The sequence below is a fragment of the Crassostrea angulata genome, chromosome 6 (genome assembly GCF_025612915.1).
Source record: "Crassostrea angulata isolate pt1a10 chromosome 6, ASM2561291v2, whole genome shotgun sequence".
NCBI lineage: Eukaryota > Metazoa > Mollusca > Bivalvia > Ostreida > Ostreidae > Magallana > Magallana angulata.
The window spans coordinates 10,024,199-10,167,088 of NC_069116.1; the positions used below are offsets into that span (position 1 = coordinate 10,024,199).

Consider the following 142,890-nt stretch of genomic DNA (forward strand, 5'->3'; position numbering starts at 1 on the left):
ACAAATACTAAAAGACAATTTGTGGCCGTTTAATAAAATTCCTATCTTATCCTAAGGCTAAGTTCATCTTAATGGAAGAGCCACAGTAACGGCCACAGGCGTGAACTTTGATTTTCGCTTGTGACGTTGCAGTTTACATCGTTCAACCTTTGTGAACCATAATAAAACTCGTCATTTTAACCTTTGAGTACCTTGTGTGCATTACAGTGCTATAACTGCCGTAGCTTTCAACACACTTTACAAGCAAAAATATGTGGAATGTAAATATCATATTATATAACAGAATTAAAACATTATTAAACATTCAGGTTACATAAAGCTATTCAATTTAGGTTTGAAAGTTCTAATAAAATGTTTTTTTCTATATCACGCCTTTTAAGAGTATTGGAATTGTACATTTCATAGAACGGAAAAACAGTTAATGATTTCTTTCCGCATAGGTCAAGATGTTCACTGACGCTTAGCTTGCGGTATTCCGGTTGGTTTATGTGCTGGTTGAGGATTCGGATTCTTTTCCGTAAGGTACTTCCCGTTTCCCAAAATGTATAGTTCTCCGCAACCTGAGTGCGTGATAACATATAACAGATTTCTGGTTTGACATGACATGTTGTTGTTAATGGTAAACTGTTTTCCCCCAAAACTGAAATGGTGTCATTGTCTAATATAGGAGCAAGTGCCACATCGTGAATCCTGGCATTTGGTAACTTTAATTCCGATTTTTCCTTGAAACTGGATTTGGTACGAATGCGTCGAAGATTCTTCGGCTGTCTTTTGCTGCTTATAAAGTTTTGTGTTTCATCTATTTTAGCCATTGTTTCATTAGTCTTGAAGACGTCGTTTAGGTGATGAACAATTAATTGGGGGCGATGATAATATTTCTTGTATTATGGGTGGTGACCAGTATTAATATTTCGATATTTTATTGTTGTTTTGATGGGGATTGAGGAGCTCCTTTCTGTCTAATTTTGTGGCTTTTTCATTAGCATCATCAAATATTTTTCTCGGATAACTTTGTTTCTTTAGATACTGTTTTAATTCCTGCAATCTCTGTATTCTGAATGACTCGTCGGTAACAATGGTACATATTCTTCTTGATAGGTTATACGGTATGGATCTTTTCGTATGTCGTGGATGACATGGGTTGAAGTGTAAATATCGATGAGTATCTGTAGGTTTGCAGTATATATTCCGTCTTGTTTGGTCAACAAAATATCTAAAAATGAAATTCTATCCAGACTTTCATCCGCAGTTAATTTGATATCTTAAGTTGATTCGATATTTTTTTTAAGAACTGACAGATTGTTGTTTCCGGAATTCCAAATAATTAAACAATCGTCCAGGTACCTTATCCAGTGATTAATTATAAACATGGCTGTCTCCTCATTAGATAATCTATTTATCTCTTTATACATTTTCTCTTCCAGATATCCCAATGTAAGGGTAGCATACGTAGGAGCCATTTTAGTGCCCATGGCGGTTCCTTTAATTTGTTTAAAATGTTTTCCGTTGAATGTAAATGTATTGTTATTCAATACAATATCTGCCGCTTCTAAAATGAATTCTTTTTAAAACCGAATTTTGATATTTTCAGGATTCCTATTACTGTAATCCGATATTCCATCGCATTAAGTCCTAATTAAAAGAATTTGAAATGTTGCTGTACAAATTGATGGCATCAAAAGTGACGAACTTGCTTTGTTATTAATTTTTCTGGTAAATCATGGAGAAGATCTAAGTCATCTTTCACGTAGCTTTTAACCTCAGGACACAATGGTTTTAGAAGAATGTCAAGTAGATTGCTAAATATTTGAGTAGGTGCTGAAGGCCCCCCTACAATAAGTCTGAATGTGATATCATCTGGATAAGGATTTTGATGGCATCTTTATTTTTTGGGAGTTGATTTTAATCAACTCTCCTATGCAGTTACTCTGGCAAACCGAAAGTGAAACAGTGTTTGGACCTAAGCACAAATCATCACCGCTGACAAGACTAAGTTCTTGAAAATAATAGAAATAATTCGATGTAATGTATGCTGAAGGATTGTTTTTTAAGGAAACTTATCTATAAACACTTTGAAAATAGTCAAATTTTATATACTACGAACAATTTAGATATTTTTGTAGTCTCATGTATTCCTACGCCAGAGTTAATATAGTCTCGTTTAACCAAACGCTTGGCTGTCTCTGTAAATCTGCGACAAGCAGAGAGGGGCTCTCTTGCTTGTCGGCTTAACGGAGACAGCCGAGCGTCTAGTTAAACGAGACTACAATTTTTAGAATTGTTTCGATAACGAATACATACTAGTAGTTGGAATCCATCTTTAAATATTACACAACATGATTCTTATGGTGTTTCTCGAAATTCTTGTCGGAAAAGTCTAAAAATTCATATTATAAAAAAGTGCGTAATTCAAATACAAACTAGAAACTAATTGCGATGCAAGATAAATTGATTTTAAAATAAATGATAATCGATAAAATCAACTCCCGTCAGTACTTTGATTGTTGATATATGAATCTTTGGGAGACCATAAACATTGCTTTCTTTATATCCATAACCTGTTATGTAGTCTTCCTCTTTATCAGTTAAGCAGGATGTTGTTTTGTGTCTTTTTAACAGATTCTTGATTTCCTGCATTGTTTTTCTATCATCATTGGTTGGTATTTCCTGATAATAGTCGGTGTTTGACAACAGTCTTATGATATGATCTTTATAGAAATCGGAATCCATAATCACTACTGCGCAACCTTTATCCGCTTCTTTAATCACTATATAATGATTTATCGTTTGCTAATGATTCAAGGGCAGTGGTTTCCTCTCTTGACAAGTTGAATTTTGTTTTACCGATCTTACTGTTAAGAGGAAGATTGTTTAGTGTTTCACAAACGGTATTTAAGATGTCGTTCTTACAATTTTTGGATTGAAATACGACTTGTAACGTACAATTTCTTTTTCCGACTCTGTGTCACTTTCACTCTCTTTATGAAAATGTTCTGCTACTTTCAATTTTCTTGTGTATTCCTTCATATTTGTCCTTAGTTCTGACATATTACTCGGGGATGTTGTGGTAAATTTCAAACCTTTACACAAAAGTCGCATTTCAGTTTCATTTAAAAGTCTATTGGACAGGTTAAAACTTTAGGTTCGATGTTGGTTGATGGCAGTATAGACTCTAAATCTTGATCTACATGTATATATACACCATGGTTGTGTACGGCGTCGTTATTGAAATCTGTGATTGTAGTGACGATTGGGAATTAAATGCTCCTCGGTTCGATTTGCCTCCTCCAAAAAATAGTTTCTGGCGTTTTTCCCACATATGTCACATGATTCCTTTTGTAGACATTGTTTGCATGAACATTGGTTTGGTATTTTCTGTTGTCTGTTGTTCATTTTGCGATGTTATTATAACGATTTGATTGTTTGTTTCGGCTTTGGGTAGTGTTCGATTATATCTTTGGTGTCTCAATCCGTTGATGTCTTTGCCCTGATTATCGCCGCGGTTTGATTGCTGATAGTCCTTAGTCAAACATTGGTAACGGCGGCTGCGTAGTTTCTTGGTGGGTCATTGTTTACAACCTCTGATTTTGATATGGTGATGTTTTGACTCTGTTGGTTTGCTTGTGTTTTGGCGACTTTCTATTTCTTATAGGTTCTTTTCTATAGCTTTTAGCGTAATATAACAGCCACGCGTCTTTGTATCGCCACTTATTAAACGATTTTTGTTCTTTTGTACAATCGGATTCCCACATTTTGAGAAGAATGTCAAGAACCCGACCCAAAGCATTATTTTTTTATTTATTTCTTTATTCGTGCATCAAAATCCATTACTTTTATCTGACTCTTGTTAGATCTCAAACGTAGTAACTTAATATTTTCTTTAACACGTTCTTTGGCAACTCCAATATGGATATTTGTTTGGTCCTCTGACTCATATTTTTCAAATGGGTTATAATATTGGAAGTGATTCAGAGATCATGCTTGGACAGTGCAGTCATTTTTGCTTTTAAAGGTACAAGTCTGTCCTCTATTCTACAGGAACACAGCCAAGAGAAGGGGATTGAGTGTTTAGCTCTTCTTAAAACAATAAATTGTTTTAATACTTGAATTATCCTGGGGGCATTGTGTGTTGTTGAAACATTCTTTCACAGAAAACACAGAAAAGAATTTGTTTAATGCACAAATTAGAGTACATTTATCAAACGATTTCAAACTCTTAATTACAACACGCTTAAAAATGTTTTTGAAATGTGTTGTTATAGCTATAGTAATATTAATATAAACGGATTAATTCTTTTTATAATACAACTAATTATAAAATAAAACTAAACTAAAATATTCTTCTCTTAAGTATCATTTCTTTTTTCTTTAAAATAATTTATATTTAATATAATACAATTTCAGTAATTCAATTCATCACAATTTAAAAAATGAACAGGCATAAGTAAGCAAATTAATGCCTTTCAATGCCAGCATTACACTAGATTTTGGAAAGTAATGCATCACATTACCATTACTTGTAATGCTAAATTCTTTGCATTATACAATACTTGCATTATTTTAAAAACATGTAATGCATTGCATTGATTCACCATTACATTTAGTATTTCCAAAAGCATGGCTTGACAAAAACTATAACAATATTTGCTGATAAAATGCGTTTAAAATATTTTCAATTAGGGACCAGTTCTCTTGACAGTGGGGCGAGTTGTCCTGAATTTGGTTGTAGCTGTCTAAGGCTGATGGTGAGGTGTCTAGGGGGGCGAGATGTCTTAGGGGCGAAATGTCTTAGGAACGAATTGTTCAGCATTCCTGTATGCAGGTAAACAGGTCACTGAAATTTTAACAACTTATTTTACCAAAATATGGCAGCTTTAGATGCAGGATATATATTCAAAACAATTTTCTAAAAAATCATCTTGATATCTTTTATACTTCCTTTGCTGATACAAAGAACCCAAATTGTTTACATCAAAGTTACACATGTGCCAATGCCTTTTCACATCCTCCGAAAATAACAGTTTTTTTACTTACATCAAAAATTCAAATGGCCTGTCTTCTTAGAAAAGTGTAAAAGATTGACATCTTACGTGTTGTCTTTCATTTCATAAAAAAAATACCAGCCCTGACGCGGGCGGAATGATCCAGAGGAAGATCTTGGGAATTATTTTTTAAAAGGTATCGGGTTCGTTCTCCCTATGTACCTTTCGCCTGGTGAGTCTGTTCGCCCAAAGTCTGCTCGCCATCCTATATCTGGTTCGTTCCATATCCCGTTTGTTTTACAGTGTAATTATTGTTTATTTTATGTTTTATTTTAATGTCATAAAAATATCTCCTGATTAAATTGAGATTCAATCTATTTATCCTTTTTATTTTTTACATTTATCATATTTCGATGCTACATTTTTTATTTTTTTTTATTTTACTAAACTGTCAGAAATGTTTGTTATTGTTCAATAAAATAGGTTTATAAACTTTATCTAAATTTCACTGAGCACTTTTTATGTTTATTTTAAAGATGCACATCTGTATGGTTAAACAGTTATTTTCAAAATAATTTTGTAAATTATGGATAGACCCTTTCATTGTGTTTACGTTGTTTTTTTTGCTATTTCTGAAATTAGGGCGGTTTTTTTTTGGGGCGAACGAACAAGTATATTCTGTTTTGAAACTAAACATGTCTTTCGGGTAAGTGTATTGGATATTTATTTTTTTCATAACAGATAATAAAAAGAAAGTAATTTTTTAAAAGGTCGTCAATATGATTTCAAATTACTTTCCTTTTCTTTATATACGATAGGTAGATAGATAGATAGATAGAACTATATATATCTTGCGTCACTGTTCCGGGTTCTCGCTATATTAATTTTCATCAAAGTCATTATAAATAGATTCAATTGATACAAAGCTGAGGTGATGAAGCGCTGCTTGGTTTTTGAAAAAAATGATAATGTGTGTAATCATGATATGAAGAAAATTAAACAGTGATTAGAAAATTTAAATTAAAGATATTACATAATCAAAATGGCGGCGCTCAAGCCCGAAGCGTAATGTAAACATTTCAACGTCAAATCAAGTCAAAAATTGCTTACCATTGATTAATATTATTATTATATTTTCCAGTGTCTTTGCCTGTGATAACACTATATATCGATTTTGTACTATATTACTCATAAAGGCAAATTGAGGCGACAGCGGGGTTTGCTTATTTATATTTAATATATAATTGTACGATGTTTTAAATTATATAAATATAAGTAATAAGGAATCATTCTTTGAATATTATGAGGTGATAATTTCGGTCGGGGCGTGATCAAATCTATCATAAAGCCCTTCGGGCTTTATTGGATTTGATCACGCCCCGACCAAAATTATTACCTCATAACACTCCAAGAATGATTCCTTATTCCTTATATACTTTGGCATTTCACCATCAACCATTAAAACTTTCCTCATCCCTCTTGGCAAGGAATTATATAGCCCTTGAATGTATTCCAAGGGGAGACTTTGCCAAATATCAACGATAGTCCTGGAAAGCTCGTCAGGGGTGTTGATGGTTTCCAGGCGCTGCTGCAACTTTAGCTTAAGTTTTAGCCAGACATTTTCTATAATGTTCAAATCGGGAGATTGGGCAGGCCAGCTGATACAGTTTATACGATTCCTGGCTTTGTAATTCTCTACATCTTGAGCGCAGTGAAATGGGACATTGTCGTCTTGGAATAGAAAATTGTGGTTGGGAAAATGGGTGGCTGCGATTACGGGTCATAAGTTGTCCTCAAGGATTTCTATGTACTTACGACGATTTACAGTGCCAGTTACCGTTGTAATTGTGCCAACACCGTGGTATGTGGTACACCCCCAAATAATAATTGAGATTTTCCGTTGAAACGAGGGCTGACACAGTCTGGGGACTCGGCCTCGTTCTTGCGCCGCCATACATATAAACGACAGTTTTGTTCCAAAACAACCTGACTTTCATCAAAGAATTGTAAGCTCTGTATTTTGCTTATAACTCTACAACTGTCACATATTTTGGTTGATCAAAGAAAGTGCATTGCTTAAACATTGTCACAATAAAAAAAGAAAACTAAAGCTTGACCAAAATCGTAACCATGCCCCTTTAAAAATCTTCTCAAGAACCACTGCATCAGAAATAACAATATTTACATCAAAGCGTATATACATAGTGAAGATTCTAAATTGTTAAATCCGTAAACCCCCGACAAATACTCATTACTAGGGCCCCAATAGGGTTTCAAATTATATGTTTTAAAATCTTCTTTATGATAATAACAAAGCTAACATTTCTGATATTACTAAGCAAGCATCCTATCAAGATAGTGTCGATTCTAAAACGCATGACCGTCAGACTATAACTGGTGCTCCAAGGGGTGTTCAAAGTTTAACATAGAAATATTGAAGGAAAATGGTTGTAAATTTTTTCAAGAATTACAATGCTACCATTTGTGATATTACTATGCAAGTACCTTCAGACAGTGTAGATTCTGAATTGTTAAAACTGTGACAACACGACTAATAATTGGACCCAAGATGATTTTCGTCATATTCTATTTTTCTATTTTTATTATTTACAATGCTTTAGAAATGCATTTCTAATGATCAGATGAAATTTGAGAGTTTTAAGCAAGAAGTAAACAAGACTCGTGTCCTGATTTTGTTTACATAGATTCAAGAAACCAATTAAAAACGTTTTTCAAGCTGATTTTTCTATCTTCTTATCCATATACCAATAAAAAACGTTTTTCAGGCTGATTTTTCAATCTTCTTATTCATTTTAAGCATAGATAAACAGTTCCTAACGTTTAACATATTCCTTTTAGGTCTGAATTTGAAATGTTTACTTCAACATTCAAAATGTAAACAAAAGCTCACAGTCATTGGACAAAAGTATTCGTCGGTGACAACAAAATGCCGGCGATTTGTTTACATTAACTACTCAATAAAAACTTCTCTCCTGATTTTAATATTCGTTGTCTTACCTTAATATTTTGTGAGAGTGCCCTTCATTTTAATTACTTCTTGTAGACGGGTTGGAATGGTGTCATACAGCTGGCGAGTATAATCAACCGATATGTTTTGCCAGAAACGTGTCACTTCCGCGATCAGCTGATCTTTAGAATCGATGGTGTTTCTTGTACACTGCAGGTGTCTTTTAAGTTTTAACCAAATATTTTCAATGATATTAATATCGGGAGACTGGGCTGGCCATGATGTAGTGTTTACATTATTTTCTTCCATATAGGCATTGAGTAATCGCGATCTATAAACGGGGGCATTGATTGTCATCTTGAAACACATAATTTCCATGAGGAAAATGTCGAACAATAACGGGCCACAAATTGTTTTCTAATATTTCAATATATTTTTCAGAGTTAATATTACCGTTAACACTGGTCAATGTTCCAACACCTTCGTAACAAATACAACCCCAGATCATAACAGACAGTTTTCTCTTCGATGGCGGGCACACGAGATGGGGGTTGTCAACTTCGTCGGTCTTTCGCCAGATATATACGCGGTTGTTATTGCCTATTTCTACTTGACATTCATCATTAAATATCCAGTCCTTCCAGTGATCATCAACAGTCCAGTTTTTTCTTTCTCTGCACCACGAGACGCGTTTTTTCCTGTTACATACTCTGACGATCATCTTCTCTTTCTGCACCCGTCTATTATATCCCATTTTAAATAATTTTCTCCTGACAGTCTTTGAACAAAAAGTAGAACCTTTGCATTATTTATTTCACTCGTTATGTCATCCAGTGTCCCTCTCCTGTTACTTTTCATGATTCTTGAAAGTTGGACTTCATCGCGCACGGTGAACTTCGGCTTCCGCCCAGATCGATGCCTGTTTTCCACACTTCCATGAACTAGTTTTGGTCGGAGCGTGATCTGGGACAATCAATCAAGCCCAGGTGCTTTATAATTGATTCTACTACAGTTATTGCCGAGATCAAAGAGATGCCGCGGACATTATTCTCCAATATACCACGAACGTCATCAGTAAATTATCAGATCAGAAATACCTATTTGTTTTGCACTGACCATGAAAGTACAACTTCAAACCGTAAAAAGTTTTAAAACTATGTCAATTTCACGTGTTAGTTCCAGTCAAAACGATGTGTATTGCCTCAAATGTTTATTTTTAAGAGATCAATGCGGCTGTTTCTAGCACCTCCCTAGCACATTTTCACTGCGTGTTTTTACATAAAATATATAACGTGTAGTAGTAATAATCGTATTAAATTGCCCTTAAAATATTAGGAACATGATTTAAAGATATTTTATAAATAAGTAAAGAGTATTAAGTAAAAATTCAAAGAAAAATTCTGTCGTCTGCATGTGATTCCTTTGATCTATACACATGTACACATTACAAACAAAACCATTGGGGTTACACGGAAAAGCCGTCAAAATGACCTAGATCGTCTCTCTATAGGAGAAACGATCTGTAGAAATACTGGGCTGTTAGTAGAATAGAAATAAAGTTCTTGTTATCGTGAATGTTGCAGGATAACCTCCTCGGTCTCGAAATGTTGTTTGAAATATATAAGCCTCGGCTAACGCCTCGGCTTTTATATTTCAAAACAACATTTCTCGACCTCGGAGGTTATTCTGCAACATTCACGAAAACTCGTACTTTATTTCTTAATTTGATCACGCGCCGACCAAAATTATCATAAAATTCGTAGAATATCACATTTTTCAAATGAATGTAAAATAAAACAACCCACCCCCATATTAATACAAATGTTCGATTATTATTTTACATGTTGGTAATTTAAACGTCTTTTTTGTTCTACAAATTACATAGCACTCAATGCACGTGCTTTTTGTAAAGAATATCTTGCAATCCAAACAGCTACTAATAATTCCATGAATTTGTACAAACATTTCAAGTCGCTGCTTATAAAGATAGCAGATATACTAGTGTTGTAAATACAAAAATTTACCTAGACTATTTACATGATATTACACTTAAGTTTAACTACTAGGGTTGTCTAAATCAACTTTGGTGTGTAGTATCTACAGACAAAGGGAAGCATAAAATGTGAAGTTTATTACTCCGACTCCCTACCTCCCCCCACCCCCGCGACCATCAATATTTTAGTAATAGCTGTAAAAAAAAATGCTATCTCAAAAACCGTTCTTCTCTTCACGAGACATTTGACGGACACACTAAGTACAAACAAGGAAGCCTTTTCCAATATTCTGAGTTTATGGCCCAAGAGGTAGGGGTTTTGATGTAAGGACTGGGTTGATAGTCACGTTGTTGCCCTTAAAATACATATTGCATTAAGCTTATTTCAAAGATTACCAATTTATGATTCTTTACCAAACAGAGTCGCATTATGCTCAGATGACCGTTAACAAGATGGGTCCAAATTGGTTATAATATTCCGTTTGGGGACTAAACTTACAAATCACAGGCTTATTGAAAAACTTGCTTACAAAAACTTTTGCATTTGATATAAATTTATGCTTATTTATATATTTACACCTGAACCGAAAGTTCAATTGGGCTTTTCTGATCACCTGTTGTCCGTCGTCCGTCCGTCTGTCCGTCCATTTGTCTGTTAACTTTTCACATTTTTTACTTCTTCTCTAGAACCACTAAGCCAAATTTAACCATTTACTATGTTTAAAATCATTATTAATTACATTTTAAATGTATCTCCAATTTGGGACATTGCATCCCAAACATGCTATTATAACCCTTTTGGAAGATTTGTCTCAAACTGTACAACTTGTTTAAATCGTATCACTCTATTGTTTTTTAGTTTTTTAGCTCACCTGAGCTGAAAGCTCAAGTGAGCTTTTCTTACCACATTTTGTCTGTCGTCCGTCTGTCCGTCTGTCTGTCCATAAACTTTTCACATTTTCATCATCTTCTCAAGAATTACTGGGCCAATTTCAACCAAACTTGGCACAAATCATTCTTAGGCAAAGGAGATTCAAAGTTGAGAAAATTAAGGGTCACACCCTTTTTCAAGGGGAGATAATTAGAAATTATTGAAAATTTTGGAGAAATTTTCAAAAATCTTCTTCTCAAGAACCATTAAGCCAGGAAAGCTGAAACTTGTGTGGAAGCATCCTCAGGTAGTGTAGATTCAACGTTGGGTAGAATGGGGCCACAATGGGGGGGTCAAAGTTTAACAGGAATATATAGAGTAAATCTTTAAAAATCTTTAAAAATCTTCTTCTCAGAAACTAATCAGCCAGGAAAGCTGAAAATTGTGTGGAAGCATCCTCAGGTAGTGTAGATTCAAAGTTGTAAAAATCATGACACCCCCGGGGTAGGGTGGGGCCTCATGGGGGGGGGGTCAAAGTTTAACATAGGAATATGTAGAGTAAATCTTTAAAAATCCTCTTCTCAGAAACTAATCAGCCAGATGATTCTTTATAATTGTTAAGACTTTGGCCCCAGGACAATTTGGCGTCAAAAGAAGGTTCAGAGTTTGATGTAGGTTTACATCCCATATATCAACAATTGTTAAGGATCTTTTTTAGAACTGCAATACTCAACATGTGATATGACTATAAAATCATCCTGTTAGAAAAGGGACTAATGATTATAAACATAAGAATATCCACGGGGAAAGATGGATTTTAGTTTTACAGGATCTACATGTTTTATTGTACATTGTCCAGATAGTTTGTATTATGACTCCATTAAGCTGATTTTATCATACATAGTGTTCCTCAGGTGATCGATGTGGCCCATGGGCCTCTTGTTTAAATTTGGTTTAAGGAAAAAGGTGCAGGGGCTTGTTTTATTATTCATTCAAATGTTTGTCTAGGAGGAGTCTGACCGTCGATAACAAAAACTGAAATGTTACATGATTTCACTTATATGCAAACATTTTGCCAATTTGTGATTCTTACACATTGTTAAAACTTTTGCCCCTGGTCGATTCTTGGGCATCACAAGGGGTTCAGAGTTTGATGTAGGTATATATCCCATGTATAAACATTGTCTAGGATCTTCTTGAGAACTGCGATGCTCAACATGTGATATGAATGTAAAATCATCTTGTTAGAAAAGGGACTTCATTATAAACATAAGAATATATACAGGTATTATACCGGTACTACATTGTCCAGATATTCTGTATTATGTCTCCATTAAGCTGATTTTATCATGCATATTGTTGCTCAGGTGAGCGATGTGACATATGGGCCTCTTGTTATATTAAAGCTCATGTTATATCGTTGTTTACGTATGTCAAATAAATTTCTGTTACAAGCAGGTTTTATTTATTTGCTTTTTTTCTCTTCAGGTGTTTCCTACGTGGCTTGTACTTACGGAAAATCAAAATAGGTAAATTGTTCGTATTTATTCAAACATCTTATCAACTACGCCATAATTTGAAATGCATATATAACAAAAGTAAAACTTTGTTTTACAAAAAGTTGCCTTACCTTTCTCATAAACACAAAGAACAACACCAGTTAAGAAATACCGGCAGTTTACAACATATCTTTCTGGTTCACATAAAGTTGGGCCATTAGCCATTGTAAATTCATTGTACAGGCAAGAGCAACCAATAGAAACCAAAACAAACAAAAACTGGTCAAAACATGTTATGAAGTTCATGCGTTGATACTATTAATAGCAGGACGTTCATTTGTTAATATATTGTTTCGCCAAATCATTGATATCTGTGTGAAGGTTAATTAGAAAAATTATTTTTAATCATTATAATTGACGTATTTTCGAAGCATTTGTTACTGATTATTTGTCTAAATTGCAAATATTGATTCGCTTTTTATTATCATTTGGTAAGGTGACCAAATCGGGGTTTTTATGGCAATGAATTCCAAATGAAAATACGTCAGAGAGGACATTTACCTTAATTGAGGAAAAAAGTCAAATGTTGAATAAACTTACAATTCAGTTTTTGATACTAGAACATCGCTTTGATATGTCTAAAAAATCAACAATATTATTGAATTTCTTAATAGTTTAAACGAGATGCAAAATTGTTCTGATAGTAACTACATACTAGAATTGTTAAAAGATATTTGACTTTAAGGAAGGAGTCTTCTCGTTTTCAGACATACTTCGGATCATGTTACCAAATGATTCTATCAGTTTAATCAAATTTGACCTTTTTGTTTTCACATAAGGTCAGGTCAAGATCACTACCCTTTTCCTCAACGTAAAGGATGATAAAAATAAGTGTAGCTCTTTGTAGTTCTGTAGACATTTGTTTAAGATTTGAAGATTCTATTCTTCAATGAAATGATAAAATATCAGAATGTCTATCAGCTTATACTACTAAATTGAGATAAATATTTATACTAAAAATGATATTGCTAAGCCTGCATTTCCTCTAATTTTCTTCAGTTTTTAAGAAATCTTGATTATTTTTTTTATGCTTCCAATAATAAAATTTTTCTGATTTTTATGTATAATGAAGACTTTATATAAAGATATAAATTGACAGAAAAGCTAATATAATGACCATTTAATAATTAATCAAATTTACGTTAGACAAGTCGAAAACTAGAAAAGACTCCTTCCTTAGTTACAGTATTGTTGTCCCTGCAAAGCTCTACTGGGAGGTCGAATTTCTCTCCGGTGAATACATGCACTGACATAAAATTAAAAGACATACCATTAGATGTGTTCCAGAATTGTTCAACAACTAATTCCGCCATTCACTGTTTACCCGACGAAAACAATAACCTGGGTCTAAGCTGTTTTCCAGTGACTTGGATAAGTAAAGGTAAAACATATGCACCTTGTTCTGTGTTAGATATTGATTGTATTGATTGATATTGCAACGAATCACTGATAACCCGTACAGTTTTCAAAAGCTTTCTGGAATGTCAATACAATACCCTATTTACCAACCCACCTAACGGTTGTTAAACTCTACCGGTACTCTGTAAATCGCTGAAAATGCATGTATAACAATCAATACGGTGCAAACATACAGTGTTTGTATCAACATAGATTAAAATCTATTTTAATTGTAATGTCGTAATCATTTTTTTTGGTTAAATATTTTCACAATTCTTTTACAGATAAATGTCCGTCGTACAACTCTTATCAAGGAAATATGGATGAAAAAGACTGTTCAACTGAACATAATGGCAGATGCCCCAGTGCATTGTATAAATCGCCGTTATCGATTATTTGTAAGCATCATCATATATTTTAAATATCTTATAATAGTTTTGATTGTAATTGTTTAATTATATTTATCACATAAGTTTTATTTCAGATGTCGATTGTAAACTCATCAATGTTCCGTAGTTGCTGTTGGTATATAAATCAAACAAAGGATCACTGATTTTTGCTGCTATTGATATTTCCCCTCTTTTATTGCAATTATTACTAGCATTCTACATGTTATTTAAAAGATATAACTTATGAATACCATAATATGTTTGTGTGTATATATATATATATATATATATATATATATATATATATATATATATATATATATATATAAACACTGACAACAAGTGATCAAACATAATCGCTCGACAACGTCGAAAATAAATAATTCGTTGATTTATTACTTTCTCCACAACCTTTGTTGTATGAAAACACATAGATCATTTAGTTTAAAAATAACGACACATTAATACTTGAATAAAACTTATCTAAGTATTGAAAAGGGCAGTTATTCTTACCTGCATTATATCTGCATAAGACTTGCACACCAGAATTTGCAAAAAAAAATGGGTTTTTTTGTGTTACTGAGTATGTTATCATAGTTTTCGACACACCTTAATATCAATGATAATTTTTTTAGACACAGGATGTTACATCAAAGAACTGATACCGCCACCAACAACAACATCAATGACAACAGAGACAATGACAACAATGACAACAACCACAAGCAAGAAATCCTCGTCGGACCCAATTACAAATGATTCTGGAGTCGCTGAAAAAAGGAATGAAACATGCCAAAAGTATGATTTGTAAAGCTTTGAATACAAAATTTCATTATAAAAACACAAAATCCTCCGATATTGCAACTATCCCATCTCTTGTTAATCTCGGTTAATGCTTGATATTTGGACTTACCATTTTTAGACAGCACTTATGTGAAAATATCCTTTCCTTTGTGAAACTATCACAATTATGAAGATGTTGACCCTTCACCAGTTTTGGTATGATAGGCTAAATTTAGCTGTCGATATCACGTGATAGATTGATATTCATGAGGAGGCATTACTTTCCTGGCAGGAAAATAAATATTTTTTATTGTTTAATATTTGATATATTTGTTACGTGATCGAATTGAGCATTATAATTAACAGAATAAAGGTAACTTTTATTAGTAATCAAACACATACATTTTCCCCTTTATTCAAAATTGACGCAAATTATAGCGTGTATAGCTTTAACAATAACTCAACTTTATAACAAAACACATTTAATGATAAATTTAAATTCATATAAAAGGGGGAGGGGGTACATGTAAGTTATCCGCTGGAAATTTGGTCTGGAGTGTTAAAATTCAAATTATCATTTAACTGACTGGACTATGAAAGATTGGACTGATTTCTTTTTTGTTTATTTATATACATGAAGATTTTCAACAAACATTATGAGAATATTTCTTAAGTACATATCAGTTCCTGTATCCTACCGACAACCCAAATACATGTTTCTTATCTTAATGTCACCATCTATATTAAATAGGTTTCGAGAAAAGGAAATGTGTTAATCTTATCATAAAATGTTTTGAAAAATTAAAAATTCCCTTCAATAAAGTGAGGTAAGTATAATTATGTTTCTCAAGCTTCTGTGGAATAAAACTAACTTTTAAAAACTCCGCTAATCTATCATTTTTTATCAAACGTCGCATTGTTTATTATACAGATTTCTTTTAATTGGGTAACGTAAAGTATGTACATGGTGTAGAATGAAAATGTGTTGTTATTATCAATTACGTAAATAGATATGCACTTTTTGTCAGGGGATATAGTTTAATGATTGGGCTCTAATTCAGTGAACATGGAACAATTTATTACATATAGCAGAAAAACTTTGTACATGATTATGTTGATGATGTTATGGAGGTCTCTCCAAAATCATTAATTTGGGGATCATAGGTTCTGATGTAAGGGAGAGAAACTATAATCATAGAGTTTAAGTGAAGCATTTCTTTGACTCACTCTCTACAACTGGGTTTTCCTAAGCAAACTAAATACATGGTTTGGATGCTTCTGAAGCCTAAATCAAAATCATGAAATTAATGCTTTAGTATTAGAGGTGTTTCGTTTCTGAAGGGGGTGGTGGTTCATTGAGTGAACATTGAACAATTCTTTTAAAATCCTTTTCCTGTATACTGTTATGATATTCAAAGAAGGGTCTTCCGGATTTGAATAGTATTGATCCCTAGGTCAGAAATTAATGTGTTGTTTAACAGGAATGATGTGGATGGAAGTACCTTTAACTGGTGCATTAATTCTTTATAATTTTTCTTTACTGCGACATATCTAATATGCAAAAACTTTTGAAATTTATGACAATTGAGTTCTTATATGTTTGCTCGTATTATGAATATGCATTGTTACTTTAAAAATCATAAAAACAGGTATCTAGCTGTCGGGCAAACGAAGTGCATCTAGAATTATTACAAAAGTTTCTACCAAAATTACTCTTGAAAGAAAATCATAGTCCTATGGGATTAATTTTCTAAGATATGTTGTTGCAATGTACGGTAGGAGAAAGTAAGGAAATATTGAAACAATTATTTGCATCTTTACAAAGCTCAGATTAGAAATGTAAAGGTTTTATCCACAGAAGAGCTTTACATGGTTATTTTCATTTACAACAGAGAGGGTATTTACTGTGAAGTTCTGATAATATTTGAGGATTTTTTAAAGTTATTTTGTTTTACAAATCTAGAATATTTTTTTCCAATTATATATTTACGTTTCTGAATTAACTATTAATTGTTTCTATTTAACCTAATCATCAGAATGGTTTAAAGAATTATACATTTGAATAAAAAAAAATCCTTTGTTTCTAGGTGTGTGGAATGTGGAGATGGTTGGATGATCGCATATGTCGTTACCTTTCTACTTGAAGTTCTTGCTGTGATTGTTGTCGCTATTATTTTAAAAAGTTCATTTTGTCCTGAACTTAAAGAAAAAATCAGACAAGGTTAATTTTTTTATTGTGTAGAAGATTGCAAATTTTATCTTTAAATAATAGTATAATATTTACATTGATTCTGAATTGATTGCTCAAATTAATGGGGTTTTTTCACTTTGTTTTCTCTTAAGTCAAACCATTTTTGTTTTGTTAAACAGGGTTTTTTCAAGATCAACAAAATCAAAATGGTAAGTTTCAAGTATGCAAAGAAAATGTGCTTTTTATTAAAGCTAATAAGCTTCATCTATATTACAAAATCAGAGAATTGGTGTGATAAATTAAAAAAAACTGCAGCATGTTAAACGAGAAAAAAAAAACAAGCCACCTCACGACAAATATTTATTTTTAAAAATATAGCCCTCATCTGACATACAAACCTGGTCATAGAGTTCCTAAGTGAAACATTTTAAGGCATAAAATGTTAAAAGGGTTTAAAAGTCCTCTATGACTTAGCAGTATATTGAAGTTTTTTTTCCAATTATGTAGCATCATTCACTGTTTTGTAAAAGAGTTGATAACTTAATACATTAAAATCAAAATTTGATAATACTGCCATTTCATTAAAATCCTACTTGTTGGCTCAAACATAAATTCGTTTAAAATAACAATATCACATCAGATATAAGTTGTATTGTAGACAAGAGTAACATTGATATTATTGTAAATTAATGTCGCTGAATCAAGTTGAATGTGTTTATGTAAAGACAATCAAACTATAAAGAGCAATCAAATTACAATTTCAGTTGATTTCAGACTGCAGTAAGTTAAAATTGTGTTTGACAAAACAATTTAATTCATTCAAGGGTTTCATACATTTCATACGTTTACTTGTATGTTATTAAATGATATGAATTTTTTGCTGCATTTTCAGGTTCTCCGCCAGCGGAAGGAGACGTCATGCTTGAAAAATGTAATGGAGGAAACCATTAAATCTCCCGGTATAAATTTATTTTTTTTCTCACCTGAGATAAAAGCTCAAGTGAGCTTTTCTGATCGCTATTTGTCCGGCGTCCGTCTGTAAATTATTTTTACATTTTTGACTTCTTCTCCAGAACCAACAGGCCAATTCAACTAAACTTAGCACAAAGCAGGGGAAGGGAATTTAAGTGTGTTAAAATGAAGGGTCTCACCCGCTTCAAAGTGAGATTATTAAGAAATATAAAAAAAATTGTTGGTATCTTTAAAAAATCCTCTTCTCAAAAACCAATCGGTCAGAAAAGCTGAAACTTGTTTGGAAGCATCCTCAGTTAGTGTATATTCAAGGTTTTTTTTCAAATCGTGATCCCAAGGGGGACGGTTGGGCCACATTGAGGGTCGAAATTTTACATAGGAATATAAATAGTTAATCTTTAAATACTTCTTCTCAAAATCCAATCGGTCAGAAAAGCTGTAACTTGTGTGAAAGCATCCTTAGGTAGTGAAGGTTAAAGTTTGTTCAAACCAAGATCCCGGGGTTGGGTGGGGCCACAATGGGTTTTACATTGAAATATATAGAGAAAATTATTTAGAATGTTCTTCTAATAAAAACAATTGGCCAGAAAAGCTGAAACTTGTGTAGAAGCATCCTCAGGTAGTGTTAATTCAAGTTTGTTCAAATCATGATTCCCAGGGGGACGGCTGGGCCACATTGGGGGGTTGAAATTTTCCATAGGAATACAAAGAGAAAAATCTTATTTCTTCTCAAAAACCAAATGGCCAGAAAATCTGTAATTTGTGTGGAAGCATTCTCAGTAGTGTTTATTCAAGTTTGTTTAAACCATGATCCCAGGGTTTAGGGTAGGGCCACCTTGGGGGTCGAATTTTTACGTAAGAATGTAAAGAGTAATATCTTCTTTTCGAAAATCAATTAAGCAGAAAAGCTGTTACTTGAGTGGAAGCATCCTTAGGTTGTGTAATATATACAAAGAAAGATCTTTAAAAATCAAATAAAAACGAAGAGACTATAATGGGGGGGGGGGGGGGTCAAATTTTTACATAGAAAATAAATTTGATCATTCTCAAAAATATATAGTACATGTATATAATATTACTAATATGCAAGCATATTGATATTTGTTAATTCTCAGTTGTTTAGAGTCTAGCCCTGGATTATTCTTGGGCCACACAAGGGTTCAAAGCTTTATACTTGTATGGACAATTGTTTAAGATCTTTTTGAGAATGGCAATGGAATGGATGTGGCGTTCTGTGTACTATCAAACTGGCCCATCACCACCAAGTTATCGGCGTGGGTGGTGGCTGTAGAGTCTAAATAAACAGAAGTTTCAAATCAACATCTTTAGAAAATTTTGAAAATCTTTTAATATTAAAGGATCTGTTTTACTCATTCATTATCCCAATATTTTGGATATGACTTCGTGTAGCTGATCTAACTATGCTTTATGTTGCATATGTGAGCGACGTGGCTCATGGGCTCCTTGTTTGTTTTTGTTTTTTGGGGTTTTTTGTTTTGTTTTTTTGGCAACGCGTTTGGTAACAAAAAATTAGTGGTCATTTCTTAATCCAAATAATACATCTCAAACTTAGATTTGTGCGTTTATTTGTACACTTAACATTTTTATGTTTTTCAGTTTAAGCTTTGAATCTCAATCTGCATGGAGGAAAAACTGACTTTTACCCTGAAATGAATTTGCGAAGATGTTTTAAGGCAGTATTTTTACTCAAATGTGTGCAATAAGTATTATGTTGATTAGTATAAACAGAAGAGGTTAAGAATTAATGTTCTATAATTCATCATTACCATCAAAATCATCTAAAAAATTATTTTAAAAATATATATTTACATCTACCGAGCATGATTTCCTCTATCTAATTCATAATAAATTTAAACAATATTTCATTATGTATCACATGAACGGATGGGATAGCAGGCATTGCCTATATAAATCCTTTCCGACACACAAGGTCAAAGTTAATTCATAGCTCTTTAGAAACAGCCAGATTAAATCCTACACGCCCCGTTTATCGATCTGTTGAAACCTACAGCGACCAAAGAAAATCACGGACCGCACGAAATAATCATGATGATGTCAGACTTAAACTCCCAATAGGGGACGATTTAGTTGTTTCGTTTAGCTAATGTACTGATGTACATTAACAGTAAATTTAGTGAAGTTTACTTACTTTTTTACAATCAGTTCATTAATTTGTAAAAAGAAAGATGTAAATTGTTTTTTTAGAATGACACCTTCATGTACCCACATGAATCACCAAATAAAGCATTTTATTGTTTAAATAAAAGATGTGTTGAATGTATTGTATGTGTGCAAATTTCGAAAGGGTTTATGATTTTTAATAGGCTTGTAGGGGTTGGGTTTTATTATCATTAATATTATTATTTTACATTTATTTTCGAAAATTATTTAATCAAATTTGGAGGTTGCTACACAATGTTTGTAATGTATGGTTTAAAACAATGATAAATAGTTGGTGTTTTCGACCAATATTAAGAATCCAAAGTAACATGTGTTTAATAAGACGCATTTATCTGTGTTCATTTATGTTATATGTAATGTGTTCAAAAAAGCCAAAATGACAATCCTTAAATTATTTATGCAATTCCCCTTTAAGTGTTCATGATTTTGAATATAGTGCTTTATATATAGGGGGCCTAGTGTATAATATAGTGTCATTTACAAGTATGTTCTGAAACCCTGAATTGGTTGAGAGGATGAAATCGTTTGTTTACACTGTACTTACATGTATCAGTTACCTTTAGATATTTCATAAGTTTGAAACTTGATGATTTGTTTGATGTTGTTGCTTGTTTAAAAAATAAATTATTGCAGTTAAACTGCCACAATATACTTGCTTATTTTAATTCTAATTAAACTCGTTTGATTTTTTTAAATGTATTAGATTCAAATTACGTCTACCACCGTGGCTCATTTTGACGATGGATCTGTAAGTCATGGTCGACATAAATCCGTACAACAAAAGACAAATTCCTTAACCCCCTTCCAACCACAAGTCGAGGTAGAAAAAGTCACGGGTAGAAGGTTAATAGTTTACTTAATCAAGTTACTGAAGTACTGCCGGGAGTTCATTTTATCGATTAGCATTATTCTTAAAATCAACTTGTCGTGCATGGCAATTAGTTTCTGGTCTGTATTTGAATTATGCAAATTTTTATAATTATATGGATTTTTAGACTTTTCCGACAAGAATTTCGAGAAACCCCTTATGAATCATGCTGTGTAATATTTTAAGATAGATTTCAAACAATGTATTAGCAATCGAAACAATTCTAAAAATTGTAGGGATCCAAGCACTATTGACGCTCGGCTGTCTCCGTTAATCTCCGACAAGCAAGAGAGCCTCTCTGCTTATCGGAGATTTATGGAGACAGCCGAGCGTTTGGTTGAACGAGACTATATTAAACTCTGGCGTAGGTATACACGAGACCACAAAAATATCTAAATAGTTCGTATATATAAAATCTGACTATTTTAAAAGTGTTTATAAATCAATTTCCTTGAAAAACAATGCTTCAGCATACATTTCATAAAACTTTTCTATTATTTTTAAAGGTCCAAACACTGTTTCACTTCCGGTTTGCCAGAGTAACTGCATAGAAGAGTTGATTAATCAACTCCCAAAATTCAAGTGAATTTTGGGGTGTTTTATCATATTAAGAAGGTAGCAGGCGATGCATTGCATTAATTAAATAGAAAATGCAATGTATGTAAAAGTGCCATTATTTTTACAACTACTGTGAAGTCTGAGCAATGCTCGTGCAAGTCCGTGAATTTTTCGTGCTCTTTAATCTTTTTCAAAATAAAGCTTAAACTTCTATCGATATAAATATCTGATGAGGTATAATGAAAAAAGAATTTGCAAGCAGGTTTTAATATGAGAATATATCGCGTTCCTAAGCAGTAACATGAGGCCATTACAAATACGTTTTCGTACTTTCGTATGAATAAGATTACACAAAAGGTAAAATCCGAATGTGCAGTGGTACTTTTTACAGAAATAATCGATTTATTCCCCCTCCCTATTGTTTTTGTGGATATAAGTTGAAATTAAATACATTATTTACTAATACAATTTTCAAATAAAAACCAGTGTACAAACTGGTCTGTTTTCATCGGTCAAAATATATTTTGAAAATTCTAACGCAGTTGTTGGCAGATACCAAAAGATATATCAATCATCCAATGCATGACGTCGTCGGAACGAATTTTTTCAAGGTATGGTGGCATATTTCTGTCCAGTAGTAAGAAAAAGGTCAACAGAAAAACATCCAAAAAATGTTAAAATACAAGATGATTAAGAATAATCATTTCTATATGTGTCCATAATATTTTTTCCATATATATAAATCGTAAACTGGCAAATGTGATGACCATTGGCTAAAGTCAGTTTTGTTAGCTCTTGTTTTTCGAATACTTTGACCAAACCTTGACTTGGGAAGATGACTTTGACCATTTATAAGAGAATATTTTATCGTTTGGGCGTAAATACCAATAAACGCCTTTATTTTTCAATAAAATTGTCTCTAGTCCAAATTAAGTTTATTATCTCTATTGCACATAAAGCTAGTAATGTTTAAATAACCAACTAGCACTCCATATGTATACATTTAACGATTACTAGTACTTGCGTTTTATGTCCGATCAGGTAAGATTTCATGAATTGGGTAACAGTGTAAACGATTTCACATCAAATGAACTTATACAACCTCTGTGAATATCTCATTGCTATCATCGAGGTAGGAATTGGATGCGCATAGTAAATCAAGCAGTGGTTCCTCGTCTTGTGCCAAATGACATTCTAAATGGCATTCGTCTTCAGTTTGAAGAGAATCCAATTCATTCGATTTCGTCAGTAACTACGGAGGCAGTTGTGGTTCCTGATGAAATCGCTGTTGAACTAAAGCTTTCCGGGTGGTCTGATTCAACGCAGAGGTTTGGAGCATAAGGACAGATGCCTGCAGCTGCAAAACCATTTCTTATTGTCCAAGGCATGAATGATTTTTGCCAGGCAACGCTGAAAAGTTTTAGAAATTGTTTATTACCGACAGAAACCCCTGTTTCTCTGATAAAGTTGTCTACTGTTGTGTTCCAGTGACATTTTAAGCACTTGAACACCGATCGATAAAGTGGTTGTGTCCACTGACTGGTTTGGCTTGTGAGTTCCAGAGCAATGATTTCGTTTTCTCTTTCTAAAGTTAAGTTTGCTGAATCCAATTTCCATATTAGCCCTCTTTATAGCCACGTCTACCATTTCAGATTCTTCATTTTTGTAAACATTGGTTCCCTACCCCAACTACCCCCATTGGGGATTTTCCCGGTAACTCGGTCACTCAGAGAAGATTTGGGCACTTAATATTTTTTCTGCAGCTTTCCTTATTGAAAGATTGTTAATTTTAACATAAGCAACAGCAGCACTAATTGCTGCGTCTATGTAAGATTTCGGCATATTTTGGTAAAACTCGGTGAAAATTATTCTGTAAAAACCCCCCAGAGTGATCTGATTTTACAATTTCCATTTATTTGAAAAAAAATTTTGGATAATGTGGTGAAAACAAATATATACGTGTATTTGGATAAAATGCTTGTTAAATTCTCGTTTCAAATCGTTTTGTCATATTTCTTATAATTTCAACGTTTGCATCGCAACATTTAAATCCTATTGAAATGCTTTGCATTGACCCCTTTTAGACAGAAAACACTGGGTGTTTGGCTTTTCACATAACATGGACCTTCCATGAGGTGTTTTTGAATAGCATGTGAAGGACGGCGCTGTCTTCCCCCTACACTCGGAATCTGCGTAAATGGCCCCAACACATTCGTCCTTCGAGTTATATATATATATATATATATATATATATATATATATATATATATATATATATATATATATATATATATATATATATATATATATATATATATATATATATAGATAAAAATTAAATAAGAAAACACGAAAAACGTTCAATATAGCTTAAGCGCTTTCATTTTAAAATCTTCAGAAGCTATATAATATATATATATATATATATATATATATATATATATATATATATATATATATATATATATATATATATATATATATATATAGAAGTAGAATACCCTGACCTTGCGGCTATTTGTCGATAAAGCATTTTTAATACAATAACATGTACTCCACAATTTTAATCCAGGTTATTTCAACTCTTTATCAATAATGAATTCCTTTTGTTTCTAGGTTCTTCCCAGTTGGCATGTATTTATTGATGTCCACATTTGGTAATTGTTAACACTGTTTTGTTAGAAATTGTAAATGCTACACAAGTAAAAAAAATCGTCAAGCATAAAATTTCTTTGAATTATATTCTTAAATGGTTTTGTAAGACTTTAATTTCGTTGCTTCCAAATATCTCAAATGTCATTAGAAACTTTGATGTAGTTGATCACATTTCTAGCTTAGGTGTGGTATGTAGTCGCAAAGATATTTGATCTTTAATCAACTTTTGCACAACAAAAATTTAATATCCTCCCTACTGTTTCTGCGTGTAATTTCAACAATACGTGTAAATTAAAATCGTACATGTTATTGTTAATCAGGTGTTACTGCTGTCCTCGCCAAGTTCTACCTTGAAATCGTTTTACCCGGTGAAATCATGCAGTGACAAACCTGATGAGATGCTTCAAAACTGTACGCAAGCTGATGAGACTATTCACTGCCTCTCGGATGAACACAACAACACTGGTATCGGCTGTTTCACAGTGGCTTGGATAAACAAAGGTGAATTACTAATGCATAACTTTCTTAGGCTAGCGCACGGAAAGTAAAATGTACTCGGTTTAGTTGATCGAATGTTGGGGAAATTTGCTTTTTTGTATAATTATACAAGAATTATTCCATTCGCCAAACATATAAATATATTAAATGGCATATAACGGTTTCTTATACTACGTGAAGCTAGTTTATTTCATAATTCTAAATGAAATATATCATTTGGTATTTACTTTTTTTTGGGAATTTCTGTATATACATGCATTTATACATATATTTATGTTTAATCGTTAATATATGATTAAACTTTTATCCTAATTAAATAATCTGTACAAAGTTACATTCAATTCAAACATGTATTTTTTTAAATAGATAAATGTCCGTATTATGATTCTTACCAAGGAAGTATGGATGAAAAAACATGTTCTAAAGAGGATGGCAATTGTCCTACGAAACTGTATAAATCACCATTATCAATTAAATGTAAGCAGAATCATTAAATTTTCTCTTTGCTATAATTGTTTAATCTACTTTTTGTTTTATTGCTACCAAATAAAACACGTGTGTATATATATAACTTACCAAGAATCAAGCGAAGTTCATAATTCTTAAAATAACGGTCTTTCCATACCGCCACAGGCTCAGCGTCATGTAACAAAAATAACGTGTTGATTTTGGGTGTCAATTTTCTTTGTCAACTAAATAGCCTAAGCGTTTGAAATAGTCCTAATAAATGATGTTAATGCCATGAAGAATATTTTTCCTGGTCAAAAGATTTTACTTTTGGAGAAGTATCAGAACCAATGGTGACGGATTATCATTCTGGAACAGGGAATGAAACAAACCAGGGAGGCACAAGCTGGTCAGACTTACTTGTCACAAACATTTACATGTTTCTTTCTATATTTAAGTAAATGCAATTAATAATATATTTTCTAGCGAAAAATGCGAGAGTGGTTGGAGGATCGGGTTCTTTGTTCTTGTTGCCATATTCCCTCTGGCTTTAGCTGCAGTCGTCTTTGTTATGAAAAACAAACGTTGTCGTCCTTGCAATAAAGAGAGAAGCGGGAAAAGTAAAAAAGGTAAAAGTGTAGATTTAAAAAATTCAAATTCAATGTAATAAATACAGTTACAATTGATACACACTCGATTTATACCTTTTCTGCATTAATGCATCTATTACCATTGACCATTCTAAACTACTATAGAGTTGTAAATTGTTATACTTGGTAAGAACCTCGTAAGTTGTAAGAAATTGTGTTCGAACCATTTGTATATGTTTATGCAATAAAATGTGTTCAAACCGACCATCAGCGTCAAAGCTCAAAACTTTGTTATACTGATCCAAAGTTGAAATAAATATTTTATCAATAAACCATACAAATCAAATTCAAATTTTTATTTAACCTCAATGATATAAAATAAGGTCAATTGTTATATTTACATTTTATAAATGTTGACTGTTTTCATTGGCTGGATCGTTTTGCATTAATGTATGCATGGATATTCAGAATACACAGAACATATTTTTCTCTTATTCAGTTTCGTTAATTGTTAAATTGTTTTCTTAAAATAAACAATAACAGATTTCATATCTTTATATAATTATCTTTGCATACAAGCAACAAAACATATAGACACAAAGTCTTAAGATTATTTGAAAGAGACTTCTTGACTCAATTTGCAGATTCCAAGCTAGAAGGCCAGCCGCTGAACCAGAACAAGTGATGTCTAAATTGACGCCATATATCGAATCACAAATGATCAAGCCAAACTTTCACATTTTTTTTTCACAATTCAGTCTTTCACTATCTAAGGGTAATAAAACTATCCAGGTCTTCATTGATTACTGTAAAATGTAAAATCCAGGTGTCAATCATTATTGTAAAATGTTTCCCTGTCTGTAATACATCTGAAATGTTCATAAAAACATGGTGCTCTCTATTCCAAACCATTGTGTTATAAAATCCATTAACAAAACTATTGAAATCTGCAAATAGTAAACACTGTTCATGATGAGAATTCTTTCCATATTAACAGCATGCAATTGTCATATTAAAAAAGAATACTTTATTGTCAAATATTAAATTCCAGATATATATAATGTGAAAATTTGTATTCAAAATATTGGTCTTGACCATTAATTTTTATCAAATTTAGACAATTAGAAGCAGTGATGTTCTGATATTCATTTATTGACAAAGAAACAGAGAATGGTAATGGTTACTCAAGGCGTGCATTGTAAGCTGATATCTGTATCCTTTGAAAACATTTGTGTTGATGATATCATAAATAAATAAACTATAATTGCAGTTTAACTGCTGAACATTTCATAATCATTTCATTCTTTATTAAACTCATTTATTTAAATGCCTTGAAACAGTCATCTTCCATCTTAACTCATTTTGACACTGGATCTGTGAGTCATGGCTGACAGAAATCCGTACAACAAAACTAGTCCAATCACACAAAAAACAAATCCCACCGGCCCCACCCCCCACCACAGGATCAGAACCAGGTAGAAAAGTCCCAGGTACACCAGAGTCCGGTAACTGGCCAGGATGCGTAGACTTAGTCTTGGTCTCTGTAACGTTTGTCTCTGTGCAGAGGACATTGGAGAACTCAGCTTGCTGCTCTTTGGAAGAGGAGGAGCAAAATACACCTGAGCCATTCGTCCAATCAGATCATTCCTATCACAGAGGTTCTGAATAGCTGGACCATACTGTTTATGTAGAATATAGCAATATTATTTCAATCATTTCTATTCAACTTGTAAATAAACAATATGTGCTGTTGTTAATTGTAGATTTAAGAGGGCTGGTAGGTTGTGGCCATTTTTAGGGTAAATTGATCTCATTAAGAAGAAGAGTTCTGTATTAAAATACAAGAAACCGTCTGAATTTAAAAGCTTGAATATATGGATTTTTTCTTTAGTAAATATAAGTTTATAGATTAAAAATCATATCTAAGGTCAATTTGTTGACTCCCAAGATATTCAGAGAAATACTATAGTTCTAAATAATTATGTTTTAATCTAACATTGAAAAACATTGAAAAAAGCATCGTTCCAGATGTATAAAATTAATTCAGTCATAAATACCAAGAGAACAGGAAAATTTTGAACCATCTTATTGAATATAAGCTAAAAGAAAAGCTTGTTTATCAACATATATTTATGAAACTTATAATACGTACGATTTGGCTATCAATACTACGTCACTTGTTTGATAATTTTAATTGAATTACTCTCACCTACCTGTGTATTGACAAAGTTACAGAAGTGATGTAAAAGTCGAACTAGTGTGCCATTTTCAAAACTTCTAATTGGTTGTAAATCTGGGTCGCCTTGATACAGGACATCAAACTTTCTCATCTTATTCATCAACTAAATATACAAAGCATAAAAGTGGTTAATATAACTTAATAAAAACTCAATTACATTCAGACTGAGGGTATTGTCTACATTATGAAACAGGAATAAGGCACTAACAATTCACAATCATATTTAATTTTTTTTTCTTTCGTCTTTAAGCTCAAGTCAAGAATATTTTTAAATACTTCTCTTGATTACTTAAAAAAATCTACACACCAGAACTTGTCATCAGCTAAATAAACTGAAGCTTTGAGGACTGTATTTGAAACACAATTACATGTTATCATGAATCAACCTAAATGCTTTTTAAACAACAAACAACATAGAATTAAATCTACCTGGTGTCTGCCAAGAGGAGTCAGTGTGAAGCCTTCATCAGTATCCAAACAGTCGGGGATCGTATCCGACACAAAAGAGTTCTCTAAAAACGACGTCTGCTCAAATGCAGTCACAGAGGACACGTTTCTCACCACAAATGATGGAGACTCAATCTATGAACAAACAAAAACTTTCATTTTAAAACAGATTAGTTGATAAATAGGAAACTGAATGTGAAAAATTTATGATGAGTCCTATATGGCAGAAATATTTTGTCTATTCATAACAACCAAAATTTAATGATTTTGTGTTTTTTGTTATACTATTTCCATTTTTGTAGCTTACTTCAAATATGTAGCATATGTTGGCAGCTGCTGTATCCAAGTAGGAGTGAAGTTTTTTAACTTCAGAAGGTGACAAGTCCCCCATGTTGCTGTCATCCTGAAACCAAGAGGACAGATCAAATATGGCCGTCACTCCTGATTTCCTGGATCTTTTCAGAGACTCTTCTTGGGCTGAAAGGGTCTGTTTAGCAATCTCAATATGTCGTATAATTGCTTTCATCTAAAAAAGAATAAGATCTGAATAATAAAACAGCCACATAAAAATTTCTTGATGCATGTGCCATTTGAAAATATATCAATTTAACAAATTTTATAGTATACACACGGGTACACTAGTCAATGTTTTACGAAATACCATACATATGATATCTCTAATACAGAAAACATCATTCATTCTGACAGTAAATTATGTATTATTAGCTTAAATTACCAAACTAAATACAATCATATATGCACCACAAAGCTTCTCACTGACCATCTGAATCATGTCCTCGCTGTACATCCTGCAGTACTGGAAGCCTGGTTTTTCCAGCTCCGATATCTGTGTGTGGAGGGACAGACTGGCCTCGGGGGAGATGTAGCTACCTCCCAAGTCATGACCACCAGATCGTCCCATCTGGATTGCATTGCACATATCCCTCTCAGCTACAAATCAAACAGAAGAGCTGTCTAATTTCCAATCATTTTCTTTCTCACCAATAATATTAGATATGATATCTTAACATTGAAGGAACTGACAGGTACATTCATTAAACTGTTTAATCAATAACAGACAAAAATATTAACTACCTACTCTAAATTGTAAGAAATTAAGTGATTAAAATATATTTCATCTATATAGAAGTAAAAACTATAACAAATTTTAGAATAAAAGTACATGTACCTCTGAATACCATGTTTGACAGGTTTGGAAGACTATACACCTACAAAATATGAGACAGAATAAAAACATAGGTCCAGTATGTTTCACTTAACTTTACTTTGGTGCCATTAGTTCTGAATAATTATTCTCCATGTCACCAAATCATAGTATCAATTGATGTTGAATATTGTGAATGTTCTTTAAACAAATAGATGTGATGAGAGAGATTTGTACCTTGTTTGCCCTGTAGAGCATGCATGCATTAAACTGGGTAGTTAGGTCCATTCTGAACACTCTCTGTGTAAACTCCTGGTACAACACTGTGTAAAACAGCAGGTTATCCTCCACGAACGGAAACCTGCATTGTTAAAGTTTAAATCAAAACACCATTGGACAATGTTAACATTATTCATTATAGGTAATTTAAGAAAACCTTGTCAAAAAATAAATTCCAACAATACTAAATATGCGTTTGAAGGCAGATATAAAAAGTTTGATGAATGCATGATATGCATTGCATATACATTGTTGACGTAAACAATCGATTAAAACTGGTAAAGTCATGATTCAGTTTAGTCGGAGGCTGCATGGACACAATCAAATTTCTCATGAAATATGAGAGAAAATATCAATGGATGTAAATGTATTGTACTAAAAAGAAATGTTCATTAGAATCTAAAATAGTATTTCCAATTTCGGACCCTCTTCAATAATTCGAAACCTTAACAAGATCTTCTATTTTCTATTTGATGTACATTCTGTAGATGACTAGTGGTCACCTATTGCCACTAGCTGTCATCTTACTGACCATTTCTCCTCCACCGTTTTAGTGTCCCCTCCATCACTGTCTCTTCGTCCTGACTGAGACTTGCTGTAAATGTACCGCCATGGTTGTATGTAGGTCAGCCAGGTTTCCAGCAGCTGAATCATGGGTAAAGGAAACTAGTAACTGTATATTACTTTGGAATCATTAAAATTTGTGGGGGCTAATTTTTTGTAGATAGCCAGTTTTTTACAAGTTCAAGGAGATGTAGATGTAATTTCCTTGAACCAGTTTGTTTTAAGGTGGTATGGGACACCTCAATGTTGTGACGTTTTGTATCAAAATAACTGCGTAGGGCAATAGGTTAGCGGTAATTTGTAAGTCATGAGTTTGAATCATTATAATTTTTACCTTTAAAATAATTTAAAAACCTATTTTTTTTAGTCAACTATTGCAAATTTTAAAAATTCTAAAGCGATGACACTAAATCAGTACCATTATTATAATGTACTTTTATCCAAATTAATATTGACCGGTGATCCATACCACCTTATTAAATATGTTATTTCATATACTGCAAAAAATGTCCTCCTAAACTCACCAATCGGAAGGAGCAGTCCAGTGGCCATCTATCAAATCCATGGCGGAGAAAGGTGTACAGCTTCTTCTGTATCACATGTGGGATCAGAGACCTTCATATTGATTGAAAAACATGCCATAAACAAGTGAAAAGCTGTCAATGTGACAGCAAACCGGGTTTTCTTTTATGTGAACTGTATCCACAATCCATGTCAACCCGTATCCAGTGAAATGGATAAGGTGAAAGGGTACCCTATATGCAATATTTTGCAAAAAAATTATCGGAAATCTAAATCCTAGCAATATGCACACCTCTGATATATGTACAATTGATCTGCAAAAGAACATTTTCCTATCTTGAAAACTGTAGGAGGAGTTATCCGTACAATGAGGGTACCCTATCTGCATATTTTGCCAAAAAATGACTAAGTTCAAAAGCTGGTATTTTTTTCATAAATAATCAGAAATCAAAATCCTAGCAATATGCACACTTCTGATATAGGTACAATTGATCTGCAAAAGAACAACTTCCTATCTTGAAAACTGTAGGAGGAGTTATTCGTACAATGAGGGTACCCTTTTGGCAGCCGCCCGCCCGCCCGCCATTTTCACCATTTTAATAACCGGACTTTTCCGTTGGAAAACCCAGTTAATAAAATACACACTAACACTGATTTTGTTCAAATGTAGAGGGATCAAAAATTTTACATAAACAATAAATAAAATTAAAAGCCCTTTCAGTCTTATTAAATTTGTATCATCTCCCCTGATATTACTTTGATCAAAGTTCTTCAAAAACAGATGAATAAATACATGGACATATATACTCATTGCTTTCTTCAAACTTTATCTTTAATAAAATGTTCATTATGTGTGAGATAGAGAATGATTAGGAATTAGACACATACTTCTGATCTAAATTTAAGATGAGTTCAGAGTTGAGTACTAATGAAACTTACTTTTTGAACTCATCCAGGGTTGAAGTGATGTGGCTTTGGTAGGGAGAAGAGATCACCTCTGGTTTTGCAGTGTTGACAAAGTTGTGAATGTGTTTCACCAAGAGCCTCACTAGCCGAACATGATTTGTACTTGGCATAAAATTCTCCTACAAAATTCATATTGGTACCAATATATTGTATACTGGTAGTACATGTACTGACAGTAGCTATTTGTCTGCGGTACTTTGTGTGGTTAGATGTACAATGTTCATAAAATAATTTAAAACTCACCTTGGCAAAAAATTTAATAAGACATTTAACACACAACATTAAAGATGACTGATGTAAATAAGGAAAACTGTGAGCATTTATTATGGAAAAATTCTAATTGCCAAAAATAAATGCATAAAAAATTAACTAAAAATTTTGCATGCTGTTTTTAGTTATGCTTTTGCAATTATTGATTTATTATTTCAAGACTGTAAATAAAATACAACAATGCTGGCAAATTTGCATAAACACCATTACAAACAAATAAACTGCATCAACTATCTGAAAATCCACTAAAATTGAACAACCAATTTCTGCAAAATCATTTTTCCTGCTAACCTTTCATTTAACACTCTCTTAATTCATGCAATTTTATGAGTACATGTATATACCAAGCTTATGCAGGCAGGCTTCCAACACTCACATGACTACATTGATACACAGGAACCAAAGTACAAATGTACTCACAAACCAGTACAGTCCTCCATGTGCACTCCCGATATACAGGGGCTTATCAGATAAAAATACAGCACAGCATTGTTTATAATTCCTGATTTTTTTTAAAGTACATGTAATTTTTTCACCCTAAATGCATATCTTGTGAAGAAATCCTACCCAATTCTCTATTGTACAATAAAACATGCTTAAGACAAAGTGCCAAGGACGGACGGCTTTACTTCGTTATAAGTGTAATTCGTTATATCCGTCAATTTTACAACATGTAATAAAGTCACAGGGAATGAAAATCACTTTGCTGTAAGCATCAATTCATTATACCGGTGTGTTCGTTTGACGGTGTTTTACTGTATAAACATTGAAACAAAATAATTAAAAAGAGAACTCACAGAGGCAGTGTGGGAGAAGGACGGTCTGTCCAGGCTGATGGGGTTCTGGTTCAGCCAAAACTCAGCAAACACCTAAAGAGTAAATCTAAGGGTTTTTCAAACAGAATACATATACTGTTTGATTGGCAAATAGTCACGATGGTTACAATTTCATTATGTTCGCAATTAATCATTTTCCTATGAAATTAAACCCATCATGAATACTATCATTCGTTTTCAAAAAACGTTTCAATGCTTATATTCCGATTGATTTTCTAGCAGTGTGAAATTAAAATCGCCCCGAAAGGTACTTTATTAGCAATCATAAAATTTTAATTTTAACACCATGGAATTGAAACGACTTACAGTACTACTAAAGAGTCAACATTCACCGAATTTTAATCAGTATTAAATAATAACAATAAATAACACAGAATGGTTTGTTTTCATTCTAATGCTGAATATTGTATATTGTGCATGTACTGTGTTTTTATCTTAAAATGTGCTTTACAAAAAAATACAATGAACAGGAGGTAATAGGATCAAAGATTGCATAAAACATGTGATCATCAAAACTTCAAATATATCTACAAGTGTATATGTATTGATGTCCAATTTAATATGTTGACTAACAAAGATAAATATGATGTCTGATTTACTGATACTTTAAGCTTTTGGGTATAACAGTTATATTGCTTCTTTAAATCCTTAAAAAACCTGTTAGGAGTAAAAACAATAACAGGACTCAAGTCTTGTTTTGATGCCTTTTTTTTAAAATTAATAATAAAATTGTTGAATCTTGATGTATTAATCTTAACCAAGTTGAGTTTAAATGACTGAGGTAGTCAAACATTCATTCATTTTTTGGCAAAATGTGACAAAACAAAATATGCAAGTTTATAATGACATAAGACCTACACTACTACAGATAATGTTTTATAAAAATGCTTTCATTTTCATAAATATGGATCACTGGTAATTACTTGTATCAGTGTATCTGAGCGATAAATCTCAGTTGTGTCCCCTTGGCTGATGACTGCAGTCTGGGCGTGCTGCTTCTGGGCAGAGACAAAGCTGGACTTGAGGAGGCTGGGTCGCTGAGGGGAGGGTGGGGATGTAGGCATGTTGAAGGACTTTCTGCAGGGAAAATTGTACAAACAATTAAATCTGAGTGAAAAGTCTACTCTATATATTAAATGAATTTTCCATTTAAAATTGACCTGTTTTAATAATTTTTTAAACAATAAAGGAGAAAAATCAATCACCTCTTTCAGAATGTGTCAAACTAAATCATGATCAAAGACAAGTAGATTTTGTAAAATATTTCATACCCAGCTACTGGAGAGTGCACCACTGGACTCCGAACAGGTGCTTGGACTGTGGGCATCTTAGGTAGACTGTCCTTGTTCAGTGGTAAGAAGTAGTTCAAGTAATCATCAACAAGAACAGGGTAAAGGGTGTCAGTGATGTTGCTCCAGTTATAGTTGCTACTCTGAGCCCTGGTGTTGACTAAGTGGTAGGCTAGGTGAAACATATACAGCTCATAGGCATCTGATATATAGTCAAGGGCAACGAAGAAGTAAACAAGTGGCCCAAAAGTACAGCTAGTACATGTACACAGTTATTTGTATTGCGATAATGATCAATTTCACCTTGAACTTGATGTATGACCTTGTACTTCATGAGTCATTTCCCTCTGACCATGACCTGATAGATCAAGTATGGAGTCTCTACGGAGATAAAGGTTGTGAAGATCTTTGAGTATGGAGTCTTTTTATTAGTCATTTTAGAAGTACATATAAGAAGGTTAAAGTTTCATTTATAATGTTTTAAACCACACACAATTTTTCTTTCATCTTTTATCTCATGCAAAAAATTAACAAAAGCATGCACACCATTTATTGCAGAAAGGATACTTAGAACAATGATTGGTCGACCAAAAGTATGATACTGAAGTTTGTTGGCATAGAATATAGGCAATCCTCCATCTTCAATCAAATGCTGTGTAGGAGACTGTAATGTTAGAGATAAATCTGTTAATAAAAGCCGTTAAAAACCTGAGAGAAAAAAAATCTGTTTTGAGTTTGAAAAAGATTTGCACCTTTTACAAAACTGTTGCATGATGATACATGTAACTTGTGTATTATGTGCCATCAGAGAAACATTAAGATAAAATTCAGATTCAATGTGTATACTCTTTCAAAAATGCTTAAAGTAACTAGATATTCAATTGTTCATATTTGAACTCACACCTTATTTTCTAAATAACCATTAATAAGCCCATGTATGTTTGCTAATGAATCCTCACATTAAATTTATAAAATAGATAAAAATTGAATTTCTCTTCTGAATGACTATACTTACTGGAATGCTGTTGATAGGGAATTCATACAATGAGTCCGCCATCAATGAGTATACTAGAGACAGCACAGGCCCTTCTGGAGCCAGCAATCTTCTAACACTGTCAAAGTCCTGTGGGGTGGACGCCCTGCTTATCGAGTCCAATCCCCATCCTGGTCCTTGACCATAGCCAAATATGCTCTCTAACATGCAGGGCAAGACATTTTTCAGCTCCTTTAAAAAAAAAAACCACACACACACATTGTGAAATATTTCAATATTTTAACAGATTGAAAATATTAAAACAAAACTAATTTAAAATTATTCATGAACCCTGAAGAGCATTACCACACAGTTGAGCTTTGATATTTTGAACACTGATATCTCTAATACATTGAATATATCGAGGTGATTTGTGAGTCCCTGTCACTTATTTTTAGGTAATTTTACCAGTTTTTTCTCAAATACTAGGATATCTTGCAGTTTTTAAACAGTCCCATCTCATTCAAGATAAAGAAGTTTAACTGTATATAGCTTTAAGTCTGTCCAAGCTTACGATTTCCCTCACTTTAGATGAATTTTAACAAAATAAATACACTTGCATGTCAAAGAAAAACAATTGAAATCAAATACAAGGGTAAAAATCCAAGTTAATTCATTGACACTTCATCTATTTTTATGCAGAGAAATTTACCTGAACGAAAACAAATACCTTTCGGAGATTTTTAAAAGGAAAAGTTTACGTCTTTTATCCATTCAGAAGAACTGAGGACACCTTGCACAATTTTTCAATGCTATCACTGGGTACTTTTCATGTCGCTTGCAATGCAAAATCCCCAAACATTTTAATGTTTTTATGGGTTTTGTATATAATACACCCAGTCGGGGGCGTTTCAAAACAGAAAATCTGCATTTTTTTTCATTTTAGTGGGTAAACATAGTTTGGGTACAAAGGTATATATGATTGAAATATCAAACTAAAAGGTGGGGAAGCATAAACTTGGGACAATGTAGAAATTCAAATCAAGAGATATAACTGGTTCTGATAAAATATTTTTTCTGACACCTGCACCTTCCGATCTAGTCCGAAAAATCTGACGTTTTTCTGGCTTTTTTAACGATTTTGATATTTACTTGCCAGGAAAATGTCAGAACCGGCGCCATTAATAAAACTGGAAATTTCGCCGCCTCCAACTGGAGGCGGCATTCTCGGCCCGATTTTAAATACTTGCGAATCGTATCAAATATTTAACTCACAACTTAACAATAAAAATATGACTTTACTACTCACTCATATCGCTTTAATGGGTTTGTTAACTCTACAAACCGTCCTGTTCAACACATTTTTATCGAACTGTCCGGCGAGATTTGAGTCACTTGACTCGTTATCTCAAAAGACAGCGAAAATACGGTTGACTGTAATTGTGTGCTTCTATTATCAAAATACGGAGTCATATTTCATTTTGAGCGATATGAGTGAGTAGTAAAGTCATTTTTTTATTGTTAAGTTGTGAGTTAAATATTTGATACAATTCGCAAGTATTTAAAATCGGACCGAGAATGCCGCCTCCAGTTGGAGGCGGCGAAATTTCCAGTTTTCGTAATGGCGCCGGTTCTGACGTTTTCCTGGCAAGTAAATATTAAAATCGTTTAAAAAGACAGAAAAACGTCAGATATTTCAGACGAGAGTGACTAAAATGGGTAGCGAAACCCGGGCCGGGCCGGGATTTTCGAAACTGATAACCGGGTTTTTGTTGATATCTTACAAAATACTTATTAGTTCTGCAAGAAATTTGCAGAAATACTTTATTACAACTTGTTTTGTCTTCGCTGAAGTTTTTATTATCACAGAATGAGTTTTTCAATATTAATTACACATTTTCATTTTTCAGGTGACTAAAATGGGTAGCGAGCCCGGGTTACACATTTTGGCGATATTCAGCGAATTACATTGTTGAATTTGGAAACTTGTGTATTTTATCATTGCTATTTAAGTTTAAATACTTAGATAATTCAACATTTCCGTCAAAAAATATCAGTTAATAGAATTATGGACAAATATTACCGGGACGGAACAAAACCGGACACGTTTACCCGGGACAAACCTTTTATTTCCGAAAAAAGCGACGAGAACAAAAACAGAATATATAACATAAAAAGAAAATTAATATGATAACCGGCAAGATTAGAACTAATCACTGAATTATTGTAAAACTCATTATTGAACATTTATTTTTAAACCGATTAAAAGGATGAATTCTTCTCAGCTAGTTTCAGTAGTGTTATTGTTTTAATTAACCGTAATTACTTGTTAATACTGGTAAAATCTGCACTGCTAGCTTGGGAACTGCTCTAATTAGAATCAGAATGTACCTATTAGTATGATGATATCACAATTGCTGGCTTACTACACGAGTATTAAATATATGTTTCAATTAGTTTAATTATAGGAATTTGTGCTCATCATTCAGCTTCTATTAAGATGAAAGTGAAATGAATTCATTTATAAAATTATTGTAATTGATTGAGCTTATTTTACAGGTCTTCTATATATATAGTGCCTAATACTACAGATGCCTCATTTTAGTACCCGATCGTGTGATGTGCACACGTTGGCTATCTTAAGTTTCTCACGAATCTAATTTAGTAGGTATGCTGATTTGTTTTTTAATAAAATAAAATGCACAAAAAATACATGTATGTTGACTTTCAACTCATCGCTCGGGAAACATCGAATTAATATGCTGTTATAATTTTTAATGATTGAATATAAGGTCTATATAAAAAGTAAATTATTATAAATAAATTATATAGATGTATTAATGTTTAAAAAAAAAACGGCATATTAATTTGATCAGGTATAGTATAACATGTACGGATACCTAACGGTGACAACCCAAGTACATCACAAACTTATATTCATTCCTATAATTGTCCTTTTTATACCCTTCGTTTACTCGTAACAATCCTTTTCCTTTTCATCAAAACCCTTATGAATGGATCCTCTTATCCATATTCATAGACATTTATTTTAATCAACAAAATTCTTATCCTGAACATCTTTTTCTACAATTCATAAAGTTAGTCTCCTTTCTTTGTAATATCCGGCTGGGAGCTAGGACGTGCAATGGGTGAAGACTTCATATAACATATGCAGTTATATTGCAGTTGGAAAAGGAATGAAAACTTTGAATGTTTCCATCTTGGATGTTCAACAACAAACAAATGGTGTTGACTGTGGCGTATTTGCAATTGCAAATTTGACTGATTTCTGTTTTTCAGAAGACATCAAGGACCAACCAATTCCATATGACATAGAAAAAATGAGGAGTCATTTGATAAAATGTTTAGAAGATAAAAAGTTTGAAAAGTTCCCAAAGAAGCAAAATCAAAAGAAACGCTTGAGTTTAACCCGGAAAAGGGAATTTATTAAACAAATCAACGTTGACTGTGCTTCAGGGTGTAGCCTTCCAAATTTATATGACAACATGATTGCATGTGAAAATCCATCATGTGGACAGTGGTACCATCTCCGCTGTGTTGGAATCCAAGATCCGAAAGAGAGTCTGGTCTTCATGTGTCCATCATGCGCTGACTAGGCCGAAGAAATAAAGAATATGAAAAAACGCATGTCTTAGTTTTTATTTGTTTTTAATGGGTTTTCTAGTGCTTATTCAGGGTAAAAATACATGAAAATCGAGTCTGGGCCCTGGTAGGGCGTTGCTGACAATGCAATAAGAACGGTTTTCTTGTAACTTTGTAAATATTTTGTACAAATACTTTTAAAATAATAGATAGTGCTTATAGATAGTTAGTTTTATTTTCAGTAAACAGGTTAAATCATTAAGATACAAACCGAGTCTGGGCCCTGGTAGGGCGTTGTGTTTTACACAATAAGAACGGTTTTTCATCGTGATTTGCTGTTTGCATCCTTTATATTTGTATTTAAAAGGGGGGGAGAAGGCTCAAATGAGGATACCTCCGCGTGGTTTGAGCTGGGCAATGTCACATGAGTGATAGCTAACATCCTCTGGTCGCTTTTTCGGAAATAAAAAGTTTGTCCCGGGTAAACGTGTCCGGTTTTGTTCCGTCCCGGGTTTATAATATTAGGCCATAATTCTATTAAATGATATTTTTTGACGGAATTGTTGGATTATCTAAGTGTTTAAACTAAAATAGCAATGATTAAACACAATAATTTACCAAAAAATCAATGTAATTCTCTTAATATCGCCAAAATGTGTAACCCGGGTTCGCTACCCATTTTAGTCACCTGAAAAATGAGAATCGGTAATAAATATTGAAAAACTCATTTTGTGATAATAAAAATTTCAGCGAAGACAAAAAAAGATGTTTTAAAGTTGTCCTGCAAATTTCGTACAAAACACATAAGTATTTTGTAAGAAATCAACAAAACCCGGTTTTCAGTTTCGAAAATCCCGGCCCGGCCCGGGTTTCGCTACCCATTTTAGTCACTCTCATTTCAGACTACTTCCGATCTAAAATTCGAATGCTTTTAACATTTGACTTTGCTCGCTCGAACGAAAGCATCATTAAAGTGGCACATAATTTACATATTAAAGGATTACTGTCAATTTACTGAGAAAGATGCTCACTATTTTATCTAACAAATACCTTAGTACTTGTGTTCTTTATCAGTTTTTCCAATTCCATGCATCTCTGGTTTAAAGGTCTTACAGAGTTCACATTTTGAAATTGTGACTGAAAAGAAGAGTTCATAATAAGTAAGAGATATTGAACAAAATGTCGTTTGAATCTGTTTAACGCTGCTGCGTGTTGATTTTTTTTTATTACCAGAATTTGATGTCCAGCCATGGAAGCCGCCATTTTTTCAAATTTCCAAATTAACTCGAGGTTTGGCGGAGTCGGACTCCAAAAAAATTGTTTCTGTTAGTTTTTTTATCAATGTTTTTCACTAATAAAATAAGTGAATATAAACAATCTGATTTCAAATAAAACCAGAATTAGGCGATGGGAAAATGTTCGCCTAAATATATGAACGACTTTTCTTTAGTAGAACTCTTTTCCGTTGGAAACAATTTTTGATGGTATGAGGAATTTTAGAGGTTTTTCGGTTCACCAAAACTTTGATTGGAACTGACATTACAATGAGTAGGACAGGAGCCGAAATCCGCGCAAGGTAAAAGGATAAGTGTAAAGTCATTTGATGTTTTGCTTTTAAATGGCACTTTAGATAAGTAAATTTTATTGAAAACTTAAGGGAGTTTCCAAAGTCATGATTTGACTTGTTTATTTGGCAGAGACCGTCCGGATTTTTTCTTTCCGTGAATGGAATGATGCTTTTCCATCTACATTCCATATGATATGAAAAATGTTGTTAATCTCAATAAAAAATATTAAGAAAACTTTAAATTTACAAACACAATCTCTAAATAAGCTTCATATTGTCTATCCCAAATTATTGCTTCCATCACTTTTTGATGATTTTTAATAAAAAATACACATACCTGTGAAAGAAATACAGTTGAAATCGATGAAATTGAATATATCCAAGATATCTTCATTGAACAATTATCATTTTCACTCATTAAAGTTCACAGGAACGAAAACAAATTTCTTATGGAGATTTATAATTGGAAAGGTTGACATCTTTTCTCGGAATACCTTGCACAATTTTTCAACGTTATCATCCGGGCTTATTAATGGCTGATGCAATGCAAAATCCCCGTAGACTTTCTATTTTTGTATGTGTATTGAAACCTGAAGCAGTAGAGGGGGCGTTTCAAAACAGATAATCTGGACATTTTTCATATTAGTGGGTGAACGTAGTTTGAGCACAAAGGTATTTATGATTATCTAAATATCAAGCAATAAGTGGTGGAAGCGAAAACTCGGGACATAGTATAGCTTTCTTTTGCTATATAGCTTGATAAAACTTTGCAGAATAACTTGATCAAGCTATTTGTCTTACTTTTTTTAATCAGCAAGTAAATAAAATCTAATTTTATTGCAGTGATAGTTTTTAACTTAAAACTGTTCTTTAAACAACAATGTAAAAACTACTCATCAAATCACATCTTCTGCAAAGACTTTGCACTCAAAGTTCAGTTGATTTCAAACCCATGACTTCCCTTGCACCAACTCTGGGTATTACAGATATGCAGACAATAATGAATAAGAAAACATCATTGTTAATGGTCTTTAATGGACTTTCTTACTGGTAATATATCTTTGGTGATGGGTTGAATCGTGCATATGCAAAGAGAACCAACCTGATTTGTATAATACTTGAAAAATGCATTGAAAAAAATAAAGCAATCATGCAAATATTATAATTAATCAAGCTGTATAGCTTAATGAAGAGATTGTGCAAGACCTGTCAAATCCCCCATTGGCAAAAAGGTTATATTTTATAATAGCCCATTTGACAAAATATCCAAATTGTATACAAGTGTAAAACTGAAGTGCAAATAATGATTTTGGTTTCCTGATTTTCAAATATTTGATATTAATCAGTATACATCACATGCTACAAATTTTAATAAGCTAGTTTTTGTATAAGCCTACAGGTTGTGAAAATGATCTGGTCAAAGTTCCGAATCTACTGAGGGACCAAACTCCCAACTTTTTCAAAACTAAGTTGTTACATTTTTTCTTTTTAATATTAAAAATAAGATTTACCATACTTTGAGATTCATTAATTTAAAAAAAGGTCATCTCCATTTGTAGCCATAACCATTTTTTTTCTCACAGCATCAATAAATTCATTTGTAATTTGTATCTATATTTAAAAACTGTACACATGTTATGACTCTTTGTGACATTCTTATATTGCCATCGTAAAGGGCAACAAAGGAAACATGTTTTGTTTTTTTTTTTAAAAGGGGAATATTTTTTATTAATTGTTGTCTTTTAAAAGATCTCAGAGGATTAAAATTGACAGAATTAATTTTTTTTTTAAGTAAAAAATACATGTACATGTATTTTAATTGACTTCACATAATAAAAGGTATGAAATTACCACAATTTTTAAGAAACAGTATGTCACTCTGAAATATTTAATGACTCTTAAATACTTTAAGCAATCACTTTATAACCCATGCTGTGAGGTGCACTTACACATTTGTTTTCTGTAATTACTTTAAGAATCAACAATTTGATTAAATCATGTTTATGTAAAAGTATGACATTTCAATACCCTGTCACTGTCTGGTTATAAATTCCTTTTTGAATTCAATTACCAGTACATGTACATGTGATATATAATTAATGTAGATTTATTCTTCCACTGTACCGTATAATTAGGTATCTGTTGTAAACAAGTACCCACACAATGTTTATGAATTAGAATTTTATGTGCCTTTAAGCAAACAAAAGCCTGACCAGAGAAGTTGGATAAAACGAATGATTGGTGGGCAGAGCAGGTATACTTCTGTGTTTGCATTCTTTGTTTACATCGGCTAGATTATCAATATAGGCCTGCCTCTGTAGTCTTGTTCGACCATGCTATTCCATCTCCCATTCATCATCCATGCATGGCATTTGTTCATCCACTTAATACTACATGTAGCATGATGCATGATCATCAGCGAGTTAATGTGGTTTTATTGGGAGTTATGCATCAACAATTTGAACTTGATTGTTTTTATAGTTTTTATTCTGTTGTTCATAATATCTGTTCATGATTTAAATTTGCATGTCAGAGCAACTAGTTAATGCTTGCTATCTAGTTTTACTTTTAGAACATACCTGGAAGAGTTTAGTGGTAAATTGTCTTAATATAATGTATAAATTGCTAATTTTAAATACATTATGATTTACAGTACAATCACATTCAGGTAATCTATTGACACGGTTCATTGTAGATAGAATTTTTGTTTGTTTTAAAACTGTTAATTAATATGCTCAGTTTATTGTATATGATACTGTAAAACAACTTTATGAGTTTCAAAATATTTTTTTTTGTCGACTGTGTTTTCATTTATTTTCATGGGCTACATGTGATAAATCCAAAAGTTTCAAGGGTAAAAAAAAATTGTGGACAGTATATACCGGAGTTCAATAAAAAATTAGTTTAGTGGATAAATGAACACAGAATCCTAAAAAATAATGTGTTCAGCAAATGAACTACGTACCAGCTATGATGAAACCGCAGTATAAATTAATTTTTGGCAATACCATAATAATTATTTTCAGGTAAATGGTGATTACTGAAATCGACTTGACATGAAATGAAATTTAAAATGAAACAATCAACTTTGTTATGTGACATGGATATTAGTTTGTGAAGTTGTTTTGCAGTTACATTACAATTATTCATTTTTATCCATATTAATTTCTAACATATTTACTGGCAAGAATTTGTCTTAAGTCATCTACTCAAAAAGATATTCAAAAGTATGTTTTAATTAAGACCTGGTACTTCTACCTATCTTAAATTCCTCCTAATGCTTAGAATTCTGTTTTAAATGAATGCTGATTAAAATTCAAAATAATATGTTAATATAAAATTATTCAATTTTTATTATGGTACATCCAAGTTTGAAGTACCGTATATAGCATTCAACCCACTGGAAACATTTTGCCATTGTTTACATTTGCCCTCTTTAATATATAGATGTTGATAATGATGTCTGCTTTTTATGTCTGTACCATTTCCTTTACAAGTTGTCGTAAACTTTTATTTTATACCACTACCTTAATTCTACAACCTACATGTAGCTACCTGAGTACCAGTAGATCTTTTTAACTTTATAATCAAAAACAAAAATGCATGTACTTAATACTCCTCTTTTTGTATGACTGTATTATTCATAAGATTATCAATATGACGACCGGTACTTGAATCTGTTGAGGCAAATGTTTCATTATTTCTTCTAATTCAAGTTATAGTACAGTAATGTAACAAGGTGTGGTAAAAGAATGGGAATCTGATATATGCATGTAAATGATATGCTGGCTATGTGAAAGATTTTTTTTGGTATCATTATATTTACATTTACTGTAAAATAGATCTTATATATTAAAAATGTATTATCAATATCATTGAAGTATGAGTCAAGTATTTATTGCGTATATTTGTGCATTTAAAAGACATATTTGCTTTGAAAACTATCTTATTGCATGGATGAATTGATGTCAATATATGTTTATCCAAATTTTTTAGTGAGACCAAGGCTAAGATAATACAAGATCGGATAAGCCTTGCGGAGCGACATTTCGGTCAGTTGTGTGATGATGTGGCCTCATTTACCAGAAAATGTGCTCGATTGCGAGATAAAGGTAAAATAAAAATAAAAAACTCCAGTAAGTTACCATATGCATTTATATGGGTGGTGAATAACAAATATTTTATGGTTAACTTCAAGATTCTCTTATTCAAACAACACCCCTTTATTTGCATGTAAGAATAGTTGAATATTGCTTCATAGTCAATATTTTACACATTTGCAATTGAACTTTATACTATACTCATGTCTGTAGTATATTACATGTACATATATACGGTATATATACATGTATTCACCTATTTTGGGCAATAATTAATGTGTGAAATAACTTTGTGCCTCTAGGTGATCAGATTGCCAAGGACTTGGTAGATTACACTGAGGCTGAGACTTTGAACCCCAGTATGGTCAGGGCATTGTCAGAGTTTGCGTCCAATCTGTCCACGGTCCAGGACTACCGACAGGCACAGGTAGGGGGGGCTCGCAGTGACTCGGTACAGGTCTGCTGTGTTAAAACTTATTCATTCAAAGCCATGTGATGTGGTCAAATATCAGCTTACGCTATGTTTTAGAACTAGAATAAGTTTGTAGAAGAAATACATACTAGTACACAAAAGTAAATTCACAGTGACTAGAAACAAATTTTATGAATATTTATGCGTCATTGTTTTATAACAATTATCGTCTTGTCCTGTAATTTTCATAATCTTCTCACTGACAGGTTACACGATTAGAAGCCAGGGTGCTGACTCCACTGGCAAATTATGGATTAAAATGTAAGCAGGCAAAGAATGATATAAAGGACGGAATGAAAGTTCAAGAACTAGAGGTCACACAGAGGAAGAAGCTGGACCGATTACGTCAGAAATCACCGGCAGACCGAGCTCAGCTGACAATGGCTGAGACGGAACTACAGAAGGCCAGTGTCAAAGCATCAGCCTCCACCAAAAGCTTGGAACAGCTGATTGATAAATTTGAGGAGGAGAAGCTAAAAGATTTAAAGGTACATTATGCCAATTTACATGTACAGTGTATATTACCGGTACATGCAATATGTTTGGATAGAAAAAATTTTATGTTTATGTAATGATATGTGTAATTTTCATTTTGAGTTGCCTTTCATTCATGGTTTGCATTTTTCAAATTTCAGTTCTCATAACAAATTTTAACTTTCTTGATCAGAATTCTTTTTTTTTCTTATTTTCAGAAAATCATGACAGACTTTGTCAACATTGAGATGATTTACCATGCTAAAGCCTTAGAGATGTACACAGAATGTTTTCAGAACATAAAAACATTTGACATAGAAGAGGACATAGAGGTACATGTATTTATATTTCATTGTCTGAGAGTTATGCGTGTAAATGTATTACATACGAAAATTATTTTTAAGAATTAAGAACACTGTCATCACATTATCATGTACACTCTAAATGTACATGTAGGTATGTGCCTAAAATTACATTAACTATATTTACTGAATAAGCCACCAATATACATGTAATTGTATTTCATGTAAAGTAAGATTTATTTACTGGTACCGGGGTATATAGAAAGAAAGAATTTATTGTACATAAATCTGTATGTGTACCAAAATGTGATGGAACTGTTCTTCATATTGCTATTCTGCTGTTTAACAAGTGGTCTTTAATTCACATGCTTATTTTTCAGGAATTTAGAGCAAAGATGCAGCCTTCAAACTCTACAAACCGAATGAACATGGTGCGGTCCTCCTCCTACACATCCCTCGAGTCGGCCAGTGAACAACAACCAACCTCCAGTCTCCGTCGGCAACAGTCAGCCCCAAATAGTCAAAACACCACACCTCTAAAATCCATCAATAACAGTGCCTCAAATTCCCTACTCAGAGCCACTGCGGATTCCAGGGTGAGAACACATACTGATTGCTGGTACAGTCGCACCTGTTTAGAGAGGCAACTTCTTTTACCTGCATCTTTGCTATAATTTATATGTTTTGTAAATTTTTCATTTTATTTATCATTATTTCTTCAGAATGGAGTAAATGATGAAGAATCAGAAGAGGAGGATGAGGAGGAAGAATCTGAAGAAGATGATGATGACGATGATGATGATGAATACACAGAGACAGAAACAGAACGTACAGAAACTGCCAGATCTACAGCTCGAACAGACAAACCAACAGGCCAATCTCAAAAAACTGTCATTAGACCCCCATCTAGTCTTATTAAGAAAGTGTCGCAGTGATGTTTCTTACCATGTATGTATTTATTTTGTAGCTGAAATCCCACAGTTTAGGGGTCTTTGATTCTTTGTCTTCATGCATTTCTGTAGACAAATCTGATACCTCAAATTGATGTGTGTAAAGATATATTTATACATGAGACAGCCATAGGTGCTTTATACAGCATTGCTTAATGGAAGATATCAAGGCTATGCAGAGATTTTGTATTGTAACACTTTGCAGATACAACAGCTGTTATTTATTACATGTAGTAGATACAAGCAATTTACCATAGTTAAACTATGTACATGAACTTATACTATGCATTTATGAAACATCTATAAACACAGGTCTTGATGTTCTGGAAAAAAAATGGTGCTCATGTACTTTAACTGTGTGTACAGTGTTAATGTACAAGCTCCTATACAAGTGCATTTGATTTTGTTGATCATTTTGTTTTGTAGATAAATTGGAAATTACAAAGCCGTCCAACATTTAGAATAGTTACAGTTTGATAATAGATTGATAATAAGTGTGAAATGTAGCACATTTTGATTCAAATGGTTGTTTAATCTTATATAATTTTACTTTATTTTATTGATGCAAAAGTTTGATTCTTTTTTTTCCACATGTTTCTTTAAACAAATTGCCATATAAATGAATATTTAATTTTGTCATTGTGCATGAAATTATAGTAGATTATTTGGTTCAACAAACTGCATGTATCTCCAATGCAGTTATTGTTAGAAGAACCTTACTAAATGTTTGTATGACATTTATGTATATTTACAATGACATTCAGTTACATGTATGACATACAGTACATCATTATTCATTTCTTCACTAACAGGTTTATCATCATATCAGGCTGAAAGAATTTAAACTATACATACATGCAAATGGGTTTTTTGGGGGGTATGCTTGTGTTTTGTTTGTTGAAGACTGTTGTCTTCATGTTTGAAAACCAATTCACTTTCTTCTATCTTTGAATTCTCTACTATTCACCCTTTGATCACATACAAGTGCAATACATTATATGTATGCCCTTTGCTATGGCTCCGTTTCAAACTTGATTACAGATAAATGGCATCTAATTTTATTATGTACACTTTAAGACTTCTAATTGTCAGACAATTTTTAATCCCAATCAAATGTACAGATTGTTAATCTACACATAATTGAAATGAAATGTATATTTAGTTATTTAGTTTAAAATATTTAGTTATGATTAATTATGCTGTTTGTCATGAATCAGTTCCTTTTGACCTTGCTAGACACCCACTTGTAAAAGAGTCACAGTATAGGTACTTCACTTTATGATCAAATCAGTACCTGTACTTTTTTCTTTTCCCATTACAAATCACAGCAAAGTTAACATTTGACAGATGGATTTTCCACTTATTGGTTTTATCAATATTTACCGAATGCTATTTCTGGTCCAAGATCTGGTACTGGCATATGCAGTAATTTTATATTCAACTGAACAATTTTTTGGGACACTGATTTCCATAAATTATTGCTGCCCAAATTATCCCCTAAATGGTATTTCACCATATGTTCATTTTTAGCACAGTATTACGCATTTTTTTAGGCAAGAATTGCTTGTCACTCATTCAGTCAGTAGAAATTGTAAATATGGTCAGTTACTCTATCTTGTATGGAAAAGGAATACTGTGGAATCATCATTGTTTGTTGGGGACCTATGTTCGTGGGTTACCCTTGCCATGAACGTTTATACAAGCATTTGTTTAATATTTATTTTCGAAATAGAACTTGCTACCAACTAAATTACGTCCCCACAAACCAGGAATTTTCCGCTGCCCACAAACATTGACCCCCCAGGAATAGAAATGATTCCACAGTAGGCATAACCCTTGTGGGCATTTTTTTTTTTTCATTTAGGAATCTCATCTCTCAGATCTTCAAAGCATTCTTTTGTTGAGTTTTTATGCACAAACACACACAAGATAATGAAATATTACATGTATATGTTTTCTTTTATGCAACACATTTTTTGGAAGCAGTTGAAAGTTTGTGAGCCACAATTTTTAAGTAGCTCTATCACTTTTGTCACTGAGTTTATCAATTAGTTTTACAGCCTGTGATATTACCATAAAATCTACTCACAAATCATTGTTGAAAAGCAGTTCAATAAAGTCTTTAAAGTTTTACGGAATTTTTTCTTTTTGTCACAATTTGGTATGATACTGTGCAATATTTTATTGTATCATGATTTTTATCAAATGACACAATATTGTATTATATGCTACAATATTGTTTTATATAGCAGTGTATTGATGGATACTGTATCATACGATATATAATTTACATATAACATTTTACAATTACATACTAAACGATATTGTGTCAAACCACACATTACTGTACAGTATGTTAACTTAATAAAAATCAATAACTAGGATATTCATATAATATGATTGGATGATCTCATAACGGTGTATTAAAGGTGATACCTCATTTAGGTGCATAGAGCTCAGTAATCTCCAATTACTGTGGAATCATTAGATTTCGTGGTGGCTCAATTTTCATGGAATTCGTGGGTACCACTCATCCACGAGATAACATCCTCCATGAAATGATTCCATATTTTTGGGACTTAGTTTCGTATATGAATTAATAAACACTGATAAAATATGATTATTAATGGTTATAATGAAAACTATTTTGGAGGCTTCGTAATGTTGTTCTGTAAATTAGGGTAATAAAGTTTTATTTCCTTTTGTAGATATATAAGAATACACAAAATTACGTCCCCACAATCCTGTAAAATTGAAGCCATCCACGAAAATTGGCCCCCACGAAATTTAATGATTCCACAGAACCTAGTATGTTTTTACTGTAAAAATATTCTTAGATTCCAAATAAAAGAAAAGATTTTACAAATTTTAGGTAGAGGCCCCTGTAAATCATTTTGATATGAGCACTCTATTAAATAATTTTCTAAAGGAAAAGAGAAAAATTTGTCTGATCCTGGCAACCTTACCTGTTAAAAATTGACCATCACATTCCTGTAGATAACAACTATAACAAATATTTTCTGGAAATTCTTGTTTGAAATTTATCCTGCGGTTCCAAGGTTAGTTATGGCATCAAATTTAATGGAAGGGGGAAAAAGAGGACAGACAAAACTTGTATTCGAAGCCAGACCCCCTGAATCTCTAGTTTGGTACTCTACCAACTGAGCTATCGGACCATTATTGAAAGTAGACAAAATCTTTTTAAATATTTTTATAAAAAACATTCACCTATTAAAAAGCTGAATCTTGTGAGGAAGCATCTTCAGGAAGTAACTAGATTCAAGTTTGATCAAATCATGATCCCCAGGGGTAGAGTGAGCTAGGCCACAATCATGGGTTGAATTTTTACTTACAAATAAAAAGACCAAAAAATTTTAAAATCTTGTTCTCAAAATCCATTTAGCCAAATTGCTGAAACTTGTGTGGAAGTGGCGTTGGAAGCAATTTGAAAGAGCATGTGTGTGTGTGTGTGTGTGTGTGGGGTTATAGTGTAGATTCAAGTTTATTCAAATCATGATCAGAAAATCTTTAAAAAATATTCCCACAAATACCGGAACAACAAAAGGGGCTCAATTGATTCTTAACATTGTAAGTGGATAAAAATTTTAAGATAACATAGAATCTTTTTAAGCAAGATCTACTCTACTTAAATGTTGGAATAGCAATCAATAACATAACAAAGGGGGCTGAATGTTGAACATAACAATATCTGGAGAATTTGTTTTACAGGTAATCTTTTATACAGGATCGCGTCAACAACATTGCAAGCTATTTTTATACGACTCCATAAAAACTAATTTTTATGAGATTCATGTTGCTCTGGTTAGCAATGGGGCCCATTGGCCTCTTATTTATTTTATGTATAGTAACTGGACGAAAAGAGGCATATACATTTTATATTTCTTGGTTCTAAAAATGGCTATTGGTACTTTGCGGAACGGAATGAAACGGAACCAGTTAAGAGGCCCCCAACGGGGAAACATTTTTTTTTTTTTTAAAAATGCCAATATTTCCATTCAACCTATCGTAAATGGAAGATTGTTTTACAAATTTTGATGTTTGAATGGACTGTGTATCTTAACTGGTTCCGTTTCGTTCCGCAAAGTACCAATAGCCTAAACATTCTATATATTAAACCAGATTAGGAACATGAAACTAAATTACATCACAGAAGTCATAAAAATCTTAAGTTTTTTCTTTTTTTAATGGTCCATCTACATACATGTACAAACTGTACAGTACATTTGGCAGTAAATAAACGGTATTAGGTGATTTGTAGCTAGTCTCTGGAATATAACAAAAAAATTAAAAACCAAAATTTTGAAGTTAATATATCTTACTATATAATCATCAAAAAAAGTTAAAGACAAATTTTTTACAAAATAAACTACCGGTATTGTCTGTGGTTTTATGGTCCCATATATATATATCTAAAATTTTAAAAATGATCAACGAAAAAGAAAATATAAGCATAGTACATAAAAACGTAAGAATAATAGCTAAATAAAAATTGAAAAGTACATGTAAATGTCCTACATGAGCAGAATTTCTAAACTGACATCAATCAAAAGCTACTTGTTAACAAACTTGCTCACAATTCTTATATTAAAAGTCTAATATGATACTGTAAACGTATTACATTTGGCTGTGTATTCTAATTAGCGTTTTTGGCGGAATGTGGCTTCCGCTTAATCAAGTACATTGCTAAATAACATGCATATATGTATATATTAGTAACATTCAGGAATACGCTTATTCAAATCCATGCAAACTTGTTCAAAAACTATTTTCCGCTAAATATCGTACACACCAAATATAATATGTTTACAGTATTCTGCAGCATGTATATACTGTTTGCCATTGGTTATCAGCTGGTTTTTAGCAGATCATGGCATCAAATCATAACCCAGGAGCAAATCTGCAATGGGTTCACTCAAGGACAGAAGCCTAAAAGGTGGGTGTTCACAGATCATCTTGGCATGTGGTAAGGAATCAGTGATCCAAAAGTTTTCAAATTTGACATCCGAATCTACGAACTTCCTCCAAGATTCTTTTGGAAACACAGCATGGGTAACATAGGCACTAACTTTTAATGCTCCCTTTTCATACAATGCTTTGGCACATTCCTTCAGCGTACCTCCAGACTGGACGAGGTCGTCTATAATAAGGACATGCCTTCCAGCAGGGTTTCCATCCTTGACCTTAACAATCCGGCGATTGCCATCTCTTATCTTGACACAAGTGATAGGATCTTCATCAGGAAAGAAGTTGTGAAATCTTTTGCAAGCTCCATCATCAGGAAAGGCAATGCTCACATTCTTGAAATCTGGCAAAGATTTCATTTCCCTCATCAATAACGGAACAGCTGATTCAAGCCTAGGAATGACATTATCTGAGAAGTAAAACCTTTCTTGAAGGGCATGGATGTCGAATATGATTATCTGAGCGGGTCCTTTCGTTGTCAGGGGGATGCCAGATATTAATGTAGCCAGCGTTTTGGCTGTTGCTATTTGTCCCTCTGTATCTACACGTTCCATAGTTCCTGTTGGAAAGTATGGCATAATGAAATGAAAAGACCGTGCCAAATATCTCGGAAACGCATACAGAACAGACAGTTGCTCAAAAATGACATCAGGAGTGTGAAAACTTCCGATGAAAATGACATCTTTCCCCGCCATATATTTGACATCTTCGATAAATAAATTTGGAAATCCGTCAGGAAATGTCTTCCACTGAATCGTTTTTCTGTATTCAACTTCACGAGGACTAGAGCTAGCAGATATTGACAGAGCGCGAACGGGAGGGCCATGGATTGTCGATTTTGGTGGAGGACTCATCTCCCTCGTAAACGTTGTGCACTTTGTGACTATATTTTCTGCTAGTGCAGCCATCGAAGGATGTGCATAGAGAAGAACCGGACTGTCATCTCCGTTCATTTTTGAAAGACGCAAATATTGATATTGACGCTAGGTACCCTTTGTTTACGTTTTCTTTCCCTTTTTCACCTCCAGAAACTGAAGAGTGATTAAATTTTCGAAAATTCCGATCCCGACTACAATTATTTTTGGGGGGGGGGGGGGGGTCGGGGGGGTATGAAATTCATCATTTTGATACGCGTTTACGTTTGTGAACGCAAACGCAAAAGTCTGGATGATGCAGGCTCGATGGGATTATAAAGAATATTTGTAGGAATATCTACACGAAGACAGTAACTTTGTTAGATGATATTATTATTTGGTTCCCATTTTATTTACAGAAGTAAATTCTTAATTGCAATTGATAAAAGCATTGCACATAAACTATGCATGTATGAAAAAATGGTATGCTTTTCACACTTAAAGAAACGGTAATCGAGCATCCAAAATGTCCAAGATATTAATTTATTTAATTATTAATTTAGATTAAAGTAATTTAATCATTAAACCCATCCTAGTATATTTAATTATCAATAAACAGTTGCATTTCTCTGTTACAACTACAAGTTGCTTTAGCTGTTGCAACTTATGATGCCAATACTCTGCACCACTGCATGAAATTGAGAAATGGTCATCTACAAATGAGATTTGGCTGGTTTTAGAACACTACCGGTATTTCTTTCTTTCACAATGCACTAGGTTATCTTAAAAATATGTTTGGATGCCATTTTTAAATCGCACATCCTTTTATTACATACTTCTCACATTGTAACAAAATGAGGAAAAAAGCTCTGTGTTACAATATCAAAAATTATTCAAATTTTAAAGCTATAATATATGGATTTTTCATTGCTAAATAATAGCTTACAGCTCTAAAATTTATTGTAGATCTGATGGATAATTTGTTGACCACACGTCTTTTTACATTGATATTTTTTAAAGACAACCAAAAGCTATCATTCTTTTTATCTATTTAATAAATATACAAGTACATGTACATACAAATAAAAATATCAATTACACAAATATCACAGATAGATTAAGCAACTACGGATACCCAATCTCAAATTCTGTTACTTTAAATCTAACTCAAATGCATTCAGGAACTAGTTTTGTATCATCCCGGTGAGCACATTGTTATGTAGAATCATAGTTAACAGGTGGTTTCTTGTTCCTATTTTCAATAGCCAGTTTCTGCCGGAGGCGCCGGACTTCGTTAAGCAGAGCTAGTTCCTGTTTGTCAAACGTTCTACTGCTTCTCTCTAGGGACACAGATGACTCGGGGTCTGTTGATGTCTGAAGTGTGTTCCACGCTGAAGACTGAGTGGTGTTGTTGAGATAGGACTGACCAAGCCTTTGTTCTACAGAAGAAAATGATTATCATTGAACATTTATTACAAACAATATAATACTGTGGAATCATTAATTTTCGTGGGGGCCAATTTTCGTGGATTGCTAAAATTTTACAGGTTCATGGGGACGTAATTTCGTGTATTCTCTTAAACATACAGAGGAAATATGACTTTATTATCCTAATTTATTATTTCGTGGAGGATGTTAATTCGTGGATGAAAGGTACCCACGAATTCCACGAAAATTGAGCCACCACAAAATCTAATGATTCCACAGTATAAAATCATTTATTACAAATTCTATATAATTCATTTTCAAACAGAATAAATTTTCAATTTCTTTTCCATAAAATACTGACATATACTATATACATGTATATTAGACTTTTTAATATGAAATCTTTTATTAAGCAGTGAAAAATTCTCATACGATCATTAGTAATATAACCTGATAAAATTATTTATGAAAGTAAGTTTGTAATAGTTTTTGGATAATAATACATGCATCTACCTACCAAAACAAGAACTATAGCCTGAGACAGCATTCAAGTAATAAGACTTACTTCTGCTGGCGTACAGTGCATCCTCCGTCATTGATTTGCCGTGTTCCTGAGCAATCCTGGCCTCATCCTCCACGAACTCCAGCCGACGTCTGTCTGCTTGGGCAGCTAGATGTTTCTGTTCTCCTAATTCCTCCTGTTTATCCTCCACATCTTTTTCCTATAATTCATAATGAATAAGTATTGGGATACTTTTTTAAAAATTTTACATACTTAATTGTAATCCTGTGCAAGAATAAGATTTTTCAGTCATATGTTTAGTAGCGCTATATGTATACCATATAAGATTGAAATTTCACTTGACTTGAGCAATTATAATGGTTTTTTTCCCAAGGTATAACTATTAAGCACTTGTTTGATGTTGTTTTAATTACTAGTATTCCAGTGCACTGACCCTTTTTTCCTGACACTGCATCATCAGATCATGGACCTCCCTCTCAAGCTGTCGATTTTCACTGCTTGTCTTTGCCAGCTGTAGTTATAAAGAATATTAATTGGAGACCTTCGTATCTGTTGATATTACAGAGGAAAAAATCTCTTAAATGTACCTGTACATGAAGTTCACCAAATTAATGTTTTCCAAACATATAAGCACTGAATGCATATAGCCAGTACATGTATCATCGTTTAAAAGCAGAACTGTCATTGACATAGGAATTCATAAATGAATTAAAAGATATACCGGTACAGAAAAACCCATGATAGCAAATTTTAAGGGACCAGGGAATCTGTGACCACCCCCCCCTAACTATTTCTATTACAAGTATATACATTGTATTTGCTATCATTTGTGTAGGCTATATAATGCATAGCACTGTTATTTATATGATTGAATGTACATAAAAAGTAACAAATCTTCAACGCTCTGGATATTTTTTTTTGGGGGGGGGGGGGGGTGTTACAGATACATGTATAGGAAAAATGAAAGGGATTGTAAAATTAACTCTGTTATTGTCATACATTTGTTAAATCTGTGCTTGATCTTTGCATTAACTTTCTACAAATTTAAGTACGGACTATATGGGGACATGAATTCATTTTAACTGTAAATTTAACTGTACATTTAACTGTAAATTCATTACATCAATATTTGCTACGTTCATATTTTCCTTTGTCTATATTCTGGGAAGACAAAAACAAACCCCCTACCAACCTGAACACCCTTAGTCTCCCTCTCTAAATCCTCCACTCTCCTCCTGTATTCAAATTCATTTTGAGCCCAAGCTTCAATGTTCTGTTGTGCTGCCTTTGCCAAGTTCTCTTGTAGTTGCTGTAAAGAAAATAAAAAGATTATAATTCTGACTGCTTTTACAGTTGGTTTCAAGAAATATGGATGATGGATATTGACTTTACCTTTCGGATTTCCACCTGTCGTTCTCGTTCTGCATCCCTAAGCCTCTGCTGGATGCGCTCCTCTAGTTCCGCCTGCTTCCTGTGCATGTCTTGTTCTGTTCTAAGCTGCTGGCCAGCCGTGGCAAAGTCCCTGAACAGCTCCTGAATATACAAACAGATATCATTTCAGAATTAACCTACATGACATGTAGTACAAATAATGTTCGGAGTTTGAAAATCTATCATATCAGGTGCTTGAAATTCACTATAAAATGACTAAAATAATCACAATTAAAATAAACCTGGAAAAACTGCTTTTGAAGACTTTTTTTTACATCTTTTGTAATTCCCATTACCTGTTCGAACATTTTCTTCTGAAGCTCAAGTTCTAGGTTCCTTATTTCTGCTTCCTCTAAAGCAGTCTCTGTTTCCTGGTCTCTCATTAAAGCCTAAAATAGGTAAAAAATATAAGTATCTGGAGAATCAGGTATGGAATTTTCAAACAGCTCTACAGGGACATCTATTGATTAAGAATTGCCTACTTTTCGCTGTACTTCGTCATCTAGACGTCTTAGCTCTGCCTCCCTCTGCTGTTTCTGGAAGTGGAGGAACTTTCGGCGGGCAGCATCCAATAATTGGAGCTCCTTTAGTTTAACCTCTCTGTTCATTGCATACAACCTACGAGGGAAAATGTTTTGTAAGAAAGTTTTATTATTAAATACAGTTTTTGTTTTATAATGGCATTTCTCAGTCTGCTGAGATGGAGATGGTATAGCTTGGTGATATTATTATTAATGGTATATTTGATCCAACTACAATACATGTATGATCAATATACACAATAACAAAACAGATCATCATAAACAACTGGTACCATGAAAGCAACTGGACACAATTCACACATATATCACAACTGTTTCTGACACATATCAGGCATAACTTTATGTGACATGATACACCCACAGAGCTGTTTGTAGTATAACACTAACCTCTTTCGCTGGTCGACCAGTTTCTGTTCCTCGGTCTGGATCATGCGGCGCCTCTTCTCCTCCGCGTCCAGCAGGAGCTGCTGCTGTCTGTACCACGCCTCCTCCTCCTGCTGCTTCCTCGCCGTCTCCTTCTGCATCTCCAGCGAAACTTGTCTACAACAACATCAATTTAACTATCTATAGACTGCTATTACATATAGGGAATATCTTCTGGGAAACTTGTCTTACTACAACAATGTCATTGAAGTTAATCTGATCTTTCAATAATTCCGAACAGTCTTTCCTAAACAGTTGCCCACAAAAGTATGGCTCAAAAAAACAGATATATTTTGACTACCCATAAAATATGCCAATACATTGTACCAAATAAAATGATACCACAGTACCGTACCCTGTTATGTCTCCCCGACATTCTATCTTACCTCTGTCTCATGTAATCCAGCTCCTCCTGTCTGATCCTCTCCCTCTCCTGGACTTGATAATCCACAATGAACTTGGGATACTTGTTAAACACAGGGTACTGTCCCACAGTCAGGGGCTTGAAATCTTCCAGTGACCCCCGGGGATGGATGTCCTCTGGTGTGGCTTCCATTAGTCGATAGGCCTCCTTCAACACACGCCTCACATCTACCGCATTACGATGATGGTAAAAGTACTAAAATCAAAGATTCAAAATATAAGTAAACTAGAAAACTGACCAGTCAGGAAGGGCCCCGCTATGACAATTAATATAGAGAAGTGAAAAAAACTTTGAATTCCATCCTCTTTATATTAACAATGATGAAAAATAAATGCCTGGCAGAAGATGTAAAGAACTGGAATTAGGATCTCGTGATTTGTGGTTGGATATGATTTTCATCCAACAATTAAAGTGTTTTTTTCTTGAGCCTTAGTGAGGGTATAAGACACACAAGTTGGATAAAAATCATATACTACAAATCATATGAGATTATATTTATCCCATGTTTTATACACCACAATCAATGTTTACACTGTTTATAAAACTCTACATTATTTTACTTCATTATGCCTAGGCAAATCCCATTGTAAAGTCACAACTGTGGGATATCAAAAAAATATCCAATGAGTCATATCCACGGGATAAATCTCAGGGTATTAATTATCCTGCTCTCATCCATTTATTGAATTTTATCAGGGCTTACAGAAGGAACATTTTCAGGTACTATTCTTAAGTTTCCTTTAATATAAACACAGCAACCAAAAACAACAACAACACCAAAACATCCATTAAAAAAGAAAAAAAAAAGAATAAAAAAACTGATATCTAATAATTTTTCATTTTTTAAAAATTTATTGTAGTCCATATTTTTTTTTTATTTTACAGAATATAAGTATTTGGACTAGAATGAAATATATTCTTTATCAAATACCATCCTTTAAACTGAGGGGTAAAAATATTAGGTCATACAGCTCATGGAATGAGAGTTTAATTTGCTTCAAAACAAACATCAGTGCAGACAAAGGTGTTCATTAATCTCGATATGACAGATAGAGATAAGCCTCTAAATTTTCTGCAGCAGGCAAGATAATTAATCCCAGGGGATTAATTGTTCTGCTCTCTCATCCTTTTCTTCTAAATTTACAATAAGATTTTTTTTCTTCAGAAATGACAGAATGGGGTTATTATCTGATTACCTGTTAAAATTAACAGCATTAAGGCAGAAAAAAATAAAATAAATAATTAAAAAATAAAATAGTGAAAAAGGATATCTTAATATATATCTTGATTTTAGAATTCAATAAAATTATTATAAATCATTGTGTACGGTATTTTTAACCAAAATAAAATATGAATATTATATTTTAAATCCATATTTCAAAGAATGTACACAATACTACACATCATTCAAAATTGACCTTAACTTCAAAACAAAGTTCATTTGCAGACACAGACAGTGCAGTAATTAATCTCAATGTGACAGATAAAGATAAAGCTTAGGATTTTCTTCCTGTTGAAGGTTAATTAATCCAAAAGGACAAATATTGCACAGCCTTCCATGTATACAATGGTAACATTCTCAGTAGTTATCTTTCTTTGCCCATTCATTCTCAGCAGTTATCTCTCTTTGCCCATTCATTCTTATGCATAGTTAGGAATCTACCCCACCACCCCAGCTCCAAACCAGAAGACATAGAGAACCAAACTTAGCATCAAAATATGTATTTCTGCCTACTGAACTACCATACCAAATGTGAACTTGATTGGGCAACCATAAAAAAAGTTATTAGAAAAAAACAGGAAATTTGTGGACGGAAGAGTGACAGACGGACGGACGGACAGAAGGACGGACGGACAGAATGATTACTATAGGGCACCCGCAAATCCTTGCGGGGCCCTAATAACATGCTAAATTGTTTACTTCTAGATTTGTGCTTCTCATTCTAAGTTAAAACTGGGCAAAAAGACTATGAATTACCGGTAATAAATTTTACATTGAATGAATAAATCATTGCTGATTTTATTAACAGACAACGTGCTAAAAGGAAATAGCAGGAATCTTTTAACTTTTCTTTTTCTTTTTATGAGATCATGAGATGGAAAGCTTTCACATTAAATACTTTTGTTGATAACATCTGATTCAATAATTGTCTCCACTATTTTATCTGAGGACACTTTCTCAAACACAATTGATAGTGTTCACATCCAATGCTACTGTGGTTTCATTAATATTCAAGGGCATCAATTTTTGTGGATTAAGATAAAGTCACAGTTGCAAGGATACGTAAATTCGAGGCCAATGACCCTATCAATACAAAATGTTAATAAAAATTGCACTTCAACGAACATTTTATTTTGTGGGTCAACTAAACAACGAAATCCACGAAAATTAGTATTCAACGAATATTGATGAAACCACAGTATTTGATATGAGGTAAACTCACTCTGAAGTCATCCAGTTCCACACACTGCATTAGCGGCCCTCTGGCAGACATTGCGTAAGCTACCACCACCATCAGCAGGAACGACGGGTGGTTGGTGAAGACGTTGTCAAAGAGCATCAACCACTCGTCCCTGGTCAGCACCTCAGAGAACAGGGTCTCCAGTAACGGCCAGGCATAGATCTAGGAAAGCAGGAGACCAACAAAGATGTAGATCTGTGTTATCAATGTCAAGATTACCAGTACTAGTACTAGACAGGCTTACATGTAGATCTAGAAAACAGGCCCCGGGGCCATAAAACTTAGACGAGCTCACTTTTGATCTCAGTCTCACTTTTCCACTAAATGTTCCTTTTGTAAAAGTGAGACGTAGATCATGAGTAAGCTCGTCTAAGTTTTATGGCCCCGGGGCCAGGAGACCAGCTGTGAAAGATGAGGTATCGCTGTATCAATGTCAGGATTTTTACTAGCATCTCGTAACAATCACCAGACACAGATCTTTGGGATTAAAATAGAATTGATAGAAATTTGGTTTATGGTTTTGGTACGCTGAAGCACGTACGGCAACTTGTTTTTTCTTTTTAATAATATAACGCTAAAGATAAATCCAACAGTTTGTTGTCTCTCTTTAGTAGCTTGTAAAATACCAGAACTATCAGTAATGCTATTCTGAATTGAAAATGCTAAAGCAAGATTCATTTTATACATTTTATTAATATATTATCACTTTTATAAATATAAATGTATGTACATGTATTTACAAGCACTATACAAAATTTTAAAAAAAATGCACTAAGAAAAATTCTTTGACAAAATCCAGCATAACATTGTCCAACTAATGCATGTAATGAATGGTCCAATGAGTCAATAACCAAAACACATGGATATCATGATGTGTTCACTGTGAAAAAACACACTATGCACTGCCATTACTGTCCTCACTGGAGAATAAATAATCCATTTCTGGTCTCTCTATTCCCTGGTTGAACACGGTAGAAGCATTCACAATGTCAGACAGTTGTTGTATGATTTCCCCATACACTCCAGGCTGTTTGGAGGAGCTTCCAGTTAACTCGGAGCAAATACTCAACAGCTTTTTCTCCACCTGCATTTTCTGCTTCTTAGGTTTTGTGTTGCTAGTGCGGTTTCTCTTGTTGGCAAACCAGGCCTTGACTTGGGCCACAGTTATTCCCCCTTCTCTAGCCAGTTGCTCTTTCTGTTCATCGGAAGGATAGGGGTGATCAATGTTTTTCTCGAACCAGTGTGACATGATGGAGGTGGCTTTGGAGTTGAGTTGGCGGGAGCGGGGTCTGGTGCTAGTGGAACTGTCAGGAAGCTTGTCTATGCTGATCTTCAGCAACTGTAGACTGCTGTACACTCGGTTGGTGAGGTGGGCCCTCTGCTTGTCATGGTATGCATGGATGCTGGTCATCTCCTTCAGATACTGTGATGGAGTGTCGATCGGATGAGCTTTCAGTTTGGCCACAGCATCCAGCCGCTGTGTCTCTATGGTAGCCAGCTGAGTGTTGTAGAAGGTCTTTAGTTCCTGAACTTTTGAGTTGGACTTTGAGGATAGTTCCAGGAATTGCTGCTGTAATGTGGTTTCCTGAACCACAGCATAAGAATGTTCGGGTGTTGGCTGAGAATCATAGTTAGGCAAAGACTGGTCGGAACACAAGGCATAAGGCACTGATGCTTGTAGACAATCAGATGCTAGTGTAGCCTGTAAGTCCTCAAACATAGGATGGGTAGACAGCTTGGCCAGTCCTTCACATCCAATCACACTTTGTTGCTGCTTAGAATTTCTGACTATGGATGCCATATCTTTTCAGTGAGACCAATGTTCAAATGACAAAAAATCTCTGTAGTCCAAAGAACTTAAAAAGTTGAACTGTAACTTGTCAAACACTTTCCTTAAGAGTCCAGTGTTGACTTCTGATTAGGTCATTAGAAATGTGCGCCCACCCATGTGACTTCTGGTAATTAATGAGAAGTCTCAAAGTCATTTTGGGCCAATTTTCCCACAGAACAGTGTTCACTTACCCTCCAATATGACACATGCATTTCACAGGTCATGACTGTTGAACACTTACTCCCCAAACCCAGCCAATGAAATCATTGGGATCAATGACTATTGACCAATCAAAAATCATTGATTTGCCTGTCATGATCCTGTGTATCACAGTTAGACATCTAATAATACACATGTAAAACATCATAATGGCCTGGTAATTGTTTCATTGTTATTAATGGGGTGAAGTCAAATTAAGTTTGGTTTAGAATGAAAGAAAGCGATTGATTGTTGATCATGTGGAAACAATAAACAAAATATATAGATCATTTTTCCCAGGCTCTTATCAACAGGTAATTCCTTTTGATTTTCACCTGGCATACCTGGTATATCAGAACATGCATCTAATTCATTGATCTTTTGAAATATGAGAATTACTCATATAATGTTTTTTTCACATTACCCAGATAATATTGAAAGTGTTTTACCGATCACTTTATCAATGTAAATATGGACTTAAGAAAAAATCTTTGAAAAACTCCCTCCTCTGTCCATCAATCCACCTCTCTCTCTCTCTCTCTCTCTCTCTCTCTCTCTCTCTCTCTCTCTCTCTCTCTCTCTCTCTCTCTCTCTCAGTTAATTTTAAACATGAGCTTGTTCAACATGTTTGGTGTACTTCAATTCTATTTACAAGGTTATGAGTTTAGTGGTAAGTTTTATAAAATACCCGTAAATTCTACTGATGATTACTAAATATCAACCAAGTCATTTTTGGATCGTCTTGTGATATTAATCAGAAAGAAAATATTGTGAATTTGAACACAAGTCTGAAATAATCACAAACTAATTTATTCTGGAATGGGAAGGGGGTATTTTGATCTTCTCAGGATGAATAGCTTAATATTTCTACACATCATACATTTTAATACATGTAATCTTAAATCCTTCAAAATAAAGAAAAAGAATAAAATAATACAAACTTGCAGAGAGCTACTTGTAACAATGTTAAAATACTACTGATCTGTGTTTGAGTGTTTGACTTATTTTTCACAGTTCTTCAAAAGCGTGAACTCTCTATATACATGTACATCTACCTGTACAAATGTATCTAATTTTACCTGAGAGGTGACTCCATATTTAACAAAGTGCTCCAGTAGGTACTTGTCGTGATGAGCTAGAACATTTTCTATCATGGCTAAAATGTTGATGGGTGGGTTGGGAAAATACTCAAACCAATGGGCTCCCCAGTTCACTAAAACATATAAAATCCATGAATATGATCAGTTATTTCTTGTTCAAAATTTCATAGCATTATTTTTTTTCCAGTATTTTCAAAATTTCTTTACAATTTTTTCCTAGTCTATTCAAATTTTTTTCTATAAATGTATGTTTTGTTACAAAAAATGAAAAAATAAGCGTATCAAAAACTACCCATGTCTACTTTCTCTCAAAATTCATATAAATAAAAAATATAAATTGGTACAAACATAAACGGATATATGAAGCTTAACACATCCAAAATATTCAAGTTATTATTTTATTTATCTATATCATGCAAGTATGTGCATTTTACTCACCCATAAAGGTTGTCAAGATCTCAAAACAGACCAGATGGTTATTCTGGAAGAGTTTGACGAATGGGAATGCTAGGACAGGGAGATACTGCGTTTCTCCAAAGATTGGTGACCAGTGCGCAAGGGCCGATAGTATTCTGTATAGGACATTGACAATCAAATAATCAATCACAAACAATTACTACCATAATAAACAACAAAAATTTACGAGATAAAGAAAACCAAGAAGGGTGACAGACGCTTCTTAATCATGAAGTGTACATGTATATAAGATTTTGCTGACTTAAGAACCCTCTCAAACAAACCTTTGCAAAATGCGTAATAATTTGCGGCTTTTCACAGGGTAGTCTTCGTGAATTTTGCTGTAAGCTGGATGTGTGCCTTTGTCAACAAGAGCAGCATATGCGGTGTGGTTTTCTGGTAAACGCAAAATGGACCTCCAGATGAACATACGGTATTTGGTTGGGTATTCTCCATAACCTTTCAGTATAGCCTTCAGTCTATCTGTATTCAAAGTCTCTGGAAGGTCTTTCTACAGTTAAAGAAAACAAAATCCATGTAGTTTAAAAAAAAATTCAACTTTGATAAAATTTGTAACACAGTTATACTAATTATAAAAGCATTTTGATTAAAAATTACTATGAGTTCATCCAAAGGACTGTATAACTTTTTTGATAAATACCACTTGCTGTGTATCAAAAAATAAATTCCTATGAACTGTTTAAAAAGAAACTTAACAATTCTTATTTTTTGTGCAAAGACAGTCTACCAGTACATTTGTATATAAACCTATATATACTTCAGTATTACCTCTGACTCCCACTCCTCTAGGCGGTTTTCCTTCCCCCTGGCAGGAGCTGACATTGACCTGTTTTTCTTCAGTACAGAGGACCTCTCTGTGGACATGGTTTCTGACATCTTGTTGTTGGTGACTACTTTAACCAAGGGAGCCGGCGGCTGTAAGATTATCACACAAATATATCAACTTCGTCTTCTACATATCTACACTTTATCACATTTATTCATCATACAACCAAACCAATTTCTACATTTACACCGTATTACCTTTTTTTTATCATACAAATAATCAACCTCTACAGATACACTTCATTTACTTTTTGGGTATTCATGAAACATTTCATACACTGACATTACAGATACGTTTGAATTATGTATTTAAGTCTTATCTAATTAATTCAATGCCAATTTCTTGCCTTGCTGAGTTCTTCAGACATAGTGTGCAAGTTGTACACATGTAGGCTTCCATCTTCCATGACGGCTACCAGATACCGTCCCCCGGGACTGACCGCTGCATTGTTTATCCTGTTCTCTACCCCTCCCACATCAAACAGGAGCTTACAGGTGTGAATATTAATGAAGCGAATAATTCCATCCTGACTTAAAACTCCCAGAGTCTATAAGAGAAATTTGAGCCTTGTTCATCTCAATAAATCAAAGGAAGAAAAGGTCGAAGAGAATACTGGGCACACATTGAAATCCCACATATAAAAAATATAATTTCCTTTTTTTTTTCTTCAATGTCTCCTAATATTGTGCTTGGGGTAATTTTGACATGCTTTACTAGTTTTATTTTGGTTACAAAATTGCAAAATAATAAAGCATTTATTTAAAATACCCTACTATATATAATCATACAGTTATCTACCGTATTGTTTTTATAGAAAAAAATTGAAATCGTTATCTAGAAAGATTCAATATTCATGAATTTTAAAAATGGAGCTATTGAAATAAACTGGAGATATACTACTCATAAACTCTGTAGGAGTTTCTATGTCTTACCTGACTAGCTCCTGCATCAAAATTATCAGGAAGAAATACAAGTTGTTTGACAGTGGTGACTTTTATGGGTAATTCTATAATACGAAGCAACCTGTGTGTGTCTAAATCCCACAGGTGGATGAATCTAGATCTCCCTCCTGCTGCTAACAGTCTGCCATCCCTAGAAATGTGCAAAAAGACTTAAGAAATTATAATAAAATAATGGAACATCTCAATATCAGAAATAAATGATCCATTTGGAGAATATACAATGTAGTTGCAATGTTTAATAGAAACATGCAAGAAAAAGGAATAGAAAAGGTACTCCACCTGGTAGGGGCGTAAGCTTTGTAATGGGGTGATTTTCCTGGAGGAACTGGAAGCTGGTATTTACAGTTGAGGGTGTCAGACTCCCAGGCAAAAATTGTATCATCCTTGAAACCTGTGATAATTGTATTACTGAGAGGGAGGAAAAACACCTGAAATATAAAGAGTCCAATTCATCTTATGATTACCAGTAGAAAATTGAAACTTTTATAATTACAGCAAATGTAATGTAAAGGTACAATAAATGTTAGCAAAAAAAAATTATACTGGTAAATTAAGCATATTCAATAAGATTCTTGTAACATCTTGTAACACAGTGATCAAAATCATAAATTCTTTAAAACAAAATTACCTGAACAATGCCAACATCTTCCTTAATGTTAAGTTTTCTCTTGCGTTGGAACGTGTCTAGATCCCACAACTGTGCTGTGTCAAATGAGGTTGTCAAGGCGTACCTGCCAGAGGCGTGGACAGAGATGCTGCCAATGGCTGATTCATGGCCTTTCATCCAAGCAACCATCTCCTTTGTATCTGAAATGAATTTTTTACGGTGATTTCTGGATAATCAAGTAGGTATGCCAAAAATTTACATTACAAGAACAAGAGGCCCAGGGGCCACATCGCTCACCTGAGCAACAATTGCCTTAATTCTGATCAAATTAGCATTACAGTATCAACAATATCTTGACAACTGAGTACAGTAGATCTTGCTAAAAAAAAATTGAAAATCTGCCAATTTTTATCCACCTCTTATTTTTTAGTAAAGCCCCTTTTGTTGTTGTACCTGTAAGAAGATTTTTCTCTATTCCTATTAACACCCCCCCCCCTTCCCCATTTCGTGGCCCCACTATTCTCTAGGGAATCATGGTTTCATCAAACTTAAATCTACCTTTAATCTCATAACCTGTGCTTTCACACTAAGTACTGAGTTTTGGACCGAAAACTTTCCCAGAATATTTTTAAGGATTGTAAAACTTGATCCCACAATTGTGGTCTCACCCTACCCCCGGGGACCATGATTTGAACAAACTTGAATCAACACTTCCTGAGGATGCTTCCATTTTAATTTGAGTTTTTCTGGCCTAATAGGTTTTGAGAAGAAAATTTTTAAAGATTTTCTCTATATATTCCTATGTAAAACTTGATCCCCCAATTGTGGCCCCACCCTACCCCCGGGGACCATGATTCGAACAAACTTGAATCTACACTTCCTGAGGATGCTTCCATTTTAATTTGAGCTTTTCTGGCTTAATAGTTTTTGAGAAGAAAATTTTTAAAGATTTTCTCTATATATTCCTATGTAAAACTTGATCCCCCAATTGTGGCCCCACCCTACCCCCGGGGACCATGATTTGAACAAACTTGAATCTACACTACATGAGGATGCTCCCATTTTAATTTGAATCTTTCTGGCCCGATAGTTTTTGAGAAGAAAATTTTTAAAGATTTTCTCTATATATTCCTATGTAAAACTTGATAACCCAATTGTGGCCCCATCCTACCCCCGGGGACCATGATTTGAACAAACTTGAATCTACACTACCTGATGATGCCTCCACACAAGTTTAAGCTTTACCGGCCTAATAGTTTTTGAGAAGAAAATTTATAAAGATTTTCTCTATATATTCCTATGTAAAACGTGATCCCCCCAATTGTGGCCCCACCCTACCCCCGGGGACCATGATTTGAACAAACTTGAATTTACACTACCTGATGATGCCTCCAATCAAAGTTGAGCTTTTCTGGCCTGATAGGTTTTGAGAAGAAAATTTTTAAAGATTTTTATCTATATATTCCTATGTAAAACTTGATCCCCCAATTGTGGCCCCACCCTACCCCCGGGGGCCATGATTTGAACAAACTTGAATCTACATTACATGAGGATGCTTCCACTCAAATTTGAGCTTTTCTGGTCAATAGTTTTTGAAAAGAAAATTTATAAAGATTTTCTCTATATATTCCTATGTAAAACTTGATCCCCCAATTGTGGCCCCACCCTACCCCCGGGGACCATGATTTGAACAAACATGAATCTTCACTTTCTGAGGATGCTTCCATTTTAATTTGAGCTTTTCTGGCCTAATAGTTTTTAAAAGAAATTTTTTAAAAGATTTTCTCTATATATTCCTATGTAAAACTTGATCCCCCAATTGTGGCCCCACCCTACCCCCGGGGACCATGATTCGAACAAACTTGAATCTACACTTCCTGAGGATGCTTCCATTTTAATTTGAGCTTTTCTGGCCTAATAGTTTTTGAGAAGAAAATTTATAAAGATTTTCTCTATATATTCCTATGTAAAACTTGATCCCCCAATTGTGGCCCCACCCTACCACCGGGGACCATGATTTGAACAAACTTGAATCTACACTACCTGATGATGCCTCCACACAAGTTTAAGCTTTACCGGCCTAATAGTTTTTGAGAAGAAGATTTTTGAAAAATACCAACAAATTTTCAATAATTCTCAATTATCTCCCCTTTAAAAAGAGCGTGGCCCTTCATTTGAACAAACTTGAATCCCCTTTACCTAGTGGTGCTTTGTGCCAAATTTGGTTGAAATCTGCCCAGTGGTTCTTGAGAAGAAGATGAAAATGTGAAAAGTTTACAACGACGACGACGACGACAACGACAACGCCAACGACGACAGACAACGGACAAATTGTGATCAGAAAAGCTCACTTGAGCCTTTGGCTCAGGTGAGCTAAAAATGACTCTATTAGGTATAAACATTGTCATTCCTATTAACTATAATTTTGCCATGTTTAACCTTTGTATCTATGAGAGAAAATGTACCTGTGTCAAAACACTTCAGTGAATAGTCTGACAAACCCACTAGGAACTCTGTTTTTCTGCGCAAGTTATATGCTAAGGCTGTACAGGGATGACCACATTTCTGTGTCAGGGCAAACCTGGAAAAAAGTATAATATCATGAACTCATATACATACAGGTATTGTTGATATCTAATAATTCTAATTTAAACTTTATCTACACTGACTAGAATCAACAACAATAGAAAAGTGAGGAATCCCATTTATACCTGTTTTTATTAAGGTCAAACAAAAATATGTTGCCTTGATGATCTCCTGCGATGAAACAATCCCCTGTGTTGTCAAATGACGTGTGCAAAAATCTGATATTTCTGCTGCTGTGAGTTAGCGGTCCTGATTGACTGTTGGTGATTGACACCATCAGCCTACAAAACACGAAACAGTTCTAATAATACAATTTTTTTTATCTTGAATTAACGTACTACCTATAAGTAACAAAAGTTGACCACTACAATAGAAAGGTTGAACAGCATATTATTTTGTTTTTCTAGATATTTGTGCTTGATTTCAGACACTTTTGTTCTCAAATTATGAAGAAATAGTCACTATTCATGGTCAAACTCCTTAAAATATATAAATTTCTCAGTACCTACATGTTGACAATCTTAGTCTATCTGCCCCATATATTATGAATAAACATACCCATTGTCTGTGGATGGTGTTGGCTTCCTATGCCAAATTTTCCCAGAGGTTCTTTTACAAACATCTAGGGACTGCATTTTTTTTTGTTTTTTTTTTAATCACTGAAACAAAACAATAAAATTAATGGTGGAGATTCAAATGTGATTAAGAAAATTGTGGACAATTTGCTGAGCAAAACAGTCATTTTGGTGTTCCTCAATCAACATACATCATACAATATACATTTAATATTGTGGTTTAACACTATAACATGTATAATGTATAAACCTCTGATTGGATATATAGCTTTATACATTCATTGTATAGAAATATAAAGTTGTTAGAGAAGTTTTTTTTATGTCTTTGATAATAAACCAACAGTGAAAGGATTATTAAATCAACATCTGGTGCTCGCTTCAAAATACCATAGATGAAATGATATTCTTATATTTGAAATGACTATTAAAAATGTCATTCTGAGAGAGAGAGAGAGAGAGAGAGAGAGAGAGAGAGAGAGAGAGACACACACACACACACACACACACATACACACAAAGGGAATGAGAAAGAGAGAGGCAGAGAGAGAATGTTGGAAGACTTTGCTAAGTTTAGTGATAAAGCATTTATGGTAAATGAGGCATTTGATTTGATGGGACATGATTGCAAATGTAGGACATGTAGGGTGCAGTAGATATGCAAACAGTTAAAACATGTTACATGTATTAACCTTTAACACTGTTTTATAATTTTGCTGTGAATCCTTTAGAACATCTCCAGCGAATACAGTAAATATGTCGTTGAAACCTTGTGAGCATATAATAATTAAGGTGCAGCATCTCTTTGATGCTGGCAAAGCTATTATAGTGCAGATGTAGTGCATGGGTGTTTAAACCAAGAGCTTTTGAAACAAGTTTGTTTTGTTAGAAATTTTACAAGAACATGAACAATGCAAACTTCAGATTCTGACTAATGATTGACAGTTCAAAATTATAATAGTTTCCGCAATACACTTTTAGGTTGTTTATGCAATGTTTTGACTAGAATAACAATACCTGAACAAATATTTAGGTGGTATGGGACACCTTGAAATTTTAATGTGGATGAAAGTACATCATCAAATTCAAAATGTAATCTCTCCATGAGCTAACAAAGTCATTATTGTTTGCTCTGTATCTAATAATCTTGTTAGCTCCTGGGGATTTTATAAAAGGTAAAGCCCTCTCAAGGGTCTTAAGGGTATATACTGAAATTACACCAGAGGCATGTTCAGAGGGAGCGATTAACGCGATTGTGAGCACTCACCTAAATTCCCTATATCTGCCACACAAGTATTGGCAACCTCCCGCGAGTGCTCTCTCTGCTGAACACACCTCTGTACACTCTCAGTAACTTTTCCAAGATAGAGGAAAGAAGAAGCTGAAAGTTACTGTATTTTGTATGTGCATGTATATGTTATTGTAATTATATTGTATGTGCATTTATACAAAATACTTTCAACAACTTCCAGAGCCTGTGATAAACAAATGCAATGCCAGTTAGTGTCCTAACATCTTCGCTAGCCAACGATCCACGGTGTTCCTTTATTAACATGGTATAGAATAGTGAATAGATTTAAAGAAACGGTGAAACACAGTAGATCGTCACCCTTGGCAGTTGGCTAGTGAATATGATGTCTTCATTGTTTGCATCAATTTGTCACAAAAAAAAACCCTCTTGCTTATAGCAAATGGTTTGCATAAGTTAAATTACAAAAAAAAAAAGAAATTACGAAGACGAATTTGTACTTTTCTTCAACTTGACAGTTTACTTACCATAACTGTTGTCACACTATTCGAGACCAAACTTGTTTATTGAATTTGACGCGTTTAAATAGAAATAAAATTTAAAAAACGAATAAAATTAAATAAAATCTCTAAATATCAAAATCCAATATTTTGATTATTATGTGTTCAATTAATAGATAATTGCTATAAATCAATAAAACAAAATAGTTTTTTGTTTAATTTTAAACCAAAATATTTTCTTTCTTTTTTTTTTTAATTCAAATAGTAAATATTGGGAAACTTCCGGTGTAGAAACTCACGGTTTTGTTTTGGTAAAGACACGTCAGATTTCGTGTTCATTAGGAAGCTAGAAGTAGTTCTTCAAGTGCGAAGGTTTTCTCTCTGAAAACATCAAAATAGAAACATGGCTTCAAACGATATAGGCGATTGGTATCGAGGAATACCTCAGATGACAAAATATTGGTTTACTGGTTCGATCGTCGTGCCACTTGTTGCAAGACTTGGACTTATCAACCCAGTGCACTTGATACTTATTTTTGAAAGAGTTGCATATAATTTCCAGGTGATTTTTTGAGATATCTGATATTTCTAAATTCTGAGACATTTATTTAATCATCTGATGTAAAATTTATGAGGGCTGTTTTGTCAATCACTTAACTGCTTAATTTGAAGTTTTAAGTAGCTATAGCTTGAAATAATTACGGAAGGACATACTAAAGACCAGAAATACTAAACATGCTAAAGACTTGAATGACCTGAAATTTTATATAAATTATATACCTTTATGTTTTGTGTCAAATGAAATGACTTTGTGTGTGTGATTATTATATTTTCATATGAAATGTGGTAGAAAAATATCATGAATTGACATCCATATAAATTAATTTATTACGGAGCAGAGCAGAATTTGAAACCAGGCCCCATGAATCTTAAGCTGCTGTACTAACTGAGCTACCAGATGAATGAACTGGTTTGACTGACACATCACCCCCTTAAAATGGTCATAATACCCCCGGTGATCTCAAATCACCTCTTCCTCTATCAGTAGTAAAATTGTCAGTTTCAGGGGTTTGTCATGGCACCAAATTGTAATGGAATTGGGGAAATTATGACAGAGCTGACCAGGATTCGAACTTTAGCTCCCTAAATTGTAATAGGCGTTGCTCTGCCTATAGAGCTATGTGGCACTAATGATCAAAGTAGTCTGACCGCCACACACTGGCACATGTACTTCTTGTTTCTTTTGCCCTTGACTGTTGTTGTCTTTTGCATAATTTCAAGCAAGGTTGAAGTTTAAATTAGGTAGGGTAAGTATTATATTAGTCTGGTTTCGTTTGTAAGTGGGTTACAGAATTGATGCACTGGGAAACTGTACTGTATTCTTGCCATATATGTAGATCTTTTGCATGTAAACTTTATTATTTTGTAATTTCAGATTTGGAGACCTTTAACAGCTGTTTTATATTTTCCAATGTCTGGACCCTCAGGGTTTCATTATCTGATGAATTTGTATTTCTTATACTCATACTCTACAAGGCTAGAAACAGGTAAATGTCAATTCTTTTATTAATTTTTCTGTAAATTTACTTATATCTTTTACTGGCTTTTAAAACAAAAGAATTCATGTGAATTCATTGATAAAAACTTACCTTTCATTCATGAAAGAGTTTCATATATTTGATAAAAATTATACAGTTATGAAATGTTATGAAATTTTCTTAGTTTTGACATCAATATGTGGTAACATTTCATGAAAAAAACCCACCAAAAACAAACAGCAACAACCCTAACTTGAATATGAGTTTGGACTAGTGTATATTTGTGCATGTATCTACCAGTTAGTTCACTAAAACAAATTTATATTGCAGGTATTTTTGATGGGAAGCCTGCAGAGATGGCCTTTATGCTGATCTTCAACTGGCTCTGTCTTGTTGTATCCTTGACTGACAATGACTGTTGATTTTGAAGTGTGAAACAAATGTTGATATAATAGGGAGTCGTTTGAAATTTTAAGTTCACTTTGCTGAATTATAAGCTAACCATACTTTGTATATATGTTGCAATGCATATATTAAGAAGCATTTCCTGTGACAAGGACACCGATTGACAGTGTTCTCCTTAAAAATGTACCTAATATCATGTTTTTAGCTCACCTGAACCGAAGGTTCAAGTGAGCTTTTCTGATCACCCGTTGTCCGTCGTCCGTCCGTCCGTCCGTCTGTCTGTCTGTCCGTCTGTAAACTTTTCACATTTTCAACTTCTTCTCAAAAACCACTGGGCCAAATTTGGTACAAAGCATCCTTATGGAAAGGGGGTTATAAATTGTTAAAATAAAGGGCACAGCCCTTTTCAAAAGGGAGATAATTGCGAAACAGTAAGTTTAGGGTGCATGTCTTTAAAAATCTTCTTCTCAAGAACCACGGCACCAGAAATGCCAATATTTACACAAAAGCTTGTATATATAGTGAAGATTCTAAATTGTAGAAATCGTGACCCTCGGACCAAAACTGGGGCCCCAGGCGGGGTTCAAAGTTTAACATAGAAATACAAAGGAAAATGTTTAAAAAATCTTCTTCTCAAGAACCACTGCACCAGAAATGCCAATATTTACACAAAAGCTTTTATATATAGTGAAGATTCTAAATTGTAAAAATGGTGACCCTCGGACCAAAACTGGGGCCCCAGGCGGGGTTCAAAGTTTAACATAGAACAACATATGAAAAATGTTTAAAAAATGTTCTTCTCAAGAACCACTGCACCAGAAATGCCAATATTTACACAAAAACTTGTATATATAGTGAAGATTCTAAATTGTAAAAATCGTGACCCTCGGACCAAAACTGGGGCCCCAGGCGGGGTTCAAAGTTTAACATAGAAATACCTTAGGAAAATGTTTAAAAAATCTTCTTCTCAAGAACCACTGCACCAGAAATGCCAATATTTACACAAAAGCTTGTATACATAATGAAGATTCTAAATTGTAGAAATCGTGACCCTCGGACCAAGACTGGGGCCCCAGGCGGGGTTCAAAGTTTAACATAGAACTACATATGAAAATGTTTAAAAATGTTCTTCTCAAGAACCACTTCAGCAAAAATGCCAATACATACACAAAAGGTTGTATACATAGTGAAGATTGTAAAAATCGTGACCCCCGAACAAAAAGTGGGGCCCCAGTAGGGGTTTAGATTTTAACATATGTAGGAAAATGTTTTAAAATCTTCTTCTCAAGAACTATAGTGCAACTGTTTGGGATATTACTATGCATACATGTACATCCTTAAATAATGTAGATTCAAAAAATTGTAACTCCCGGACAATTGATGGGCACCAAGAGGGGTTCAAAATTTAAACATTTTAAAAAACATAAAGGAAAAGTTTAAAAATTTTCTTCTCAAGAACTACAATGTTTTAGTTTGTGGAATTTCTATGCATGCATCCTTCGCTTATGTAGATTCCTAATTGGTAAAATCGTGACCCCCGGACCAATACTGGGGCCCCAAGATGGGGTCAAAATTTATTAAAGAAATATAAAGGTAACATGTTAAAAAATCTTCTTCTCAAGAACTACAATGCTTCAATTTGTGAGATTACTATCATGCATACAACCTTGGATAATGAAGGTTCGACAGTTTTAAAATAGTGACCCCTGGACTAATACTAGAGACCCAAGATGGGTTTAAAGTTAAATGTAGAAGTACCGGTATATATGGAAAATGTTTAAAAATCTTCTTTTCGAGAACTACAATGCATCAATTTGTCAGATAACTACGTCAGCACCCTCAAATAGTGTAGATTCGAAATTATAAAAGCCGTGATCTCAATCTAGTACTGGGGCCCCAAGAGGTGTTCAAAGTTTAGCATAGAAATATAGAGGGAAAATGTTGAAAAATCTTTTTCTAGGGAACTATAATGCTTCAGCTTGTGAGATAACTAGGCAAGCATCCTTAAATAATGTAGATTCCAAATAATTAAAACTTTAGCACTGGACTAATACTGTGGCCCCAAGAGGGGTTCAAAGTTTAACATAGAAAGATATATTGAAAATGTTTTTAAAAAGTTTTTCTCGAGAACTATAATGCTACAGTTTGTGAGATTACTATGCAAGGATCCTCAAATTGTGTAAACTCTAATGTAGTGGAACCAAGAGTTATCTTTCTTGTGTTCTGTACAGTCTGAGAGTTATTCCTCTTGAAGTGGAACTCTGCTATGTTCAGTTTTTCAGGTTGTGTACGTGCGGTCCCACCGCAGTGCTTCACATTTCCATTCCTATGTTACTATTTATGTTGTTCAAGCCAACCATAAACCTCGGACCATAACTGGGTCCCCAGAAAGGGGTTCAATGTTTAAAATAGAAAAAGCATATGCTACGAAATGTAATGTTACAAGGAACTGCTGTTCAGGTGAGCGATGTGGCCCATGGGCCTCTTGTTAAAAAATTCTCAGATTTTAATGTAATGATTTGTTTATTACTGTAGAATCATCAAATTTCATGGTGGCTCAATTTTCATGAAATTTGTGGGTAACTCTCATCCACGAATTAACATCCTCCACAAATATATAAATTTGAGATAAAAAGTCATATTTCCTTTTGTAGGTGTAATAGAATACACCAATCTAATTAAAATTAGATCCTTCACGCTCTCGTATTTGATATGTCGCTGGCTTATAGAAAGTTCAATCTGAGATGACCCCGTATGGGATGTTGTTAGATCCTCACAGCGACATATCAAATACAAGAGCGTGAAGGATCTAATTTTAATTAGATTGAGAATACACGAAGTTATGTCCCCTTTAACCTGTAAAATTAAAGCAACATTGGCCCCAACGAATTTTAATGATTCCACAGTATTTGAAGTGTTCTAGCTTTTCTTTAACAACTTTTTAGATTATTGGATGTGCAGCAGATATGATGGTTTGCAGTGGCTTTGTTCATTTGATCTTGTTTTAAGTTCTCATTCCCTGATTGTGAGATTTATATTAGTCTTTTACATGACAACTGTTTTCTTTGAGAACTTTATGATATACATTTCCCTGTTGTTGTTTTAGCTACTGATGGATCCAATGGTGCTTAGTGTATTGTATGTCTGGTGTCAACTCAACAAAGATACAGTTGTCTCATTCTGGTTTGGAACCCAATTTAAGGTTAGTTTCTTTACAGATTACCAGTCGTTTAAATTTGACGAACATGCACAAATACAATAAAAATGCCATGTTATGCTAGGAACAATTTTTGTACCAACAGCTAAAACAAACAGGTACTATTCCTTCATAGAATATAAACATTTCTGTGTCAAAATTGAAAGTGAGATTTGAGGTCATGTCACAGTTGTTTTAATATGGAATATTTTGTCAGTAATAAAGTTTTATTAAATCATACTTTATTGTCGACAAACATTCCATATTAAAACAACTGTATACCTGTAAGCTGCTTTCTCTTGAGCAAGCTGCAAATCACAGTCACCAACCTTGCCATGAAGTGAGGCCTTAGTGTTATTCTAGATTATAAGGGTTACAATGTATTATTTTTATTTCAGGCTATGTATCTCCCATGGGTCCTGTTAGCATTCAATATGATTATTGGACAAGGGTGAGGTTTCTTTCTCCTTTTTTTTTTTTGCCTCTTATGATGTGAAAATTTTCTGGTATCATGTTAAAATAAGAGATTTTGTCTATTCAAAATATCCAACCTTATAGTAAAAATCTTGTGTGTGTTGGTCTGACAATCATGATTTAGTTGGAAGTTATTACACAGTGAGTCACAGTCACTGTTAATAACTTATTTGTAATGACTTTATTTAAAGTTTATTTGAAACTTTACCATTGCTAACTAAAACTAATATTTGTGGAGATAATGATTTGTAATAAGGAGGTTGACAAGTATACACAAAGTTGGTTTATAGTATCTTAAAAATGTTCTTTGTTATTATGTGGTATTTCTTTATCTAAAGTGAAGAATTCTTCTTATACATATAATTATTTTATGGCTTGTATTTCAAGTACCATATAATTTCCAATATCTATGAATTTCTTTAATATTTACAGAGGGCTTTTGGAACTTGTCGGAATTATTGTTGGACACCTTTATTTCTTCTTAATGTTTAAGTATCCCCAGGACTTTGGAGGAGCAAGGCTTTTATCTGTCCCAAATATTCTGTAAGTACTAGTAAATTGAAGACAGTACATGTATATATATGATGCACATGTACTTCAAAACTGTAGATTCCTATTTAACTTATAATAAAAATAAAGGAATTTTATATACATTTACTCGTAAAATCATGAGAAGCACCACTGGCAGATTAGAAAATCTTGATTTTTTAATATCTTTTGATATTTGTGAACTATATGAAATTTAGGGCTTGCAATTTTATATTTGATACTAAACGTTGGAATCACGGAATAAAGTAAATAATAAGGAATCTACAGCAGAATTCTCTTCTTTTTAAATTATATGAAGGAATTCAGTTGTAACAGTATTTTTGGGAGTTGATTTTTAATCAACTCTCCTATGCAGTCACTCGGACAAACCGAAAGTGAAACAGTGTTTGGACCTCAGCACAAATCATTGCTCCTGACAAGACTTAGTTCTTGAAAATAATTGATGAATTCGATGTAATGTATGCTAAAGCATTGTTTTTCAAGGAAACTTATTTACAAATACCTTAAAAATAGTCAGATTTTAAATGGTACGAACAATTTAAATATTTTTTGTAGTCGTATGTATTCCTACGCCAGAGTTCCATATACGGTAGTCTCATTCAACTCGACGCTTTGCTGTCTCCGTAAACCCTTGTCGGAGATTTACGGTGTCAGCCGAGCGTTTGGTTGAACGAGACTAGAGTTCAATATTGCTTGGATCCATACAATTTTCGAGAAATATTTCTACCACTGATACATAGTTTGATTGAATTAATTTTATCTTTAAATGTTATTTAACATGATTCATATGGAGGTTTCTCGACATTCTAGTCGAAAAAGTTCAAAAATTCATATTATAAAAATATGCGTAATTCAAATTAAAAACTACGTATACATGTACTTGTCATGCAAAATAACATATCATTGATTTTAAAATAAATAAACATCAACAAAATCAACTCCCGTCAGTTCTTCAGTACTTTGATTGTTATAGCTAGGGATCTAAATTTTGTATGTAATTCTTATGATATTCATTGTGATTCTTAATAAATCATCTGTATTCTCAGGTACAAGTATTTCCCAAATAGAAGAGGTGGTGTTTCAGGATTTGGAATGGCTCCATCAAGTCGTAGACAGACACCTGATAATAATGGGGACAACCAGAGACACAACTGGGGAAGGGGAAATAACCTTGGTGGAGACTAGATTTGTATAACCCCTAGTGAAAAAAGAAGACAAAATCATTAGGTGATCAGTGTTTCAAGGATATGATATTTCAATTTCACCTCTAGTCTTGAATTCAAGTATCCCCTTGTTGTGCATACGGAAAATCAACAAAACAACTATATTTTGTGATCACAGGAACTGGATATGTGGGACAGTTCCTCTGAAAATTTATTGGTTCTTGGGAACTGGTTTACTAGACATGCATTTACATCACATCTTTAATTGCTATCAATTATACACATACAAATATCAACTATTTAATTGACACAGCTATTTTACCACAAATAAAATAACTATAATATGTTGTTCTGAGATTCTTCATCTTTGCATTTTAATTAATAGTACCACTTTATATGTGATTCATAGTTTAAGATTTGTAATGAATTGATCAATTCATGCCTCACTTGATTCATATCATGCTGCATATTGGGGAATTTATGTGTGTATCCAATCTGCTCTATTGTAGAAATCATGTAAAGTTAGAGTCCATGGAAAATTTGTGCTTTATGTTGGGTTATGTTTTGAAGTTCTATAAGATGAATGTTTAAATTTAGAGAAGCATATTTTTGAAGTTACATATATTTTGTACACACTTTGAGTCATAATCTGTAAAATAACCATGACCAAAAAACCCCTGAGTATGTTATTACCACTATATACATTTTTTAATTAAAACTACATGTAGTTGATATGCATAGCACCTGATAAATACATGTAAGCATACATGTCATGTATGCTTATTTATTACTAAAAAAACAGCATGGTTAAAAATGGAAGGTTTTATAATACAATTAATTGTTAAAATGATTCTGTCATGTACACATAGATGTAAATTTGCTTTTGATTTCATATGTACAATGTACATTGCTGTAGTTATTGTGTTCAATAAATCAGATTTGTAAAATCTAAACCTAATTTTTCTCTGTCACTAGCAGGCTAGCAGTTTTGTCATTTGTTACTACTCTTGCCAATGTCACAATATGATATGCATGCAAAACATATTACATGTAATTCCCTTGACATTACATATTTGTAAAGCAAATTTACATCATTCTTTTTTAACAATTCATATTATTAACTTAGCTGTAGATAATTAGATGATAGGGAAGTTAAAAAAACTTTTGTATAATTTTTTTAATCCTTCTAACAATTTTTAAATTGTTAAATTTGTTTGTACGATTTAGAAAATCATTTGAATGATTTAGAAAATCGTTTGTACGATTAAGCAATTGTTTGAACGATTAAGCAATTGTTTGAACGATTTTTAAATTTGTTTGTACACTTTAGAAAAACATTTGAATGATTTTTTAATTTGATTGTAAGATTTTTAAATTGTTAAAATGTAAAATTGAAGAATATATCATTGTTAAGATTTAATTTATAGCAAGACTTTTTAAATAGCAATCCTTCTTACAAATGATTTTAAAAATTGTACAAACGATTTTCTTAATCATGCAAACAATTTTCTCAATTGTTTAAATGATTTAAATAATCATTTAAATGATTTAAATTAAATTTAATTAAAAAATTGTAAAAACGAATTTATTTCGAAAAGGGACTTATACACAGTTAAGAAAGAAAAATCTTACAGTGACCAGGCTGCGCTCAGGTTAAACCGGGTCCTTAGGACATCTGTCATTTTAACGATAGAACATTTTTTCTATATGCCGTTGTAATAATGTAACTTTGGACTAATTGGTCCTTGCTGAGCTCACTGGTAGAATTTTGCCTGTTTTTCATTTATAACAAATTGATAAAATCGCTTTCTCCTGTGGTATGTTTTGCAAATTTGTTACAACCAGAATTAAACTACTATGGACCGCTTCACGATAACTGAGGTACTGCTCTCTTGCAGGGCAAATTGATATACTTTGCCGAAATTTTAGTACATAGATAATTAAATGACGTAAATAAAACAATTAACGTTACATCATATTTTACCAAAATATGTCATTAATATTTTGCCCTGCAAAAGAGCAATACCACAATTACCTTGAAGGGGTTAATTGAAGCATACGAGGAAAAATGTTATTTGTTTTGAAATCTAACTTTATATTTGATACCGTATATCATATAAAAAAAACACCTTGTATTATTGAATATTGGTTTTTTTTTAATTTAGCATAATGTATGAAACAAGCACATATGAACTAAAGGAGCAGATGTATTCACCAGTTCAGGTGGGCCGAAAAGTCCTGGTGGTGAATAGCCTTGGTAGCGAACTATCGTATTTGTTTTTTATGTTCACCTTGATTATGTTGATATTGGACCGGTTGTTTCATAATTCATTATTCTATATATAAAAGTAAGTAATGTTTAAACGTTTGATACAAACAGGAAATAATTGTGTTCGGGTTAATATTTCCCGTAGAATTCTCCAGAACTCTTACTTTCACTTTGACGACATGAAGACATTTGGAAAAATCGTAACCGACGTGAATCTGTCTGAGGCAGTTTCTGACGATGTGATAGAAAAAATTAAGAAGGATGTACACGAACATGTTTTGTTGATATTCAAAAACCAAGGTATTGTGAGTGGGGAGAGACATGTGGAGATCAGCAAGTGGTTTGGTGACTTGGAATCTACTTTTTATAAACATCCCAGATCACCACATCCCGATGTATTCCGTGTGTCAAATAATGAAGAGGAGGGGTGTACAAATGTGGGACGCACTGGGTGGCATATAGATGGCAGTTTTATGACTGAACCTTTTAAGTTTTCCCTATATCACATGGTCGCTGTACCTAAAAGTGGTGACACAGGTAAACAGTCTTGCCATAGGGTTGTTGTATTTTATTTTGTTTAAGAAAGCAGGGATCTTCTATTTTGCAAGGTGAATTGATTGGCGAATTTTCCATTGGTACTAGATAATTAAATGGTATAAATGAAACTTGGGCACCAAATGTAACAGAGACATGCAGATACTGCCTCTGCTGGGATTTGAACCTGGGTCCTCTGGCTTACAATCATGCACTCTACGTATCAATTAGAGAGTTAACGTTAACCTTCCAGCTTCAATCGCAACTTCTTGGGTCTTTCCGGCAGGCTCGGAAAAACACCTCGAATGTATTAACATTACCGGATTTTAGAATTTTATAGAAAATGGAGTCACTTCCCATTAAAATAAATTAAGTATCGGGAAGACAGCCTTATAAGTCGCTTCTGTGTTATATTTTAGGGTATGTCATAAATTTACTTTAATGAAGTATAGCTCACATCTCAACAGATCGTAAAATGTGTTGTATTTATATCAAGTTTTATAAAAAGAGGGGTTGTCATGGACATACATGCATCTCAACAGATCGTAAAATGTGTTGTATTTAAATCAAGTTTAATAAAAAGGGGGGTTGTCATGGATGCCTAGGTAATACATTCGAGGTGATTTTCCGAGCCTGCCGGAAAGGCCGGAGAAGTTGTGATTGCTTCCAGCTTCTCTTCCACATTTTCTTAAGGGCCAAAATCTTTGAAAAATAAATTCAAGACGTTAAAATTTTTAATATTTTTTTTCAAGCTTTTGTGCCATTGACAAAATTGATTGAGAGTCTTCAGCCAGATGTTAGAGCCAGATGGGAGAGATTATATATGGTCAGCGATCGACGTCTGAAACTTATACACCCCTTGATATATTCACATCCTGTCACCAAAAAGCCAGTAAGTCTGCATCATGTTGACTTAGTAAAAATCAGGTGAAATAAACTGAAAAGTGTAACCTCCAGTCAGGGTCAGGCAGATATCTGCAAAATCCTCTCCTCACTGTCAATCTTTTTTATCTTTTAATCAATGCTTATGTGTAAAGTGTGTGCAGTGACTTTAAAATAAGTTCTTATCTTATTACAAAATGATTCCCTCCAAACACACAATCCCTATTTCCTAAATTTACCAAAAGTAGGGCTTCTTTAGAGATGATCACCATCTCAGTGCAATAGTATGTGTAACTATCCATTTATATGTACCGGTATAAAGTTAAACGTTGTTTCATAAATATATTGTACATGCAAACCGATGCACACACTGCAACCTAATCCTGAAACTTGGATTCCATGCAGGAGAACAGCCGATGCAAATAAGTTGCTGTAGTAACAGGAGAACCATGATATACTAGTAAATGCAAAATATAATTAAATATTTGCATATCCATTGTTATTTCCCACTGTAAGTCCATAAGGAGGAACTGCAATTGTTTTTCTATAATCGCAATTGCTCTGTCTGTATACTATAACGTCATAAAGGTGTGACGTCATATAATTTTCCATGACCTTATAGATTTAAATCACTATACGATACATCATTTGTTTTTCCCCAACTCCATAAAATGGATGTATTTAATTAAAACATGTCTTATAATAACATTTTAAAGGAATTACTGTTATAACATATCATTGATTCTGTTAACGAATCAATGTGAATTAAAAAGATACATTACAGTCTGAATGTTTATTTTTGTTGCAATAGCTAAATGTCAAGGTCTAGGCTAATACAGGGTATTTGCAAGTGGAAAAATGCAAATATAAGTAATAAACAACGATTATTTAGTGAACATGGCGTTATGAATAGCAACTGCTCTGCTGGCATATTTTCCATGATGCGCGCTAGCGCGCGTCATGGAATATGCCAACAGAGCAATTGCTATTCATAACGCGCGCATCATGGAATATGCCAACAGAGCAATTGCTATTCATAACGCCATGTTCACTAAATAACGTTGTTTATTTCTTGAATAAAACCAGGATTTAGATAGAGGTTTATGAGGTTCTAGTACAGTTTTTGCTTGTTTTAGACTCTCTGCTTTCACTTGGGAATGACAGATGCATTTGCTTGGGATGCTGGAACAGATAAGGAAAGAATAACTGAATGGCCAGAAACAAAACACATTTTGACAGAAATCCATCAAGAAATTGAGAAAAATAATCGTGAACTTGTTTATTCACATAAGGTAATGTATATCATTTCTGTATCTACATACGCTCTGTGGAAGAATTATTTGCTGCAAACCAATTGATCACAAAAAAAGTCACTAGGCATTAAAGTTCTTCACAGTATTTTTATATAAAGTGAATTAAATGTCCAAGAATTGAAGAGTCAGTACTTGTTTGACCCTAGACACATCTACAAAATAATTCTATATACAATGTATTTCTTTTTGTCACCATGGTTTATTTACCGTATAATTGCATGGTTTTATTATTTCATTGATCCTATTTTGTGCAAAATTATGTTGTGCTTACTAGAAAATAAATCATGCACATAAGATAATGTTTTGTGAACAGGATACTGTAATGCAGACAAGATTAACAAGTTATGCGCATAAGCTAGATAATTAGTCTTACCTTGTAAGATCGAAATAAAGAAATTTATGTATCCTAGATATTGCATCAACTTCCGTGATTTTGACATTTCTAACAACAATCACTTTCAGCAGGAATGTATTTCAGTAAGCACTGAAATGAACGTGGCGTTTGTTTGTGATTTCAGTGGGAGCAGGGAGACTTCATCATCTCTGACAACCTGGCAGTAGGTCACGAGGCGACACCAGAAACTCAGCTCCCCGTCTCTCAAGTTGGCTTGCGTATTTTACACCGCACCACCGTAAAAGGAACAGAAAAACCCTCCAAATCATAATCTCAGCTTATTTTATTTATTTTATTCTTTGATGACCTGAAACATTTTTTATTGATGTAAAATTTTATAAAAAAAAAAAATAATACTTTGTAAAACATGAATTTTCTAATTCCCAAGTTTATGTGCGGGATCTGAGAATTTTAGGATGAGCAAGGTGTTGTAGATCTATGTAAATCAAACTTCTTTTAATATTTATGGGTATATGGGCACTAAGCTAATGATTTGTGGTTTAATTTCATTTGTTTTAAATAATGTTACTGGTAGTCTTGCTGGAATTCAGTCCTTCTCCTGTGATTGAACATATATAGGTATAATGTTTAACAGTAAATACATGCAACATGTAAATGTAGTGGTTTGTTGGTCTGTCTGCAATTTCTATGTACTACATGTATTACTCAAACACTTAACAAAAATGGACTGAATTCATACTGGTGACATTATTTCATAATGCTATATAAGTGAACCATCAAGGATGATTACTAGTAGTTATATTGTTCAATGTGGCTGCACAAAGTGCAGTTATACAGCTTGCAATTGTTAATGTCCAACTTTCACCAAACTAATAAAGTATTACTATTTTTTCACTGTATGGTGCTAAGATTGAAAATGTTACGGGTGTATCTGGTATATACAGTGCAAGTATGAATTAATTAGTGGTATTTGAAGTTATTCCCATTAATAATGCTTCTTTACCTAGTATTACTTTTGTTCATACTGGTATTACGTCACTGGCCCATAATTCCAATTTCTGCTTTTAATAAAATTTCCTTTTGTTGTAATTGAATCATATTACTATTTATAATACATTTACTGTTTTGAAAATTGGTTTTTGTGATGTATTGCAGTAATAAATGTTAACAGCAACCGCATTGCTTCACTTGTTTAGTTAAATAGTTGTAGAAGAGTTTTCATTTTACATGATATGTACATGTACAATGTCCATCAGCCCTGTCAATGTTTATCGGTAAATACCGGTAAGTGATAATAAGCCAACTCATTCTGATTAATAAAAGTACATGTATAAATGACTGATGCATGTATAACAAGACATCATGTAGATGGTGACCATCACAAAACTCCCCATTTATATGAATGACATACAGATAAAAAACATTTACCGTAAGTGGACTTTGACATTAATCTCTAACTTGGAAATTTTCCATTTAACATAGAACCTTATTTAAGAGTCGAATGAAAATAACCTCCAGACAACTGATATCAGACAGACAGATTGCTATAGGGTGCCTGAAGAGTGGGGCTTAACTACTGGTAAAGGTGGTCACAGCACCAATATACCAGCATTAAAAGTTGATAACTACAGTACCTGTTGAAAAACTCACTTTACTGGTCCAAGACCAGGCCATTGCATTTACTTCTTTATTATCAGAATAACTGAATGTATTTAAAACACAATCTAGTGTTTTTGCACATTGTCGTGTGCAAAACTAAAATATATGAAATGTAAAATAAACAGATTATACAGGGTTATTTTCGCCCCATGTAATTTTCACCCTTCTACATTTGGAAAGAGTTTTCAATTCGCCCAGATACAGTTGTGTTTAAAGAGGAATTATCTGAGACATCTTAAAATTTAACCGCCGACAATGAGGGCAAAAAGGGCGAAATTTTCCTTGTATAGAGTAATTAGAATTGTCATTACTTTCTGCTTCTGTTACTTTGACCTACAATGTACATGGTAGCTGCAGGACTGTAGCTCCCGGTCTGAAAAAAAATCAGATGGACGACGGGAGTAACAGTCCTGCAGCTATGTACATGGAGGCAGAAGACTACGATCCAGATAAATGTTACTTTGAATCGACATGTTATTTAATCTAATCTTATCACACCTGGAACGGTAGATGGCAATGCAGTTGAAAATCATCTAAATGTATATGTATATATTATGTTACAGATACATGTTCAAGTATATATAAGTACAAGCACTTATAAAATATATGACCTAAAGTACTGTAATACAAGTACATCCAGAGTATTAACCGTCTTCACATACATGTATCATTAAGATAAATCAAATAAGAGAAGAACAGATCCTAGGTAAGTTAATATTTAATCAAACATCAAACATAAATGACTGCAATGATTCAGCTCCTTATTCGGTGCACCAATCATTCAATGAATGACAATCTTAATAAAGTTTTGTACACAAATATATATATATTTAAGAATTATGTTACAGAATGAAAATACCTTGTATGTACAATCAACAATATACAATGCTCCTAATTATTTCGTGACAATTATAACAACGCAGTTGTTCCAAGTTTTCTTGTAGAAAACAGTCTAAATTAACATAAGCTTCACCTATACATGATTCTTCTCAAACAAACAAAAAGTTCACATCAATGCCGCTATATTACAAATGTCATGGTTGAAAGACTGGGTAAATTCAGCTACCATGATAATGACAACATTCTGTGAATTGGAAAGGCAAATATTCAAATACCAAAATAAATTAATTGCTCTTACAAACATGTAAATCCAGATTACTTATATCGGTACAAACTTTGTAGACAGTAAAAGCTTTGAATCACAACAAGCGTCCATTCAGTCCTAACAAGCACTGACAGAAAAGAACAAAGTGACATGTGCCTCGCATCTAGTGCATTTCATTGGAATCGGATTCTCGTAAACCGGTAGAAGCTTGCTGATTTTGTTTAGGTTGCATACAGGATCTGGCAACTGATTCAAACAATCTAAAATACAAAACAATTCTCCATTATTCATTCTTTAAATGATAATCACTTCCACTCCTATATGCTTGACAGATATGACAAATAAATCACACTAACATATAGCTTTGCACATGTCCTATTACTTACTTCTCTATCTCTGGTGCACAGTGCACAAACTCATGATTCCAGAACTTGAACTGGGGGTTCTTGATAAGCTCAATGAAGGTGATGAGGAGCCCCCAGGGGTGAGGTCTGTTCACTATCAGTCTCTCCAACAGAACCCTGCAACACAGTCATACATTTCACCACATAAATATGTGTGTATCATGTATATGATCACAAATATGTATATATGATCACCTATTAATTTCATAACATTAATTTTTTAATCCAAAATGCAATTAATTCAACATTCTGCAGTTCAGAATTTTCACTTACTATTTAATATTTTTTATTAAATTTTAACCACAAAAATGACTAAGATTGAATTCTGTATGCAGTGATAATAAAAGTATAATAAAGAAAATACCTTGTTATCTGTTCTTGGATGGCCTCTGTATTAGCTTCAGCAAACAAATACAGCAGTGTACAGCTGAAATAATGGGTGTGACTGTTGGGGTATCTCAGCTGATTAGCTATGGCAGTCAAGAACAAGTAACGACCTGAAATAAGTAAATGGGTATAAAGTTAAAAACATGTACAAGTACATGTATTGTCAAATTGAATAGAGCATATTCATTGAAGATTACATCATACACATCGCAATCCCTTTATAGTAAAATTGAACATTGTAAGTGTAGCTTACCTTCGGTATCTAAAGCCACTGCAAGATTCTGGAAAATGTCCATATGGGCTGAGTGAGCGATGGTGCTCATGCTAGGAGTTAGACTCTTGCTATGGATGAACTGTATTGCCTGTGTCCCCACATACAGGACCAAGGCATTCATCAGCTGAATGTTGTACCGGGTCCCTGGCTCACTGGACTGTAATCAAAGACAACAAATGTTATCATTCAAACCCAGAACACAACATCCACAATAAGTCGATGACACCGTTAAACATTCCTTTTACAAGATTTACCTGCAAGTAACTTCTCAAGTCTGATACAAATGTTACGGGAGACCTCGATTTCAAGTATGAATCCAAATCCTGTAAAATTGAAAACCACATACATGAAATTAAATTTTTTTACAACCCCCAATTTAAATAAAAAGATTTTTCCTTGCATCACGAAATGCTTATATACAGCTTGGTGACTTAAAAAAGATGATAAATAAGTTACCTTCTTGAACTGAGCAGGCTGTATCTTGCTTGCAAAGTTGATAAGAATGCGGGGTGGGAGTGAAATGTCTGTCAACATGTCAACCTTGAGGTTTGGTGTAAATGGATCAGGAAGCCTCATGTTACGAGGGAAAGCACTCAGTATCAAGTTACGCATCTGAACACAATTAGGTGGGATGACATCACAGAATCCATAATGGTAATCACAGAGGAACTCTGGAAAGTCGTGGAGCAGGACCAGTAAAACTCGCAGTGTTCCCTGGAAAAAAAAATTAAAAGACGTCATTTTCTGAGGATTTATTGGCAATCATAAAAACAATTCTTCACAAGTATAAACTCACTCAGAAAACAAACATTTTAAATATTAACATGTAAATTTTAAATCATGAAACTGCATTGTTGGAGCATTTCAAAGCATGCAGCAATGTTCTGACCTTTTGCAAGATTATGATTAAAGGTGCAAAAGATTACCTTATACAGCATCTGAGTTGGTTTTGTGAGATCGGCATTCCTCAAGAAAGGTGCCAGAAATTTGAACAAATCAATCAACAACTGGGCATACATTCCCCATCCCTAAAGGAAATAACAAAGAGCCATTGAGATTACCGGTAGTCTTATAATCAGATATGTTAGTTTGTACTAAGACAAAGTAGGGAAAACCTTCATCTGAAAGTTATACCCGTGTACAAACTGACCTTTTGCTGAGGGGTCAGAGCTAACATTCTGCCAATGAAAACCCGGTGAGATATAAACTCCAACCATGCGTAGGAAAATCCAGGTGATTTGGCAGGTCTCAACACATGGAACGTGTTGCTGTAAAGTTATAGCAAATCAAGAATAAGATGAATGAGCATTATTCATAAAGCTCTTATGCAGGTACATGCAACATATGAACATATGGAGTTGTTCCATCTCTCTTCACATGTTCCTTACCAGAAAGCTGTGAGGACCTGGTAATTGATGTTCTCTAAGATATGTTCCGGTGCATTCAGCTCAATGAAGAGCATGATGAAAATCCTGTGATAAGGAAGCTGCTGAAACTCTGTCATTCTCACAATGTGATCCTGCAGCAAAACCCCAGCCACAATTCCCAGGACCTATCAACAGTAATAAAACAAAGTTTATTCATATTCATAAATAAATACATGTATTTAACAGGTAGGCGACCAAAAAAATAGTGCATTGTATCACAACGATTACAATTCACCTTGTTGAGAAGATTAATCTTTGTTACAGTGTTTGCATTGTCCCCCGAGTGTTTAATCAGAAGGGCAATAAGACGGACAAAGGCATCCAGTGTGTAGAAACACTTGGCCCTGATCAGGGCCTGATTGGTTGGGGGTGTTCCTGTGGCCTCTCCCATGGCCCGATAGCACAGGTCCACACACATCTCAGAGCAGAGGCGGAAGAAGCGTGTTATCACATCATCGTTTTTCAGTATACCCTGCTGATGCATCTGTCAATCAGACAGAAAAAAATCAGTTGGTTGATGCAACACAAGAGACAGGCATTCATTTTCTGAATACTTTAAGCTAGATTTTAAAAAAATATAATTATGAAACACATGACATCATTTTTATATTCATATACATGTAAGTGAAATTTTCTGTTTTCATGTTCTGAACAGTTTGAACATTTTTTATTAAATTTTTTATAAAATATGGGTTCTTTAACACAGGAACTAGACATTGGCTAAGAAATTCACCTGTTGAACAAATGCAGTGAAAGCCTTTGTGCTGTCTCTTCCAGCGGCGGGGGAGTGGTACATGTTAACCCACTCTCTGAGGAGGTACTCCGCCTTCTCGTGGAGACCTGGGGGGTCCCCATCAATGTCTCTGGCCTGGATAATTCCAGTGTGCATCATACCAGAGGCAGCTTTCAGAGCTGCTGTCTGATCCATGAAGACAAAATCAGAGTTGATAAGGGCACTTCCAGTGGTGGTGCTGCTGCTGCTGCCTCCACTAGGGGTGCTACGTAAGTTGTCAAGTAATGCTTGCAGCCTGTTACAAATGTTAAGTCAGATATTAAATTCTGTTTTGGAGACATGAAGTTTTGAAATGCATTCTAAATTAATAGTACACTGGTTCATTTATTTTCAAATGCAATGTTTGTAGTTCAAATCTGAATCTCATAAGATAATCTTACCCATCAGGCGGATTGATAGATCTGTTGGAGATGGCATTCAGAGCATCGATAGTATTGGCAAAATCAGCCTACAAGACATTCAGTCCTCATGATCACATGTAAACATACAATAACTAAAATAAAAATTTCTAAGAAATAAGCACAATAGAATAAGTCATAAAGTTAACCTGCATATACTTGTACATACCTCTGTCAAAATAGAATTATGTTTGTCGCTGATGCAGTATCTTTGAATTAACTGCATAGCAAAAGCTACTGCCATGTAGTTGATGCCGTTTTCCATCAGCTGAACCAAGTACACATCAAACTGCTGCATGTTGACCAGCTGGCTGCGGATAAGACAGTCTAGGGCCTCCAGGTTATACTTGTGGTCGTCACTGCGCTCCACCAGGGCTCGCGTCACCTGCTTCTTTAGCCAGGCTGGACCGTACGCCCTTGGGTCATGTAAGCACTTTAGGACCAGGATGTGGCAGTCACGGAACCTGCTCATCAGATCCTGCTCCGTGGTGTTGTTGGTGTACAGCTCCATCAGTCCGTTAATCGTCTTCTGTAGCAAGGTTTCAATGGATCCCATGTCCCTGCTGTTTCTGGCATACATCACAGCATCTAGCACTTTGTGCAGCTGATTGCCGAGGGGATTGTTAGGAGGGAACATGAAGTTCTGTAGCACTTGATCTATATCTCTTCCTATCTTCTCTAACATCTGGGAAATTTCATCTGGCTGAACCTATTGAGGAGAGAGTATACAAGTACTCGCACCCATGCTATGCACAATGTACAAATATAATTAATTCATGATTACAAAAAACTAAGATACATCAAATTTTCAATTCAGGGTTGATGTTCACTTACAGGCACAGGTTTGGTAACTCCAGGGTGTGCTTGAGGTGTTTCATTTGTTGGTAAGAATCCTGGGATGTTGTGAGCAAATTCTTCATATACAGAGATCTGAGCAGGTGTGACTCCTCCCACCTGTAAAATACAGATAAAAAGCTCATATTCTCTTCCATGTTGTCCCTTGAATATAATAAAGACAATCATTTTCCATCAAATTCAATTCATACCTTTAATCTGATCTGTTCCGGCATTCTCTCCGCTTGGTATGTAAGTACTCCAGGATCACAGTAACGCCTTCCCTCATTTCGAGCATGCTTACGGAATTCATATTCCTTGAAAAGAAAATCCACAAAAAATATAACATTGGTAAAGGCAATGTGCGATTATTCTTTGTACATAAATTTGGTAACCTATATCCTCGCAATCTGATGCATAACGATTGAACAGCGGAATTAAGGACTCACATTAAAAAAAAGAATCTATAGAATATTTTTTCTGTATCTTTGTAACAACATTTTGACAGTTATGCATGAATCCAATAAGCTATTGCCATACAAGATGTGATTCTCATAAAATTTGCTACAACATCAACACTTACTGTTGCCAGCCTCTTGTCCATTTCTGGAATAGCTCTCTCAACAGCTGTTTTTTGGATAAAGACACATGCTAACTCAGCATTATCAGTAGCTAATACTGTGGCTGCTTGTTCTATTGCATCTTTATCCCTAGCACTTGCTGTCTGTGAAATTTAAGATAGAGTATATAGATAAAGGTATATCAACAATGTATGCACTGAAAATACTTTTGGTTATTCTCTATTTATACTGCACCTCTGTTGTAAGTCTGAGCGCACTCATGAAAGCTGTCCTAAGATTGGAAGCAATGCTGTGGTACAGGGGCTCGCGGGACGTTATCAGTGCCAGGGCAGAGGTCATGTTTCTGATCATGTGATGAGCTGCTGCCCTCATTCTGGTCTCCTCAGGGTCCAATGCAAAGTCCTTGAAAATTATAAGAAAAACCAATTACATGTGTGTAAAGTATGAAATCAGGGTTTTGCTTTACAATGGCTTATTCCATGGACAAATCTTTCTTTCAACTGTTTAATTCAATAGACTGAGAATTTTGTCAACCCATGCACCTTTTTGATTATTTGTTCACAAGTGGTGAGAGTAATTTTGTTTGTTCTTTCCACCACAGGAGGCATCAGTTCCTGCACGGATTTCTCCACTGCCATCTTCACCAGAGGCTTCAATTGTGGGTGAGTCTGTAGCAGAGCCACCTACAAGAGCAAAAACACAATTGAATACACAGGTCTACACAGTATTCACACTGCCAAATGCATATCCAGGATGAAATGTTGATAATCAGCATAGTAATGGACAGTACCTGTCCACTTATCAGGATCTGATTAGCCAAAGTGGCAAAGTTGTTGGTGTTGATGTCCTCGTATGCAAACTGTGGCCTTGGTGGCAGGTTGGGGGTGCCGCTGGAGGGGGCTGTGGTTGTCGTGGTGACAGTGGTGGTAGTGGTGACCGTCGGAGTTGATGCGGTCAGTATCAGGGACGGATCAGGCTGGGGGGTGACCACAGGTGGCGGTATCACAGCCGCTGGCTTCACAGACGACAACTGTGGTTCATGGGTCTGTAGTCTAATGGTGTCTTTCAAGTAATTGCCAGGTTTCAGTTCCTGTAAGCACAATGGAGAATCTTTCAGATATACATACAAGGTACAAGTCTCATTATCTTATCAATTTCAAAGTTAAAAATTTCAACAGGTAAGGAATATATACTTACCCCTAAGTCAATATTCAGAGTTTTACATAGCACTTCTATTTCAAATTTTAAGTTGAGTTTGAGGTCAGGTTCCTGGTGTAGTTCTGCTAGAGCATTCATGATAGCCATGGTCCATGGATTAGGTGGTTTGAAAACCTGGTAAACAGTAAAGCACTCATTTATATAATCTAAACTAGACTTTGACCCGTGCGTGCACGGGTTGACATTGCATATCGGACATTTACGAAATAGGTCCATCGACACACTTTATCATTGACATTTTACATAACAAAGCTATAAGCCTACAATAATGCTATTAATTTCACTACACATATCTTAGTTTGAGTAATCTACCTGTGTAGATTCGGGAAAGGAGAATGCCTCCCTTATACCCGTAATTTAGCAGAAAATTGCAGAATCGCTCCGGAACGATTTTGGAAGAAAGTTAATGAAGTTGCCTTGAAAATAACAGTCAAAGTTATCACAACAAACCTTTTTGAGACTGCAAATACCTTTCAACTAAAAATTTTAATCCATAGAATGGAAGAATTCAATATCTTTTCACGAACGTATTTTCTTTGTAAAACTGGGTCCGTATGACATTATTCATTTTTATGATAAAACATTCTATCCTCACTCTCCTAACAAATAAAATGTAACTTTTTTGCATGTAATCAAATATTTTTGTCATCACGAAGACAAAAGTAAGTATTTAGTTGAAATGTATATTTGTTATTTTATACTTTCTCTCATAAGAAATCATTAATATATATGAACAGACTATATAGCGAAAGTCCAATGAAAATTTTCCCGTATTTGTATTATCATTTCTGAGTTTATTCATGCAGAAGTGATATTGTGGAAACATAAACTATAGATCCCGTTAGCGTGAATGTATTGCGCAAGCGCAAGATTGTAAAATCCAAAAAAATCCAGATGATTTCCGGGATTTTTTAAGGAATTTTCGTTGATTTTTAATAAGCGAAGCTTAACTGAGAAAATAAAAAAACAAATTGGTAATCTTTAAGTACCAATGATGTTTAAAATATATAAAACAAATGACAGTATTCTTCCGATTTCTCGGTATTAAAGACCAAAAATTCGAGTCTATTATTTAAATATAGTAGTATAGATAATTATATCTACTATAGCAGAAATATTCGTTGATAATTTAAGTGTGTTATTTTCGTTGGCAGTTTAAATCAACGAAATTAAATCCGTGACAAATTTTTAACCCAAGTAATAATGAATACAAAGAGATTAAGATATGATGAAATTAAATGTCAACGAAATTTTTTTTGGTTTAAAAACGAATAATTTTGACCCAACGAAAATATGTGCTACTACAGTTTATCATATAGAAATACACAAATAGGTGTTAGTGTGCAAATGCATATCCTTTTCCCTTCGGAATAAAATAAGGTGTTGCATACCTTGCTTTTAGCACAGGACTCCAGAACCTTGGCAGTAAAAGGGACCACATAAAGTAGTTCCCTGGAGCTTTTGTGGTAAGCCTCATACAACAAACCTTTCAGATCTATATCCTGAAATGAAATTGCAAAATGAATTGTTTTATGTGTAGAAATAATCATGTTTCTAATACAGTTAAAAACAAAAATTCAAAGATAAACCTACTATTTGTAAGATTGGTTTGTTTTTAGCCAAGGTTAACATTCCGAGCCAATGACCGAGGTTTTTGAGCAGGGTTCTGTCAGAGAAGTTAGCATCACCTTTATCACTTCTCAGTAATACCTGTGAACACATAAAAATCACAAGCACATTAAAAAGAAACTGTTATACAGGTGTATTAGTATACAGGAACTGTATATCTAACTGCATCATCCCTAACTAATATTCATATAATAAACACTTTATTGAACTCTTTCTATCTAAAAAGACTTACCCTGATATTTCTAAATGTTTCCTTAGTGACCAGTGTTGTAAGTTTGGGGTGATTTAGAGCATCCACAAAGTTGGCATACAGTGTGTGGAAATTGGGCTCAATGCTGGCTCTCTTCATCACAAGATACTGGGCAGCCCATGGTAAATATTCCTCTGTAACTTCCTTCTTCAATTCTTCAGTCTGTTATCAAATCATCATAAGCTCAATAGTAACATGTTATTCATTATTATCACATATACTGAGAGATCTATTTCAGAATAAATCTAAAATATCAATTTACAGAAATATTTTTAAAAAACTATCAATACACAATACTGTGGTTCATAAATATTCGTGAGTATCAATTTTCATGGATTCAATGAAAATATCAGTTTAAAGGATAGGTAAATTTGTGGCCAATGACCTTATCAATACCAAGTGTTAGTAGAAATTGCACTTCAATGAACATTCATATTCAAGGATCAACTTCACAAGGAAATCCACAAAAATTGATATTTAACAAATATTGATATCAAAGGCCTGAAGGGCCTAGGAGTCGACTAGCTCTGAACATGTTGTTAATATTTTGATGGAATTTTTTTATTACATTGTTAGTAATATTTCAAAAAAAAATTTGTCTTTTGTAATTAAATAAAACATAAGTGAACCAAAATTACAGGGCTCATTGTGGCAGCCATCACCTTTATGAGACCACCTTTATCATATCAAATTATATGATAATAAATATTTAGATATCCTCCTCTATCGATTATTTATTTTTAAAATGATCTTTAAAGATTCATGATTTTTTTTCATCTTTTATATGTTGTAGCCAGTGATAATAAGATACTTATATACTTAATTCATGATTTATTTCAAAGTCTGCTTGTTGAAAGCAGAAAGGGTCAATAAATGTCTGATTCCTAAATCATCAACTCGTGTCAGTACTTTCAGTACTTTGATTTAACATGTTCTGTTGATATTTGATAAATAGACTGACAATGCCTGCCAGACTGGCAATGCATTTATCGTAGGATTGAGACAAAGGACCAGTATATTTCAATGACGAAGAAATAAGAACTATTTGCATTATATCGCACATTATCAATTTATGTTTGTGCTCAAAATCTACTCCCAAAGATCCGATGAGAGCAAGGATCTTCTCGCTTCACGAGCTCAATTGAAAAACAAACTGGATTTTTCTAAAAATAGATTTTACGCACATCTCTATTCGTAACTTCACAAATATTACTTACATTCATTAATACGGAACAAGGTTTTCCCCGTGTAAGTTGTCGAATTCATGGGCAGTGATTGAAAACTTACTTTGTTTTATTTTTTAAACATCAAAAATATATGTGTAAATAAAGATGAGATTGTTTCACCATTTCAAATTGGCAATCACCATACAAAAGAGGTTAATGCATGCACTATTTTCTTAAGGGCATGAATAATGTAGTGCAAAATTTTCGCAGAAATGGCTATGATAACAAGGACTCGCTCGCTTTGCTAGCCGACTCAAAAACCACAGTAGTATATTTTCTTTTATCCTTTGCTTCGAAAAAAGTTTTCTTTACACAGAAACATACTTTACCTTCTGAGCCAAATTGGCTAGAGAGAGGTTGTTGAAGATGAAAAACACTTTGTCCTGAACCGTCTCTGGGGGCACAGAAAACTCCTCCTTTCCTTGGCCAGCTAACAAAGTATCTATGTTTGTAGCACTAGCAATGGAGGGCTAAGAAATACAAAGTTCAACAATAACTATACATTTCATGTAACGCATATCTAAAACATAAGAATACATGCACTAGGTTGAGTGGGACTTTTACCTTTGGTAGATTTTTGGCAGCAGGCTGTGACGAGGGTATAGGGGTGGAGACTGTGGTGGTGGGGACCCCCTCCTGACTAGACCCTGCAATGCTGGGAGTGGGAGTTCCTGGCTGAGGCATCATTCCCATCGGTCCTGTCTGCAGTCCCGTGAGGCCCAGTCCCCCTACTGTCGGGGTAATACTGCGGGAGGACACCGGCTGTTGAGGGGGTTCTTGAGACAGAGCTCCATACTTCACATACTACAGATCAAAACATTAATCATTATTTCATTTATAGACAAATAAATCCATTTATCCTTGAAATATCTTTTGCGCAATTTTATAACAAAATCCATGTATGGCAGATCAGCTCATGAAATGATATAAAGGAAGACAGTGTTTTGCCATTGTTCTACCTCAATGAGATGCTGTGGAAACTGGTGAAAATGAGGAATAGCTGCCAGGTGCTGACAATACTGGGGGTAGTCCTTTAATCTATACGGTAAAGTAAATGTACCATACAAATAATCAAATAACATATAATATCAAAATATTTAAATAAACTTCTTAAACTTCATAAAAACCCATGAAGCATACCTTGTTTTAAATCGGTCCAATGCTGCAATTCCAAAGAAATACATCTTGGAATTGTGCTGCTTTTTCAAAGCCTCCAAGACATACCTCAAGGCAATTCCCAATGCCATATACCTAGAAAAAATCAAACAGTATAAGCAACAAGGCAAGGAAAACATACACCCTCCAGTACAATACTATACATTTAGATATTTTTCACACTTCATCTTACGTTGCTAATCCTTTTTCAATGATTCCTCCAAACAATACTGCTGTAGTGTGTAACTCTCTCTCTGGGTACTGAGGGAAAAATCGGTACTCTTCAAACAAGTTCCGCAGCATACACTCATAAACATCCTGAAAATACACACAAATATACAGTGATAGTGAAACACATGTAAACATACAATGTAAATACATGTACAGTGTACTGTGGTTTCATCAATATTCGCTGAATACCAATTTCCATGGATTTCATTGTTGAGTTGATCCATGAAATTAAATGTTCATTGAAATGCAATTTCTATTAACATTTTGTATTGAAAGGGTCATTGGCCACGAATTTACGTATCCTCGAAACTGTGATTTTCACTTTATCCACGAAAATTGATACCCTTAAATATTAATGAAACCACGTATATGCAGGTGTAAAATGAAATCCTTTGTCAACTAACAACAGTCGAAAGTTCATTGAAAAGTACAGTAAAAGTACATGTAAGAATTTACAATGTACATGAAATTATAAAACGTACATGAAAGCATATAAAACTCATAATTCTGTAAAAACTTTACTTGCATAGTTCATCTAAAAGGCTAAGAAAATTTCATCCTACAAATAATCCTATTCTGATCATGCGGCTAACTTTCACTTCACTACCTTTTCTTTTTTGTCCGGTGAATCTTTGAACCTCTTGAGCATGTCTAGCACTTCATCAATGGACATAGTCGGTGTTGGTGGCTGATTGTAGATCCTCTGGAAGTAAGAATTAGCCTCATCTTCCACCTCCTTGGAGAACTGTTGCTGAATGTCAGGGAAAATGCTGGAGATGTCTCCTGTAGTCTGGCCAACTGAAATGTCCAAGGAAAGGTACCGAAATAACTAAAATAAGTTTGTAATCACTGACATACACTGTAGATGCTTTATAACAACTGATTTTAAATGCAGTGAAACTTTACTTCTATCAAAGAGCCAGTAACCACTTAAGATTTATGATAAAGATATACATGTATATTATGATATCTGTTAAATAATTACACAATATAAGACTTACAGGAATGGAACTGACTTTGCTGTTAACAAATTATTTAAAGCAAGTTTGCTGCATCCATGTTTTACTGTGTATTCGTGTGTAATAATATTTATTTAAATGAAGCAAGTCTTCTGTATTCATGTTTTTAATAATTGTACAGTTTATTTGGTTCAGGGCACTGACCTGGTCTGACAACGGCCTGGGGTCCCATGGACGGTTGTTGGCCCAGGGTGGGAGGTGTGGGCTGAGGCTGAGGGGGTGCTCCCTGGGGAGGGGAAGGTTTCAACATGCCCTGTCCGACCAGTGTGCTGATTCCAGGATTTCTGGGGGGATTCTGAATGGCCAGGCCTTCAAAAATACAAGTGCATGAATATGAAAATATACAGATGAAATCGATTTCTTGATTTTTAATAAATCTATATTTGAATGTTGCTGTGACTTTCTCATGATTGACAGTTAATAATAAATTGGGTAATAAATTAACATAAATCATTAATTTGAACAAGCTATTAGATAACATGAAACTTTACTCCCACTTCCATCCACTTTCATGCCATGCAACTTATCTGTCTTCATAAATAGCATTTTGAGAATAAATAAATATGTAAAACACTAAAACATTTAGTATTATGTATTTAATACATGAATCCTGTAAACAGAACTGAGTTTCCTTACTCTGAAGCTGTGAGCTGATTCCCTGGAGCCCTCCGACTGATGAAGGCTGTGAGATCGGTTGAAATCCTGGCTTGGCTGGAGACCCAGGGGTTGTGGTGGAAGTCAGGGGTGCAGCCAACCCCTGAGGGAACCCTGAATTACCTACAGCACTCATTGTCCATGACTTGGGGATACCCAGAGGATTGCTGTCTGCAAGAGTGTCCAACTAAAAGGAACATCAGTGGATGAGAGAATATATTTGCAGATACAGGGTTGCAAATAACATTTTCACACCCAGGGGCCATGTGGGCTCCCAACTTTTCGAGTTATACAAGCCCACAATAGTTTATAGGGGCCCACTGATATTCACAATGAAGTTAGTTTATAATATTAAAATATATACATGTAGAATAAAAATTGTAAAGTGCCATTATTAATTTGAATTAGATCCAATTTATTAAATTTAATTCTCTATGTGTTCATACATTTTATAGATGAGATGTTTTGTAATTATTAGAATAGCTAAATGACAAATAAAATTAGTCCTGTATTTCTGTGTATTGTGGAGGCATTAGTCTAACCCTTTGACCCAGTTACAACTGTTATATAAAGGATCTTATTTTTTTAAGATAACTGTAAACAAACGGTTTTATGATTATTTTAACATTAATTTGGCAGAATTATTAACTAATTACAAATTACCAACTAATACCGGTAGTTATTTCAACACTTAAAGTAATAAACATCAGTTGCACAGTATGTGGTTGCATCACCGGTATTTATAACCCCTAAAGATAAGAAAATCTCGAGTTATTAATTACAACAGGGGTTAACTGATGCTGTGAAAACGTCTTCAGAATTAGTTAATTATCATTTGATTGCCTTTGGGGATAATTTAAACGATTGTAAACTCATAATACAGAGCGACTTTAAATTCTCTTATGGAGGAAATTCCAACGAAGTTGCCAATCAAAAAGTGACAATTTCGTTTAGTTGGTCCTTGATTGCCAAAAAATTTTATACTCGCCATGTGGGCAACTAAATCTTTAAGAAATGGTCGCCCACAGTAAAAATTACTCGCATTTGCAAGTGGGCGAGTGGTTATTTGCAACCCTGAGATACATGTAATTATAATATAACAAAGCCATTTTACATGTATTTCAACTTTGTTTTCTTATATCTACTGCATGTATCTATAAATATATTGTACAGGCAAAACAAAGTTCTTTGTAGGAGCATTGATCAAACCACACACTCTTGTCTTTATTATTAATGATAGGAAATTTCTCACTGACCTGTACTTTCACTTTCAGACTGACAGAGATAAGACTTACTGGATTGCTAGGCTGTGGGGGGATGGTGGGCATTGACTTGGGTCCCGGTCCCACCACCCCAGGGGGAGCCTGTCTTGCTTTGTTTATCATGAGAGCGGCATTGGTTACCATTGTCAATATGGCTTCTGACAATTCCTGGGACACTTGACTGTAAAAGCCAAAGAAAAAATTTATTCATAAACCTGGCTGTACAGTGAATTCCAGTGGCCAGCTACTTGGACTGTCCTTTAAAAGCATCGACAAATTGTATACATTCCTATATCTGCAATGCTACAGAACAAGGTTAACATTTAAAATTCATTAGATTTAATTGAAAAAAATATTCAATATAAATAAAGTGACACTTAAATTTGGAATAACTGTGCAAAGTAAATTGCTGATGAAATCAGAACAAAAAAGAGTTACTGTACAAGTGGTCATTAATGTGTGTGGGGGGGGGGGGGGGATTTTTACACTAGTTACAATGTAAGCTTAAAACCATGTAAAATACCCATGCCTGTTTGGTAAAAAGTCAAAACTTTTTAGAGTGGTAAACCAAAACCATTATATTTTTTACCATAGAAAATGTGTAGTTGACCATCAGCATAAATAACCACTTTTACAGTAACTTACAGAACAGTATTCAACAAGATATTAATATGGGGATCAATATGACTGTACATTTGTCATTACAGGGAATTCTTTGCACTGTCACATTCAGATGAAAATAGTTTCCATATGAAAGTCTTCTTTAATAATCACTAGACAATCTAAATCAATGCCATGCTAGGAAAATAAGCAAATCTGTCACTATAAAACATTCATTTCAAAGAGCCATCATTTTAACAGGTGATTAAGCTTCTGGATTTGGATTCATGACCATTTTCTCCCATACACCAATTTAACCATATAATCTTGTGTATAGTGCACAACTTTTACAGTTGAAATTCTTCATTTTAAATGTTATAAAACTTTGATTCTGTAATTTTTTCAGATTTTTTCTTTCAGAAACATTATACATGTATGTATTTACATTTGCTCTAAACTTTATTTTTGACCCAAAACTATCAAGAAATTTAATATAATTTGTCTTTCACCAGCTTGAGCTAAATACCAATTGGAGAGTGACTTTAATATAACTTTTAAAGCCAAGAGCTGCTTATATGTACATGAATGATTCAGGTACATGGAACCTAGGGGAATAGTAAGGAGTGGCTTAATCATTTTAGAGTGCACACCGCAAAATGTATATACATACATGTAGTAAATTCATTTTTCAAAATTTCCTCAAATTTGAGGGTCGGGTATGAAACATCAGTTCACACTATACACAAGACTTTACAGTAACAAAATCTACTACCTTCTGAGACTACTACTCCTGCAACAAATAATGGAAGAGAAATTAATGTCACTGTATACATACAACATACATTTACTCTGATTCCTCTATCCAATACATAGTCCTTACCTTGCACATTGCTGCAAACAGGACAGCATGGTGGCTATGGTTTCGGTGGGCAACATCTGGCTCTTCATCTGAGGCTGGTTCTCATCCTTTGACATGCCCCCCATCAACTGAGGACATCGCCGCTTCAGAAAATTCACACAGGTCTGGATAAATGGCTCCTACAAAACCAAATTCACAATGCAGAATACATGGCTTTGCTCAACTTATGAAACCTCTTGATATAAATGCTTATATTTCAGGTTAGAGACTGTCTTTAACTTACTCCATGTTCTCTTATTTTGTCAGATAGCCACTTGTCTAGCTTTAGATATTCCCTTCTGGATGCCAAACAAGCCAGGTCAATCACAAAGGCAAATGGGGTAGCATTCAGCAACATTGATAATGCCTGTATAAAAAACAAAATGATTAAAAACATCTGTATTCAAATAAAGTTTTAAAGTGAAAACTTAAAAAAAAATTCCTGTAGTTCAGAAATTTGCTTTTTTTCATGTAGATCCATACCTTTAAGTCCTGAGCAACATCCAATATTCTTGATAACCGAATTTGATCATGCTGTTCGCCTCGCATGTACCACTCTGCCATGGAATGCATGATGAGGGTCCTGATGGTGCTGGAGTGACCCTGACAATGCCAGGCATAGTGTAGCACCACTGCCGAGTTAGCGTGGTTCCCCAGGAAGATGGGCATCAAGGTGGAGATCAGCTCCTGTTTCAGTGTGTTCCAGGTGGGCTGAAATGTACAACGGAAATGATTCTAGGGCTTTTAACTGCTTGAAAAATATCATCTTCAATTGCATAGAAAACTCTATCATATGTAATGAATTTTGACATTTCTATTCATGTGGGGAACATAACATGTCTCTTTTAATGTGTACTGTAATGCAAACTGATTTCTATTTACCGTAATCTGAAGTAACGCCAACACCAACATATCTGGACAATTCTGTATAGGGATCTTAAACAGTTCTGAAACAGTCTGGTAGTGCCCTGAGTCAGACAGTCTTAACAAGGTCTCTACTAAGGCCAAGGATTTCCTACAAAACCGCAATGTAGTAGTACTCTAATGTCATTCAATAGCAATTATCAATTTGAATTATCAATTTGAAAACTTATTCATATACCATAACTAGATTTTATAAAAACAAGAAATATTCTGTGTTATGTTTAACTTGCATATTTTGACAGGAGTAAAAGCTTGAAAATGTTGGCCTAGAAATCCTTAAGCACTTACCATGTGACAATTTCTCGGTTGTCATCATCTGGAGCAGATTTCAGTATGTCTATCACAACTGTATGACAAGGATAATCAGCAAAGCAAAAGACATCTGGGTTCCTCAGAGAATGTACAATGAAAGACAACTACAAAACACAGAAAACTCTATAAGATCACATGCCCTAAACGCAATCCACTCTGTGACAGTTTTCTGTTTGGCTTTACTGACCTGTCCTTCAGTGTTTTTCCATGGTCTATAGATGTAATCAACAGGGAACATGTCCTGTAACCCTCGCTTAAGGCCCTGCAGGAGAATGCGCAGCCCCTTCTTGTTCAACACAAGGAAATTTGGGTGGTCGAGCTCTGCCACTACCTCTCGCCAGTTTAAATGATGAGCCTGGAAAAATTAATCAATTATTAGCAGTGCTCACCCTTAGCCCCTTAGCACTTATAACAAAATCTGATATTAAACTTGGTCACTGCAATCAAAGTTGTTCAAACGAATTCAAAATGTTTACCAGATCTTGAATGACTGTGACAAAGACATCAACATTCCATGTGTTGTATCCTGGCTTGTCTCCCTTATCCCCCATATCTCCCCATCCTGTTCCTGAGGCCATGTTTGTCTACAGAGGAAAGTAAAGATAAACTGATTGGATAGATCTTATAGATGTTTAATAGGGTTACTGTAAATATCTATTTGTATGCAAAATCATGGTCAAGTTTTCAACAGAAACACCGTACAAGTACCTGTTGTGTGTTTTGAACATCTAAGCCTGCAGGGTTTCTTGCCATCATACCCAAGACCTTCGCAACTGAGGAGGGAGTAATTTCCCTTACTCCAAACTGCAATAAATTGCTTCGGCATTCTTCGACACTGTAATTAAATCACTCCAAAAAATCAAAACTGATCTAATTGGTATGTTCGAAAACATTCAAAAATGTACAGAACATCCTTCAGCTAGTACATTGAAAATTAAAGAGAAACATAATAGGATATAAATGCTAACTTTGAAGTGCAGCCATAACCCGCCTCCAAAATCATGTCAGCTAAGGACGCTTCCAACTGAAAAAGAATTTACAATTTAGTCTTAGAGGTACATGTATAGCAATAGAAGATGCCCATTAACTTGTCACATAGCAAATAATGATGTTATCCTCATACTTACTGCTGTTTTAGGCATGGCTGATGTATCTGCTAACTTTTCCACAGATAGTTCTTCTGCTTCGGCGTACAACAATGGTCCCAATATCACAGGGACTCCTTCAAATGGAAAATCTGAAACAGACAGAAGTTTTTATGCATTATTAATGATAAGACAAAATTTTATGAATATTTTGCATCCGATATTTGTATAACAATAAACAATATAACCATTAATATTTATATTAATAGTAAGCCTAAATAAATTTACCTTTCTTGAGGGTTTTGATGAAAATTTCTTTCTGCTCTGTTGCTATTCCAAAGTTGTCTTTACATTTAAAAATGCTTGATAACAAAAGATGAATTACTTCTATTGGAACGTCCTGTAACCCTCCTTCTTGTTTTAAACTACTCTCTGTAAATGAAAACAAAACATTGTCAGACTGATAATTAGCACTGCAAGTTACAGGTAAACTGGGTCATTTTAAGGGGCTTTATTTCCATCACCTACTGTACATAAAGAGTTAATACTTTAAGGAATCTATGAACTACATGCTAATATACAACATCACTTTCTGTCAGTAGTATGAAAGCATTCAGTATACTGAAATGGAAAAAAAAGAAAAAAAGAGCAACATCAAGAACATGCTACCATGATAAAATAAAAAGACAGAATAGGCAACTTATGGTACAAACCTGCATCAACATAGGACTTGATGAGATCAGGCAACTTTTGCTTAACAAACTGGGCAGAATAGTTCCTGGTTTCAGAGTTGGATGAATTAAGGAGAGCTAATCCAAACACGACCTCTTGAACCCGTGTTAGCTTCAGTACACGACTGACTTGAGTAAAGAGCTGTGATGATGGTTTCAGACTCTACAACAGGCAAAGTCAGAGAATGTACGACACAGAGAGACTCCATTAGATTTATATTATGCAGCAATTACTTTATCAAATGCAATGTGAAATCAAAGTTTCAAAGCTTTCAATCCATGCAGTAAGACCTCAAAATGAAACATACAATAAATAGCCTGTGATGTTATCATGCACAGCAGACCAAATTACATGTACCCCAGTACAACATGTCTGAAAAAATCTAAATCTATCTTCTTTTACTAGTTTTTGTTGCACATTGCAAGTGGCAAGAATAAATAAGAAATTTGAACTGGCCCATTCAATTAATACAACTTTTAATATTCTTAATATCCTTGTTACAAAATCTGAAACATATACACCAAATCTCTTAAGTTCAAGGTATGACAGTGTCACTGTCACATTGGTATGGAATAGTTCATAACTTCATCTCAACAGTATTAAACCAACAGCAATAAATGGTAAGTAAACCACTGCTTGTAAAACATGAATATACCAAACAACTTTCACTTTCACTATAAGGCATCAAATAAGTTTAAATGGTATTCAAGATTTTTTCAAAAGTTAATAATTCATTCTAATAAGCATGCAAATTGACATATCAAACCATATCAAAGATTTGTATTTCTACTCCAGTGTTCTAACCCTCTCCAGTTAAAAAAAAAAGGCCAAGCTAACAAAGCTGGTTGGAAGATGCATGTTTCAAACAACAAATCATCTTTCTGATCAAACAACAAAACACATTCTATCATTCTATTTTAGGATTGAATTTGTCAAAATTGGAATATATATACATGTATTTATAATGAATAAGTACCTAAGATATAATCAAGAATGAATTTTTCCAGCAGAAATTACAAAAAAAAAAAAAAAGCCAACAAAATACATAAATAAAAACAACAGTATTACCAGTAAAACATTCAACTACCTTGGCTTCAAACAGAATCTTACCTTTTGATGATGTAGAGGATTGTCAATAGCGTAACACAGGGTTGATACAAAATTTGGTTTCCCAAGTAGATTTCCAAATTCTTGTATCAAAAACTGTGTCTGGAAAAAAAAAGAACAGCATACATGTATATTAAACATGAGATCTTTTCCTGTTGATCAGAAGAGGGAAGGAAATGATGAGTTAATCCATGGGTTTCAAAACAAACCTGATGAAAATCCTTTCCACTGCTTCTACCATCACCACTAAAGTCTACATGAGAAAAAAGGCAGCGAAACAAGTGTCGATCTGCCTCTGCACCGTGTTGACTAACAAGCTGAAAATTAAAAATAAATCAACATCATACCCACCATCAAAACCCATTCCTTGTAATATCTGATTTAAGATAAAGACATCATTTAAACTGAATTAAAGAAGAACTCTAGTTCAGTGGGATATTGTCATTGATCCATTTTTTTTTTTCCAAATTAAAACATAGTCCATTCAAATTGCAAATAGTTGATGGAAAAACACCACAACTTTAGTGGTTAGATAAAATTATTTTGGAAGGCAGCAGGAGATTGCTTTGCCTTTTTTTCATAGACATTTTCTTTTATAGGTTTCTCTTAATAAGAATTGATGATGCCATGAAACCCTTAATGGCTCTTATTCTCATTGATTATTGTTGTGATGTACATAAAATTCAAACCTAATCCTCAGTTAATCTCTTGTGTGATATATACAGCCAACAGTACATAGTAATACAATGTATTACAAACAAAATTTGACTGTGCAAATTTAAAGTGTGAATGATAACCGTTGTTTTTGTTTGTTGACATGAACACATTTGAAACATAACCATTTGATAGTTAAAAAATGTTTACAGCTTTTAACATTCAGTAAGAATCGAATGATAAATGCTTTGTACTAGAAAGGATAACATTGGGATACTATTTAATGACCAGGAACTTGATTATCTGAGATTGGTTTACAAGATCCACGGTGTACCTCACACTGACTTCACCCACCAAATATATTAAACTTCAGTATATTATTGTTATATGAAAATTCTTCTTGACCTACCATAAATTAACTTAATATTTCATTAAAAGATTAAACTGTATATACTAATTTAAGATTTGACATGCAAAATAGCAGTTTAAATTGATCACTGTAATTTCCTTTCAATGACATAGTTTATTTTCAATTATTATAAATTCAACTAAATGTATTTTTACTCAAATTATATAAACTTGAAGCCTTAAAAGAAAAAACTTTACACTGCCATTTTTTGCATCAATATTTATTTATTTATTGTCTGCATACTATATTGATATTTCAATATTAATTAACCCAGCCTTATTGTTAGAGAAAATAAAATAGGGGCTACAGGGTTGAAATGATATCAAATACATAATTATTTCATAATTAAACTGATCGGGTATTATTGGCCTCAGCCTTAAGACAGTCAACCATTACATGACCAGGTATATCAAGAGTAGGCCTCATCTAAAGTCAGAAATTAAGGAGAGAGATTTTGTAGAGAATACTGAAGTAAGCACCCATCAAAATATCGTAGAAAAATGAAATTCTAAATCTGTGAGAAATAATAGATGTGCTTAACATATCACATTCACTATGTTATGTTTTTACTATGGAAGTGTTTTCAATAAATTCAAGAAAACACAACTTTTTGATTTAAGTGATAGCCTGAGAATCAAGTGCTTTTTCTGTTTACCAAATTGAACAAACAGCCATAACTGAGTGTCAATCTCAAATCTGCTATCTTGGGTCAATTTATTCTTAACAAGACTTTTAATGCTTGTCAGTGGCATTAACTGCAGTGGGATGAAAAGTGATGTTACCAACTAAGACTTAAAAAATAAACATGATAAAACCTCTAAATCTCAAAAGTGGTGCTCTGCCAACAGATTTGTTTTGCAAAAGCAAAAAAAAACAAAAAACAAAACAACCAAGTCTGACGCTTAAATTTTCAGCTGGCAGGTGAAAGGCATAACTTTACTTAATGTGGAATAAGATAATTTTAACTTTTATAAGAAAATGTATCAATACATCTTCCTATTAAAGTTAAAATTATCTTATTCCACATTAAGTAAAGTGTGGAATAAGATAATTTTAACTTTTATAAGAAGATGTATCAATACATCTTCCTATAAAAGTTAAAATTATCTTATTCCACATAAGTAAAGTGTACTTATGCCTGATATAGAAAATCAAGACATCTACTTGTTTATAGGGAATGTGCCCACCTCCACATTGATTACTCATTTATAGTAACCTTACATTTTACCTGTATTCTGGCCGTATGTTCTTACACATACATACACGTCTCTTCATCCATTAAAATAATGCTTAATGACTTTACAACACAAAAATATGACCATGATGATATCATTTCCTCACTTGTGAAATGATCAAAGTCACATTTCCTTTGTTCATTGAATACGTGCTGTGCACAAGTTTCAAAACAAAATTAGAAAAATAAGGAAAGTTTTGATGGTATACTTACATGACTTATTTCAGCGACACTAGACTTAAAATTTTTCTTCGTTAGATTGGCCACTGAATAACTTATTTCAGCCAAAGCAAATGATAAAGAGTCTAGATTCATATTAATCCATTAACATAAAATCGAAAGCCCCAAAGATCTTTGAAGCCTTCTTTTCACAATATACAGTCTGCCAGTTACTAAAATATGTACAAAATCTATAAAAGGGGGCCAAGTGTGGCCTTTCATATGGACAATTTACTATTTTACATCGTCATTCTCAATCTGGACATGGCGTCACGGCGGCCATGTTTTTCCTCACCGGAACTGTACGAATATTTCCGACTGAGAAGGAGATAAAAACACGTGTAAATTTTGAAACCGAAATCATTTTATCAATGAAATATTGAACGTTTTACGATTCATATTTGTGAAATTAGTATTTCAATGAATGTGTATTTGAAAACACACATGCTTACCATTAGTGGCGGGAAATTCAAAATTTATAAACCTGTCCTTTTTTCTGTCTCAAAATTTAGATCATATTGAAACATTCCTTATTTCTAACATATTATACTAGATAATTTTATTGTAGTGATATTATCGATGTAGATATAAACAATTTTCAATTTAATTTATTATCGCATAGCCCCCTAACTCCGTCACTACCCTAACTCCGTCACTTTCGGGAAACTCCTCGCCGTTTGAAATCAAGTACGATTATGACGTCATTTTTTACATGTCAAAAATCTTTAATCAAATGTCAACAATTTGCAACGGTTAAATTTAAAAATGTGTCAAAAAATAACAGAATTAAACCTTGTTCATTTTATGCACCATTAATTGTGTGAAATCAGCTAAAACTTTTTCACGGGTGCACTAAAATATCGATATTTCTGACATGCGGGCCCATTTGATCATTTACGGTGGTTAGCCATTTTTAGAGATGTCAAGATGAAACATTTCACATGTAATACATTTTTGATTAAGGTAATTAACACATTTTTTTCAGTCCGCAATAGTCTTTATGCACTATTCTTGATGATAACGTCAAATCGCTCATGCCGTAACTTTTGCCTTATACAGGGTATAGATATATCCGGTATATCGCTATTTAGAATAGGCTACATTTCTAAAAATGCAAGAAATAAATAATGTTATAAGTAATATATTAGTTAATGATATAAAATATTTGAAATAAGTAAGAACATAAATCAAACGGCATCCATACATTCTGAAAAGGCCATTGTGATTGTTGTTACATGGACCCATTTTTTATTCTGGCGATCATTTCATTTCGATGAAATTAAATACAATTAAATTGTATGCACCATTTTTACTTATTATAACTTGGACTAGATACAAATGTAGTTTTAACTAAATTGTTAATGTGTCTTTATTCCCTGCCATATCATAGAGCATGTGGGTGACGGAGTTAGGTTCCTAAGATATAATAAGCACGCGTGATAAACGTCGTATTCAGAGGGCTTATTTGAATAAAAATAAAAATATTTTTGTTAATAATTATATAAATTATATTGTTTCAGATTATATTTAGTGATTGCAAATGATAAAAACCACAAAAAATAATTTACAGAAAAACGCGGAAGGTTTTCTGCTTATGGTGACGGAGTTTGGGTACTCGGGGATAATTGACAATTTAAAATAGAATTCACATGTGAACGTTGATAACACAGAACTTCACACAGTTCGTAAACACAAACTCATACACAAAGTAACAAACATGAAATAAATATTTACATTCCACATATATTTTGCATGTAAAGCTACTGCAGATATAGCATCATAACACAGACAATGTACTAAAAGGTTAAATCACGAGTTTTACTTGTGACGTCACAAACGTTGAACGCTGATAAATACAACGTCACAAGCAAAAATCAAAGATCACACTTGTGGCTGTTACTGTGGCTCTTCCATTAATTTGAACTTACCCATGGGATAATACAGTAATTTTGAGGTAAAATTCGCATTTGCGTACAAGGCAAGAAGGTAAAAAAAAATGTAAATATATAAGCATTAAATCCTTATTTTTTGAAAGATATAGTCTCATAACTGCAGCGGTGTGTGCAAACAAATTATTCAATTTGTATGCACACACCGTTGCAGTTATGAGACTATTTCTTTCAAAAAATAAGGATTCAATACTTAAATGAAACTTAAAATGCTGCAAAACGTATTCACATTTATAATTGTATAATTCAATATAGTTCAGTATTTCTGGTGTCAATTAATTAAAGCCTTTTTTTCAGTAAGAATTATATAACGACCTCCTATTTTGTAGTGTTATAGTGCTGACAATTTTCCTATAGATGGGATTATCACAAGTAGGCCTATATGTGTTCATTTCAAATATATCATCATAATTTTATCTTCATATGCATGTTTGGAACAAAGTGTTTCTCGGTCGTCTTTGATAAACAATTCACGAACTTGAACAGCATCTATAGATATATAATACCTACCTAAATACAGATCTATCTATCACATTTTAAAAGGTGGTTTAGCATTTTGATTTATGAATTTACGATAACAAAAAATTTAAATATAATTTTTGAGAGTCTGATTTTCTTTTATTTTCCACCGAATTATTCATGTACATATGTATCATGGTTTAGTAATGCTTTTGTAATTTTTTATAGGAACTGTGTAAAAATCCAAAGAAGTGAGCTTTATTTTTTTCTGCAATGAATTAAGACATGCATGCAGTTTTCTGGATCACAAGCTTTTTATTCTTTGAATGCATATATTATTCTCTGTTACAAATTGTTTCTTCAGAAAAATATAACTCTCGATCTCTGTGAAAATAAATTATGTAAAGCTAACTTATATGACATGCATATCTATAAGTAATATTTTTTTTCAATGCCCGTCCGTAACGTTTACACCCAAATGAAAAAAGAAAGAAACATTTTACTGAATGTTCACTTATAGATGCATCTCTCTCTCTCTCTCTCTCTCTCTCTCTCTCTCTCTCTCTCTCTCTCTCTCTCTCTCTCTCTCTCTCTCTCATGTGACATATCAACTTTTTTACGTCAGAAAAGATATTTTTAGGCCACAGACGGCCACGGTCTGAGTGTTTTGGTGTTTCAGGACAACGCTGATGTAAACTCCTCATGTCATCGGAAAATAAACACGTCTTTTTGTGACGAACTGTTGAAGGGCCTATATCGTCATAGAGTAAATTGATTAATTATATTACACGATGATTTGAAAAATCAAGAGAGAGAGAGAGAGAGAGAGAGAGAGAGAGAGAGAGAGAGAGAGAGAGAGAGCAAATAATAAATGCATTGATTGAGCCATCGTCGCAAGCCACGGGTTTTGTGCCATTCTATTTCCACAAACTGGGTTTGCGGAAATAGAATGGAAACAAAATCCTTGTCTTGCGACGATGCATTTGAGCTAAGTACATGTATTTCATTAAACAAATAATTTTGTAAAACAAAAATAAACTGACAAATTATTACAATTAACACATGATGAATTCCTAAATAAAGTAAATAATGAACAGTAAATATTGCATAGTGATAGTTCTCTGTTTGTGGAGGGTGGGTGGATGGAGGACCAATCAGTAGAACCCACTGATCTAATTGCCACTGACCGCTCAGCGTTTGCACATCATTTGTAGAGTGTGTAAAGTATATATATGCGTCTTTTGACTATATAGATCACATCGATTTTTTTTTAAAAAGAAGTTATAATGTCAAGAGATGGAATCATCAAAATGAGAACTTGAGGAATTTCATCTTCAGATTCTTAATTTTTTGGAGGGAAAAATCTAAATGTATATGTAATTATTTTTATATAAGAACTTTCGTTCTTGAATTTACCATGTAGAGAGTATTTGTGTACTTTTGTCCTTGGTGACGTCATAAATCGCCTGAGGTCTTGCCTGGACGCATCATATGATACAAGGTTAATAGCCAATAAAAGACCAGTGCCATACACATATATAACCCCCTTATAAGCATAAACGACAAGGAAACCGAAGCCCACACCAGTCGTCTACAGATACAGTCTATACAACATGTTGCAGTTCCTTCTGGTTGCTTTTGCTTCGGTTGCTACCAATGCACAAACGACAGAAAAATCCCTCGCCGATCATTTGTTTGAAGGCAGAACATGGAGGAACGAGAACTGGGATGCCGTCGTTAACACATTTGGGGTAAGTACCGCATTCCATTCTATAAGTCTGATTTTGCTGTCTGCTCTGGACATCTTTTCTAACTGTGCAGTTAATTAAATCCAATGTTGCAGCTGGTCAACTTCAAATGGACGACTACTTTACCAACAAACACTGTCATCAACGAAACGGCGTACCTAGCCGAGAGTAAGAACGCCCTTCTGATGAAGTCACGTGACAGGGATCTGAGGGGGGAGGGATACGACAAATCAACTTCTCTGATCGACTTTGACACGGTATATCAATTGTGTATTAATTTATCGGTTTATGCACCACTATTACTACCAATTTAAGTAACTCTGCTCAGTTCTCAACTTAAATATGAGGCCAATACTTAGAATTAAGATTTAGGAAATTAAGGTGATGGTGGTTGCCTGCTTTCTTTCCTCTGAATGATTAAAACGTGTTTTGTTGCTATGGTATACTTTTAAAATGTGTTAGAACAGGAAACGTATTGACAAGCGACGATTGCAAAGTTGTGCTTTTCCGCTTTAGACCCTGTATTGCTATTTTTTGAGAACATTTTATCGTTATATATTTTTGATTATGATGGACATTTATGACAAGTTTGTGTCTGTGGGAGAGATTTATTGTGATGGATGTGCAGCTCTGTTTGTTATTACAATGTATGTCCGTTTACTGACTTGGTCTAAGCATAACTTAACACGCTTAGACTGTTGACCCCCAATCACCCCGTAAAGAGCTGAACGATCATCTCCGTTCGCCCTACTTTTGCTAGCTAGAGATTTGTAGCTCATTAGTCTGGAAAAAGAATTGGATGGTCGTCCATCCACTTTTGTGTCCAGACCAGTAAGCTACAGATCTGCAGCTATACTTTTACGGATCAATATTGAAATCTTTAATATTTACATTTTCAGGGTCTTTGTCTGTGAAAACACTACGAATCGATTTTGTAATGTACAGTCCAATAAATTCAAATGACGTATTGTTGGGGCACCAGCGGGGTTTGCATAATTAAAAGAAAACAAAATCACTTAAATATGACAATATTCTTAAATTTAATCGCACAATTGCTGAAAATTATATAAATATAAATAATAATAATTCTTTGAATATTATGAGGTGATAATTTCAGTTGGGGCGTGATCAAATATATCAGAAAGCCACTCGGGCTTTATTGGATTTGACCACGCCCCTACCAAAATCATCACCTCATAATACTCAAAGAACGATTCCTTATTCCTTTAATAAAAACAATAGAGAGAATCTTCCCTATCATATTCAACAGGACCTTTAAATCAACTCCTCTAAGGCTTTTAGATTTAATTTAATGTAACTGTCACCATAAAGATGACATTCGACCTTGAACTTCAAGGTCAATAATGTGAGCTTGTTTCGTTTAAGCATTAGACTCACCTAGCTAGAAGGATTGATGCATTTAAAGAGTAGACAGATTTTCAGACAGAACAATTCTGCACAAAAGTTATTGCAGATTTTCAAGCTAGGAGGCAAACAAATCTTGTAATAGGTATACCATGCAATATGAACTACTAAATCAGGACATATAATACATTTATAATTATTGTTTTAGGGAATGATTGCCTTCCGGACTAAGTTCCCCACTACCAACACACTGGTCGCTTCAAACGGAATGTCCAGGAGAGAGAGAAGGAGGAAGCTGAGAAAGCTTTTAGCCGGCAAAGAACAGGCTTGCTTCATCATTAACACAAGTATTACTCTAGCGGAGGTCAAGGAAGAGCTCCAGAACCGAGTCAATGTATGTAGTCATTTCATGCTGTAGCTTTATCATTGTTTTCTTCTTGGTATGATAGAAATCAAAACCTTAAAGCCTTAACTACAAGGGTTCTAAAGTAATGACACACAATACACCGGGCTTCTCATAGGAGCTATATTATTATAATATAGAACCATTTTATTAACAAGAACTTGGGCATTGGGTAGTTTTGTCAAACAGCAATGTGACATAGGCCTATCTATTTCATTATATTTACATTTTCCAGTGTCTTTGCCTGTGATAACACTACGTATCGATTTTGTACTATATTACTCATAAAGCCAAATCGAGGCGCCAGCGGGGTTTGCTGATTTATATTTAAATATTTGATCGTAAGATGGTTTAAAATTATATAAATATAAGTAATAAGGAATCATTCTTTGAATATTATGAGGTGATAATTTCGGTCGGGGCGTGATCAAATCTATCATAAAGCCCTTCGGGCTTTATTGGATTTGATCACGCCCCGACCAAAATTATTACCTCATTATACTCAAAGAATGATTCCTTATTCCTTATGTAGGCCACCCAGCAATGGCTCGTTGAAATCAACAAGATTTGTCTGGCTTTTGAGCTAAGACTACGCAATCTATGCATATTTCACTCGAAATCAGCGTCCTTTTTTTTTACTTGTTTTAATACTAAAAAAGTTACGTATTACCGCAAGTCCCAGCTTTTGTTATATCAAGGGTTCTATTAATTATCAAGAATTGGTTGACATTGCCTCCAATTGGGGATGGTTGACAGGTGAAGGAACTGTAATTTCAATTAGTTGTTGGAAAAATATACCAGCTAAATATACCGCTAAAATATTTGTATTGTATTTGTTCATTTACTGTTTAATTGTAATATTTATTTTCAGAGTTCTCCAGTCCCAACTGGAACCCCAAAAAAGTTTGTGGCAGAAGAGAAGAATCGCGTCTCTTCAGCAGAATTAGCAAAATTGAACGGTAAAATCGCCAAGTTCTGCAGCAGAGCCGCTCCACACAATAACAACTTTAGACTTGTTAAAGGTATGCAAGAATATCACTCAATTTTAGATCGAAATTAGATCGAAATTCTTCAAATTAGATTGAAATTTATCAATCGAAAATAGATTTTAGAAATAGATCGAAATTATTCTAGATCGAAATACGGGAGAAAAGGGATACGTTTGGAGCATTGACGACAATTAAGCATTTTAAAACAAGTGATGCGATATGATCATATATAAAATGTAAAATAAACACATGAACCTCCTTGTATTAGCCCTAACCTTGCGAATGAAGAAGGTCTGAAGACCATTTTGTCAAATGCAAAGTAACCAAAGGCTCCGGCAAACAAATGCAGGTGTTTTATGGTAAAAAATAGAAATGATTTGAAACTTCTGTTTATTTAGACTCTACAGCCACCACCCACGCCGATAACTTGGTGGTGATGGGCCAGTTTGATAGTACACAGAACGCCACATCCATTCCATACGAAATCCACGTGGAACAGTCTATCATTGATGCTCTCCAGAAACTGGCCACAACCAACACAGAGTCGCCGGCGGCGGCTGGAGAAGCTCCCGTAGGAGTTCTTCCCGAGGCTGCCGAGGAGGTCTGAATCATTAACTATTCGCTAGACCAGCATCATGAACATGCAGCGTTAACCATTCCATGATACAAAAATTTACTTTTGCAGATTTAGACTGCACGAACTGTTTTATTTTAAAGCGTGCCTTGATTAGATTTTGTAACTTCTAATAAAATTTGGAACACAAAAATGATTTTCTTTTATTGTGACGAAGAGGTTTTTTTTTGTTTCTTTTTATTACGTGTTATACAATCGCTGCACTTCGACGAGATAAAACGTAAGTCCTGTTTGATATTCATAACTTTTATACAGCCACCGTTTTAATAATAGTTGTTGTCTGATAGAAGATTGGACTTGAATGGATATGACTGGCTCAATTTATCATCTTCGGTTGTCTAGTTAATTCAATCTCTTTCTCCGATAAAAAAAAAATGAACGAATAAAAAGATGTCTATATGGTCAATCAAAAACCGGTTCTACCATTTATGTTCATAACTAACAATCATTTATCGGACTTTCGTATGGTGTTCCGATTGGGACAGTCACAACTTTTAGGTCGAAATTGCAAAGTTGGAAAGGCATAAATGCAAAGATGCGACGGCAAATGGACAACAATGCAAAGACACATGTTCTATACATGTAAATGGTAATTGCCAACTATAGACAGACCTAATCACCAACTGCACATGTGAATTTCTGAGCCTTTTTTAGTCGAGCCTGACTTAGTCCATCCTTTGGTGTAGGGTTTATTTTTGTTCAAATGAAGGAAATCCGTCAATAAAAAATGTTATATTCCAGGTTTTCTTTGCCGTTTATTTTGAATTCTGATGTATGTTAGTTTGAGAAGTAAATAAAATAATATAATCTTACAGTAGAATAGATATCCAAAACTATCTGGATGTATTGATGGCAGTTGTGCAATAGATGATATACTTTATTAACACTCAATTAAGAGTTCACTTTTTCAAGAATATTAATAAAATAACCGCTGTCTTTTTTCCCTAGATATTCTAGATTGAGTATAAATGCCTGGAACACTTACATGTTTGTGCTAAATCAAAGGAGAGTTTAATGTTAAGTCAGAATATGCCGATATTAATTGCTAGATTCAGATGTCATTTATACATGTAAGAACCGTGGTTGTATTTAATAGGAGTCAAAGTCAATGCTATACGTAAAGCCCTTTTTAGTGTCATTGTTACTTTGCGTTTTGCTATCACTGTTATATACCGAAGTTTGCAAGTACATTTTAATTTTGATTACGATAGTGATCGATTTCAAACTCACACAGAATCATATGTAACTTAGTATTTTGTTTCTTTTGTTCAATTCTGAATTCGAAGTTTTGGAATTTGTGACGTTTATATTGACTGTATTATTAAATTATATCAAGCATTGTATTTGTTTAACATATATTCTTCTTAGTAAACCTGTTGTAACAAAAAATAATTGTTCTTAGAAAAATCAAAATGGGATGATGCATGCAATCATGGATTTAAGGAGTGGGGGAATTCAAACTTTTTAAATTCACTCAACAAATTGACCGATAATAGGCCTAGAGCCCCCCCCCCCCCCCCCCGGAAAATATAATTATCCCTCGGATCCCCCTCCCCCACCCATTTTCTTTCTGGGTTTTTTTCCTGCATACAATAAGGGCGTGTTTTATATTCATTCAGAATGATATCATACCTTTTCAGTAATGGTTTGACAATGTAAACATATGTCATTCCTCCCCCCCCCCCAACTCCCCTAACCTTTTAAAAAAAATTTCTCCTCGATTTGCGCCTGTTTTAACTATCTATTTCTTTAAGGTACGTCTTTTTCTTCTGTTGCCTTGATTTAATGTGATGGAAACACTTTTTAAATCGATGTACATCTTTCATTTTTAATTTGAAATATTAAATGACAGACTAAGATAACGATGATAAGCAATAACAGGTGATCGGAAAAGCGTACTCAAGCTGGTTTTTCGAACAATTTAGTATCAAACAAGCAACCCCCCCCCCCCCGGCCCGCAACCAGCACCACCCCTGCATCCACCCTAAAGACAATAATAATAATAATATATAGTCGATATTCTACACGATCATTTTTCTACAACTCTTACGGAGAATAATGACCCACCGGCCATAATTCCTATCATGTAATCCAAGTATTCTACAACGAAGAAAAATGACCCCCGGTCAATATTCTATGAGGGTCACTTTTCGTCGTTACACAGGCATTGCTGTCGCGTAACATATATCTTTTCCAATATGTGTAAGGTTTTTAATGGTGATTTTGGATTATATACTTGAATGATTATAACTGAGCTTCAAATAAGATTAAGAAATATGAATTTCAACCACCATTAACATATTTTGCAATACGGGATACAAAAGGATCTCCGGCACTGTTTTTTCATGGCAAACCATAGCGCGTTATCATATAGGGGTTTCTTCTCTTAATTTTGCTTATGACAAAATGAAGGTAGTCCCTAGAACTGCCATAACTCAACTATAAACATATCAATTATAGACTTACGTCAACCCAGTAGTAGACGTAAACTTACGACTGTTTTTTGACGTAACGTCACACGTACGATATTTTGTGAATAAGCAAAAGCTTTCGAAAAAATCTTACGTCAAACTTACGTCTACGATTAAACGTACGAATTTTTGTGAATAGATCCCCGGGTGAGCAATATGATCCTTGGACATGTGATATTTACATCTACCAAGTATAATTCCCTTTATTTCTTACGGAAACTAATATTTAATTCATAGCTCACCAGACTGAAATCTACACGCCCCGTTTATCGATTGGTCGAAAGCAACAGCGGCTGAAACTGACAAAATGACATGACAGATATCGACACGCCCTGTTTATCGATTGGTCCAAACCTACAGCGACCTAGGAAAAATCACGGACTGCACAAAATAATCATGACGATGTCAGACTCAAAGTCTCACAGGAGACGATTTAGCTGTTTCTTTTAGCCAACGTACTTAAGTACGTTAACAGTAATTTAGGTAATATTATTAACTTTTCATAATCAATTTTTCAATAAGCTAAAAGAAAGATGTTAATATAAACAATAAAATGCTTTCTTTGATGATTCATTCGGGTTATGAAGGTAGCGATTATTGCAGAAAAAATTTACATAACCCGCTAACGCGGGTTTTGTATTTTTTCTGCAATAATCGCTACCTTCATAACCCGAATGAATCATCAAAGAAAGCATTTCATTGTTTAAATAGTGAACAATCATGCTTTTGAAAGGTTGGGTCATTCTGCACATATATATGTCATTTTATTTGTACCTCAACCACACAACAGTAATATTATCACCTATGTACATGAGTCTTTAGTTATTTCTTTCAAGTTAAAAAATAAACACAAAAGTTTCTAAATATTTTGACTTTATTTCACCACACTTCAATTATGATATATAAATAAATAAATAAATGCATTGCCTCAGATAAAAACATAAAACCATTATACATGAATGTAGTATTCATGTTATCACAAATAAAATTGCAAAATAAAAAAAAAATACCCCTGTACATTAAAATTATTTTTAAAGTTAAATTCAACATAAAATAACAGATAAATTCATAGTTTTATTAAGATTACAAAGTTTTCAATTCAACGTATCTATAAATCATTATAAGTATATTGATTGAGAAACAAGGCCACATTCTTTGGTGTTGATTTATATGGAGTAATCTAGGCAACAGGTCAAGATATGGAGTTTCTAATTTGGTTGAAACGGACTGGCTTAGCTCTGAAAAATAAAAACCCACATTTTTCAAACAACTCCTTAAAAGATTAATTATAAAACATTACCAAAAATGAGACATTTACTTAGTTTAGTCACATGATAATTTCACAATCCTCATCAATGTACGTATCATGTGCAATGCAAACACTGTGCAATAAATTAGGAGTCAGGGAACCACAACAAGCATGTTACATTAAAAAGTCAAAAGCCAGATCCTGCACAGAATCAGACAACCACACACAGCCAGGTAAACAGACTGACAGACAGACAGACTTGGTAGAAGTAAGGCTCTGCCTAAATAATTCTGCATCAGTTCTTGATCATAATTACATTAAGGAAGCAGTTATGCTTTTTAAATACATGTACATGTATACCAGTGCATAGTATTTTTTAGTATAAGAATATATTTGAAGCTTGTTTCAAGAGATATAAGGCATATTTGTAGATAACTGTACATCAAAAGATACTCAATTATTATTTAATTATGCTCAAGAATTTTTTTATATGCAGGAGCCAGAGGAATCCAAAACTGAAACAAGTACTGGTACAGTAAAACTCAGTTACAGTAAAATCATAGGGGCCTGTGGGTTTACTTTGATATATCTGTAATTTGTTTTATCCTTAAAACGATTTTGTAATAATTAGTATAGGGAATTCCCTATATTCATGTTCTCTTCAATAAGATTACTATTTATGCTCATTGACACATACATATACATTTTTTCAAAACCTAAAATCATCAGATTGTAAATTGAAGGATGTTTGTGAAAATAAATGCATTCAAACTATCATGCCAAATGTTATTGCTATTTCGGACAAAGTAAAGAAATTCATTTTAAAGGTTCAAAATTTTGTTATTTTTTACCTCTATAATACTCAAAACTAATTTGGTTTATCCGTAAATTCACAATTTTTTACCTCTATAATACTCAAAACTAATTTGGTTTATCCGTAAATTCACAATATCCGAAATTGTCATTACGGTATTGTTAAATTTTGCAAGGATTTGTTAAGAGTTTTGCTGGACACTCTACAATACATCGCTATATGCGAGATTTCGCTATATCTGTGTTCATACTAAGCGAGTTTTATTGTATGAAGCAAAATCAAAGGAAAATAAAAAGTAAACAATGACAACAGTTACAGTTTTTAATCATAACCAAATGGTTATATACTGTAATAAGCATTCAAACAAATCAAGACCAACATTAAACTTTTTAATTAAAGTGTCTTTTGTAAAGAAATTGATTACTGCTAATGAATATACACTGTAACCTCTTAAATCTTGACATACTAATGAAGCATCAGGATAAATTATTTATCAATTACATACTTATTTAAAAGATACTTTACATCATTAAAAACTTGTTAAAAGATAAAGCATTTTTTGCTTTTTTATTTTGGGATTTATAATTATTAAGATTAATAAAACTAAGGAAAATTCATTAACATTTAACTACAAATATCACTCAAAGGTTGAAATCTACTATGGTATTATATTAATAATTTGACCATTCTCTTGCTGAAAAATAAATCTACAATGTCAGAAACACAACAGATGGGATTTTTTAGGGTTTGGTCAATCATTAATACCGGTGCTAAGAATATTATATGTAAGGTATTTTGTATGCTCTACCACTGGGTAAAAATCAGCCCTATATTAAACCTATTTACAAATGTCAAGAGTTTAGGAGCAAAAACATCAACAGAATGAAGGGTCAGGAACAGATGATGAGAGAGTGTAGACTCATGCAAAATGACACAGAGGAAAAAGAGATGCATGCATATGATGACACCAAACCTGTGGAGGCTAACTCATGTATGTCCGCTCTCGTCTGATTGGCCCGCCGCGACCTCTGATCATCAATAACAGCGCATCATATTATCATGTTTAACATAATCTATTACATTACGTATCAATATCAAGTGTTAGATTGAAAGTTTCCTAATATATGTACAAAATAATTCTACTTGCAATCACTAAACATACAGAACTTTTTCTACAGTGACCATGCTTTAAGATAAATTTTACTCAGTGATACCAACACCAGAATACATCTCCTACTCACATCAAATCATACTGAAAGCGCTTCAGAACAATTCTATCACAAGCTTCAATCAGGGAGTTACAAAGCACAAAAATTACTGGGCTCTTGTTAAAGCCTGGAAACATTGACAAATTCAAGCTGAGGTTACCTGAAGGAGTTCATGGCTTGTTGTTTCGATTGTTGTTGCAAATTGTTGATTTTCCATTGAGCCTCTAAGCGACTAAAAGCACCTCCAGCAAACTGGAAAAATAGGTGGAAATACATGTATCAGTTATATCCTACTGTAATACAAACAACAGTCTACTGCTAATCTGTCCTTTGACTGGCTTAAAATACAAATTACATGTAGTTTTTATTCTAGAACCTTGCTTGCAAAATTCACAGTAAGCCATCTTTATCATTTTGAAAAGGAACTTTCTTTACCAGTATATTAATACTACAAAAAAACGCATGTAGATTGATCCTCTATTGTGGCCACTTTCTGAACCCTTGACAATGGGATTAAGAGTTCTTTGTTCTAACTACAATCACATACATGTACATATTACAGCAATTTTAGAATTGCTTTCTGTTACTCAGAATACAATTATCATAAAAATTTTCAGTATTGAAAATACCGGTATTTCCCTTCTCAAAAGGTCTCCATGGAAGCTCCTCATAAAAGATTACCAGTACTTCCAAATCAATTTCACAAATTACAGCCTTATTTCAGAATGAAATATTTCATAATAATTCTATGCAAAGATTGATCCTTCCTTAACTGTTGGACCCCATGCCTCACATCCTACACCCCATCCCCAACCTCCCATCCTTATTTGGCTTGTGTACTGAGCTAAAAAGTTTAAATAATATTGTTGAGAACAATGCTAGAAAATTGTTGACTTACCTCTCTCTTTGGTTTATCTATTTTATCTGGGTTAAGTCTAAGCCGGGTCAAGTAATGCCTTATATCTTTCATTCTTCTATGATCTGTTACAAAAATTACTGGCATTAATTTGAATACCTTTTTTTTTTAAATGTTGGCATATTATGTACAGCAAAACTTGACTCTAATAAACACAATTTCAACTTGAATAACAGCATAAACCATTACACTTTCTATGTTATAGGTGAAATTGAAAGGCTATATTCTGCACTGAGAAGTCAACAAATACACAGTAACAGTCGTAAAAGAATTTGCAGTAAGAAAAAAGCATGTCATTCAAAGCAAAATTATCAAAGATTGTTGAATGCAATTTATAAAAATAACTTAAAGTAGACTTTTGGCGCTGCACTTAAATTCAATTTAGAAATTTTATTAAATTATAGTTCAGGATAAGAATACAAGAGAAATGGAGCATTTTGAAGCAATTATTTTAATCAGGAAGGACTTTGCTGACTGACCCTCCTGTCTCTGGGCGTCCTGGTTGTACCTCATGGAGCGACCAGTGTCCCACGTCGACTTCTTGGTTTGGCTAGAAAAAATATAAGAACATATTTGAAAAAATAACAATGTCTTCTTTGTAAAGATGTGCTTAGAATATAAACATATCAGTCCACCTGGTAAATTTGTCACCGGGATCCATTTACTACAACCAGGGATGGGGTAATTGAAAAAAGTATTTGTAATTGAGTGTAATTAATTACATTTTTCAAAGTAATTGAAAGTAATTTGTAATTGAGTCTGTCTTCAATTACAAGTAATTGAATGTATTTAAATACATTCCAAAAATATTGTGTATTTTCAATTACTTTTCAATTACATCTCAATTACTTTTTTTCCAAGTTTAAAATATAATAAAGGTGTTTTATAATGATAAATAGATTTTATACATGTTTGGCATGGACTTTTGTTTATACAATAATTAAATGTCCCATAATGTTTCATATGTTTATACAGCATAACACACTGCCCAGGGCAATAGGTAAAGATCTAATTTTGTGGAGGTGTGAACTCCTCTAATACCCCAAAACCCCCATTGATTTTAGACTTAAGGGAGTCAAAATACCTCATTCTTGTGAATTATAGCAATCATTATTTATATACTGATATGCTTTATTGCCAAAAGTTGTACTTTCTGAATAAACATAGTTTTAATATGTGAATAAAAATTCACTGTAGTGAAAATATTACTCAGAACCAAAAATGAACTCAATGGTACTTAATGAATTTAATGTTAAAGAAAATTTTTCTAGAAATTTTCAAGAAATCTGATCTGAACTGAACTACCGGTATACAACCTTTAAAAACATAACCGTACATAAAGCTCTGTATATCTTAATGCTGTTAATATATGTATATGTTCTCAAAATTAAAAAAAATAAAACTAAAGTATTTGAAATGTAATTAATTACATTTATCAAAGTAATTGAGAGTAATTAATTACATTTTAAAAAATCAATGTAATTGTAATTGCAAGTAATTGATAAAATTGTCAATGTATTTGAAAGTAATTAATTACTTTTCAAAGTAATTGACCCCAACTCTGACTACAACTGTATGTATACATTATTCATATTTTGATAGTCATGCAGCCTTATTTTTTCAATAGTACACACTTACTCAAAATCAGGAGCATCCAGTAGAATTGCTTGTGGATCAATAGTGACTCTGGACCTCCGGAATCCTTTGGCTCTCCGACCTAATAAAATAAAATACATTCATATTCCCCAGGATGTAAAGGTAAATGGAACTAATACACAACATCCTCACTTCACTGGAAAGTGACCATATAATCTGACCTGTCCCTTTTGGAGTCTCGTCATCCCCAACTTCATCGTCACTCTCACCCATCCCGATGTCGTCATACTCAAATGACAGCTCTTTCTCCACCGTCAGGGCCTGCAGTCTTGGCACCGGGCGCAGGAACTGTCAAATACCACGGTCAACAATCAAACATCTTTATATAAAGGTTGAACACCTCAATGACATCTTACAAAGATCCATTACTAAAAGTAATAACTTGTTTGGTTTTTGTTAATTTAGATTACTTTTAATAACAACTGTATTTAGCAAATAATTCTACATTCATTTCCTCCATTTTTTTCATGAATACTTTTAGTACAATGCTGTAATCTACCAAAGGGTTCATTGTGTACAGATATGAGCCATATTTGCATGGCTGCTTGAAGAATGAAAGTTTTTAGAAACTGCACATATAGATATAGAAAATTAACATCTCGAACCTCTCCTGACTTCTTTTCATCATCAGCAGCAGACATGAGAGATGGGTGTATGGCAATACCATGGTCCTTCTTTGTCCTTGTGGTAAACTCTTCATTCTCAAACACATTCAAGTCCAACTCACTAAATCACAGACAGAAATTTACATTTTATCCTTAGAATTACAGATCTAAAAATGGGGTTTTGGTATCATTTAACTTTCAAATTGATGTATTAATATAAATGTATGTAAAAAATGTTCATGCATTGTTTGACATTATTATTATTAATGATCAATGTTAAGTTAAGCAAGTAAATTTTAACTTTCAACTACAAGTATGCATGCATGGTTGAATATATAAGAACCACTCTAAAGTGATATATAGAATCATGCACAGAAAACTTACTTCATGGTTATATATATTTATACTATAAGTAATGAACTATAATAGAAATTTCATGCTACAAAAGTTATGTTTCAATTTAAAATTTAATTATAAGTATTAAGAATCACTATGCTGAAAAAGAGACATGCAGCTGAATAAAAGCGAGAAATATACCATTCCAGTGAAAAGAAATGACTTGCTGAACGAGAGAATTAGTCTGTGCTCATACAAAGACTACAATCAGGATGTCAGGTCTACATGTAGAGATACTAGACAGTTAGATTTGATCATCTCTCTGATGACATTTAGACAATAATCAAGACATGCTTCCAAAGGATCTCTACCAGCATCTTATAATTAACTAGTAAAAGTTAGAGCAGCATGGAAAGAAGTTTGTAAAGTATTTCCTATTAAAAAATGCTAATGAAACATCAAAGAAAATAAAATAGAAAACATATTTTTATAAGATTAAAACAAAAAATAAATCGGAAGTGAAAGATAAAATGATTCAAGCAATAAAGCCAAAGATTTAAAATACTGTATTTGTACCATGATTTAATTTTTAAAAAAATATTTATAAATGGGATGTGTCTTATCATTCAAGGTATTGACAAGTAATGATGGTAAATTTATTACACAGCTCTACTACTGATGATTTCTTGCATATATTTTACAAATACACTCTGAATAGAGAGGACTGAAATGGCAGCTTCTTAGATCAAAATGGATGCCAAATTAACTTTCCACAATTATTATGATATCATCAAATTTATGATGGAGAAAGGAAAATAGTAGTTTCATAATGGATATATATGAAATTTACATTGGAAATTCTGCAAAATATCTGGTTTAACTGAAATGTCTTTTACAACTATATAATATATATATGTTCATGCTTTTAGAAAGTCTCTTGTCTTGAAAAGTAGAATGTCTAAGAAAATCAAATCGAAGTGGCTAGTATATTTACACGAACTTATACGATCCAAAATCCTTCACCCAAAATATCTATTTGGATATTTACAAATCCAGTTAGAATATCTAGTCAGGAATGTCAAATTCTATGTTACAAATAAAAGATACAAAAAAATCATGATGTCTTTAGATTCTGGTATCAGATTTCACTGTTTTTCTGGATAACTTAATTCATACAATGTAGTTTAGCAGCTGTGAGATGAATCATAAGCAGTAACAAAGCAAAATGGAAATCGCCAATCAAATCTGTGTACTTTGATCAAAAAGTAACAAAGTATTGTAAAATTAGTGATGTCACAAAAAAACTTCCCCTAAGCAACAATGTCACACACCTATTGAATTTGGAACGCAATAAATATTCTAAACAAAAAATTGAATGGCTATATCAAATTTCACTCAACAAACCTTCCAGATCCAAATCTATAATATATTTACTTCACAGTCAGATTTTACTTCCTCTATACTACAGATACATATATTTTATTGCATTTTAAATATTGAATTCTTACTCAGAAGTAAAATGAACAGTTATTTGAATGTAACTTTTGTAAACTGATTAAATGAAAAATCTTAACTACCAGCATTCTTTTCTGAGTACATTTTTCCACTGTCTTCACACAATCTTGTTAAATTCATTTAGTATGTATTTAATATTAGAATTATTTAAAGGAAATCTTTTACACTATATACCAATTTTAAGAAGTTTGACTCTAAAGTTATTTTTAGTAAAATATATAGTATAAACATACTAGTTCATCAGTCAGAGGATTAGTATTATTGAACATACATATATCTATATCAGAGGACGAGAAGGTATATAGACCAACAGAGTTAAAACCAATCCACCACACCAGCCCGCCCCTTACACATGCCCAAGACCTGTACAGAAGTAAGACACACAGTACCTGGCATCTGTTAGTCTTTGATATGGCACACAAACTATGTCCCTATGTGACAGTAAGTCATCGTACACACGATTCTGAGGCGATTTACTCAGATCTATTTCACCTGAGCCGTTCACCTCCGTCTGCACAGCCGTCACTATGTGGTCCCTAACTCGGCAACCCTGACACAGCAAGCAGAATAAGTCTCTCATGTTAGAAACAAACATTGTAACTGTCAGATGTGCATCGTAGAGATTTATTCTGATTACATACTAGAATTGTTGAAATCAAAATATAAGTAAAAGTAAAATATAGAACAGTTTAAAAAGCATTTATCCCTAAAAATACTATACAAGAATGTAAGAATTTTAATTTGCATGTACTGGTAAATAGTTGAGCGAGTACTTACAAAATTGAGTGCTTGATGACAAATAAAAAATACTACATGTATATCATATTTAAGACATATACATGTGTAAACACAGTACCTTATTCTGTTGTGTTGGATCGAAGCGTAAAGTCTTCAGATGACAACAAGGATATGTTCCTATGCAGGAATTGACCCCCGTCTCATTGTCAAACCTGGGAGGTTCGGGGTGGTATTTACAGTGCCCAAAGTCACTGCAGGGGAAGATCTCCTTACACCTGGTACAGGTGAGGTGGTTGATCATCCCCCAGATTCTCCAGTACACGTCCCGCCAAGACTTCAGTTGACCCTTTAGTTCCAGTAAGTAGTCATTGACATCAAAGTTCTGGTCCTTTGTGTGACAAAATGTCAGTTTTCCTCGCTTTTCTATTGTCATTCTATAAGCAACAAGTAAATGCAATCTTTTTACATTGTATACTGTATTTTTTTATGTCATATATCGATGCTCAATTTTGGTATATCAATTAATATTTGCAATTGTTTTTCCTAAAAATTAATTAACGGTAATCATTGTATAAATTATTGATTCCTTACCTGCTTGGCATACATTTGATTTTCTTTTCCAAATCCTGTGTCATTATTTTTTTGCAAATTGAGCACCTAGAAAAGAAATTTGTATACTGAATTAAACTCATCATGTCAAAACTATTACTCCTTAGCAGGAGGACAATCTATTAAATGAAATAAAAACGAAATAAGAATGTATTGATTTTAAAGTACTGGCATTGGTACATGTATGTCACTCTGAAATATATCTGAAATTTAACTTCAACATATATTTTACACGCACTACATTCTTACCTGAACAAAGTTGAAGCATTGTTAGGTGAATCAGGATTCACAACCTCAGAATCAAACAACTTCTCCAACTTCTTGGCAAAAAGTTTACTGTTAAATAGTGCAACAGGTTTTTTTTTAAATTCAGAGATACAAATAGTGAAAAGATCTGGATGCAAAAATAATAATGGTCTATTACAGATTCTGACTCTTTGACATACAATGTACAAATCATGAGAAAAAAGTTGAAGATTTACCTTTTGAATTTATCTTTTCTGTCTTTGATATCATCTGCTTCATTGTGAGTAAACAAATCAGCTATCCTAGATAATTAAGACAGTATTGCAGTATCATCAGTACCAGAAATAATTCTTATTGTCACACTAAACTAAGTAACATGGTTCCTACATGGGGTAGCTTTCAATACATTTCATTATAGCCCCCCACCCCACTTTTAGATACATTAATATGTGTATATATCTCAAAAAAGTTATTCTACAATGTACATGTATTACACTTTGAAGGACTATCAAAAGAAATTTTAAATGTCCAAAACCTAAATATCTCAATTCCTACCACTACTGTGAATGAACAGCTTGGAAAAGATTCAATGGGTCCAAATACTTGAAGAAAGACTACAGATAATAAAGGCACATTATTGAAAATATCATAGGTTGAAAGGTTCCTCCTCCTAGAGGATCTATCTATGGGATGTAAAGTACCAGAAAAATTCTCAATACGATCCATTCTATTTGGTTTCAATTTCCTTTACTTCGGATGTGATTTTGTATATCACTTTATTGTTTATTTCATAATGGCAAGTTGTTTAGTTATAACTATAATAATCTACCAGTACACAAAATTGATGTAAGTGTCTTTGGAATATAGAATCACATTGTATTCACCCCTAATCACATGACTTACCTTCCGACAAGTTTGTCATTGATACAATTCATGTTGCAGGGAGTTGCCACAATGGCAGACATATTCTCATGACAATATTCAATACACTCCTGAACCTGAGAAAGAGATTAAAAAAAAATATTGTAAAATCAGTATTTGGTTGTGGTTTTTATACAGTCATGTTTTTAATCAATATGTTAAACGACCGCATTGAAAAAAATGTAACTTTTTCATTCATCTATTTGTTGCGTATGCTGTTTGTAAAATCTCTTACCAAAGTATCCATTTTCAGAAAGTCTGATGAAATCAGGATTGATATTACATTATTTGCCTCTGGAATAGAGAGAAAACATTTTATGGTTTCTTAATAAAATTCAACTGCAATTAAACAACCAAACATACAATTTATTCAAAAACTTTTAAGCAAAATTTTTAAAGGCTTCTCACCAAGCTTGGGTTTTTCTGGTGGTTCTTTTGCACCCCTTTTAACATATTTCATCAACCAATCAAATATTTGAACATCACAATGTACGGAGATATCCACCTCTTCCCAACGCTGGGCATCGGTAGACAAATATTCTGCAAAGTACTTCATTTCCTGAACAAGCAGGTCACGAGGGCAGTGGAAATCTTGCTTCACTGCAATTAACACACATTTACAAAAATTCAATACAACTTATGCAAAGTATTTTGTCATTTAGACAAGACTGAGATATGGTTTGAAATAATAATTAATAATAGAAAAATGAATATATGATTGTGCAGTACAAAAACTGCATGTAATTTCTATTTCTCTGGCATTGTCCTTGAAATGAATTTGCCTTCAGGTTGTTAATAGGACTAGAGAGGGGAACAGTCATATACGTTAAGATTGCTGTTGTTTAAGAAAAATAACTTTTGGGTTGTGGTTGGATACAAAGAAAACTGTGGTCACATCAAACTCTCTGTGTGGCAGACAAATGTAACAGATCAACAGTGAATCCTTCAGAAACAGAGTATACAGTGCATCAACGCTAACGTCAAGCATGTTATATAGGGCAGAAACAAACTCCTCATTGATAAAGAAATGGGTGGGTTTTCAAATTATACCTGCAAGTTGTGTCTTGTTTTGTTTAGGATCAGGGGCTTCATTTCAATACAAATAACATTGATTATTCTACAAAGTAATAATGCTAAAAACAACAAAATTTTCATTTTCCAAAATGTTTAATACCAGATAAGAAATAACCCCCAAAAACTTACAGTTCTTTGCTTCGTCACAAACATGGATTGTCATGATTGGTCTACAAAAAATATTGACATGTAGTCATGTGGAATAAATAAACATTTGATATATTTCTGCAGGTGCATGCTTATTTTTCCAGTGCAGTTTGGACTCACCCTTGATCATTGGCTTTACGACCTCCCAGTTTATTCTTGTTATCTGTATTATCTTTGTCATCTTTGTCTCCTAAATATGATAATTAACAACGTAAGTGAATGTTGGTCTTTAGAGTATAATACATAGAGCGCTCTATAAATTCTTAATAATAATTAATAGGAAATTGAAAGTTTATTGTTCAACATCACTTAACAAATCTTCGTCTGAATTCTACAGGTAGTTAAACAGCTTATCAGTTAAAGCAAAATAACTTGAGATTGTAATTCTTAAGCTGTGGTCATTGACAAATTTCCTTCCTTTTTGGTTTAGTGACAAAGTTGCACATCTTTAAGTTCAGTAAAGTTACCTGCCTTAAATTTCTGATTGATTGACCATGTTTATTGCCTGTTTGATTAATTGATAGACTTGCTTACATGTACCTTTTGAATGTATCAAAAGATAAGCCTACCTTCCTGATTACATGACAGAGTTGCCTACCTTTTTGTCGGGCAGACCCTGGACCACCGTTGCTCCCTGTCTTAATGTTTAAGTCTGCAGGTTCCGAGAGACTAATTTGAGGGGAGCTGCCTGAGCTTGCAAAGTTTTTCTCCAGCTGGTTAATGGCATACACATCTCCAGACAACAAAAGCTCCTCATATCGCCTTGCAATCTAATTCAGAAACATTAAAAATCAATTTCAAATACTATAAACCAACTTTAAAAAGCATGTAAGAAAATTGTGTGTTGTTTGAAAGAACCTCAAAGTTTTGAATACAAATTGTTGCCACCTACCACTCCTTTAAGTTTACTACCTTGAATGTTTTTTCAAGATTATCTATACATATCTTGGTTGCCAAAGTAAGTCACTTCATGCTTTTTAATCATTAGTGAATTAAATTTTTAATAAAGCCATGGTGAAAAAAAAAATGTTAGTGTACAGTAACTGACCACTCTGATTTTAAGGTAGCTCACTACACCTTGAAATAGTTTCTCATTATTCAGCATGATGAATAAGATGAATAAGTCAAAAAGACAAAAAAAAAATGCAATTTTGGATAAAAAATTATCTTTTCAAAAATTTAGTTTAGTCTATATGAACAAAAGCCCTGGGCGGATTTAAACTCAAAATCTGCAGTTCACATGCCCGATACTTTACCCACTCAGCGAGGGTGATACACAACAAAATCAATTGATACAAACAATTTCACAAAACATTTAAATCGCTATCTTGTGACGTAGTGTCTTTTAAAAAAAGTATAAGTCTAGGTGTAGTAAGGTACCTTAATTATAATGAATGACACATGCTATTTTGTGATTTTGTGTCAACATTTATCTACTAAAGCCTGAATCTTAATTTCATGCTGATTTTGATAAAAGAGTTTTTAAAATGTCTCAAACAAAGTGGAAAAAACGGTTTCTTTAGCAATCATAAATTGATTTTTTTACATACGTAAACAGAATAATTTTCTTGAGTAAGAATCATGTTAAGATCTTCAAATTATGTTGTGTCAAAAATAAATTTTCCTTAATACCTGTCCCGGAGTTGATCCTGGAATAAGCCTTGCTATGGCATCCCAATTTTTGGTTTGAAGATTAGTGAAATCTTGTGAAGCTATTAGTGTTTTAAGAATCAGATCCAGGGCAACACCCAGAGTAGATGAGGGCTCCATGGTGCAATGTTCCTCTGTTCTCACTGGCATTCAGGATCACTTCATATATCCTCTGTCAAGATTACTTCATACATCCCCTGCTAAATAATATTAATGACTAAGATACATGTAGTAAATAAATGCTTTTTAAAAGTTTCTTTTATTTTTAAAAGGAAATGATAAAACTTGCATTAACAAATGCATGTATCTGAAGAAATTGAATTACAATCACATTTGATTATCATAATCATAAGTGCCTAATGGATAATATAGCCATCTTACCATTCTATCTAATATCCTTCCCTGATAGAGTGCATTATGAATTGAAAAAAAAAATCTTTGCTCAAATTCAATTATTTATTCATAGAGTGCAAAACCATCTTACACGTTCCGAGGGCTCTAGCTGCAATAATGTAGCCCTTTCCCAAATTTTTATATTTTTTTTTATCAAGTCCATCAAAACTCCAAGCGTAAATCCCATAAAATCACGCGAGAACTATTATGGCTGCTGAAAAATATGACTGGTAAACATGCTGATGTGTTTTATCTGGTTTTGATTTATGTATGGTTAGTTTGTTCAACCTGAATTAAAAAATCATTTTGTCTCAAGAAAGTCAAATACAAAAACAATCTTTTCAGAGCGAACTCAGCCGCAATAAAAATATATTTTTGCACCATTATGGAGATCCTTTGGAATTGTAGCCCTCTCCAGTAAACATCAGATATAAAAATCGGAGAGGGCTACATTATTGCAGCCAAGAGGGCTCATGAGCAAAGCTCTCCCTATAGATTTATAGAAATATGTGAGAATAATGAATATTTTAGAGCTATTCTTCAGCAACATGTCGTTTCAATATAGAGCTGTTTTAAAAAGAGCTTGGAATTTTTATGGGACATTACTATCTAGTTGGCAATCAAAACAAGCTGTCAAATTTATATTGACCTCCTTTCTTCCACTTCGCTAAGAGATTTTAGCTCACTGATATTCATAGACTGTCAAAACGAAAGATTGTTTTTCCTAGGATCTGCTTTGTTGTGTTCAACCGAAATATACAGCCAATTGGTTGAAGTCTTACTTTCAATGTATTCATATCTTTTAGCCAATGACCAGACAGTTAAATATAAGGAGACCCGCCTTCATCAAATTGGATTTATACCGTGGGCAGCGAGAGGCAGGCAAAGCCCGCCTTGCAAAGCGAGGCTTAATGGTAACACGAAAATCAGTGAAAAATAGAAGTTGAATTGGGGTACTAAGGGCTGAAAAAAAAATTTCCAGCTCATGCATAGGCATCGCCATATTGGTCACCAATTTGTTCAACAAAGTTAACTCATTCATTAAATGAGTGGCGCTTTTTTTATATTTATTGCTCATTGAATCTATAAAAAACTTTCCAAGTTTTTAATAGAAAGTAACTTAAATGAAATTGTTTGACTTTGCAAACCAGATAAGTTTCAACAGTGCTTTGATCAGGAAATAAGTCTAATTTAACATATGTCTTATCAAATTATTACATGGAAAATAAAATAAAATCTTTAACATCAAGTCACTAATCTTTTTAGACATTTGATAAAGTATAAATAGAAAATTCATTAAGTTACAAAATAATTAAGCATTGAAAGAAGAAATAAAAAGTTCTTGGAATTATGTACTTTTCTTTAGCTATTTCCCAAGACAAAACTTGTGTGTTTTACAAATGAAACTTCATAATGTAGACTGAGCATGCAGCGTTTAGTTTAACTTTGGCTTAATGTGATTTTAGTAGACCCTTCTGTGTGCGTTTCAAAGAAATTGCTCTACAAAAATAAAACTGCAGTGTGTTAAATATGTGCATGGTCCAACAGCCACTTCGTTTACATAATATTTTCATATACTGCCCAAAGTCCAAGATCTTGTTTAAACTGCTCTTCTTTCAAATTTGAGCAGTCATTTTGACGGAAATTGTCAATGTCAGATTCCACCAACATGACGTCAAGGTATTGTTTGAAATTTTAAAAAATGTATCTGGATGACAAGTGGAGTCAATCAGGGACATAAAGACTAACGTTAATGGGCTCATGGTTAACTGTAAAGTGTTTAAATGAAAATAATGTTAATTTTTAACTTCATCTCAATATGAATAGTGCGTGCAACTTTACAGATGCAATAATAAACAGCATGCTGGGAAAACAAAGCACATGATATATAAAAATATATAAAGGTAAATCCTAACTGCATCACATTTGCTTATAAGTTGTACCTTTTTAAAAATGACTTTTTGAACGGTAACCAAGAATATGCGGCCATTTTTCAACAACAATCTTATTAATGATATATCTATAAAAACGAATAAATTAAAAAAAATCAATCAAATAATAAATGAGGTATAACTATTTAATTGTGCATTTTGTTTTGGATAAAATGTTACAAAATAATTCTAAGAGAACAAAATTGAAATGATTAAAGATGAATGATATTTTTCGTTTTTTCAAAAAAAAATGTTTATAGAAATGAGAAAGTTAAGTCAGTTGATTTTGCTTCGTGTGAGATTAAGTCTGTAAGAAAACCTAATATTTATTTTATCATATCTATGCACAAGTATGACAAGAAATCAAATTGACAATAAAAAGTGATTTTCTTAAACGGCTATCGGTCTATGTTATGGCGCCGAAGTATGATTTTATGGAACAAGTTAACGCGCACCTGTTGCACCATTTCCGGTTTGATTTTTGAACGATGTCGAAACGAAAATTGGACGTAGAAAGCAGTATAAGCGATATATGTGATACCAGTGACGAAAAGCAAAGTCGCTTCAAAGAAAAGCATTCCCTTGATAGCGACGAAGAGGACGAGACGGGCCAAGATTATGAAATTCTGCCGGAGGATGACATTGAAGGTTCTAGTTGAAGTTTGCTTATTTCTGATGAGTTGCTCTTCTTTTCGCCACATTTAACATGCTTAAAGAAATGCAACCATTAAACAGTCAGTTTCACAATTGTCCCGGTAATTTTAATGATTTTAATATTCCTGTAAACATCTTGTTTCTTTTTTATTTTTGGCAACATATTTTCCTCTTGGTCAGCTGTTGGTGGTTTAATACTTAGATGTTTGAGTCGCCCTTGAGTGCTCAATAGGTGTCTTTTTTTTTATCATATTTTTTTCTGCATGAATCCTAATAATGTTTGTTTGTGTCATATTTAAAAATGGGTTTTTAATAGAAATGATATAAAAATCACAATCGGATAAAAACAGACATCTAAAAATGGTAGGATCGGGGCATTTTTGTAGGTAAGGTAGGGTTACCCTAAACACACAACTTTTTTTTTAAGGCCTAAGTAATTATATACTATAATTTGTTCTCCTTTTTTATCATAATTGGATTGGGGATTTTCAGTGAATGATTTTATTGTAATACACAGAAATACACATAAGAATACCAATTTAAATCAATTTTGTCTTCAGGAACAAATAATTAAGAACTCCACTATTTGACAACAGAGCCCCTGTGGTCTCGCATACGCTAACTAACCGTAAGCATATCGGTGCCTTTTATATATATATATACACAATTACACACTATTATTAGAAGTAAAAAAAAAATTATATCATTCCTTACATGCTGCAGTATTTTCATTCTTATTTACCGATATCAAAAAAGGAAAATAAATAAAAAAGAACATAATATGTTGAAGCGGGTACATATATACTAATTAGTATATAGGTACCTGGTTGAAGTAAGCATATCTTTTATCACTCACAATGCATGATAAAATTTATTTATTCGTTTACATAAAAAATAAAAAATTATTACAAACATACATTTAAATGCTCTTAGCATTATTTTTTCACAAGTCCTGAGAAGTGTCTTATTCCAAGTCCCAAAATATCCAGGTCACAAAACGTCCTAGTTCCAAACATCTTATCAGCTGGTTATGAAACGTTCAGGTCCTGAAACGTCTAGAATTCCTCCAATACAAATCTATACCAATCACTTCATTGATTGATTTTGGGTACCGGTATACAAAAGCTTCTTTAAGTTGGGTAAATGACAAGTTTTCAAGCATGTGTTTTACATTGAATGATGAAAGGAGCCCCTCCCAGTGATTACGTTAGTAACAGGACATGACGATATTATCCCCACCAAGGAAAAAGAAGCTATGCCGTTCCGCATGTGGCTTTTAATATGAAGACTTGGTATAACTTTTAACTTGGCTGTAACAGTAAACTTGACTTGTATTTTAATGCAACACTAGTACCACTAGTTCTTACTTCTCTTATTTGTTAAATTTGGGCAAATTAACATGTTTTTACTAAACAGTGGCAATTGTTAAAGTCTCTGCACACCAAGATTTTTTACCTTAAAAAATAGCTTCTTCAATTTGATGGTAATTGCATGCAAATTTTTGCTTGAGTTGATGTACACCGAAATTTTTTAAGTCTTATATATTTTACTTAATTACCAATCAGAAACCCTATCTACATTTATAGTACCGTATATAAAAATGTGTGCTTTAAAATATTTGTGAAAAAGGTCGTGCCCAATGCTTCATCATTGAGGTTCTAAATCTACCTTGATCTTTTTATCTTATTATGTTTGGCATTAGATGCATTAGGGTGACAGGATGTAATATAACAATGCGATGGCATCTTGGGTTAAGTTGCATAATACATACAGGTTGTACTGTGCAGTGTTGTGTTAGTGCTTCAATGAATTTTGTTCTTAGCATAAGTACATTGGTCAGGTGTGTCTTAGATAATGAAATGGGGAGTTGTCAACTTGTGGGAAGTTTCATTAGTGCAATAGTGTGTTTGTGCAAATTGTGTTTGTGTGATGGTGTGTTGTGCTGGTTTGTGCTTGCTTGTGCCAAAGAGGTATACTGATTTTTTTTTTCAATTTCTAATACTCTTCTGAGCTTTTGATAACTGCCCTCTATGGAAAACCTACTTTAATCCACATGTTAAAACATGTAAAGAAAATGTCTTGTCCATCTACCGTATTTCTGTTAAGTGTATTAGGTATATGCATACAGTGTTATCGTTATAGCTTTAACTATTTTTTTTTTCTTGTATTGTTCACTAGAGCTTGCCTTGTACATAAAGCACAGTAAAACTACATCCACTTAAGCTGGTGCTCCTCTTTTACAGGACAAGAGGACACTACAATTGATTCCTATGAAGGGATTAAAGTAACTCCCTTCAACATGAAAGAGGAACTAGAAGAAGGACACTTTGACAAAGATGGGATGTACATTTTCGACAAAACTAAGGTAGATAAATTTTTAAGGAACAATTTCTTTGAAATTTTAATTGTTTTTTGGATGATAACATTATTTCTTTCTTCCTTAAAAGCAAGAAAATACAGAAGTCAGAGGATTATTAAAACATGTATTTTGTTCAATTTACGTGTCACCTAATTCATGCAAGTTGTGAAAAATTGTTTTCATTGTGTGCTAATAGTGGCTGATATTAGTATTTATTAGGTTAGTTATTGACTGTTTACAGAATTTGTGGGGTCGTAAAATCCATATAATCCATCTATGGCCTTTACGGACCCCACAAATTTCTGTAAACAGTCAATAACAAACCTAATAAGTGTTTTGTTTTTTCGAGGACCTAAAGTTTGATATGTAAACAAACAAAAGATAATATATAACAATTAAATTCATAGCTTAATTCTCTAATATTTTACATTCCTCGTCAGTCGTCTGTGCAAACCTGGATGCCATTGTAGAGTCATAACATTATGTCACGGGCAAAGGGGGGGGTCACTCTATAAAAATCAGCTCAAATAATGTTACGTCCGCCATGTTGTCATATGTGATGCTTGCAGTGTAAAGAAACTTATAAGGCAATCACCTGACGCTATTCATCCAATGACGTTGAGACATTCTAGTCTGAGGCAAAACAATATTACTTATTAGGTTTGTTACTGGTTGTTTACAGAAATTTGTGGGGTTGGCAAATTCAATAGAAGGCTCAGGTTCGCCTTGCCTTCTATGGACTTTAGTACCCCACAAATTTCTGTAGTCAGTAACAAACCTAATAAGTGTTTTGTTTTGTCGAGGACCTAAAGTTTGATATATAAATAAACAAATGATAATAAAACAATTAAATTCATAACTTAATTCTCTTATTTTTTTTCCGTTCCTCGTCATGCAGTCGTCTGTGCAAACCTGGATTCCATTTTAGGATTGTGATATTATGTCACAAAGAGGAATCACTCTATAAATATTTTGGGGCTTAAAAAATTAAAGGTATGGTCGAACGTTTGTTTGAAAAATCAGTTAATAGGTATAACGTTACCTCCGCCATGTAGCTTTATATATTTTGACTCTGGCCGTTTAAAGAAACTCGCAAGGCAATCACGTGATGCGTTTCATCCAATCATGTCGAAACACTCTACTCCAAGGCAAAACAAATAAAATTAAAAAAGAGAAATTTATTCTTATTTTGAAAGGGAAATGCCATAATTGTTAAAACTGTCATGTCTTTGACGACAATTGCAACCCAGAACTGAATATTTAAAGACTTAATCATTATCAATATGCATTTGACAAAATTTTAATGGATACAATTTAAAAATCAACACTAGTTTAATAATTCGCTTTTTTTAATCCATTTCCAATTGCAAATTGAGTTGACTTTTTATAGATTTGATGTAAAGATACAATAATCAAAAGATCTTTTACAAGCTTATTAAAAAATCATCATTGGTAAATGTACCGGTACAGGAGACTTCTATTTTTGCAGGAAATAAAAGATAACTGGATCGATAATATTGACTGGGTCAAAATCAAAGCAAAAGAAAAAGACCATGAAGATAAGATGGGTGATTCAGAGTCAGATGACGAAGAGGATTTTGATGAAAAGGCTGTTTACACAGAAATCTTATCCTTTTTAAAACCTGGTGAAACCATTGCTAAAGCTCTCAAACGACTCGGGGGTAACAAGGGGAAGATACAATCGTCCAGTCAGAGATGGAAAGCCAAGAAACAGAAAACACCAAACGACACTGGGGGGCCATCGGAGGAGGACAAACAGAATTTTCTGAAATTGACAGAGTTGGCAGATAAAGTTATGAGCACTGGCAACATGGAGGTGTATGAAATGACATATGAAAAAGTGAATTTCTTGTTGAAAAAATTTGAACCATCAAAAACTGAAATTCCTGAAGACATGGACAATGATGATGCATTAGATATGTTTGCAGAAAATTTTGACAAAGAATCTGGTACTAAAGAAGACAGCAGCAAAGGCAGTGAGGAACCAAAATCTGAACATAAGGAAAATAACAGTAGTTCAAAAACTGGTATGTGCAATACTTGTACTTTTGTAGTTTATAGTAACTAAGATTTTCAATTATTTTAAAAAACTAATGATGTTCGATGTATCTTTGGCCAAAATACAGTTGTCAATTTGATGTTTCTTTTTTACAAGAATGCTTTGCAAAAGCAGAATACACTGTATTAGATAAATCTCTGTCCTTTGTTTTATTCATTATATGCTACATTGTACATTCCATTCCCTTTGCTGTCTCCCAGAAGTTCTGGTCGCTACGTCCAGTGAGGTGATGTGGGAGTACAAGTGGAAGACGGAGGACGAGGAGATTCACGGACCGTTCACCAGCGCGCAGATGTTGCAGTGGAGCGAGGAGGACTACTTCCCGGACGGAGTGTACGTCAGGAAAACCTCCAACACGGACGGACCATTCTACAGCTCCAAGAGGATTGACTTTGATTTGTACACGTAGATCTCTCCCTTCCTTAACAATAGTCACATTTTTACATATCTCATTGTCTGAATATTCATTGAATAGAGTGCTCATATATCAATTTTTGTACATAGTGATTTTTGGGAAACTTCCAAGGAATGAAAACATTCAAGGAATTAAAACTATTGGGCATTGGTGTGTGTATATTTGAATTTACCAGTCGTTCGGTATCAACTTTCATGAAATATTTTAGACCTACATCAGTGTTTGCCTATATGTCCAATACTCTCACTTACGTGACCAAGAAGGTAGCTTAGAATAAATACAAACTGATCAGACTTAACACTGTATTACATATTATCTAGGTATAAAGACCACTTAAAAAAAGATTTATTTAAAATTTTGAAATGAATCCTTCTAAAGAAGGAACTTGATAAACGGTTCCTGCCCTTTCGTTTGACCTTACACGGTGCGCTGTAATTATGTTATCGAATCAAGTGTATAACTTTCAGTTCAGGGTAAACCAACCTGTCATTAAAAATGAGAGGTGTAGATTAAATGTCAAAATCAAATAGAGTTAACTTTCTTTAACACAAGTCATCTTGAAAATTTACCAGTTGTTGTCCTTCACACGAGCAGTAATATTGATGGGTCCGAACCTGGCGAGGTTTTTGGGCCAAGGACACGGTCGGGATCTTTGTCTTTGTGGAGAGATTAATCAGGCCTACACAGCGCTAACAAGGAATATCACAAATAGGATGCAGAAGTTTGAGTGCTGACATAACATTATCTAAAGGACGCGACGTGAACATTGACAGAAACACAGACAAGTTTTATCTAAATGCTAAATAATTCACCACCTTAGAGCAAAAGTTGCGTAATTAGAACAATTATTCTTATATAACTAAGATCTAGTCAAAACTAATATTTTAATTTTATTCGCGTATATTGTCTGTTTCACATGAATTCTACAATATTAGAGAGGTTGAGATTTCAAAGGGGTACCTGTACGTGGACTAGGGGAATCACTTATGTCGATCCAATGTAATAAAAATACCGGTACATTAGTTTCAGTTCGCCTGCAAATGAGAAGTACAGTAATATATTGGGATGAAAAGATCTGAATACGATATTCATATTCCAGTCTCAGCTTCGAGCATCAATCATCCTCGTGTAGTTCGAAATATCTGACGTTTTCAAAGATTTCTAGCGATTTGATAAGTGACACGCCAGTCCGATATATCTGACGTTTTCCGGCTTTTTTAACGTATTCGACGTGATAAAAGAAGTTGATGTTTGAGCACGTTATAATTACCGCATTCACTATGAGTTGACGAATTAAGCAATTGCTCAAGTCTTTTGGTTTATACTCTATCTTTCGCAATGAATGTGATTATAACTCATTGAAGCATTGCGTACTTGTTTTCCCATTCGCAAACTATCCACATAACGCGTTTTGTTTCGTTCTTTCGTTGCGTTTAATTTTATCAATAGTTCACCCTGTTTTTCTCCATTCTTCTTTGGCGAAATACACAATTTCATTTTTGCCTTTTTTGTACTTTTTAGCATATTGCTTTTGATAACTATTGTGATGTTGAAAAGAAGCCGTGTCAATTTTTTTAAAAATATAATTTGTTGACATTTACAACGGTCATTTAAAGAGAACAACAACAAATGTTTATTATGTTGATGAATATCGCGATGTTTCGTGTCTCTTAAAGGGAAAGAAGAATTAAATGCAAGATGCAGAAATTAATATTCTATATGCATTGTTGTGGACAAATACTCGGGCCAAATAAGGTCTTGTGAAAATATAAAATTGCTAACTGACATTCTTGGGAAAACATTATGGGGTAGCCACAGTACACACATATTATACCTGTATAACTTTTTAAATTGAAGGAAGAAACAATTTGTCTTTCTGATGGACCAATCATCCAACAGTCACTAAGAGGAGACGAGGTTGTTTGTTTTTCACATCATTAGACAAACACCGTTGTTCGCTGTCAATACTAATTAAGACCTCACCCCCCGGTCCTCGCCCCCTCTCTGGATTTCTGGCGTTTCTCTTCCGCCTGTTAGGTTTTCTGTACCAACTCTCCGCGTCGTTGGGGGATTGTGTGTACCTCTATTTGACGTTTATAAACAGGAGACAATGGGATCTGTTTATAAATTAGGGTAATGGACTGGAATTATTTATTCAACTGTTTATTTTTCTGAAAATGGTCTGATACATACTTGTGGATGTCTCGTCTGGTGTAGTCCGTGTTGGGTTTCAGAAAACGAGCCGTCCCAATGATACAAGAGAGAAATGAATACTGGTTGTAATTTTGTTATTATGTTGTTAAGTGATTCACAGATTCAAAGACATACACGTACAACTCGTTTGCACTGTTGTACAGGTCTAAACGACCGAATAGGAAATAAATACGGTTTGTGGATTCTGACAGTTTGACAATGAAAACCTATCATGCAGCTGAGAACGGTCCTAAGTGATTGATAGATAGAAATCCCGCAAATCCTTGGGTCAACACGTTAAATTTTTACAATGAATGAAATCACGTCTATCTAGTTTTCCACAGCCTTCCTCAATTGTTGGCTCTCCCGCCTTAATGGAGCAACCTTGTCAATCTTAGAATCGGTAAAATACATAGCGCGGAGGCACGTAAGTCGCCAAGAAGTGGATCACTTAAACAGTTTAATTAAAAGACTATCAAAGGAAGTTGAATTAATCTGTTTTTCATTCAAAACGATTTCTTTGTGTGCCTTCTTTGAAGTTCTTTTATTAAATTGAAATGGATGTATAAGAAAAAACTATTGGAAGAATAGCGCGGATTTTAACTTTTTCTGTTGTGTTCAAGACAGTTTTTAGTAAATAAACTTCCTTTTGATAACCTTTTCAATACTTGATAACAATAATTATGCGTATGATATGTACAATTCTTGTAAATCGTACGGCAAGTTCTTTTTAACATATTTATTTCTCTCTCTCTCTCTCTCTCTCTCTCTCTCTCTCTCTCTCTCTCTCTCTCTCTCTCTCTCTTTCTCATTATTTGGTTATGTCCTTGGTTTCTTTATTTCAATTTTTTCTTTAAATTTAATCCCTTTCATTGTTAATACCCA

The 142,890-nt window shown here is 33.7% G+C and overlaps 11 protein-coding genes and 1 long non-coding RNA gene across 25 annotated transcripts; 7 read left to right on the plus strand and 5 right to left on the minus strand.

The window, feature by feature from the left end:
* Window positions 1-5,616: 5,616 nt before the first annotated feature.
* On the plus strand, window positions 5,617-20,959 carry LOC128189685 (uncharacterized). 2 transcript variants are annotated; one of them, XM_052861392.1, is made up of 9 exons: window positions 5,617-5,688; window positions 12,303-12,343; window positions 13,554-13,754; window positions 14,056-14,169; window positions 14,796-14,958; window positions 17,031-17,164; window positions 17,314-17,343; window positions 18,027-18,093; window positions 19,724-20,959. In XM_052861392.1, the coding sequence occupies exons 1-8, from the start codon at window positions 5,678-5,680 to the stop codon at window positions 18,083-18,085; spliced, it is 753 nt and encodes a 250-aa protein (XP_052717352.1). In that variant the 5' UTR covers window positions 5,617-5,677; the 3' UTR covers window positions 18,086-18,093; window positions 19,724-20,959. The 2 variants fall into 2 exon arrangements, with proteins under 2 accessions (XP_052717352.1, XP_052717353.1); XM_052861393.1 differs by having other exon boundaries at window positions 5,635-5,688; window positions 13,560-13,754.
* A 3,342-nt stretch (window positions 20,960-24,301) lies between these two features.
* On the plus strand, window positions 24,302-26,041 carry LOC128189686 (uncharacterized). The gene is made up of 3 exons (XR_008244264.1): window positions 24,302-24,890; window positions 25,254-25,364; window positions 25,821-26,041. It is a non-coding gene; the product is annotated as an uncharacterized LOC128189686 (long non-coding RNA).
* Window positions 26,042-26,267: 226 nt separating this feature from the next.
* On the minus strand, window positions 26,268-40,443 carry LOC128189682 (sphingomyelin phosphodiesterase 4-like). Of its 2 annotated transcripts, XM_052861384.1 has the most exons (18): window positions 40,308-40,443; window positions 40,128-40,214; window positions 35,517-35,726; window positions 35,069-35,165; window positions 34,484-34,703; window positions 34,136-34,289; window positions 33,174-33,245; window positions 32,797-32,838; window positions 32,080-32,225; window positions 31,143-31,233; window positions 30,587-30,699; window positions 30,013-30,136; window positions 29,800-29,839; window positions 29,392-29,561; window positions 28,918-29,136; window positions 28,593-28,745; window positions 28,138-28,266; window positions 26,268-27,603 (listed from the first exon to the last, which is right to left on the minus strand). In XM_052861384.1, exons 1-18 carry the CDS (start codon window positions 40,338-40,340, stop codon window positions 27,277-27,279), a joined length of 2,427 nt encoding a protein of 808 aa, XP_052717344.1. In that variant the 5' UTR covers window positions 40,341-40,443; the 3' UTR covers window positions 26,268-27,276. The 2 variants fall into 2 exon arrangements, with proteins under 2 accessions (XP_052717344.1, XP_052717345.1); XM_052861385.1 differs by lacking the exon at window positions 32,797-32,838 and having other exon boundaries at window positions 40,308-40,442.
* An 88-nt stretch (window positions 40,444-40,531) lies between these two features.
* Window positions 40,532-49,075, plus strand: LOC128189683 (CBY1-interacting BAR domain-containing protein 2-like). Of its 4 annotated transcripts, XM_052861386.1 has the most exons (9): window positions 40,535-40,653; window positions 42,842-42,898; window positions 43,298-43,312; window positions 44,641-44,756; window positions 45,047-45,171; window positions 45,423-45,704; window positions 45,909-46,022; window positions 46,373-46,588; window positions 46,715-49,075. In XM_052861386.1, exons 1-9 carry the CDS (start codon window positions 40,622-40,624, stop codon window positions 46,925-46,927), a joined length of 1,170 nt encoding a protein of 389 aa, XP_052717346.1. In that variant the 5' UTR covers window positions 40,535-40,621; the 3' UTR covers window positions 46,928-49,075. The 4 variants fall into 4 exon arrangements, with proteins under 4 accessions (XP_052717348.1, XP_052717346.1, XP_052717347.1 ...); XM_052861388.1 differs by lacking the exon at window positions 42,842-42,898 and having other exon boundaries at window positions 40,532-40,653; XM_052861387.1 differs by lacking the exon at window positions 43,298-43,312.
* Window positions 49,076-51,318: 2,243 nt separating this feature from the next.
* LOC128189684 (uncharacterized) lies at window positions 51,319-52,960 on the minus strand. The gene has a single exon (XM_052861391.1). It carries the CDS (start codon window positions 52,876-52,878, stop codon window positions 51,829-51,831), a length of 1,050 nt encoding a protein of 349 aa, XP_052717351.1. The 5' UTR covers window positions 52,879-52,960; the 3' UTR covers window positions 51,319-51,828.
* An 853-nt stretch (window positions 52,961-53,813) lies between these two features.
* On the minus strand, window positions 53,814-70,984 carry LOC128189681 (TBC1 domain family member 31-like). 2 transcript variants are annotated; one of them, XM_052861383.1, is made up of 22 exons: window positions 70,948-70,984; window positions 69,158-69,258; window positions 68,725-68,880; window positions 68,479-68,594; window positions 66,035-66,213; window positions 65,686-65,834; window positions 65,377-65,536; window positions 64,791-64,991; window positions 64,387-64,533; window positions 63,882-64,108; window positions 63,580-63,713; window positions 63,121-63,254; window positions 59,995-60,174; window positions 57,513-57,745; window positions 57,091-57,243; window positions 56,644-56,779; window positions 56,458-56,550; window positions 56,123-56,263; window positions 55,923-56,039; window positions 55,164-55,241; window positions 54,773-54,929; window positions 53,814-54,218 (listed from the first exon to the last, which is right to left on the minus strand). In XM_052861383.1, exons 2-22 carry the CDS (start codon window positions 69,232-69,234, stop codon window positions 53,995-53,997), a joined length of 3,192 nt encoding a protein of 1,063 aa, XP_052717343.1. In that variant the 5' UTR covers window positions 69,235-69,258; window positions 70,948-70,984; the 3' UTR covers window positions 53,814-53,994. The 2 variants fall into 2 exon arrangements, with proteins under 2 accessions (XP_052717343.1, XP_052717342.1); XM_052861382.1 differs by lacking the exon at window positions 70,948-70,984 and adding an exon at window positions 70,439-70,565.
* Window positions 70,985-71,199: 215 nt separating this feature from the next.
* On the plus strand, window positions 71,200-79,198 carry LOC128186621 (derlin-1-like). Its single transcript, XM_052856451.1, has 8 exons — window positions 71,200-71,482; window positions 72,356-72,467; window positions 72,789-72,853; window positions 75,809-75,835; window positions 75,970-76,065; window positions 76,458-76,510; window positions 76,966-77,076; window positions 78,129-79,198. Exons 1-8 carry the CDS (start codon window positions 71,324-71,326, stop codon window positions 78,265-78,267), a joined length of 762 nt encoding a protein of 253 aa, XP_052712411.1. The 5' UTR covers window positions 71,200-71,323; the 3' UTR covers window positions 78,268-79,198.
* A 1,328-nt stretch (window positions 79,199-80,526) lies between these two features.
* On the plus strand, window positions 80,527-85,621 carry LOC128186620 (alpha-ketoglutarate-dependent 2,4-dichlorophenoxyacetate dioxygenase-like). Its single transcript, XM_052856450.1, has 4 exons — window positions 80,527-81,051; window positions 81,801-81,940; window positions 83,067-83,222; window positions 83,762-85,621. Exons 1-4 carry the CDS (start codon window positions 80,601-80,603, stop codon window positions 83,906-83,908), a joined length of 894 nt encoding a protein of 297 aa, XP_052712410.1. The 5' UTR covers window positions 80,527-80,600; the 3' UTR covers window positions 83,909-85,621.
* Window positions 85,622-85,959: 338 nt separating this feature from the next.
* On the minus strand, window positions 85,960-108,563 carry LOC128186619 (CCR4-NOT transcription complex subunit 1-like). 3 transcript variants are annotated; one of them, XM_052856448.1, is made up of 48 exons: window positions 108,273-108,563; window positions 105,972-106,079; window positions 105,766-105,864; window positions 104,637-104,817; window positions 104,212-104,355; window positions 103,966-104,075; window positions 103,807-103,862; window positions 103,547-103,673; window positions 103,315-103,422; window positions 103,026-103,193; window positions 102,815-102,942; window positions 102,485-102,617; window positions 102,086-102,313; window positions 101,847-101,969; window positions 101,585-101,742; window positions 101,477-101,494; window positions 100,138-100,285; window positions 98,825-99,029; window positions 98,333-98,497; window positions 97,777-97,967; window positions 97,132-97,256; window positions 96,924-97,034; window positions 96,743-96,821; window positions 96,348-96,587; window positions 96,113-96,253; window positions 94,540-94,719; window positions 94,272-94,388; window positions 94,070-94,180; window positions 92,658-92,792; window positions 92,251-92,550; window positions 92,003-92,143; window positions 91,695-91,862; window positions 91,463-91,603; window positions 91,092-91,196; window positions 90,880-90,999; window positions 90,215-90,754; window positions 90,028-90,095; window positions 89,588-89,882; window positions 89,090-89,326; window positions 88,816-88,979; window positions 88,578-88,695; window positions 88,354-88,455; window positions 87,884-88,141; window positions 87,682-87,750; window positions 87,407-87,584; window positions 87,131-87,263; window positions 86,749-86,883; window positions 85,960-86,622 (listed from the first exon to the last, which is right to left on the minus strand). In XM_052856448.1, exons 1-48 carry the CDS (start codon window positions 108,372-108,374, stop codon window positions 86,526-86,528), a joined length of 7,308 nt encoding a protein of 2,435 aa, XP_052712408.1. In that variant the 5' UTR covers window positions 108,375-108,563; the 3' UTR covers window positions 85,960-86,525. The 3 variants fall into 3 exon arrangements, with proteins under 3 accessions (XP_052712408.1, XP_052712407.1, XP_052712409.1); XM_052856447.1 differs by having other exon boundaries at window positions 89,090-89,338; XM_052856449.1 differs by lacking the exon at window positions 101,477-101,494 and having other exon boundaries at window positions 89,090-89,338.
* A 3,675-nt stretch (window positions 108,564-112,238) lies between these two features.
* Window positions 112,239-115,958, plus strand: LOC128188870 (uncharacterized). The gene is made up of 5 exons (XM_052860177.1): window positions 112,239-112,437; window positions 112,530-112,691; window positions 114,008-114,193; window positions 115,074-115,224; window positions 115,590-115,958. The coding sequence occupies exons 1-5, from the start codon at window positions 112,300-112,302 to the stop codon at window positions 115,796-115,798; spliced, it is 846 nt and encodes a 281-aa protein (XP_052716137.1). The 5' UTR covers window positions 112,239-112,299; the 3' UTR covers window positions 115,799-115,958.
* A 3,362-nt stretch (window positions 115,959-119,320) lies between these two features.
* Window positions 119,321-134,378, minus strand: LOC128188742 (SANT and BTB domain regulator of class switch recombination-like). Of its 5 annotated transcripts, XM_052859980.1 has the most exons (23): window positions 134,317-134,378; window positions 131,963-132,177; window positions 130,929-131,100; window positions 130,451-130,520; window positions 130,313-130,353; window positions 130,160-130,195; window positions 129,518-129,709; window positions 129,345-129,403; window positions 129,092-129,186; window positions 128,425-128,490; window positions 128,192-128,278; window positions 127,925-127,990; window positions 127,452-127,767; window positions 126,985-127,145; window positions 126,485-126,499; window positions 124,745-124,865; window positions 124,301-124,427; window positions 124,122-124,200; window positions 122,963-123,033; window positions 122,466-122,548; window positions 121,728-121,819; window positions 121,333-121,387; window positions 119,321-119,534 (listed from the first exon to the last, which is right to left on the minus strand). In XM_052859980.1, exons 2-22 carry the CDS (start codon window positions 132,128-132,130, stop codon window positions 121,342-121,344), a joined length of 2,163 nt encoding a protein of 720 aa, XP_052715940.1. In that variant the 5' UTR covers window positions 132,131-132,177; window positions 134,317-134,378; the 3' UTR covers window positions 119,321-119,534; window positions 121,333-121,341. The 5 variants fall into 5 exon arrangements, with proteins under 5 accessions (XP_052715940.1, XP_052715944.1, XP_052715943.1 ...); XM_052859984.1 differs by lacking the exons at window positions 130,160-130,195; window positions 134,317-134,378; XM_052859983.1 differs by lacking the exons at window positions 126,485-126,499; window positions 134,317-134,378.
* A 371-nt stretch (window positions 134,379-134,749) lies between these two features.
* LOC128190045 (CD2 antigen cytoplasmic tail-binding protein 2 homolog) lies at window positions 134,750-140,110 on the plus strand. 2 transcript variants are annotated; one of them, XM_052861923.1, is made up of 4 exons: window positions 134,750-134,952; window positions 137,202-137,323; window positions 138,807-139,365; window positions 139,601-140,110. In XM_052861923.1, the coding sequence occupies exons 1-4, from the start codon at window positions 134,793-134,795 to the stop codon at window positions 139,804-139,806; spliced, it is 1,047 nt and encodes a 348-aa protein (XP_052717883.1). In that variant the 5' UTR covers window positions 134,750-134,792; the 3' UTR covers window positions 139,807-140,110. The 2 variants fall into 2 exon arrangements, with proteins under 2 accessions (XP_052717883.1, XP_052717882.1); XM_052861922.1 differs by having other exon boundaries at window positions 134,751-134,952; window positions 139,598-139,964.
* Window positions 140,111-142,890: the final 2,780 nt, after the last annotated feature.

What these genes read in the sequence shown, in the direction of transcription:
- LOC128189685 (XM_052861392.1), top strand. An exon ending in ATCGCCGTTATCGATTATTT is followed by an intron (nt 14,170 to 14,795) that starts GTAAGCATCATC and finishes TAATTTTTTTAG; the next exon opens with ACACAGGATGTTACATCAAA. An exon ending in AGATCAACAAAATCAAAATG is followed by an intron (nt 17,344 to 18,026) that starts GTAAGTTTCAAG and finishes CTGCATTTTCAG; the next exon opens with GTTCTCCGCCAGCGGAAGGA.
- LOC128189682 (XM_052861384.1), bottom strand. Translation starts at nt 40,340, where the DNA reads ATGGCGGCTTCCATGGCTGGACATCAAATTCTG. An exon ending in TGGCTGGACATCAAATTCTG is followed by an intron (nt 40,215 to 40,307) that starts GTAATAAAAAAA and finishes TCTTCTTTTCAG; the next exon opens with TCACAATTTCAAAATGTGAA. An exon ending in ACCCTGGATGAGTTCAAAAA is followed by an intron (nt 31,234 to 32,079) that starts GTAAGTTTCATT and finishes ATCAATATGAAG; the next exon opens with GTCTCTGATCCCACATGTGA.
- LOC128189683 (XM_052861386.1), top strand. Translation starts at nt 40,622, where the DNA reads ATGAGTAGGACAGGAGCCGAAATCCGCGCAAG. An exon ending in GGAGCCGAAATCCGCGCAAG is followed by an intron (nt 40,654 to 42,841) that starts GTAAAAGGATAA and finishes TGTGCCTTTAAG; the next exon opens with CAAACAAAAGCCTGACCAGA. An exon ending in AGAAGCTAAAAGATTTAAAG is followed by an intron (nt 45,705 to 45,908) that starts GTACATTATGCC and finishes TCTTATTTTCAG; the next exon opens with AAAATCATGACAGACTTTGT.
- LOC128189684 (XM_052861391.1), bottom strand. Translation starts at nt 52,878, where the DNA reads ATGAACGGAGATGACAGTCCGGTTCTTCTCTATGCACATCCTTCGATG.
- LOC128189681 (XM_052861383.1), bottom strand. Translation starts at nt 69,234, where the DNA reads ATGCAGTCCCTAGATGTTTGTAAAAGAACCTCTGGGAAAATTTGGCAT. An exon ending in AAGATGTTGGCATTGTTCAG is followed by an intron (nt 65,835 to 66,034) that starts GTAATTTTGTTT and finishes TTTATATTTCAG; the next exon opens with GTGTTTTTCCTCCCTCTCAG. An exon ending in GGGAGACTAAGGGTGTTCAG is followed by an intron (nt 55,242 to 55,922) that starts GTTGGTAGGGGG and finishes TTATAACTACAG; the next exon opens with CTGGCAAAGACAAGCAGTGA.
- LOC128186621 (XM_052856451.1), top strand. Translation starts at nt 71,324, where the DNA reads ATGGCTTCAAACGATATAGGCGATTGGTATCGAGGAATACCTCAGATG. An exon ending in CTCTACAAGGCTAGAAACAG is followed by an intron (nt 72,468 to 72,788) that starts GTAAATGTCAAT and finishes TTTATATTGCAG; the next exon opens with GTATTTTTGATGGGAAGCCT. An exon ending in TTATCTGTCCCAAATATTCT is followed by an intron (nt 77,077 to 78,128) that starts GTAAGTACTAGT and finishes CTGTATTCTCAG; the next exon opens with GTACAAGTATTTCCCAAATA.
- LOC128186620 (XM_052856450.1), top strand. Translation starts at nt 80,601, where the DNA reads ATGTTTAAACGTTTGATACAAACAGGAAATAATTGTGTTCGGGTTAAT. An exon ending in ACCTAAAAGTGGTGACACAG is followed by an intron (nt 81,052 to 81,800) that starts GTAAACAGTCTT and finishes TTTTTTTTCAAG; the next exon opens with CTTTTGTGCCATTGACAAAA. An exon ending in AACTTGTTTATTCACATAAG is followed by an intron (nt 83,223 to 83,761) that starts GTAATGTATATC and finishes TTGTGATTTCAG; the next exon opens with TGGGAGCAGGGAGACTTCAT.
- LOC128186619 (XM_052856447.1), bottom strand. Translation starts at nt 108,374, where the DNA reads ATGAATCTAGACTCTTTATCATTTGCTTTGGCTGAAATAAGTTATTCA. An exon ending in TTGGACCGATTTAAAACAAG is followed by an intron (nt 96,822 to 96,923) that starts GTATGCTTCATG and finishes TTTACCGTATAG; the next exon opens with ATTAAAGGACTACCCCCAGT. An exon ending in ATAATTCTATTTTGACAGAG is followed by an intron (nt 90,096 to 90,214) that starts GTATGTACAAGT and finishes AATGTCTTGTAG; the next exon opens with GCTGATTTTGCCAATACTAT.
- LOC128188870 (XM_052860177.1), top strand. Translation starts at nt 112,300, where the DNA reads ATGTTGCAGTTCCTTCTGGTTGCTTTTGCTTCGGTTGCTACCAATGCA. An exon ending in CCGTCGTTAACACATTTGGG is followed by an intron (nt 112,438 to 112,529) that starts GTAAGTACCGCA and finishes CCAATGTTGCAG; the next exon opens with CTGGTCAACTTCAAATGGAC. An exon ending in CAACTTTAGACTTGTTAAAG is followed by an intron (nt 115,225 to 115,589) that starts GTATGCAAGAAT and finishes CTGTTTATTTAG; the next exon opens with ACTCTACAGCCACCACCCAC.
- LOC128188742 (XM_052859980.1), bottom strand. Translation starts at nt 132,130, where the DNA reads ATGCCAGTGAGAACAGAGGAACATTGCACCATGGAGCCCTCATCTACT. An exon ending in AATGCTTCAACTTTGTTCAG is followed by an intron (nt 127,991 to 128,191) that starts GTAAGAATGTAG and finishes TTTCTTTTCTAG; the next exon opens with GTGCTCAATTTGCAAAAAAA. An exon ending in CGAGACTCCAAAAGGGACAG is followed by an intron (nt 124,201 to 124,300) that starts GTCAGATTATAT and finishes TTATTTTATTAG; the next exon opens with GTCGGAGAGCCAAAGGATTC.
- LOC128190045 (XM_052861922.1), top strand. Translation starts at nt 134,793, where the DNA reads ATGTCGAAACGAAAATTGGACGTAGAAAGCAGTATAAGCGATATATGT. An exon ending in ACATTTTCGACAAAACTAAG is followed by an intron (nt 137,324 to 138,806) that starts GTAGATAAATTT and finishes CTATTTTTGCAG; the next exon opens with GAAATAAAAGATAACTGGAT. An exon ending in TAACAGTAGTTCAAAAACTG is followed by an intron (nt 139,366 to 139,597) that starts GTATGTGCAATA and finishes GCTGTCTCCCAG; the next exon opens with AAGTTCTGGTCGCTACGTCC.